At 45.4% G+C, this 142,050-nt stretch overlaps 8 protein-coding genes and 3 pseudogenes across 20 annotated transcripts; 7 read left to right on the plus strand and 4 right to left on the minus strand.

Moving 5' to 3' along the window:
• Positions 1 to 12,646: 12,646 nt before the first annotated feature.
• On the minus strand, positions 12,647 to 44,943 carry LOC108159412 (protein vestigial-like). The gene is made up of 8 exons (XM_017292656.2): positions 44,186 to 44,943; positions 29,490 to 30,438; positions 24,485 to 24,932; positions 23,435 to 23,770; positions 13,972 to 14,063; positions 13,558 to 13,757; positions 13,421 to 13,482; positions 12,647 to 13,345 (listed from the first exon to the last, which is right to left on the minus strand). The coding sequence occupies exons 2-8, from the start codon at positions 29,583 to 29,585 to the stop codon at positions 13,296 to 13,298; spliced, it is 1,284 nt and encodes a 427-aa protein (XP_017148145.2). The 5' UTR covers positions 29,586 to 30,438; positions 44,186 to 44,943; the 3' UTR covers positions 12,647 to 13,295.
• An 8,322-nt stretch (positions 44,944 to 53,265) lies between these two features.
• LOC117190904 lies at positions 53,266 to 56,372 on the minus strand (annotated as a pseudogene).
• A 352-nt stretch (positions 56,373 to 56,724) lies between these two features.
• On the plus strand, positions 56,725 to 59,604 carry LOC108159413 (protein lifeguard 1-like). Of its 2 annotated transcripts, none has more exons than XM_017292657.2 (5): positions 56,725 to 56,831; positions 57,446 to 57,540; positions 57,987 to 58,297; positions 58,363 to 58,611; positions 58,681 to 59,604. In XM_017292657.2, exons 2-5 carry the CDS (start codon positions 57,501 to 57,503, stop codon positions 59,038 to 59,040), a joined length of 960 nt encoding a protein of 319 aa, XP_017148146.2. In that variant the 5' UTR covers positions 56,725 to 56,831; positions 57,446 to 57,500; the 3' UTR covers positions 59,041 to 59,604. The 2 variants fall into 2 exon arrangements, with proteins under 2 accessions (XP_017148146.2, XP_017148147.2); XM_017292658.2 differs by lacking the exon at positions 57,446 to 57,540 and adding an exon at positions 57,340 to 57,388 and having other exon boundaries at positions 56,726 to 56,831.
• Positions 59,605 to 59,782: 178 nt separating this feature from the next.
• Positions 59,783 to 61,500, plus strand: LOC108159414 (protein lifeguard 1-like). 3 transcript variants are annotated; one of them, XM_017292660.2, is made up of 4 exons: positions 59,783 to 60,032; positions 60,557 to 60,663; positions 60,731 to 60,832; positions 60,888 to 61,500. In XM_017292660.2, the coding sequence occupies exons 1-4, from the start codon at positions 60,014 to 60,016 to the stop codon at positions 61,392 to 61,394; spliced, it is 735 nt and encodes a 244-aa protein (XP_017148149.1). In that variant the 5' UTR covers positions 59,783 to 60,013; the 3' UTR covers positions 61,395 to 61,500. The 3 variants fall into 3 exon arrangements, with proteins under 3 accessions (XP_017148149.1, XP_017148148.1, XP_017148150.1); XM_017292659.2 differs by lacking the exon at positions 59,783 to 60,032 and adding an exon at positions 60,339 to 60,502; XM_017292661.2 differs by lacking the exon at positions 59,783 to 60,032 and adding an exon at positions 60,344 to 60,502 and having other exon boundaries at positions 60,581 to 60,663.
• A 139-nt stretch (positions 61,501 to 61,639) lies between these two features.
• LOC108159410 lies at positions 61,640 to 63,771 on the plus strand (annotated as a pseudogene).
• A 1,173-nt stretch (positions 63,772 to 64,944) lies between these two features.
• Positions 64,945 to 66,091, minus strand: LOC108159415 (transcription factor BTF3 homolog 4-like). Its single transcript, XM_017292664.2, has 2 exons — positions 65,988 to 66,091; positions 64,945 to 65,907 (listed from the first exon to the last, which is right to left on the minus strand). Exon 2 carries the CDS (start codon positions 65,905 to 65,907, stop codon positions 65,404 to 65,406), a length of 504 nt encoding a protein of 167 aa, XP_017148153.2. The 5' UTR covers positions 65,988 to 66,091; the 3' UTR covers positions 64,945 to 65,403.
• Positions 66,092 to 67,210: 1,119 nt separating this feature from the next.
• LOC117185698 (SR-related and CTD-associated factor 4-like) lies at positions 67,211 to 91,265 on the plus strand. Of its 8 annotated transcripts, XM_033395916.1 has the most exons (5): positions 67,211 to 67,502; positions 67,557 to 67,697; positions 90,326 to 90,449; positions 90,520 to 90,600; positions 90,694 to 91,265. In XM_033395916.1, the coding sequence occupies exons 2-5, from the start codon at positions 67,595 to 67,597 to the stop codon at positions 90,851 to 90,853; spliced, it is 468 nt and encodes a 155-aa protein (XP_033251807.1). In that variant the 5' UTR covers positions 67,211 to 67,502; positions 67,557 to 67,594; the 3' UTR covers positions 90,854 to 91,265. The 8 variants fall into 8 exon arrangements, with proteins under 8 accessions (XP_033251807.1, XP_033251802.1, XP_033251809.1 ...); XM_033395911.1 differs by lacking the exons at positions 67,211 to 67,502; positions 67,557 to 67,697 and adding an exon at positions 72,668 to 72,839; XM_033395918.1 differs by lacking the exons at positions 67,211 to 67,502; positions 67,557 to 67,697 and adding an exon at positions 84,314 to 84,441.
• Positions 91,266 to 91,704: 439 nt separating this feature from the next.
• LOC117190906 (antigen 5 like allergen Cul n 1-like) lies at positions 91,705 to 93,799 on the plus strand. Of its 2 annotated transcripts, XM_033395908.1 has the most exons (4): positions 91,705 to 91,996; positions 92,055 to 92,419; positions 92,475 to 92,992; positions 93,048 to 93,394. In XM_033395908.1, the coding sequence occupies exons 1-3, from the start codon at positions 91,871 to 91,873 to the stop codon at positions 92,746 to 92,748; spliced, it is 765 nt and encodes a 254-aa protein (XP_033251799.1). In that variant the 5' UTR covers positions 91,705 to 91,870; the 3' UTR covers positions 92,749 to 92,992; positions 93,048 to 93,394. The 2 variants fall into 2 exon arrangements, with proteins under 2 accessions (XP_033251799.1, XP_033251800.1); XM_033395909.1 differs by lacking the exons at positions 91,705 to 91,996; positions 92,055 to 92,419 and adding an exon at positions 93,496 to 93,799 and having other exon boundaries at positions 92,796 to 92,992; positions 93,048 to 93,429.
• Positions 93,800 to 93,950: 151 nt separating this feature from the next.
• On the plus strand, positions 93,951 to 95,104 carry LOC117190905 (antigen 5 like allergen Cul n 1-like). 2 transcript variants are annotated; one of them, XM_033395906.1, is made up of 3 exons: positions 93,951 to 94,117; positions 94,175 to 94,614; positions 94,662 to 95,104. In XM_033395906.1, the coding sequence occupies exons 1-3, from the start codon at positions 93,980 to 93,982 to the stop codon at positions 94,978 to 94,980; spliced, it is 897 nt and encodes a 298-aa protein (XP_033251797.1). In that variant the 5' UTR covers positions 93,951 to 93,979; the 3' UTR covers positions 94,981 to 95,104. The 2 variants fall into 2 exon arrangements, with proteins under 2 accessions (XP_033251797.1, XP_033251798.1); XM_033395907.1 differs by having other exon boundaries at positions 93,953 to 94,117; positions 94,683 to 95,104.
• Positions 95,105 to 108,130: 13,026 nt separating this feature from the next.
• LOC108160916 (odorant receptor 49b) lies at positions 108,131 to 109,481 on the minus strand. The gene is made up of 4 exons (XM_017295194.2): positions 109,019 to 109,481; positions 108,567 to 108,949; positions 108,297 to 108,506; positions 108,131 to 108,232 (listed from the first exon to the last, which is right to left on the minus strand). Exons 1-4 carry the CDS (start codon positions 109,440 to 109,442, stop codon positions 108,131 to 108,133), a joined length of 1,119 nt encoding a protein of 372 aa, XP_017150683.2. The 5' UTR covers positions 109,443 to 109,481.
• An 829-nt stretch (positions 109,482 to 110,310) lies between these two features.
• Positions 110,311 to 111,870, plus strand: LOC117191845 (annotated as a pseudogene).
• The last annotated feature ends 30,180 nt before the right edge of the window (positions 111,871 to 142,050 follow it).

Here is a 142,050-nt window from a genome sequence, read left to right on the forward strand (position 1 = left end):
GAGTGGAGTGAAGTGGAGAGTGGATGATGGAGCCGAGCCCTGACTGAATGCGCTCCTGCGGATCGGGCCGAGCCACGGGGGTACTACTACGCTGGGAGCCAGTGGCTAAAACTGCAGCTGGAATGCGTATTAGCAATAACAGTGCGCATATTTCATACACGTACACCCCGTACGTGTGTCACTTTTTCATATTTTTTGGGCGTGTGGTAGATGGAAGAATTATGATATCATTGCATAGTTGGGAAAAGTATTTTGTATGCGGCAATTAGAAGAGAACAGTGCGCTCCCTCTCCCTTTCCCTCCCACCAAAACCTAAACCTAAACCTCCTCCACCTGGCGGTTGCATGCTGACCATTACCGTCCATGCCCGCTCACCCAAAATTTAATTACGCCCCTTTCGCAGGAGTACTCAACAGAATGCCCGTTCACGCACATTTTTGGCCAATTTTGTTCGTGTTAAGGTCAGGCGCTGGCGCTTTCCTGCAGCATTCGGAGTGGAGTCCTTTCGGCCGGGTCCAACCCTTGGAAAGATGTCTGCCACAGCCACTGCCACTGCCACTGCTCACACACAAGCATGCTCACACACAAGCTCACACTTGGTGTACGCACACAGCGGCATCAAACCGGTTTCAGACACAGACACAACGGGGTTCAACCTCTTTGCCTTTTGGGGCGGAGACTTGAGCGAGTCACTACTGTTTTGTTGCTTTTTACTTGCTCTTATCTGATGGCAATAAGGCTCTGCGCCTCTCTTTCGCTCTGTCCTCGCTACCCCCCTCTCCCTCTCCCTCTCTCCTCGGCCGATATGCTGCACGAAATGAATTGTGTTTGCGATTCGAATATACATATATATCACGCCAGCAGTTTGAAGTACACTACGGTTGTCTCGCTCCAACGCAGGCCCAGTGCACGTCTACGGATGGTTGGGTGGGAGCGGGAGTGAGAGTGCGAGTGGGAGTAGGAGGGCTGGACAACCGTAAAGTTTGCTTCTTTCTCCCACTCACCCGCTGCGTATCACGGCACTGAAATCGATTCAACGAAGTACACTGCATTTGCGGCACTTGCACTTGGATGCATTTTAAGGCCCAAGAGCCATAGAGCCGTATCATACATACCATACATACAAACATACATATGTACATATCTCATACAATATTGTATTTTTCCAGCAACTTTCAACAATTTCAACAATTTTTATCCGCTCTTGCCTTGCATTGCATCGGGCATTTTCCGTTATGAACTGCATACGTACTCGTATGTGATTGCATGCATATGTATGTATGTATGCATGTATGTGCGTGCATTTTTGTGCATGCGGAATCATGTCTGTGCGTGTTTCATTATTAACCAAATATTTTATATCCATCTCTGTTGCGCCTGTCTCTGTATCCTTTTTTATTTTTACCGCAATTCCGTGTGGGCGGTGCACTCTGGGAATACCTTTTAATTAACTCAATTTCGTGGCATTTCCTCCTCTCTGCTTCTTCTTTTTTTAACACATATTTCATATCCTTTTTACCCAGACCACCGCTCATTGGAACGATGATGCTCGGATCCGGCAATAAGTTGCATTCTTTCAGTACATTTGGAATAATTTCACGCAATTTGTTAATCAAACACTGCCGAGAGAGAGGAGAGAGAGAGAGAGTCAATGTACAATAATTTATCAATGAAAAATCTGGAAATGCATTGTGTCTGAATCTGTCAAGGTTCGACTATGTTCGACATGTACACGTGTACATATATATATACGCTTTTAAGTATCATTAAGTGAAGTGTTAATAAATATTCGATTAAAACGATTGAAACCTCATCGAATTCATTCATATTTTAAGAATTTTGGGACTATATACATATGTACATACATACGTAATCTGATAACCTCCTAAACTGCATCTGGATATCATATTTTGCTCATTACGTGCACATCTTGTTTGTAAATCTGTATCTCTTTCGAAAACTATAGCATTGGGAATCTGTAGACTAGACTACTGTTTATCGTCGTGTCTATCTCTCATGAAAAAAACATCCTTGGGTAAAACGGCCGTACGAAAGGCGATCGAATATAATCCACCGTATAACTATCTAAATATATGCCACATAGCTGTGTACTCCTGTCTATCTCAAAGCTCCTAACTAAGTCCACGCCTCATTCACTAGTCGAAAGTTAACCAACTCCCGACCAGACCAGAAGTTTCCCTGCGCAAATTAGATCTGATTGCGCGGAATATTCCTAATACAGTTTGTTCTCGGTTATCCCCTGCCTGCTTCATGGGCGGCCACCCTTCGAGGCTGGGGATCCAATGAAGTAGACAGGCCTAACCCTGACCCAGCCAGCATCCGTTGCCAGGTCAAACTAATAAACTTTCCTGGTGCTTTTTTCTGGCCCGCTTTATTCCGCAGAAACCTCAGCCAGGGTCTGCTTTGTCTTCGACTTGCGCCTCATCTAATTGCTGTTTAAAGGCCAGAGCCGGAACCGTAGCCAGAGGCAGACCACCGGAGGCAGAGACCTGGCGGCCCGGAGGAAGAGCAAGTGCAAATGCAGCTACAAACTTGGAGCTGAACATTTTTGTGAATTATTTTCCCATTATGAGCAGATTAAGTTTATTGTGCGGCCATTGGGAGAGGTTGCAAGTCTTGGCAACGCAGACTGGGACTTGGCCTGTGACTGCGACTGTCAGTGGGGGGATAAAATCAACCCGACATCTTGGCTCTGGCACTGGAAAATGTACTCCAACAGGCACACACACACACACACACACACTTAGAAAGCGAAGGACAAACAGACAGACCGACAGACAGAAGGGGCCTTTGAAAAGGAATCATGGAAAAGTCTGTTCCGCGGTCCTTGGGGCTGGCGCCATTGTTGAAGGGAAAGCAAAAATGAAAAGGACAAAATGAAGAAGGAACGGTACGCGAGGAAAAGTATTTTAACGCGGTCTGAATTTCAAAAGTTTTGCCAAGGTATATATATATGTATGCTCCTGGATCTTGAGATGTGAATGGGAAACAAGGGGCTGGGGAGTGACTTGAAATTCTTGCTTTGAGGCATTTTCTCTTTATACAAAATGTTATTTCATAATTTTCCGTTTTATTTCGTTTTACGTGTAAACTAGAAAATGCCTCAAGGAAGGTGTTCGGAGCAGAACCCAGCCGATTAGCTGCTTGCCAAATAGCACCTAATTCTTGGCCCTCAGCCGCTTATTTTGTTTGTTACTTATGTCTATGTCACCCATTTGTTTGTTAAAGCCTTGCGCTTGCTTGCCCTGCTAAACGCTCTCTGCCAGCTCGCTCTTCGCTATCTCCGCTTTGCGTCTGCCTACCGACGTCGGCCGAGCGAAGCTGCGCTTAGCGATCGGAGCGGCAATGTAAAGGGCAGGCAAGCCACCACTTGCAATTTGGATGTCACGCATTAAAGAACATATCGTAATTTTATTTCTGCGCCGAGTTTTGTTTAATTCGAAATAATTAGTCGGCCGATTGGGGATAAAAAACATTATCTCCACATAAAATTTGGTGACCCCGACGTGATCGAAGAGTTGCAGTGTCAATTAATAATCATTCGCGATCGACATTCGTTAGCCCTAGCAAATTTTCGGCGGTTAAGCACAATTCGGTGCTAAAACACACTTACATACACCTACATACACGCATTGCTGGCTATTAATTTCTCTGTCGCGACAATTCGGCCAGTGCAGTGCGGTAGGCAGTGCAGCGAACTCACTAATACACACAAGCGGAGTACAAAGCGGAATCGGACAGCTCGCACAGCCGCACAGCTAAAGGCATTAGCTGTAATCCCTTTGCTTTCGGTTCCCACGTTTATACGTATACAGGGTGTCTTTTTCGGTCGTGCTGAGTGACTCTTTTAAAACCTCAACATGGCAGCACCTGAGCCTACCAATGTCGCGAACGCAGCAATGCCGAGTGATGTAGATTTCTACAAGCACAAGGCCGAGTCCATCGCGCGCCAACTAAAGGCCATGGATCGCTTTCTTACCAAGGAAGAGCTTGCCGAGTTAGATGAGGCAGAACTTCAAGCTCGCTTAGAGCAAATCGAGCGAATGAATGCGGATTTCGATGCCGCTCAAACGAGCCTTGAAAGGCTGGATTTCCTGCAGTTAGCCCATGATGCCCGGCTAGACTTTTCGAATGTTTATGTCAAGGTTAGGTCCAGGCTGTCGCGGGAGTTGATGGCTGCTCGCACGGTAAATGTTGCCAATTCAACGGCTCGGCATACTCTCGAGGGGAATTCGTCGTTGTTCGCCTATAATAGTACAGGCCGTTCTCGAATGCCCGAGTTGCAGCTTCCGCGATTCAGTGGGAGCTACATGGATTGGCCAGAATTCCACGCGATGTTTTCGACAATGGTGCACAAAGACCATCGTATACCAATCATCGAAAAATTCCAATATCTTCGTGGATGTCTAGATGGTGCTGCGCTGGATACGATTCGTTCCTTGGAACTTTCTGAGGAGAATTACGACAAGGCGTTGAATTTACTAATGTTGCGATTCGATAATAAACTGTTACATTTTCAGGCACACGTCAAGGCTATTTTCGGGCTGCAAGGGGTGGAGAAGGGCTCGGCTATCGGCTTGCGCGCGCTCAGCGATAAAATCAATTCGCACTTGCGTGCACTTCAGACCTTGGCGACCCCGCAGGAGATTTCCGATGGGTTGCTGATCTTCATCATAGGCACGAAATTGGACCACAAGACCAAGGAGAAATGGGAAGAGAACTTGCCGACGTCAGGATTGCCTCGGTGGTCAAGCATGGCCTCATTCTTGGAAGCAAGATGTCGGATGCTGGAAAATTTGGGATCGGCTATGGTAACAATTCCTAGCCAGCAGGTGGGAGAAAGTAAACCTAGCACCCTAATCACCTCCATTAACGATCATAATAGCTCAACATGCAAGTATTGCAAATCCTCCGATCACTACATATCCCGATGCCAGGCATTTATAGATCTCCCTGTTTTTTCTCGATACAAGGAGGTGAAGAAGCGCCATTTATGTCTAAACTGCCTCAACAAAGGCCATTCATTACAACGCTGCAAGTCAGGGGCATGTAGAAATTGCCAAGCCAAGCATCACACACTGCTCCACATGCAGTCGGGCGCTGACGCTGAGTTGCCGTCGCCGAGCACGGAATCGACCCAGCATGATCCTGCAAGTGCCCTAGTAGCAAGCAAATATATTAGCCCTCCCCCCTCGAGTCAAAAATCTCTGCCTAGCCAAAACGTGCTGCTAGCTACTGCAATCGTATATGTCAGGGGCCGTTTTGGATCGCTTATTCCATGTCGTGCCATTTTAGATTCCGCTTCTCAGGTTAACTTTATAACATCGAGACTCGCCAATCAGCTGCAGTTAGATCCTCACCCGTCTCACGTTAAAATCGCCGGTATTGGAGAGTCAATTCTACCATCCAGCAAGGCTGTGGACATCGTCCTGCAATCTCAAGACGAAAGCTATCGCGGTTTCCTCTCTGCAATTATCACTGCCTCAATCACAGGAATGCAGCCTAACTTCGGCCTAGACGCAAAGGATTGGCCAATGCCAAATAACCTAAAACTAGCTGATCCTAATTTCGCCAAGCCCCAGCGTGTCGATCTGTTGATAGGTGCTGGTTTGTTTTTCGAATTAATGTGCGTTGGACAGATTCGACTGTCAGACCAATTGCCAACATTGCAGAAGACGAAACTTGGCTGGATAGTGTCAGGAAGTATTAAAAACTCTGAGAAAGCCCGTGCGGCGCTAGCAGCCGTTGAAGATCCCCCTGTCATCTCCGCTTGCGAGACTAATTTGTGCGATATTGTAAGGCGGTTTTGGGAAGTCGATGGAGATTATTCGCCCTCATCAATTTCGGAGGAAGATGTTCATTGCGAACAGCATTTCGTCACAAACTGCATTCGCCTAGAGTCCGGAGCTTACTCCGTGCGTTTGCCAACCAAATTCAGTCTAGAGGAATTAGGAGAATCGTATCAGCAGGCGCTACGTAGATTTCTCAATTTGGAGAGGAAGCTAGCAAAAAGTGCACAGCTTAAGGCAAAATATATGGAGTTTCTTCAGGAGTATCGTGATTTAGGACACATGTCGCCAGCTTCGCGGCAGTCAGACCTCCCGCAGTACTTCTTGCCTCACCATTGCGTCCACAAGCAGGATAGTACAACCACCAAATTACGCGTAGTGTTCGATGGATCTGCCAAAACAGCGTCTGGAGTATCACTGAATGATGCGCTTATGGCTGGACCCACCATCCAACCTAAAATTCTGATAACTCTGCTTCGTTTCCGCTTTTTTAAAGTCGCCTTGTGTGGCGATATCTGCAAAATGTACCGCTGTGTACGCGTTTCCCATCCCGATACGCACGTGCAGTGCATCCTATGGCGCAATGACCCGAAGGAGGAGATTCAGGTGTTCAAGTTGGAGACTGTTACTTACGGAACCAAACCTGCCGCTTTCTTAGCAATTCGTGCTATGCATCAATTGGCAAATGATGAAGAGTTGCGTTTTCCGCTTGGCGCTGATGTTGTTCGAAGAGATTTCTATGTCGATGATCTCATATCTGGAGGGGACAGCATTGATTCTGTCATCAAAATTCGTCAGCAGGTAAAGGAGCTACTTTCGAAAGGATGTTTTCCCATACGTAAATGGTGTTCCAATGAACCCGCTGCTTTGGAAGGCGTATCGGAGGCGGATCGCGAAAAGTTCCTTACCTTTCATGACGGGACTGAAGTAACCAAGGCGCTTGGTCTAGTTTGGGATCCCACCACGGACAATCTTCTGTTTAGCTTCGCTCACGTCGGAACCGCTGCAGGCCCAATATCGAAGCGTTCGGTCCTGTCTACACTAGCTAGGTTCTACGATCCTCTAGGGCTCATCTCTCCCATCATCACAAAAGCTAAAATATTTATGCAGTCGCTATGGAACGAAAGCCTAAAATTGAATTGGGACGAAAGCCTGCCCCAGGATCTACATACGACTTGGATTGAGCTGACTTCGCAGTTGTCGATGGTTAAAAACTTTAAGTTTCCACGTTACGTGCTTCGGCAGCAAGCCAGATTAGAAATGCACGCGTTTTGTGATGCGAGCCAAGCAGCATATGGCGCCTGTGTATACATGCGTTCGGAAGCTCTTGGCATTGTGCAAAGTCATCTCTTATGCTCTAAATCCAGAGTCGCGCCCTTGAAAAGTATGACTATCCCCAAGCTTGAGCTGTCCGCTGCCCTCGTATTAGCCGAACTAGTGTCCACCATAGTTAAGGGATTATCAGCTCCATGCCAAATACATTGCTGGTCGGATTCGTCCATAGCCCTTGCCTGGATTCGAGAATCACCATTGAATTTTAATATATTTGTTTCTAATCGAGTTCAGCGGATTCAGGAGCTCACCGCTGGAATGACTTGGCATCACGTGCCCACAAAGTTGAATCCTGCCGACATCATATCACGTGGAGCCACGCCCGCTGAACTAATGGATAGCAGCCTTTGGATCTCTGGACCACCATTCTTGCGTCTTGAGAGCTCAGAGTGGCCTGCAGGCTTGCAATTGCCGACCGATGTACCAGAACGTCGTCATGCAGCATTGGTTGTTTCAAACGAAAGGGATGTATCGTACGATTGCAAATTTCAAAACTCATTCGGATCCATGCAGCGCGTCTTTGCTTACATATATCGATTCTACATTCTCAAGGACAAAGGCATAGCGCGGTCGAAGGGTCAACTTACCGTAATCGACATCAAAAATGGTACGCATTTGCTCATAAGGGCAATACAGCAGCAACAATTTTCGGAAGAGATAAGGGCCCTCGCCAGCAAACAGGCCCTACCCCCAAAAAGCACGATGGCCTCACTGAATCCATTTCTGGATAGCTTTGGATTGCTGCGTGTTGGAGGCCGCCTCCAAAATGCCGAATTGGACTACGACGCGAAGCACCCGATCCTGCTTCCTAAGGGACATCCTGTCACTGTCTCTATTATTATCTTCTTTCACGAAAGGTTTCTCCACGCAGGAGCTCAAGGATTGCTCGGACTGCTTCGGCAAAAATTCTGGCCTATTGGCGGACGCAAATATGTTGCGGGAATCATTCGCAAATGTGTTAGATGCTTTCGTTTGAAGCCAGTGCTGAGGGAACATATCATGGGAAACTTGCCTGCGGATCGCGTAAGGACTAATCCAGCATTCCACACAACGGGCGTTGATTTTTGCGGACCCTTTTATCACAAGTCGGAAGTCAGAAGCAGGCCTCCTATCAAATGTTACATCGCTGTCTTCGTATGCTTTAGCACCAAAGCAACTCATTTGGAAGTCGTTCGGGATCTATCTACAGAATCCTTTCTGGCAGCATTAAGGCGTTTTATAAGTCTACGTCCCAAACCTCGAATCATCTGGTCAGACAACGCTACAAATTTTGTAGGAGCAAAAAATGAGCTTTTGGAGCTTCGGCAAATGTTCCTCAGCGATCCTCATACGTCGGCTGTGTCACATCTCTGCGTTTCTAGTGGAATCGACTGGAAATTCATCCCCCCTCGCTCACCTCATTTTGGGGGTTTGTGGGAGGCGGCTGTTAAAGCAGCTAAATATCATTTTCATCGCATCGTCGGGACCTACATTTTTACTCTTGATGAAATTCAGACCTTGGCTTGTGAAATCTCTGCTTTGTTAAATTCCCGTCCGCTTTATGCAATTACAGAAAGTCCCGATGATCTAGATGTGCTCACGCCAAACCCCTTTCTCAATGGAGCACCGAAAGCTGCATTCGACGAGCCAGATGTGGCGCATCTCCGGGTCAACCTACTTAGTCGATGGCAGCGGCTGTGTCAAATGAAGCAGGCGTTTTGGAGAAAATGGAGCACGGCGTATCTTTCGATTCTTCAGGAGCGGAGCAAGTGGCGGTCATCGTCTCCAAACATCAAGCTAGGAGCGCTCGTCATGATCAAGGAGGAAACGCTGCCACCATTAAGGTGGCCGCTTGGCCGCATTGAGAGCGTCATCCCAGGAAAAGATGGAACCATCAGAGTAGCCGTCATCCGCACTCAAAAGGGCCTTTTCAAGAGGGCCGTTGGAAAAATAGCGGTTCTGCCCCTTCAGGATGGATCTGTTGAAAGCCTTTGCCTTCCAACGGGGGGTGAATGTTCGGAGCAGAACCCAGCCGATTAGCTGCTTGCCAAATAGCACCTAATTCTTGGCCCTCAGCCGCTTATTTTGTTTGTTACTTATGTCTATGTCACTCATTTGTTTGTTAAAGCTCTGCGCTTGCTTGCCCTGCTAAACGCTCTCTGCCAGCTCGCTCTTCGCTATCTCCGCTTTGCGTCTGCCTACCGACGTCGGCCGAGCGAAGCTGCGCTTAGCGATCGGAGCGGCAATGTAAAGGGCAGGCAAGCCACCACTTGCAATTTGGATGTCACGCATTAAAGAACATATCGTAATTTTATTTCTGCGCCGAGTTTTGTTTAATTCGAAATAATTAGTCGGCCGATTGGGGATAAAAAACATTATCTCCACAGAAGGATTGAAAAGTAGCGCTGAGAAAGGGAGGGGTAAGCAGATATTGGCGTTGGCCTTTTTCACCGATACAGGAAATGTCACCTTGCCACACAGGCACCGCTGCGGAGGGACACTGGGACCCAGGACATACATATACGCAGACGCAGATGATGATGATGATGATGATGATGATGATGATGATGAGGCTGCCTGCCACAGACAAATAAATCACAAATAAACGCCACTCCAAATGTGTCCCCGACATGACCGGACCAACATACCAGCATCCATTTCCACAGCCACATCCCGATCCAACCAAAAACAACCGGAGAGGAAAGTGGAAAGGAAACCGACCAGATGCACATGCAACCGCAGGCAGCACAAAATGAACCCGAAATGAGAACAGCAGCGGCGTCGGGGCGGAGGGATTGGGATTTGGATTCGGATTCGGATTGCGATTGCGGGGCAGGAAAATGATGTATGGATTTTTTAACGCTGCTGATTGTCTGCGCAATCGCAGGAGCCACCGAACCACATGGAGCCATCGAACAGTAGGACGGACTGAGGACTGCCGTAATCAACGTCGCATGTGGGGATAAACGGACGGACGGAAGACCAGAACGCAACCAACATATGCTCGAAATGTGTTAATTCAACGTTATATATAAAAATTGATTTCTGCTACTCGTATCTGTGGTGATGCTCTCATGCGGACTAACCAATATCTGTGGTTCCAGCACCCCAATTAGCAGCCAATAGAGTTTGATCAAATTTACGAGACCCATTCGGGGTCCAAGTGTACGTGACGCAACGGGTCTTCCATCCATCCATCCATCCATCCACCGATCCATCCTCCTTCGTAGATGCCGTCCCCAAAGACTCTGGGAAAATTTATTTATTTATATTTTGCGGCCAGTCCTAAGGGACGAACATTCGATGGCAATAAAGTGTCGTCGAGCCAAGTCAAAGTTCCCCTAGAAGAGGCCAAACTCTCACCCTCCACTCCGGCTAATGCTCCAAAAATATCCACGTGCCACACTTCGTCGTGCGACTTTTATTATTGTTTTTCCATCTTATTTATTATCCAACTTCGGTTCTTCGCGCTTTGTTTACATAATTTAACCGAATACCAAATTGGAAAATCTGTTTCCCCGCATTCTTGTTTATCTGGGGTGAAATTAATTTCCATTTAATGTGGCAAACAGTTTCGTTGACACTCAGTCGAATGGGCAGAGGGAGATCCATATATTAGCGGAACAACTGGTAAGGTCAGGCCAAAGATATGTGGCAGAGCTATCGAAATAGACCTGATCAATTCCACTCGAATCTGTATGACTTTTACTTATGCTTTATCCTTTTTTGCCTTACGTTTGAGAAACAATAGACTATCCCCATTCCTGATTCCTGTTTTTTTTAAAGCCATCATAAAAATCACTCTAATCTATCACATGGCGATAATTTCATTAGAGTTTTAATAGATGTCTAATTTGACCTCAATTGTCGGCACCGATTTCATATCGGATTGTTATATTTGGAGTATACCCGAAGACATAGTTAGAGCTGGTAGCAGCCTTTCTTGGTAGATCCGATGTCAAGTGCAACTCGTCCTGGCTCCTCCTGCTCCTCCACTCCCATGCCGACTCCACTCAACCGTGAACCACGAATACGAGTACAACTCATTGGCACACAATGCCACAATAAACAGCCACAAATGCAACTGTTTGAGCTGGCTTTCGGCCACTGTCCACTCGTTCTCCAGTGTGTAGAAGGCAGGAAGGAAGTAGAGCCGCCAAAAACGGAACCATCTGTCCCAAAATGAAACTTGAGTGACAACAAAACGGAAAAAAAGGTAAATAAGAAGAGAGAGGCAGAGGGAGAGCAAAAGAGCGAATAGAAAAACCCAGAGCAAAACGCATTTGGCGAATTGTTGAACACCTTGTTGAAGAGGGGTCTCCTCCGCAGCCCCTGCTGGCCTTCTCTCTGCTCTGGCCCCGTCTCGGAATTATGGAATTCTTATGCTAAAATAATGGACCCGCAACCGGCTTTTGTTCCCGTGCTCCGAATTGCCCTGCCAATGCATCCACCACAAGTTGGTGGTTCATCGATCAGTAATAAATTTGTTGCGTACACAACAGAGCCACAGAGGAGCGGGCCCCGCGACAGTGGGTAAAAAAGTATGGAGCGGGAGCATGTCTCGCGTTTGTTTTATTTCTTTGATTCATGAGCAGGATCGGGGATCCGTTTGCTTTCGACTGGACCAACTGTTCATGGTTCATCGAGTGAGTGAATGAGTTAGGTGCGGTGCAAGGCGGTGCGGTGTGGTGTGTTGACTGTGTGAGCGTTGGCCAACTGTGCGATAAGTCATTGAAAGTCAATAATATGTCGTCTCCCCCGCGCCCCTTTCAACTTTCATTGTACATCTACTCGTAATAGCGAAAAGGAAAAGAAAGAAGACAACCCACAATCCTGTCCATCCGGTTGGGGCGAGAGCAGTCACCGTTCCCAGTCACGGTTGCAGTTGCAGCCGGAGTCGCCGCTTATTTATGACTTGTGCCACCACTTGGCCACTATCTCAGATTTGTGCTTTCATTAATTATGCAAGATTCCTTTGGGATATTCGTTGTATATTTGTTTGTTTCGGTTTGGGTTCGGCGGGGGCCTTTCCTCTCCTTCTGTTCGGATGATAAATAGCCCGAGATTAATAAGGCGCCTGGCTAAATGGCGTGGAAAGCATTCACATTCGACGATTATGAAATTAGTGTTCTTCTTTTATGATTCTTATCTGATTTGAATTCGTTGGTTAATCAGTATGAAATCATTAGCCAGCAGATTTGAGATGCCTGGGTGGGATCCCTATGGCAGCGGCATCTTATTGTATTGATGTGGATTATACTGACTTCCAATGATTCTATTGACTGAAAGAAACCTATGACTATCAGCCTCAAGAATAAAGGACTAATATTTCCAGCTCCACGAGTAGGTTCATCTTTATTTACTGTTTCTGATGGATCGATAAGTCCGATAACTCCGACTGCGACCGATACTTACCCCCCATTCATTAAATAAGCGATAGCCAGGGGATTCAACAATTGAAACAAACTTTATTCTATGATTGTATTCAAATTTTGTTTGATTTCTTTTATTTTATTATCTCATTTTATTGCATTTTTTGCTTTGTTCTTTTGTTGTTTTCCAATTGAATTTTGTTAGCCTAATTTGTGGAAATTGCAAAAATTGAAGTTTTAAACAAAATAAACTCTAACTTTGTTTGTGTCTTTAAAGTTATGTTAAAGTTCACGTTAACTATACAAGAAATGTCGTTTATTAAATGTTATCAACGCAGGCTTCGAGTACAGTACCAATGCACTCGTGTATTTTTATACGTATAAGTATTTGTATATTTATTTATGTATAGAGTGTATATGCATTATATATATGTATTTGTATATGTATATGTATAGGTATGTTCCAACTTGCTGATATGGGATGCTAAACTTACAAAACCAAATTACTCTGAAAACCCTATGCTTAATGCGCGAAAAATTTTTTACAATTTGTGTGTAAAATGTACGAATTATATTTAAACATTAAACATTATGGTAAATTTAAATTAAATTTCGATATCCCGTTGTATTGTTTTGCTCACACAGAAACACAGACTGCAGGCTGCTTAAGAAGCGGTTCCAGAGCCCGACTGAAAGTCTGGCTATTTTTGAGGGGCCTCCACCTCCCAATCCTTAAGATCATGAGAGCTGGATTCTTTCAATCGGAGTTTATACATTTGCTATTCCACCTTCTTCGGTCCACCTAGAACCAGTAAAGATCCTTCGACGTCTCCTGCACTTGAGCCTCCAGACCTGTTGGGAAAATAGAGCAGAGCGTAAAGGGATTACTAAACTTGGTCGAGGCGCGTCCTCTTTCGATCCACTCACCTGCCATTGTGGGATAGCTGGAGTACTCGAGAGCATGGGCCGTCGGCTGGTCGTGGTGGAGTCTGCAAAGAGTTGGGGAAAGATCAAGACAGAATGTTAGCCGCAGTTGCAACAGCCGCATCGATTAGGGGTCGCACCTTGAACCGTGGCTCGCGTACTGCTGGGGCAGCCTGAGCAGGCTACCGTATTGGGCCATATTGTGGTGGTAGGCGTGTGCGTGGGCTGCGTGCGCATGCGCCGCATGGGCATAGGAACCGTAGTGGGCCGCCGCTGCGTGCGGCACCCATGGATCTGTGGCATAGCCAGTGTCCGTCGCCGAGCCATACAAGTCGGTCACCTATGGCAGGGAAATAAGGGGAGATGGAGATCGAATTACAACTTATTTAGAGACAAAGCAGCAGTGAGCTTCGACTTCGGCCTCGGTTTCGGGCTGGAGCCCTTGAAGCTCTAATTGCATCACGTATTGCAGTTAATCGGTTTCGGCTTTGGCTTCGGCCTGGACCTGGGCCGGGGCCTCCTTCGCAATTCTAGCGCATTGTTCGGGAGCTTACCTGAGGATGTGTGGGCGCGGGTATGGGGTGCACGTAATTGCTGTTCCAGAACGATGGTGGGAAGTTGCGAGTCGACATGGGGCTCTGGCTTTCTGTAAGACACGAAACGAGGGACAAAAATATTTATAGTTGTAGGCTATTTTTTGTGTAACTTTCTACCAAAGTTCTTATTTAACATATCAAATGATTTGGAAACCTGTTTTGAAAACAATAATATATGTATGTATGTATCTTCAACCTGTTTAAACTAGAATTGGTAGAGGAGTCCTACAGGTGATCTTTTTATAGGGGGCATAGCTTCTAGGATATTTCTCTAGTCCTCTATCACCCCGTCCTTTCAGTGCGATTAGAAAGAATCAAATATCTTAAACCCGTTTCTACTCGACTTTCAAGTAGCTTCAAGTCCTCTTGGGGCAATTTCCATTCACTTGCCGGAATGATTAACTGGCAAAGTGCGACAAAAGAAGTGGCAGCATCCCAAGCCCAAGGCAAGTCATGAGGGGATTCGGGATTGGTTGCCAGCTTCCTCGCCTCGACGACGGCGCCACGGCTTGTTGCAAATAACTGAGCGGAATGTTTTCGGTTGTCGCTCGTTGTCGTTGTCGCGTTGTTGTTCAGGATCATCACTTGTATTAAATGGTTGTAAATCTACGCATTTATGAAATCGCACGACGCCAGCAGTCGCAGCAGCAACAGCAGCCAGGGACAGGCAGAAGAAAGACATCTCCATTATGTGTAATGGAGCTCCCTCTGGTCCCAGGCCACAGGCCCAAAATAGCTACCGAGGAGGGGATCGGAGCCGGCCAGGACTGCAATTGAGGAGAATCCGAGGGAGCCTGATACCAAAAACTTGCATAGGCGCATTTGCGTTGACAACATTCCAAACTCAATTCGAGAGAAAACGAGGGGGAACGTTGTGAGTTGCTGCGGACACCGCAACTCTACGGTTATACCCGATACTAAGTCAGTATGGCTCTCCTCCGGCAGACGCCGCTAATATTAAACGACACGACAAAGAGTGCGTGCGAGAGAGACAGAAATCAGTCTGAGCGTGACGTCGGGCGCTGCGTAGCCACTGCAAATTGATTTACTCCTATTGGCTATAAAAATGATCTGATCTGATCCAGATTCAGCAATCTGATAGATATGGTCATTATCTATGATTCTGCGTTTTTAGTTTTCTCGAATCTGCAATATTGTGGATGCAACAGATTTTCGTCCTTTGTGTGGGCGGAAGGGGGTGGGGCGAAATTTTGAGATACACGTTTTATAGTAAGATCTAACAGGAGTGCGGATACCAAATTTGGTTACTCTAACCTTAATAGTCTCTGAGATTTTTGAATATCCCCAGATTTTCGTCCTTTGCGGGGGCGGAAGGGGGTGTGGCGAAGTTTTGAACCAAACTCGTCTCGGTCCGATATATTAGGAGTGTGGATACCAAATTTGGTTGCTCTAGCTTTTGTAGTCTCTGAGATCTAGGCGCTAATGTTTTACTCTAAGCAAAGCCGCCTATGCTACGTGTGTGTTAGAGAGAGACAGGGCGAGAAAAAATGAAATTGTTTTCTTGATGCTGGCTATAATAATAATACGATCCAATTCAGATTCCGCAGTCTTAAAGATATGGTCATTCTCTACAATTCTACGTTTTTGGTTTTCTCATTACTTTAAAATTGTGGATGCCACAGATTTTCGTCCTTTGTGGCGGCGGAAGTGGGCGGGGCGAAGTTTTGAAATGTTTTTGTAGCAGTGACATATCACAGAAGTCTGGATCCAAAACATCGTTGCTCTAGCTCTTATAGTCTTTGAGCACTAGGCGCTGAAGGGGACGGACAGACGGACAGACGGACGGACGGACAGACAGACAGGGCTCAATCGACTCGGCTATTGATGCTGATCAAGAATATATATACTTTATGGGGTCGGAAACGATTCCTTCTGGACGTTACACACATCCACTTTTACCACAAATCTAATATACCCCAATACTCATTTTGAGTATCGGGTATAAAAATATACAACAACTGAGGGAGGAATCGAGTGGAGTGGAGGCTGACTGCACTGAAGGATGTGGATGTGGATGTGTAATGTTTGTGCTTCGATGCCGTCGCGAGTTGACAACTCTGGCCGGCACGTCTGTGAGTGTGCCATGCATGCTGATGATGCGGTTGGATGCCGCGTGCCTCAGCTCCTCCCTCCGATTGCGACTGACTCCCTTGCCAGAAGTCGTCATTCAGTCCCACATCGCTGCTGCCATTCACTCACTCGCTCAGCTGAAACCGAGGAATGTGCAAACAAGCAAACTGCTAAAGATATTTTAGATATATCTGCTGTTGCCTCAGTCTTAGTCTCAGTCTCAGTTTTGGTGAATCTTGGCTGGCTCTCCACTCGTCGTTAGCATTTCACTTTCATCTTCAAAAGCGAAAGCCGCTGCCCGGCTACCTCGCTGACTCTCTCACCTTTCACCTTTATCCTAATGAAGCCACCAGCGACATGGCCAGCAATTTATGGCCCGATAAGGTCCGATCGCCAACGATGAACAGACAGAGACGGCTAGAGAGATGGAAAGAAAGGAAAAGATTGTCCTAGAAGACAACCAAGTGGAAATAGCTGTGCGACCCCAGCAGGGTCTTTGGGCCTCTCTTGCTGTTTCTGTTTCTGTATCGGTTTCGGTTTCTGTATCTGTTTTGTATCTGTTCTGTTTCTGCGGCTGTTTCTGGGTCTTTTTCTGGTTGTGGTTCCCCTGCTGCAGCGGGTGCCAAGGAATTTTAAATCGAATTCTTGAGGCATCTAATTAAATACTCCTCGTAGCAGCCCAAGCACAAAACAGCACCGAAAGGGAGCAGATGAATCGAGTGTTTTTGAGAAGCGATACGAAAACGAAAACCAGAGAGAGGCAGAGAAAAGTCCAAGCGTGCCACTTAGTCTCAGTCTCACTATCACTATCTCTCCTCATCTCTGTCTCTCTTTAGCACCTGTCCGTGTGCCGTGTGGCAGGGTGTGGTGTGTGCGGAGCAGTTAATTGAAATGCATTTTTAAATCGTAATGAGGAATCTATGCGGCATTCGGCATTGCCACCGCCAGACGAACCGCAGCACCGACAGCAGCAGCACCAGCAGCAGCAGCAGCAGCATCGACCGCATCGCATTCCGGCGACATTTCATAGCACATTCCAACCAGATACATATACAGATCTGTGTATATATAGCAGCAGCACATTGCGATAAAAAATCTATATTAAATGCTGAAAAGTACGAATGCAAATGGGCATCGGTGTGCGTGTGTGCCCAAATAGACAAATGACCAAAATGAACTTTAAATACCATTCAGCAGCCTCGACTCGACAGAGAGCACTACTACCGAAAGGGACGCCAAATGAAAACAAAAGGCAAATGTGAAATCAGCGCAAAAATAAACAACATTGTTTTTATATGTATATTTAACAACTTGAATTTTATTTAAGGGACAGTCTATAATCGGCAATGTGTGCCACTGTGCAGTGCAGAAGCACAGACAACGCGTATGCAAATGCCAAGAGCACCCTGTTACGGGAAGAATATATGGATCACCCTGCATAATGGATTACCATTAGCGGACCAGCGACTAACGATATCGATTATAGCTAAAGCTGCAGTGCAACTCTGTTTCGATCGAAAGTAGGGGTCACATACGAATTCGAGCTATAGATCTTCAAATTCAAATTATAGATCTACAAGACGCAAACAAATTAAATATAGGTTTAAAAACCCCGGCTGTACCTCTAAAAGGTTTGATTTTGTTGAATCACAGCTGTATATGTGCACATATATTATCTGCCGATCTGCCAAATTGCATATCGTTGGGATTCATCTAAACTCACGAAAACAAATTGGCATTGAAATAATTCACTGGTTCTGTAGAATTTAAATATAAATTGTATATTTCAGCATTTAAACACTAAAATCGTATTAGATAAATAGTCGCTGGTGTGTCTCTGAATTTGATATGAATTTAGAAGGGAAGAAAACTCATTTACCGTCAATTAGCAGCCGAATGAGCACCAGGATTTGTCCAATTATCGCAAACCGAACAGTAATTGAATGGGAGCTGAAATTTGCACAATCAAAGTGGAAGTTGGAGAGGCGGAGGGTTGGAATGGCAGCCACAGAACGTCAATAAAATGCCAGGTTTAAGAGCAATTCGCGGTGGGCGAAGGAATACACCGCAAACTGCTCGAATCGGGGGATGGAGAAACGGTAAAGAGATGTAGAAATACTGTTAAGTGGGTGGAACACGTACGGAACATTAGCATAGGGACTGCCGACACCTGCTCGGAATTCAAATGAGAAGATAATTGATTGATTGAGCAATGGAAATGTATTAGCACAAAAGATATAGATACGAGACATGTTCTTTGAATTTCAAAAGGAAGACGATCATAATGGAACTTCGCCTTGCCACTGACATCTGTCTCAAGGAAATCGCATTAAAGGGAAATAGCAGCACATATTAAAAACGAGGGGGAACGTTGTGAGTTGCTGCGGACACCGCAACTCTACAGTTATACCCGATACTAAGTCAGTATGGCTCTCCTCCGGCAGACGCCGCTAATATTAAACGACACGACAAAGAGTGCGTGCGAGAGAGACAGAAAATCAGTCTGAGCGTGACGTCGGGCGCTGCGTAGCCAGTGCAAATTGATTTGTTCCTTTTGGCTATAAAAATTATCTCATCTGATCCAGACTCAGCAATCTGATAGATATGGTCATTATCTATGATTCTGCGTTTTTAGTTTTCTCGAATCTGCAATATTGTGGATGCAACAGATTTTCGTCCTTTGTGTAGGCGGAAGGGGGTGGGGCGAAATTTCGAGATACACGTTTTATAGTAAGATCTAACAGGAGTGCGGATACCAAATTTGGTTACTCTAGCCTTAATAGTCTCTGAGATTTGTGAATATCCCCAGATTTTCATCCTTTGCGGGGGCGGAAGGGGGTGTGGCGAAATTTTGAAACAAACTCGTCTCGGTCCGATATATTAGGAGTGTGGATACCAAATTTGGTTGCTCTAGCTTTTATAGTCTCTGAGATCTAGGCGCTAATGTTTTACTCCAAGCAAAGCTGGCTATGCTACGTGTGTGTTAGAGAGAGACAGGGCGAGAAAAAGTTAAATTGTTTTCTTGATGCTGGCTATAATAATAATACGTTCCAATTCAGATTCAGCAGTCTAAAAGATATGGTCATGCTCTACGATTCTGCGTTTTTGGTTTTATCGTATCTTTAAAAATGTGGATGCCACAGATATTCGTCCTTTGTGGGGGCGGAAGTGGGCGGGGCGAAGTTTTCAAATATTTTTGTAGCAGTGACATATCACAGAAGTCTAGATCCAAAACATCGCTGCTCTAGCTCTTATAGTCTTTGAGCACTAGGCGCTGAAGGGGACGGACAGACGGACAGACGGACGGACGGACAGACGGACAGACAGACATGGCTCAATCGACTCGGCTATTGATGCTGATCAAGAATATATATACTTTATGGGGTCGGAAAGGATTCCTTCTGGACGTTACACACATCCACTTTCACCACAAATCTAATATACCCCAATAATACTCATTTTGAGTATCGGGTATAACAAGCCGACAGGCAAAAAGTATACGTAAGCCAGAGAGGAGACATATGTATGTACTTGTAGTATTTATGCATCGTATTTATAAGATAGACGGATAGGCAAAACAGACAGGCATGAACAAACGAAGCGTTTATCTTCATTAAAGGAGGTAACTAATTTTGAAATCGAAAGAACAAGCGAGTGGCAAGTGGCAACTTGATTTATATGCTTTATTGTGCGCCTGTTCGGGTAGCACTCACATTCACAGACATCCCAAGGAGGGGAGAGGAGAGGAGACGAGTGAGTGGATTCTTAAAGTGTTTATGTTTTGCTTTTATGCGACTATGCGTATGCCAGCATAAATTCAAATATTTACGAGGGGGAACGTTGTGAGTTGCTGCGGAGACCGCAACTCTACATTTATACCCGATACTTAGTCAGTATGGCTCTCCTCCGGCAGACGCCGCTAATATTAAACGACACGAGAAAGAGTGAGTGCGAGAGAGACAGAAATCAGTCTGAGCGTGACGTCGGGCGCTGCGTAGCCACTGCAAATTGATTTGTTCCTTTTGGCTATAAAAATTATCTGATCTGATCCAGACTCAGCAATCTGATAGATATGGTCATTCTCTATGATTGTGCGTTTTTAGTTTTCTCGAATCTGCAATATTGTGGATGCAACAGATTTTCGTCCTTTGTGGGGGCTGAAGGGGGTGGGGCGAAATTCTGAGATATACGTTTTATAGTGAGATCTAACAGAAGTGCGGATACCAAATTTGGTTACTCTAGCCTTAATAGTCTCTGAGATTTGTGGATGCCCCAGATTTTCGTCCTTTGCGGGGGCGGAAGGGGGTGTGGCGAAATTTGGACACGAAACGGTCAAGGTCCGATATCACAGGCGTGTGGATACCAAATTTGGTTGCTATGGCTCTTATAGGTTCTGAGATCCTTGAACTCATATTTTGCAATTGGCAAAACAGACCATGAAACCTGTGTGTTAGAGAGAGACAGAGCGAGAAAGAATGAAATTGTTTTCTTGATTCTGGCTATAATAATTATACGATCTGGTTCAGATTTCACACTCTAGAACATATGGTCATCCTCTACAATTCTAGTTCAGTATTCTTGTATCGTCGAAATTGTGAATGCCACAGATTTTCGCCCTTTGTGGGGCGGAAGTGGGCGTGGCGAAGTTTTGAAATATTTTTGTAGCAGTGACATATCACAGAAGTCTGGATCCAAAACATCGTTGGTCTAGTTCTTATAGTCTTTGAGCACTAGGCGCTTATAGGGACGGACAGACAGACAGGGCTCAATTGACTCGGCTATTGATGCTGATCAAGAATTTATATACTTTATGGGGTCGGAAACGATTCCTTCTGGACGTTACACACATCCACTTTTACCACAAATCTAATATACCCCAATACTCATTTTGAGTATCGGGTATAAAAAGGATAAATAATTGTTGAGTAAAATTAAAACATTTTTTAAGGGACATGCACAATGGTTAACATTCCGAAATTAACCACATTGAAATATTGTCTCAGTTTTCGATGAAAGGTTCATACTTCTGATTTTTTCCCTTGCCAATGGAAAAGGTTTTATCGCCCACGCGAAGCATATTTATGCTTCGTTGATGCTAATAATGCTAATCAAGAATATGGTATATACTTTATGCGATCAACGAATTTAATGTACCTCTGTACTCTTGGATTAAAGGGTAACAAAAAAAAAATGTTCCTTAAAATTAGCAACTATTGGCAACTTAATCCTCCCAGATCAAGAAGATACATAAATCGACTCACTAGTATGCATACGAGTTAGTTGACGTCAAAGGTTTTTCAAGGCAGATTGTCGAACAGGACAAAACACACCCTAATCGAAGTGGGAACCCACATTTATAATTTGTATGGGGCGAAATTTTGAGATATACGTTTTATAGTGAGATCTGACAGGAGTGCGGATACTAAATTTGGTTACTCTAGCCTTAATAGTCTCTAAGATTTGTGAATATCCCCAGATTTGCATCCTTTGCGGGGGCGGAATGGGGTGTGGCGAAATTTTAAAACAAACTAGTCTCGGTCCGATATATTAGGAGTGTGGATACCAAATTTGGTTGCTCTAGCTTTTAGAGTCCTTGAGATCTAGGCGCTAATGTTTTACTCTAAGCAAAGCCGGCTATGCTACGTGTGTGTTAGAGAGAGACAGGGCGAGAAAAAATGAAATTGTTTTCTTGATGCTGGCTATAATAATAATACGATCCAATTCAGATTCTGCAGTCTAAAAGATATGGTCATTCTCTACGATTCTGCGTTTTTGGTTTTATCGTATGTTTAAAAATGTGGATGCCACAGATTTTCGTCCTTTGTGGGGGCGGAAGTGGGCGGGGCGAAGTTTTGAAATATTTTTGTAGCAGTGACATATCACAGAAGTCTGGATCCAAAACATCGTTGCTCTAGCTCTTATAGTCTTTGAGCACTAGGCGCTGAAGGGGACGGACAGACGGACGGACGGACAGACGGACGGACGGACAGACAGACATGGCTCAATCGACTCGGCTATTGATGCTGATCAAGAATATATATACTTTATGGGGTCGGAAACGATTCCTTCTGGACGTTACACACATCCACTTTTACCACATATCTAATATACCCCAATACTCATTTTGCGTATCGGGTATAAAAATAGTTTTCGCAGGAAAAAGATGGATGGAAATGGGAAGACCGTATGAGTTTTTAATCAAATTCAATACGAATTTCACTCACTCAAGCAAATCCCTCAGGCGTGCTGTGGAATGCATCGATAAATGGTCACTCATCCCAATAAAGCCCGCCTGAGCATAAATCAAACAGCAGCACACTTTTCGCATTGCATTGAGAGCGAATGACAGTGCTTTTAGTTAGAGGGAGCACACCTGTACCCAGTTCACCTACTGTTGGGGTGAACCTTTTACATGCGTGTCTTTTACATGCCTTACATATCCTAGAAATATTCAAATGTGTACCAACACTCGTCAGAGGTTTTCCAGGCGCTCATCAACTTGGGTTTTAGTAGCACTTGTCATATGTACTTTAAAGTGATGACAGGCAGTTCCACGTGCGTTTTGCTCTCATTTAATAAACTTTTATACGGTTTGAGTGACTTTACCTACCTACTTTACCTATCGTTAACTTTTATAATCCAGCTGTTTAACACAATATTACTCGTACTTACTCGTATTAATTTCATCATGGTTATACCCCCATTATGCTTGGGCATCACTCAAAACTTGTTATACGGTAGACCTCGAACCGTATAATAGTTTATTATATGAGACCAAAACGCAATAGAGGAAGCCTCGACTCTACCACAGCTATCACATTTGGCATTTCTAATTCTCTCTCTCTCTTTTTGTACTGCTGTCGAGAATAATTGAATATTTTTTAATAAAATTTCACTCAACGCTTGTTATACGGTAGAACAATTATGGTAGATGATGAGAGAAAAGCGCAGTTAGTTGACATTAGCGAGAGCACTTGTGTGGGCTGATTAAATCCCTCGCCTCTCATTTCGCCCTACCTCCCACATTCCAGAGGCATAATTTGCCCGCTGTAAATTTCCCGCGAACATTTTAATAACTTAGCTGAACTTTTTCCATTTTTTCTGCGGCTGCTCTGTTTTTCACCTAATTATACACGAGTGCCCCCATTCGGGGAGCAAGTGAGGCACGGCTGCCGCTCACATACGGCAAATCGGGGCAAACAACCAAACTGACAGCCGAGACAAGTACATGACACGAGCGGGTCTTTTGATCAGAGCTACAGGCTCCCCACTGAGGCCGGAGATGGAGGAGTGAGAGCTGGGAGAGATGGATGATGCCTCGTTCTCCTACCTTTAGTGTCCTTGTTGTTGTAGTTGAGGGCTCGGGAGAAATGCTCGTCGACCACGCTGGCCGTGTCGCCCGAGTAGTTGGTGAATACAACGCAGGTGGCAGACAGATACTGAGCTTGCCCATGGCTATTGCCGCCGACCGGCTGTGGGGCATCCAGGGTCGGCAGTTCCTTGGGTATGGCGCCTGTAGCCGTTCCGCCCGCCGATGATGCACTCACTGGCGCACCGCCACCGTGCAGCGAGTGGCTGTGCGCGTGCACGTGGCGGGGCGAGTCCGGGCCGGAGGAGCAGGATGATTCGTTGTGATGCTGGTGCTGTTGGGAGCCCACCAAGCGTGCTGAAAAACGAAATCGGAGAAATATTTCACAATCATTGCGGATAATGAACGGGGTTTATAAAATTTGATATCATTTATTGAATGTTAACTGGTTTGGAATGCGAGTGCCCGGCCGTAATTCAAAGAATTTGTAAAGTAATTAGCGCGAGTGTGGAATGGTATCCACTGTTGCTTTCTCTCTCTCTTTCTATGAATGACGTTGCCAAAAAAAATACTGCTATGTACATATACATATATCGATATCTAGATATTGGCTTGCAGGACTCCACTAAAGCACCAACATCGAATGAATGCGGAACGGCTTTTTAGCTTGAAATTCCAGCGTAATAGAAGAAAGGGTTGTGCTGCTGAGGGGGCCATAGTAGATCAGTTTTCTCAAGGATCTTATAAGAATAATGAAGACAGAGACTAAACGGATAAATGCGTGTGGGCGTGTTAGATACTGTTATCTGAACTATACCGGCAATTTTAGCCAGATACTAATGTAAACAAGCGACAGACAGAGATCGAGAGAGAGAGAGAGAGAGTCTTTACTCTATCGATTCGATTCTTTGTTTCCCTTTTATTTAGTTCTCCGATTGAATTTTTTTTAAATTTCCCATTTAGCTGCGTCGAGTGCCATTCAAATTCTTTGAAATTGCAATGAATCATCCACTCAAATAGGATGTATCGCATTCGCATACATACTCGTACATAGATTGCGAGCTTACTCACCTTCAGCTTCGCTGCGTGGCACGTTGAGATCCTCTTCTTTGGTTTGATGCGTAAGCGTATGCGGGTGCGGGTGTGATTGCGTGTGCGGATGCGTGTGCGTGTGTGTCCGACTGTGCAGCGAGTGTCCGGCGGCTCCACTCAGGCCAGGACTCATGCCCAGCCCGACGCTGCCAACACTACTGCTCCCGGGCACATTACTACCCAGCAACCCACCGGCAGGACCACCGACTCCTTCGCCCAGCTGCAACCCGGAGGTGCCGACCTGATTCGCTGCCACGGCAACTGCCGCTGCCGCACTATTGTGGGCCGCCGCCGCAACCGCCGCTGCGGCGGCATTGGCGCTCACCGAGGGCGGAAGAATGGGACTGCAGGGGGAGTGGGAGCTGCCAGAGGCACTCGATGAGGCGGCCAAATTAACGCCCGACGGGGAGTACAAATCCTGATTGAACTGCAAGCATGATACAGGGAGAAAGAGAGAGATTTTAGTGGGCTTTATACGTATTTTTCATAGAAGCTAACACATCTATATAGAAACCTATATAATCTATAATCTATAAATATCTATAAGTATGTTTAATTGAATTGAGTACACGCTGTATATTCTATAATACAACAAAAATAGACATCTTTCGAGCAGAACATCATTTAAACAAAGGATAGTCCTTATGTCCCTAAGTTTAAACTTCTAAACTCCTAATGTTCTCAAATTTCATGTATTGTATGTACCTATATTTCTGGCGTCAAAAGTGTGGGGTGCCTCCCCGTTGACGGCCCCAACCTCTCTCGTCGAACAGAGGTGGCAAGTAATGAGTTATGAGACGCGATGCAGCAAATTGAAAATGACACAATACGGAAATTTATGTTGATGGAAAATGCGAGTGAGGCCATTAAATTTACGACCGTACGGCGCATATTATCACGGAGTCATCCAAGGTTGTACCACAGCCCCGGAAGATGGGGGCTGGGGTGGCCGAGTGGAGTCACGGCTAAGGCGATAATCACGCCGCAATCTTCCAGCTTAGCGGAGTGTCAAACATAATGCGGCGCTCCGAACGATTTACGAGCAGCACCTTTGGCTGTCGCCGTCCCTTTCTAATGAGCCCATTAGGGGCACTGGCACCCCTCCTCATAAGTGGCCGATATAACCCCTTTGTTATATCGGTGCCCTTGCTTCATGCAACATTTGCCGCCGAAAATGTTTTTAAATTTAACTGTGAACTACAATCCAAGCGAGAAGACCCTTCTGGCCCCAGTGGCACTACACTCTAGTGGCGGGGCACATGCCAATTATTATCGCGTCTAAGGGTTAATAATGGGTTAACCAGGCACGAACCATTTGGAAGAGTGCATCGGGGGCATTGACAGCCAGCGGAGGCATTGATTTAAGTGCAGCAGCCAAAGGCGTGGGTTGGAGTGGGTGTATCGCAGTGTCTGGTGTCTTGGAGAGGGGCCAGAGCTACGACTTGCTGTATTTGAAAGTTTTCAACCTTAGATAAAAGCGCTGACTCACCAGAAGGCTAAGGAGCCCATTTTTTGGTGGCTTGGAAATAGATACAATTTGAATTGAGACATGCCGACGCGCAGCGATGGCGGGAAACACTTGATACACAGCAAATATGCCCCTCAGATCGTGTTTCTGGATCTATCACCTGGCTTAAGCACATAATCAATGCGTTCCGCCTTATCGCCCAACACTATCAGCGACGACACGACGGCAGCAGGAGCGGCCTGCCTGGCTGATCGTCGCCAAATTACCCAAGTGGGGCAGACGAGGATGCCCCAAGTGCAGTAGCCCCCGAGGCGAGGCTGGGCAATGCCTGCGAGAGATACAGATACAGAGTGCGTATCTGTATCTGCTGCAATGACCGTCTGTTATTAGGTGCAACGATATTCCGATTATGCTGAGCGGTCAACCCACCGATCACACGGCATAAATCACCAAAAGAGAGCCCGTGGCCCAGACCCTACGGCACAGAACAGAGACGAACCAGCGACAACTGCTGGAGGTTGACTTTTTGTTTTGTTTTCAAATTTTTCGGGGTTCCTTGGGTCTCCTCTCGTTATCTGATCGCAGCTGTGTCGGTTGACAAAAGGCCCCAGGATCGGGATGGTTGTGGTTCTGGGCAAGAGCATGGGGATGGTGCCCAAAAGCGATCGGCAAGAACTAATGGCGATACACACAATAAACTAACAGAACGGGAACGAGATCGCCAAGGTTTTTGTTTGTTTTAGTTGCCCCAAGGGGCAAGTGAGGAACAAAGTTTCGACGGGAGGACAAAATTGTGCGTTGTCCGGCTGGGCCTGGAGGTAGCCCACAGCCAAATAAACCGGTCATCCAGCTCAGCTTGAAGCTGCTGACTCAATCTGCGATTGGCTGCAGAAGACCAGAGCCCAGACCCGAACACAGACCCAGACCAAGACCAAGACCCAGACCCTGGCACACAAATCCAGCTCGAGGGCCCGGGTTTATCTCTTATGGGCAACTCTTTATGGGCATGCAAAATCATAGAATCAGAATCGTGTCGTATCGGTTACTTACATAAAAGGCCAATTTCGATTTGGTGCCGCGGCCTTGTATAATTGGAACTTGCGACACAAGAATTTCTTTGTGAACCAGCGACAGCAGCCAGAGCAGAGTCCGAGTCCGAGTCCGGCCAGACACTGACCAATAGCCCAGCCCTGGGTTCGGGTCGGCCCGAATCGCCTGGCCCCAGACTCCGCTCCGGCTCTGAGGGAGCCCTTTCTGGCATCGTGAGAACTTTTCTGTACTTGTCACAGAAATCACAGCGAAATCTTCGAAATCAATGTTAGCAAAAAACGAGGGAAAAACTTTGTGAGTTGCTGCGTACACCGCAACTCTACATTTATACCCGATACTTAGTCAGTATGGCTCTCCTCCGGCAGACGCAGCTAATATTAAACGACACGACAAAGAGTGCGTGCGAGAGAGACAGAAAATCAGTCTGAGCGTCAGTCTGCGTTTTTACAGACAGACATGACAGACAGACAGGGCTCAATCGACTCGGCTATTGATGCTGATCAAGAATATATATACTTTATGGGGTCGGAAACGATTCCTTCTGGACGTTACACACATCCATTTTCACCACAAACCTAATATACCCCAATACTCATTTTGAGTATCGGGTATAATAATACGAACGAACAAAGCCCACATTGACCGATGGAATTCCATGAAATGTTTCTCTTTCTTTTACTCGTTTCTGCCTGTAGGATTTTTATTGATCCGGGTGTCCCAAATCGATTTCCGTTCTGCGTGAATTCTTATGATTTGTTAGAAGCCTCTAATTATGCAGTTCGAGCAGGCCGAAACAAATTGATTGAAGTCGCGAAGCAGTTACGTTGATTGGGTGAAGATCAATCAGGTCGAATCAGCTTTGAACGGGGTACTTGTGTGGCGAAAATATGGCCCATTTCTTTTGATAGTCGATAGTCAAAGAGTATAGGAATAGATTGGTAAATACTTTTCAGAATTATTTAAATGACACAGAACGTTCCAACATTAACAACAACATTTGTTTCCGATTCATTCATTTTACTTTCTATAATTCAAAAGATTAATTCCATTTAGAGCTGAGGGGTCGGACTTTTTATACCCGATACTCAAAATGAGTATTGGGTTATATTAGATTTGTGGTGAAAGTGGATGTGTGTAACGTCCAGAAGGAATCGTTTCCGACCCCATAAAGTATATATATTCTTGATCAGCATCAATAGCCGAGTCGATTGAGCCATGTCTGTCTGTCCGTCTGTCCGTCCGTCCGTCTGTCCGTCCCCTTCAGCGCCTAGTGCTCAAAGACTATAAGAGCTAGAGCAACGATGTTTTGGATCTAGACTTCTGTGATATGTCACTGCTACAAAAATATTTCAAAATTTCGCCCCGTCCACTTCCGCCCCCACAAAGGACGAAAATCTGTGGCATCCACATTTTTAAAGATACGATAAAACCAAAAACGCAGAATCGTAGAGAATGACCATATCTTTTAGACTGCTGAATCTGAATTGGAACGTATTATTATTATAGCCAGCATCAAAAAAACAATTTAACTTTTTCTTGCCCTGTCTCTCTCTAACACACACGTAGCATAGCCAGCTTTGCTTAGAGTAAAACATTAGCGCCTAGATCTCAGAGACTATAAAAGCTAGAGCAACCAAATTTGGTATCCACACTCCTAATATATCGGACCGAGACGAGTTTGTTTTAAAATTTCGCCACACCCCATTCCGCCCCCGCAAAGGACGAAAATCTGGGGATATTCAAAAATCTCAAAGACTATTAACGCAAGAGTAACCAAATTTAGTGTCCGCACTCCTGTTAGATCTTACTATAAAACATGTATCTCGAAATTTGGCCCCACCCCCTTCCGCCCACACAAAGGACGAAAATCTGTTGCATCCACAATATTGCAGATTCGAGAAAACTAAAAACGCAGAATCATAGATAATGACCATATCTATCAGATTGCTGAATCTGGATCAGATCAGATCATTTTTATAGCCAATAGGAACAAATCAATTTGCAGTGGCTACGCAGCGCCCGACGTCACGCTCAGACTGATTTTCTGTCTCTCTCGCACGCACTCTTTGTCGTGTCGTTTAATATTAGCGGCGTCTGCCGGAGGAGAGCCATACTGACTTAGTATCGGGTATAACTGTAGAGTTGCGGTGTCCGCAGCAACTCACAACGTTCCCCCTCGTTTTTAATATTTTCATTGCTCAAAAGTTCTATTTGGTCCTAATATACGTTCATCTTAATTTTGAATCAAAGATCTACCCTAATATGGTATGAATGTATTTCCATAATTAGCTAGAATACAACTTTGGAAAGTCTTTAGCTATAAGCTTCTTAGGCTTGGTTTCTTAAGCAAGCAAAGAGAATACTAGACAAGATCAAATCTACCGACTGTAACCATGCATTGTACAACCTGTTCAGTTATGTTCAATTTGTCTATGTTTATTTATTATGTTATTTGAAAATACTCACCCTCTCATACTGATAGAATGAACGACTTGGTCCAGCGCGCCCATACAGATATGGATAGTAAGCACCGTACATAACTTCGGGGCAGGACACTGCCATTGTCGCAACCGCAATTGCAACTGCGTCAGTCACTCACAATACACCAATACACAGAGTTATCACAGTTTTTGTACCGATTCGAGTGGAAATTGATTTGGAATCACCAATTGTCAGGGTCGCAACGGGAACCGGAATCGGAATCGGAATCGGATCAGAATCGAATTCGTCTCGTAATCGGAATCGTCTTTAAGCTGCGCCTAGGCCTCTGGGCCCGGCTTGAGCTTCCGTTAAGCTCGTCAAGACACAGAGATAGAGTCACAGAGAGAGAGAAAAGCTAGCTTGGAGTAATTATAAAACCGGCTCTGCTCTCGACAACGACTCAAAGCTGCCCGGTGGTGGCGTGTCTTGTTGTTGGCTGGCGAAATTCCAGGAACGAAAACTCCGCTCGGCTAATTATATTTACATATTGTAAAACACCATCGCGTATGTATCCAGAGCTTTAATTTCTTTTCGTCTTTTTTGTTTAAACTTTTGTTATTTTTTGCTTTTCCGCCACAGCTCCTGTTTGCCTCTTTTTCTTCTCTTTCTCTTTATATTGCTATTTCATTTCTTTTGTTCACAAACTTCTTTTTCTTTGAATTTGCAATTCCCGTTCGTGAGTATTTTCTATCTTGGCTTTCCTTACGCCCCTCGTCTTCATTGGTTTTTGCTTTGTTTGCTCCGCCAGGCAATTGCAATTATCATTTCCACATTGTGGATTGTGGATGGATTGTGGACTGCTGATTGTTGATTGCTACTGCGTTTGTTTTCTATTTTACACGGCCACACCACTCCACGCCATTCCTTGTCATTCCCTTCGGCGTTGGAACTCCAGTTTTCCTTCTCATCCGCGTTTCCGTTGAACCATCGCATGCTACGGGGGAAAAAGAGGGAAAATGCGTTAACAATTTGTTTAATTGTGCGCAACGTAAAAGTCTGCATTAATCTGAAGATTTTAATTTTATGTAAAGCTGTCTGGGAGAGTCCGTTATATACTTAAATATTAACCATTGTACTGCATCATTCCACAATGGGCGTTGAAGTAATGCATTGAAGTGCTACTATAATAAATTCCTGAACCCTATATTAAGATTTTCATAGAAATATTAATGAATATAATTATTTCAGAACAGGATAAGATATGACTTTGTTGCCAAATTGACACCTTTAAAATCATTGTTGAGTCCAGGAACGTGAGAATTGCGGATAAAACACAATCGCTTATCTTCATAGGTACTTAGGCGTTGGTTGCGTTTTATTTCCTATTTGCAAAAGGATGTTAATACATTTTATTCTTATATGTAGGTAATATATCTACGCACGCTTCGTCTTTTCTCCCCGCTCTTTCTTCGACTGCTCAAACTAATGTGACCTTCTTGTCTTTTCATAGTGTGTCCATTTTTCTTCTCTCTTTTTTCTATATGTAGGGTATCTGTGCCCTTGCTTAAAACTAAGTATATATAAGCTAATTTTTCTCGACAACATCCCCACCACCGTGAATCAAGCACGCTCATGATTCACAATATGTCTAGCTTTGCCAGCATACAGGTTGGGCGGTGTAGAACTCCAGCCGTCGTCTTTACAGTGGCTGAGCGAACCTGTCCGTCGCGTCCAGGCGTGACTGCTAGAATAACTCCCTTTTTCCATTGAGATCGATGAAGATAATATCACAGATAAGAACAATGTCCATTTCAGCGAGTGGTGGCACTGGGTGATGCCACTTTGTCCGTCTGCATAGGTCTGGTAGGTACTCATTGAGCCACTTGTTCCAAAATGAGTGTGAGATCTGCTGAGCGATGCGCCATTCCTTTCGAGTTGGCTGGTACTTCTCCTCTTGTTGATGTGGTGTCTGGCTAGAATTGGGAGAACCTAAAAGAAAGTGATTAGGGGTTATCGGATCGTCTGTGGGGTTATCCAGAGCAATGTGTGTAAGCGGTCTGGAATTTACTATGTTCTCAGCGTTACACATTAGGCTATACAGTATGTCTTCTTTCAGGTTTTTGTCATGCAGCGCGTGTCCTATGGCCCTCTTCACACTGCGTACCAATCTTTCCCAGCACCCACCTGCATGGGGGTATAGCGGGCAATTAAACAGCCATTCGATCTGCTTGGTTGACAACTCGTTGTCCCATATAGTCGATTCCAACATATGAGAATGGGCGTACGTACGGAGAGAGTCTGTCCTTAGGAAGTTGTCCCATTAATGGCATTTTTGGTGAAGCTCTCTGGATTTTACAAGTCATACAATTTCTAGCTGCACGGCGAACCTCCTGTCGGCAGTGTGGTATGTAGTACTTTCTGCGTATTTCTGCTATAATTGTGTTTTCATTCTGGTGTTTCCATAGCTCGTGATAATGTCGCACGATCAATTTTGTAACGTGATGCCCTTCGGGCGTTAATATTGGACGCCTGGTTTCTTCTCCAACCGAACATGCGTTATTAATACGCCCATTCATTCGGATCACTCCTCTTCCGTCTATGATCGGAGACAACTTCCACAGCTTGCTGTTCTTTTCGATGCACTGTCCAGTCAATAGCGCCACCCGCTCATCATGAAATGCAACATCCTGTACATTGCGGATCACTATGAGTACAGCTTCTTCAATTTTAGCTACATCAAGGTAGACCTTTCGTTTGATCTTACGATCACACATCCTGTAGACCCAAGCGACAACTCGCATCAGCCTTGTAAATGAAGAGAACCTTTCCAACTCCCTGAATACGATATTGACAGATCCATCTGAAGACATCTCATTGATTGATAACGTAAACTTGCTTCTTAGTTCCAGTTCCGTGTCACCAACGTCTGAAGTTCCTAGGTTCCATTGACTTGCGTCCTCTTGAAGGAATTGAGGGCCTCTCAACCAGGAGGTTTCTCGAGTTCCGGATCTGAGTTTGGTGCCAAAGTCTGCCGGGTTATCCTTAGTAGGCACCCAATGCCAATCTTCCAACCTTGTGGCTTCAAGTATCTCGTCAATTCTGTGTCCTACATATGGCTTATATTTTCTGGGATCTGATTTAATCCATGCTAAGACAGTCTTGGAATCGGACCACATGTGGTCACATTTGGGGTTGACGTCGTGACCCTCAAGAATACATTTCCTGAGACGAGTTCCTAGCACTGCCTCCTGTAGCTCGAGCCTGGGTATGGTCGATAGTTTCATTGGGCACACTTGGTCTTTCCCATTATAAATGCGGCCTTCCATTCAGATTTCGTACGTATGCGCCAGTATCCAACTGCTGCATAAGCTGACTCACTCGCATCGCAATATATGTGTAGTTCAATTGGTTCCCCAAAGATCTATTCAGCGTAACATCGGGGTCTCCTTATCTTGCATGCTTGGCTTAGGCTGCGCAACCAACATTTCCATTGCTTTATATCGTCGCCCTCAATTGGCTGGTCCCACTCTGTTCGCTTTTGCCATATTGACTGCAGAAGCAGTTTAGCGATCAGGGAATATTCGGCTAGAGTTCCAAATGGGTCAAACACAGACATAACCACTCGCAATACTTCTCGCTTAGACGGTATTCTTGATTCTGAAAAGATTGATGCGTCAATTTTGTTAAACGAAAGTGAGAACCCAAATTCGTCGCTGCGTGTACACCAGTACATTCCCAGGACCTTTTGATAATGCGAAGATTCATCCCTATCAATTGTTATGGGTTCAGCTACTTGTTCGTTACCAAAAACCTTGTTGAAGAAATTCGAATTGGACACAAACTTTCTCAGTTCGAATCCTCCCTTTTTGTGAATGTCAACTATCTCCTTCACGACTCTCACAGCCGATTCTTGGGATGAAAAACAATGCACCAAATCGTCCACATAATGGTTTTTAATAATGGCATTCACCGCATCTGGATACGATTCCTTAAATTCAAGTGCGTTTCTATTTTTCACATATTGAGCAGAGGCCGGTGAACATTTGGCTCCAAAGGTCATGACCTGCATTTCATACTCCTTCATCTCGTCGCCTGGATTCTTCCTCCATAGTATGCGTTGGGCACATCGATCCTCCTTTCGTATTATGACTTGGTGGAACATTTCTGCTATGTCAGCACAGACTCCAATCGGTTTCTGTCTGAACCTCATAAGAATGTCCGTTAAGGATTGATACCCGTCGGGGCCAGTCATGAGCATGGAGTTTAACGACACTCCATCGACTTCTGCAGCCGCGTCGAAAACAATTCTCAACTTGCCGGGCTTGTTAGGATTTAAGACCCCAAAATGAGGCAGGAACCATTCTTTTTTCTTGTCCACTTCCAGTTCATTGCTTGTGATATGCCGAATGTATGACTTTTCTTCGTATGCTTCCATCAGGTCGCAGTGTTTTCTGTAGTACTCTGGATCATGTATAAATTTTCTTTCCAAAGACAATTGTCTCTTTATTGCCATTTTCTTGCTGTCAGGCAAGACGACGTCATCCACTTTCCATAGTAATCCCGTTTCAAAACGGTCGTGGTTGATAGCAATCGGTTCGATCTCTCAGTTTCTCGACCTTCTACGTGGTTCTTCACAATCCGCACATCCATTTCCGAATTCGTGATGTAGTCTCGCACCAACTGTTCAATGTGCTCGTCATTGTGTTTAACCAGATGTACGGCCTTTACATTACTCATGGGTCCTGATTCTCCGCGACATTTTCCATACGCAACCCATCCCAGATTGGTTAATGCAATGGCTGGCCCAACGTATCCCATAGATCTCATTTGCTTTGGAGCTATCAAATGTAGGTTATCTAGTCCGATTAGTATTTCAGGTCTAGCATTTCAATAGCCTTTCACAGGAATACTCTTTATGTGTGGGTATTGCGAACTTAGCTCAGACATGTTTACGGATTGCTTCGGCAGCCGTAAATCCTTAATAGTCCTTACTCCGTTTAGTGCATAGACCTTGCCTCCACGTTCATCAGATATTCCAATATTAAATCGGCTGACCAATTCCGTTGATGTCTTTTCTCCAAACCATTGCAATGTCAGACTTTCCTTGGGCCCATGTAATCCTAACTCGTCTGCCAGGCTTTCATTTATAAGGGTTACTGCAGAGCCTTCATCCAAAAAGGCGTGGCACCTCACTATTTTATTTTTAGCATGAAGATTAACAGGCAATATCTTAAACAAAATCATTGAGCTAGCCTCATGCGTTGCTGTTCCTGTGAACTTTACTTCCTCGCCTGGTTGATTAACTGATTCTGCATGGAGCAAACGGTGAATCCGTTTGGCACATCCATCAAGTCCACATTGGTGATGTCGTCTACATTTTTGACTACGATGGCCGTCCTTTAGGCAATTGAAGCATAATTTTCTTTCCCTTACATGCTGCCATTTTTTTTCAAGCTCTAACTGGGCAAATGAGTTACAGTTTTCCAAATCGTGTTTCCCATTGCAGGCGGAGCACGCCTTCATGGTTACAAGTCCGATGTCGTTTGCATGGAATAGTCTCGACTTTTCCTTCTTTGGCTTGAACGTCGCCTGATCGTCAACCAATCCTGCGTCTTGCACTTCTTCGGCCAATCCCTGAAGCCATAGACTTAAATGACTGATCGATTTTTCATCTCCTAGTTGCTTGGAATGGCGTGCCCACTCCAGTCTCTGTTGCACTGGCAACTTTAAGATTAACTCCTCCATTAATGTTGGGTTTTTTAACTGCTGATGTGCGTTAGCTGCTTCTAAGAATGAAGCCAAGTTTTGTACCTTCATTTTGAACTCTACTAATTGTTCCAATCTCCCTTCGCGAATGCTCGGAAATTCTCTAACGCGACTACTCTGGCTTTTTACGAGTTTCTCCGGTCTACCAAAATTTTGTTTAAGGGTCTCTAAAATATTTGAAACGTTAGAACTGTGAATAAGCAAACATTCAACGGTCTCCCTAGCCTTGCCCTTTATTGCCTTTTGGAGGCGTAACAAATTTTGCCTGTCACTGTATCCGTACTCTGCAGTGGTCATAGTGAAAGCTTCGTTGAACATTAGCCACTCTTCGGGAGCACCATTAAACTCCGGTAGATCGTACAATTTTCTTTGCGTTAGATTTAGATTAGATTTGTGGTAAAAGTGGATGTGTGTAACGTCCAGAAGGAATCGTTTCCGACCCCATAAAGTATATATATTCTTGATCAGCATCAATAGCCGAGTCGATTGAGCCCTGTCTGTCTGTCCATCTGTCCGTCCGTCCGTCCGTCCCCTTCAGCGCCTAGTGCTCAAAGACTATAAGAGCTAGAGCAACGATGTTTTGGATCCAGACTTCTGTGATATGTCACTGCTACAAAAATATTTCAAAACTTCGCCCCGCCCACTTCCGCCCCCACAAAGGACGAAAATCTGTGGCATCCACATTTTTAAAGATACGATAAAACCAAAAACGCAGAATCGGTGAGGATGACCATATCTTCTACAGTGCAAAATCTGAACCAGATCGAATAATGATTATAGCCAGAATCAAGAAAACAATTTCATTCTTTCTCGATTTGTCTCTCTCTAACACACAGGTTTCATGGTCGGTTTTGTCAATTGCAAAATATGAGTTCAAGGATCTCAGAACCTATAAGAGCCAGAGCAACCAAATTTGGTATCCACACTCCTGTGATATCTGACCTTGACCGTTTCGTGTCCAAATTTCGCCACACCCCCTTCCGCCCCCGCAAAGGACGAAAATCTGGGGCATCCACAAATCTCAGAGACTATTAAGGCTAGAGTAACCAAATTTGGTATCCGCACTCCTGTTAGATCTCACTATAAAACGTATATCTCAGAATTTCGCCCCACCCCCTTCCGCCCCCACAAAGAACGAAAATCTGTTGCATCCACAATATTGCACATTCGAGAAAACTAAAAACGCAGAATCATAGATAATGACCATATCTATCAGATTGCTGAATCTGGATCAGATCAGATTTATAGCCAAAAGGAACAAATCAATTTGCACTGGCTACGCAGCCCCCGACGTCACGCTCAGACTGATTTTCTGTCTCTCTCGCACGCACTCTTTGTCGTATCGTTTAATATTAGCGGCGTCTGCCGGAGGAGAGCCGTACTGACTTAGTATCGGGTATAAATTTAGAGTTGCGGTCTCCGCAGCAACTCACAACGTTCCCCCTCGTTATTATTATATGTTTGTGGAGATAATGTTTTTTATCCCCAATCGGCCGACTAATTATTTTGAATTAAATAAAACTCGGCGCAGAAATAAAATTACGATATGTTCTTTAATGCGTGACATCCAAATTGCAAGTGTGGCTTGCCTGCCCTTTACATTGCGGCTCCGATCGCAAAGCGCAGCTTCGCTCGGCCGACGTCGGTAGGCAGACGCAAAGCGGAGATAGCGAAGAGCGAGCTGGCAGAGAGCGTTTAGCAGGGCAAGCAAGCGCAGAGCTTTAACAAACAAATTGTCACTCATAGACATAAGTAACAAACAAAATAAACGGCTACTCTGATGGTTCCATCTTTTCCTGGGATGACGCTCTCAATGCGGCCAAGCGGCCACCTTAATGGTGGCAGCGTTTCCTCCTTGATCATGACGAGCGCTCCTAGCTTGATGTTTGGAGACGATGACCGCCACTTGCTCCGCTCCTGAAGAATCGAAAGATACGCCGTGCTCCATTTTCTCCAAAACGCCTGCTTCATTTGACACAGCCGCTGCCATCGAATAAGTAGGTTGACCCAGAGATGCGCCACATCTGGCTCGTCGAATGCAGCTTTCGGGGCTCCATTGAGAAAGTGGTTTGGCGTGAGCACATCTAGATCATCGGGACTTTCTGTAATTGCATAAAGCGGACGGGAATTAAACAAAGCGGAGATTTCACAAGCCAAGGTCTGAATTTCATCAAGAGTAAAAATGTAGGTCCCGACGATGCGATGAAAATGATATTTAGCTGCTTTAACAGCCGCCTCCCACAAAACCCCAAAATGAGGTGAGCGAGGGGGATGCATTTCCAGTCGATTCCACTAGAAACGCAGAGATGTGACACAGCCGACGTATGAGGATCGCTGAGGAACATTTGCCGAAGCTCCAAAAGCTCATTTTTTGCTTCTACAAAATTTGTAGCGTTGTCTGACCAGATGATTCGAGGTTTGGGACGTAGACTTATAAAACGCCTTAATGCTGCCAGAAAGGACTCTGTAGATAGATCCCGAACGACTTCCAAATGAGTTGCTTTGGTACTAAAGCATACGAAGACAGCGATGTAACTTTTGATAGGAGGCCTGCTTCTGACTTCCGACTTGTGATAAAAGGGTCCGCAAAAATCAACGCCCGTTGTGTGGAATGCTGGATTAGTCCTTACGCGATCCGCAGGCAAGTTTCCCATGATATGTTCCCTCAGCACTGGCTTCAAACGAAAGCATCTAACACATTTGCGAATGATTCCCGCAACATATTTGCGTCCACCAATAGGCCAGAATTTTTGCCGAAGCAGTCCGAGCAATCCTTGAGCTCCTGCGTGGAGAAACCTTTCGTGAAAGAAGATAATAATAGAGACAGTGACAGGATGTCCCTTAGGAAGCAGGATCGGGTGCTTCGCGTCGTAGTCCAATTCGGCATTTTGGAGGCGGCCTCCAACACGCAGCAATCCAAAGCTATCCAGAAATGGATTCAGTGAGGCCATCGTGCTTTTTGGGGGTAGGGCCTGTTTGCTGGCGAGGGCCCTTATCTCTTCCGAAAATTGTTGCTGCTGTATTGCCCTTATGAGCAAATGCGTACCATTTTTGATGTCGATTACGGTAAGTTGACCCTTCGACCGCGCTATGCCTTTGTCCTTGAGAATGTAGAATCGATATATGTAAGCAAAGACGCGCTGCATGGATCCGAATGAGTTTTGAAATTTGCAATCGTACGATACATCCCTTTCGTTTGAAACAACCAATGCTGCATGACGACGTTCTGGTACATCGGTCGGCAATTGCAAGCCTGCAGGCCACTCTGAGCTCTCAAGACGCAAGAATGGTGGTCCAGAGATCAAAAGGCTGCTATCCATTAATTCAGCGGGCGTGGATCCACGTGATATGATGTCGGCAGGATTCAACTTTGTGGGCACGTGATGCCAAGTCATTCCAGCGGTGAGCTCCTGAATCCGCTGAACTCGATTAGAAACAAATATATTAAAATTCAATGGTGATTCTCGAATCCAGGCAAGGGCTATGGACGAATCCGACCAGCAATGTATTTGGCATGGAGCTGATAATCCCTTAACTATGGTGGACACTAGTTCGGCTAATACGAGGGCAGCGGACAGCTCAAGCTTGGGGATAGTCATACTTTTCAAGGGCGCGACTCTGGATTTAGAGCATAAGAGATGACTTTGCACAATGCCAAGAGCTTCCGAACGCATGTATACACAGGCGCCATATGCTGCTTGGCTCGCATCACAAAACGCGTGCATTTCTAATCTGGCTTGCTGCCGAAGCACGTAACGTGGAAACTTTAAGTTTTTAACCATCGACAACTGCGAGGTCAGCTCAATCCAAGTCGTATGTAGATCCTGGGGCAGGCTTTCGTCCCAATTCAACTTTAGGCTTTCGTTCCATAGCGACTGCATAAATATTTTAGCTTTTGTGATGATGGGAGAGATGAGCCCTAGAGAATCGTAGAACCTAGCTAGTGTAGGCAGGACCGAACGCTTCGATATTGGGCCTGCAGCGGTTCCGACGTGAGCGAAGCTAAACAGAAGATTGTCCGTGGTGTGATCCCAAACTAGACCAAGCGCCTTGGTTACTTCAGTCCCGTCATGAAAGGTAAGGAACTTTTCGCGATCCGCCTCCGATACGCCTTCCAAAGCAGCGGGTTCATTGGAACACCATTTACGTATGGAAAAACATCCTTTCGAAAGTAGCTCGTTTACCTGCTGACGAATCTTGATGACAGAATCCATGCTGTCCCCTCCAGATATGAGATCATCGACATAGAAATCTCTTCGAACAACATCAGCGCCAAGCGGAAAACGCAACTCTTCATCATTTGCCAATTGATGCATAGCACGAATTGCTAAGAAAGCGGCAGGTTTGGTTCCGTAAGTAACAGTCTCCAACTTAAACACCTGAATCTCCTCCTTCGGGTCATTGCGCCATAGGATGCACTGCACGTGCGTATCGGGATGGGAAACGCGTACACATCGGTACATTTTGCAGATATCGCCACACAAGGCGACTTTAAAAGAGCGGAAACGAAGCAGAGTTATCAAAATTTTAGGTTGGATGGTGGGTCCAGCCATTAGCGCATCATTCAGTGATACTCCAGACGCTGTTTTGGCAGATCCATCGAACACTACGCGTAATTTGGTGGTTGTACTATCCTGCTTGTGGACGCAATGGTGAGGCAAGAAGTACTGCGGGAGGTCTGACTGCCGCGAAGCTGGCGACATGTGTCCTAAATCACGATACTCCTGGAGAAACTCCATATATTTTGCCTTAAGCTGTGCATTTTTTGCTAGCTTCCTCTCCATATTGAGAAATCTACGTAGCGCCTGCTGATACGATTCTCCTAATTCCTCTAGACTGAATTTCGTTGGCAAACGCACGGAGTAAGCTCCGGACTCTAGGCGAATGCAGTTTGTGACGAAATGCTGTTCGCAATGAACATCTTCCTCCGAAATTGATGAGGGCGAATAATCTCCATCGACTTCCCAAAACCGCCTTAAAATATCGCACAAATTAGTCTCGCAAGCGGAGATGACAGAGGGATCTTCAACGGCTGCTAGCGCCGCACGGGCTTTCTCAGAGTTTTTAATACTTCCTGACACTATCCAGCCAAGTTTCGTCTTCTGCAATGTTGGCAATTGGTCTGACAGTCGAATCTGTCCAACGCACATTAATTCGAAAAACAAACCAGCACCTATCAACAGATCGATACGCTGAGCTTGGCGAAATTAGGATCAGCCAGTTTTAGATTATTTGGCATTGGCCAATCCTTTGCGTCTAGGCCGAAGTTAGGCTGCATTCCTGTGATTGAGGCAGTGATAATTGCAGAGAGGAAACCGCGATAGCTTTCGTCTTGAGATTGCAGGACGATGTCCACAGCCTTGCTGGATGGTAGAATTGACTCTCCAATACCGGCGATTTTAACGTGAGACGGGTGAGGATCTAACTGCAGCTGATTGGCGAGTCTCGATGTTATAAAGTTAACCTGAGAAGCGGAATCTAAAATGGCACGACATGGAATAAGCGATCCAAAACGGCCCCTGACATATACGATTGCAGTAGCTAGCAGCACGTTTTGGCTAGGCAGAGATTTTTCACTCGAGGGGGGAGGGCTAATATATTTGCTTGCTACTAGGGCACTTGCAGGATCATGCTGGGTCGATTCCGTGCTCAGCGACGGCAACTCAGCGTCAGCGCCCGACTGCATGTGGAGCAGTGTGTGATGCTTGGCTTGGCAATTTCTACATGCCCCTGACTTGCAGCGTTGCAATGAATGGCCTTTGTTGAGGCAGTTTAGACATAAATGGCGCTTCTTCACCTCCTTGTATCGAGAAAAAACAGGGAGATCTATAAATGCCTGGCATCGGGATATGTAGTGATCGGAGGATTTGCATTACTTGCATGTTGAGCTATTATGATCGTTAATGGAGGTGATTAGGGTGCTAGGTTTACTTTCTCCCACCTGCTGGCTAGGAATTGTTACCATAGCCGATCCCAAATTTTCCAGCATCCGACATCTTGCTTCCAAGAATGAGGCCATGCTTGACCACCGAGGCAATCCTGACGTCGGCAAGTTCTCTTCCCATTTCTCCTTGGTCTTGTGGTCCAATTTCGTGCCTATGATGAAGATCAGCAACCCATCGGAAATCTCCTGCGGGGTCGCCAAGGTCTGAAGTGCACGCAAGTGCGAATTGATTTTATCGCTGAGCGCGCGGAAGCCGATAGCTGAGCCCTTCTCCACCCCTTGCAGCCCGAAAATAGCCTTGACGTGTGCCTGAAAATGTAACAGTTTATTATCGAATCGCAACATTAGTAAATTCAACGCCTTGTCGTAATTCTCCTCAGAAAGTTCCAAGGAACGAATCGTATCCAGCGCAGCACCATCTAGACATCCACGAAGATATTGGAATTTTTCGATGATTGGTATACGATGGTCTTTGTGCACCATTGTCGAAAACATCGCGTGGAATTCTGGCCAATCCATGTAGCTCCCACCGAATCTCGGAAGCTGCAACTCGGGCATTCGAGAACGGCCTATACTATTATAGAACAACGACGAATTCCCCTCGAGAGTATGCCGAGCCGTTGAATTGGCAACATTTACCGTGCGAGCAGCCATCAACTCCCGCGACAGCCTGGACCTAACCTTGACATAAACATTCGAAAAGTCCAGCCGGGCATCATGGGCTAACTGCAGGAAATCCAGCCTTTCAAGGCTCGTTTGAGCGGCATCGAAATCCGCATTCATTCGCTCGATCTGCTCTAAGCGAGCTTGAAGTTCTGCCTCATCTAACTCGGCAAGCTCTTCCTTGGTGAGAAAGCGATCCATGGCCTTTAGTTGGCGCGCGATGGACTCGGCCTTGGGCTTGTAGAAATCTACATCACTCGGCATTGCTGCGTTCGCGACATTGGTAGGCTCAGGTGCTGCCATGTTGAGGTTTTAAAAGAGTCACTCAGCACGACCGAAAAAGACACCCTGTATACGTATAAACGTGGGAACCGAAATAAAGGGATTAGCTGTGCGGCTGTGCGAGCTGTCCGATTCCGCTTTGTACTCCGCTTGTGTGTATTAGTGAGTTCGCTGCTCTGCCTACCGCACTGCACTGACCGAATTGTCGCGACAGAGAAATTAATAGCCAGCAATGCGTGTATGTAGGTGTATGTAAGTGTGTTTTAGCACCGAATTGTGCTTAACCGCCGAAAATTTGCTAGGGCTAACGAATGTCGATCGCGAATGATTATTAATTGACACTGCAACTCAGAGATCACGTCGGGGTCACCAAATTTTATGTGAAGATAATGTTTTTTTCCCCAATCGGCCGACTAATTATTTTGAATTAAATAAAACTCGGCGCAGAAATAAAATTACGATATGTTCTTTAATGCGTGACATCCAAATTGCAAGTGTGGCTTGCCTGCCCTTTACATTGCGGCTCCGATCGCAAAGCGCAGCTTCGCTCGGACGACGTCGGTAGGCAGACGCAAAGCGGAGATAGCGAAGAGCGAGCTGGCAGAGAGCGTTTAGCAGGGCAAGCAAGCGCAGAGCTTTAACACACAAATGAGTGACATAGACATAAGTAACAAACAAAATAAGCGGCTGAGGGCCAAGAATTAGGTGCTATTTGGCAAGCAGCTAATCGGCTGGGTTCTGCTCCGAACAATGTTATTATACACAAACGAAATAAAAACAACAAAAGTACCTATGGACACAAGATGAATGGAATTCAAATTTAAGGGTTTTCTTATATTTTACATTCGGCCATTTGAAACAGTAAAAACTTGCTTTGAAATAGCTCTTATAACTCCAGACGGTAAATAAATATTCTTTTTGACTCATTATGTTCCAATCACTCATGGTCTGAAGTTGGACACTTAAAAAACATGGAAATGTTACATGTTAACAATGCAAATATTTTAAGAGCGTAGTTTGCAATACGTTTATATTAACTTAACTCAATTCTTGTCTACTAACAAATTTAAAAGAACACTTTCAGCATACGGTATGTTATACGACTGGACTTTAAATCATTTTTTAGAAAGCTCAATCGTCAATGGAAATTTAAGCAGAGTGTAGGGCGCTGTTTTAAGGAAGAGGGCTTAAGAGGGCTCCCCTCTTCACATCTTCAGGATTTGCATGATTGCATAGTAAAATTCAGTGCACTGAAACTACTCGCTTTTGTGCTTTGTGTGTGTGTCTGAAGAGTGGATCTAAGAGGGGAGATATAGATATTTGTCTGTTGTTCAAATTAATTTTATAAGACTTTTATGGAATCCTGGAAAAATAAATGCCATAGTAGCAGGTATTCTTGGAGGTTTCCAAGAACTTATAAATTGAACAATTTTAGCCCTTTATTTATCTATTAATGTATGTATTATTGCTTTGAAAGTATAAACACACAAGTATATCCTCTGACAGGGTATATTGTGCCCAGTGTTCAAGACAACTTCTTAAGAAACAGCTTTTTACTACAAAACACAATAAAGGCTTTTCTCTGTTGTTCAAAAAGGATACGACGGGAATCCATGAATGTGTTCAGGAGTCTGACTCACTACTCAAACCCTGAAGTGGATTTTATCTACTAAGTCTAATATAAAGGTGTAATTTCCTTATCCTTAACAGTACAATTCCTATTCTATTAAAAGCAGTATTTAGGAGTAGCCATAAAAGTGTGCTCTTCATAATTTTTGCTCTAATGTTTCTTGAGTCGCTACAAAGACCTTTCCCGTCGGCTGATAATTTATTATATATACTTAAAACCATATGTTTAGCCATCATTCGTTCCACACAATTAAAGAGGGATATGTGTGAAGAGGCAGTTAAATCCGGCCGACGGGATTTGAATCAGAGTACAAAACACGAAATTTATTATATAGTATAGTGATTCAGTTACGTGATTCCGATTGGAATGGAATCAAATTATAAATATTCAATTGGTTTCCAATTAAACTAGCAACAGATACCCCCTACCCTCGTAGAGAATTACTGACAGACTTACCAATTGAAAGTCGTATAATCCACAAAGATTTTCGAGGTTTTTTATACCGCAAGATTTACTGTATTTGTTTTATTGTATATCATGTGTTGTGCACTTTTGGAATATGTAAAAAATTCAACAATTTCACAAATCTGACATGGCTGTCTTTTATATTGTGGGGTAGATTAAAACTGATGCTTTTATGTGGTCGTTTTCCGTTTTGTTGTTGCCGTTAATTTGAATAGTAATTAAAATTATAAGCGCTGGGAATTTGCACGTGAATATTTGAAATTTTCGCGATACTTTTTGTGAATTTTATTTCTAGCCGAGAGACGACATAACACACAAAACATTTTCTGGGGGCACTCAATGAAAATATTTTCGCTAAATTCACAAAATGCCAAATTCCATAAATTCTTGGCGCAGGCGACGACAATGAAGGCGACGGCGACGGCAGCGGGAACACTGGCACTAGTGGCAATACATTAGTTTGACGCTTGACTTTGGAAGTACGAGCCGCATCCGTTGAGCTTGACGGATCCGGAGAAATCTCTATTTTAATTGCACTGAAAAATGAACTGCACTTGCCGCAAGTGCTCACTGGGATTCCGTTTCGGGTTTATTTCTTGTTAATTTTCACGTCGGAATAAACGTCGGGGCAACGAAACGGCGGACGCGGGCAGCAGCTGAGAATCGGAGAATCCGAGGAATCGGTGGAAACGGAGGAATCACGAGGCACGAGCTCCGCTGCCGCTCAATCGGAAGATACAAAACAAACTGGCTTGAGGAGCGCGCGCTGTAGCAGGGTTGCCAGCTGCTGCTCCGGAAGAGAAGGTCGAAAACAAAATGGCTTTTGGAGAGAGTGCTCTCTCGCTCGTAGCATGCGAGATTGGCGTGTGCGCGAGCGGGACAACCGCTGTGCGCCATTCAGCTATTCACGGAGGCCCCGCCCATTTGATTGTGTTGAGGGTTATTACTGTTGTTGCCGTTGTTGCTGCTGCCGCCGCTGCTGCATGTTTGGTGTCTGAGCTAAAGATACCCGCATCGGTGTGAAAATAAAATGGAGTGCGTCTCAATTGTGTCTTAAAGTAGACGGAAACTCCTCCGCAACGCCACGGTCAATCGTATGCAGGGGTGTGTATACATATACATATGTGTACATACATACATACATACAGAAGTATATCTTAAATGTCTGCGTGTTTCCTCTGCTCTGTGGACTCGACCATTTTTGATTTTAAAGTCCGTTTCCCGATAGCAGGAAGGGAGGCCGCACACACCAGATTGAAAGGAATTCGCATTCGTCCTTTTGTTCCCCAGCGTAAAGTATGCGCCAACTGTGTCAACAGTGTTCTCGCAGTGCCACCATCTGCCCCATACCCCACAGCTCGCAGCGTGACGTGTAAGTTAACGTACCCAATTCTATTGAGCTCTTATACGAGTTGTAAACAATCTTTGGCTTTCCAAAACGAAAACAATTGCAATCTTGGGCCTCCGCCTAATTGATTTCTAACATTTAAAATCCCAAGGGCCCCCGCCGCAATCCCAATCTTTGACACTCGCCTAAATGGAAAACCAATGTTTGCCCACACCCGGCTTCTCATAAACAATCTCACTCCCGGCTTTCTGCAGATCCTGCACTTTAGGCATTTTACAGTTCTCTCTTTGGATGACGAAATCCAATACTCGGGATAGCGAAATCAATTGAAATGTTTATAGAAAAACTATTTCCGAAAGGGATCAACGATGCAAAGATCAGAAAGTTCAAGTCAGTCTTGATCCAGAAGCGACACCGCAAAGTCGAGCTAAAAATTAAGATCGCGCAAACCCTTTGTCCGGAATCCTTTGTGACCCTCTACTTAAATCTATATCAGTGAAGTTAGAAGTAAAATAAAAACTTTTTAAAAACACAATCCGCTACCGCAGTTATTTAATTGGCGCCCAACGTGGGGCGACGTTGTATAAAAAGCACCGAATAATAAAAGTGTTGCGTCGTGCCGAAACCCGAAGGACAATTAATTAATGGAATAAATCCTTCAGATATAAAAACGCGGAGTGACTGTGAGATATAAGATAAGAAAAAGTGAGATAAAAAGGAAACAAACCGGAGCTTAGGGTGTGCAAAAATAAATACAATATACAATACAAATACAAATACAAATACAATACAAAATACAAATAAATACAAAAGCTAATCAAGACAATTCAAAATACAAAAAAACCAAAAAAACCAAAGTTTTTAAACAAAACGAACCAAAGCAAAACACAAAGAAAGTGAAACTATCAGCTAAACCAAAGAAGGAAGACCCCAGAAGACCCAGTTAAACAAAGAAATTTAAGAAGGAAGACCCGTTCGAAGACCTGTCAGCCAAATCAAGAAGGAAGACCCGTTCGAAGATCTGTCAGCCAAACTAAGAAGGACGACCCCTACCGGATAGTTCGTGAGCAAAAGTTGTATTAATAAATATATAAGATCAATTAGGTTATATTAGATTATAAAAACAAACATATAAGAAAAATTTAAGGTGGATCAACTAACTTTAGATTTTGAAAAACTAAAAATGATTAACTCACAAACAAGGACCGATCTCACTGCAGATCTGGTCAAACAATTGAAAGCACTTCAAATTTCACAAGTACAGGAGCAAATTGTAAATTTAAAACAACAAATAGAAACTAAATCCGATCAGGTATCAGATTATCAGGCAGAAACAACAGACGAGACAATAAAAGATGACACCACATTAAAGGTAATAGAATCCCTACCAATTTTCAATGGTGGATTAAACCAATACGTAGGATGGAGGGAAGCTGCAGAAACTGCAGTGAAGTTATATAAGAAAGGAAGTAAGCAATATTATATTGCCTTAACAATTTTGAGAAACAAAATAACAGGACCAGCACATGACGCACTGACCAACCACGGGACAGTTTTAAATTTTGATGCCATACTTTTTACGACTTGACTTTGTTTACAGTGACAAGAGACCAATTTACATAATAGAACAGGAGTTAAGCGTTCTCCGACAAGGGAACCTTTCAATAATAGATTTCTATAACGAGGTTAACAAGAAAATGACCTTGTTAATAAATAAGACAATAATGACTCACGGAAAGGACAGTGAAATCACGAAAGAATCAAATAAGAAAATTAGAGACAATGCCTTACGTATTTTTGTCACTGGCCTAAACGGCGGCATTGCAGAAATCCTATTTTCATTGAATCCCCCAGATTTACCGAATGCCTTGGCAAAGGTACAAGAATTGCAATCAAATAACATTCGGGCCCAATTTGCCTACCAATTCAGTGGCCCCAGAAATTCAGGGAATAGTAACTACAATACATTAAGATTCAACCAGATTCACCATTCGACCAAAAAAAGGATCTTCAGAGGAATAACATGTCATGGGGACAACCCTATTTCTTGGGTAATAGACAACAAAATCAGGCCCCAGAACCAATGGATGTAGACGAATCGATACAAATCAAGAACCGACAGAACAGCAATCAATTCAGGGGAAATAATAATAATAGAAATTATCGGGAGAATACTAACGGTTATTATAGGAGAAATAATAACAATTATAACCAAGCTCAGCATTTTAGGGCAAACGTAGTACCGAATAATCAGTCTAACGAAAATTAGGCGCAGAAACGAAAGCCAAACGAAATGTCGGAACAACCGGCTAATAAAGCAATGCGGATAAATAACATTGAGGAGGACCATTTTTTAGATCAGCCCCGAAAGCCCTACTTAAAAAGAGTAGATAAAAAAATAAACAGAGAATTAAAAGTTTTGATAGATACGGGAGCAACTTCCTGTTATACAAAAAAGGGATTTTACGAAAATAAAAAAGAATTATCAATTTATAAGAAAGTTGCTACAGTGAATGGGTTTTCAATAATTAAATATTTCCATAATATAACTATTTTCAACACAAAACAAGTGTTTTATGAAATAGATGGAATGGAGGCAGATTTACTAATAGGATTTAACCTATTAAAGAAAATCGGAGCTGTTATTGATACAGGAAAGGGGACTTTAAGTTATAAAGACAATGAGGAGAAACTAATATATGACGAGGTCCTTTCTTTAAACAAATTAACCTTTATAGAAGGAAAAACCATCCTTCCGTTGAAGGAATATATAATAAAAAAATATTTTGAAAAAGAAAAAGAAATGAAAAGTGATTCAGTAAAGGTAGAAGGAAGTTTATATAGCTTGGGATCAAAAAATCCTGAGCACGCCGACGAAGAATTATCCGTCAATAGTTTGGGATTCAAATATCCTGAACCCGCCGTCGTTGAATTATCCGACATCCAAAGTTTTAATAGTTTGGGATTAAAATATCCTGAGCACGCCGTCGTAGAATTATCCGACACTAAAAGTTCGAATAGTTTGGGATTAAAGAATCCTGAACACGCCGTCGTTGAATTATCCGACATTGAACAATTTAAAAGTTTGGGATGCAAAAATCCTGAACGCGCCGTCGTAGAAATATCCGACATTCAAAATTATGCAAATTCTGAATTGAAAAAAATGAAATTGTATAACACAATAACCTACAAAGAGGACAATTTAGAAAATCTCAGAGAGAAAATGGTATCTATCATCCAAGAAGACCATGCCAATATAAATTTACAGTTACCGTTCAGAACGGATATAAAAGGAGAGATTAAAACTGAACATGATAGACCGGTATATGGCAAGCAGGATCCATACGCTTATTCGGTTAACGATTTCGTTAATAACGAAATAAGTAAAATGTTAGATGAAGGTATAATCAGACCTAGTAAAAGCCCATATAATTCACCGGTAATAGTAGTACCAAAGAAGGGAGTAAATGAGGACGGAACTCCTAAACATAGATTAGTAATAGACTTTAAGAAACTTAATGAAAACACCATACCGGATAGATACCCTATGCAAGATCCTTCAGTAATCCTTGCCAATTTAGGTAAGGCAAAGTATTTCTCGGCCATTGATTTAGAGTCAGGTTTCTATCAGATTTTAATGAGGGAATCAGATATTGAAAAAACATCTTTTTCCATAAATAACGGCAAATATGAATTTCTAAGAATGCCTATGGGATTGACGAACGCTCCCAGAATTTTCCAAAGGGCAATGGACGATATACTTAGAGAACAAGTTGGGAAAACTTGTCACGTCTATATGGACGATATAATAATATTTTCAAAAACTATAGAACAACATTATAAAGATCTAATTCATATAATACAGATATTGCAAAACGCTAACATGAAAATTTCCCTAGAAAAGTCTAAATTCTTTCAATTGGAAACCAAATTTCTGGGATACATTGTTTCCCAAAATATCATTAAAACAGATCCAGACAAAATCTCCACAATACAAAACTATCCAATTCCTAAAAATATCAGAGAGCTACGTAGCTTCTTAGGACTAACAGGGTATTACAGAAAATTTGTCCGAAATTATGCTACAATTGCCAAACCATTAACAAAATATCTCAGTGGAGTAAATGGGAAAGTTTCACGAAGGGCATCCAAGAAAACATTAATACAGCTGGATGAACCAGCAATGGGATCATTTAATAATTTAAAGGACAGTTTAATAGCACATATTGAATTAGTACAACCAGATTACAATAAAAAATTCACATTAACCACAGATGCATCGGACATAGCAATAGGTGCAGTTTTGTCGCAAGATGGGAATCCCATAACATTTATTTCTAAAACTTTAAGTAAAACCGAGCAGTTATATGCTACTAATAAAAAGGAATTATTAGCTATTGTATGGGCATTAAAAAATTTGCGAAATTATTTATACGGAGTGAGTGGAATTGAAATACATACAGATCACCAACCTTTGTCCTTTGCAATGTCGCAAAAAAATCCAAATGTTGAAATGAAACGTTGGTATTACTTCATAGAAAGTTTCACACCAAAAATCATTTATAAGCCAGGCTCAATTAACGTAGTAGCGGACGCTTTATCTCGGATTAAAATAAATCATATGACAGATAGTGATGTCGACCAGACAGAATCAGAATCAGACATAAATACTCAGCATTCAGCAGAGAGTAGTTTTGAAAACGTCATTCAAGAGACTAGCAAGCCTCTAAACCAATTTAAACAGCAGCTACTATTAGCGCAAGGGAGATTCACAGTTTATGAGTTAGTAAGAGTTTATGAAAATACCCGACATATTATTGAATTTGATACGGTAGACAATCTGCTAATCATTTTAAAAGAATTTATTCAGCCTCACTTAACCACAGGAATACACTGCACTTAGAAGATTTATACCTTATCCAAAATAAGCTAAAGGAAAACTTCATAAATAAATTTCTCTTCACAAGAAAGTTCCTCCAAGATGTAGTAAATTCAGAAGATAAAGCTATAATTATAGAAGAAACACATTGCAGAGCCCATAGAGGACTAGACGAAAATTACAAGCAAATAACTAAGCTGTATTATTGGCCAAACCTGCACAAAAAATTAAAAGAATATATAAAAAATTGTGAGATCTGTAACAAAAACAAATATCACAGACACCCTATAAAAATTCCAATTGGGGAAGCTCCCATTCCAGCAAAAGAAGGAGATCAATTACACTTAGACATATACTATGCCCAAAACCTAACATTCATAACTTGTATAGATTCTTATTCCAAATACTTGGTGGTCAAGGAAATTCAAAGTAAATTAAACATTGAAAATAAGGTAATGGAAATTTTGCAACACTTTCCGTTAGCAACATCTTTAATGACTGACAACGAACCAAGCTTTACTTCAGCACAATTTAGATCATTCATACAAAGAAGTAACTTAACTATTTATTATGCTGATCCCAGACACAGCACCTCAAATGGTCAGGTAGAAAGGGTACATTCCACACTAACAGAAATAGCGCGGTGCATCAAGGATGAACTAAATCTAACAGATTATTCAGAAATAATAATAAGGGCGGCACTGAAATATAATCTGACGATACATTCAACGACCAATCAAATGCCATATGACATATTGTATAACAAAATAGAACACAAGCATAATCCAATATTACTTAAGGAAGCTCAGACCAAAATGCTTAAGCTACATAACAAAGATAGAAGAGAAAAAAAATATATAATATAGGAGAAGTAGTTTATGAAAAGAAATTCGGGGAAAGAAATAAACTTCAATCCCGATACAAAAAGCAGGTAGTCAAGGAAAATCGACCGAATAAAATTATAATCAACAATAGAAACAGAATTATACATAAAGATAACATCAAATATTAAATATTTTTTTTCCAGAAAATGTATGCGAATATACTAATACTGACTTTTGTTATATTGACGACTTCGGAAGTAATTGACTATACGCATAGTGACTATCTATTGCTCAAAGACGACAGAGACGTTTACACTTATGAAACATACGCTGAACTTTTCCATATTACTAATTTGAGTTTTTATAGAGAGATAATTGATAAAGAATCCAAATATGTCAACAAAGCAATTAATTCAGACGATGAGTGGGAAATATCAATGGACTTAAGTCTATTAAAATTAATGATTTCAGAATTAGTTCCAAAACGGAATGAAAGGGGAATAAATGAATTAGGTACCATTTGGAAATGGATAGCAGGCAGCCCTGATCATGACGACTTTTTGAAAATACAAAATAAAGTAAATGAATTAACTGAAAATAATAATAAACAATTTGTAATAAATTCCAAATTTTTCAAAGAAATTGAATTGCTATCAAATTCATTAAAAAATGTCATCTTCAATGAAGAAACGATACTGAGAAAGCATCGTTTAAAATTAATAACTTTTGACCTACTAAATTTAGTTGATAACATAACCCTCTTAAAAGTAAACATTTTCAATACAAAAATTGTAAATAAAAACGAAATAGAGGACATTTATAAGCATGAAAAACATCCTGTTGAACTGTCTGATCTGCTGGACATTGCAACGGTTAAAATAATTCGAAATGCTGATTTAATAAACATTTACATAAAATATCCTCAAATTAAAGATATTTGCAAGTTTTACCATGCAAGAGCCATCTCACAAAATGATGGAATGTTAGTTATAAGTGAAAAAGTTTGTGAATGTAAGGAGAAATACTATTTAATGAATAATTTTAAAAGTGAAACTTTTAACAATTACGCACAAATAAATTTAAAGAAGACCTGTTTCACCAATTTACTTAATGGCTTTAAGGACAACTGCACTAAAAAAAAGGAAAAAAACAAAGAAATAGACATAATTCAGAATGGTGCCATATTAGTTTCAGGCAAAAATTTTCTTTTGATAATGTTAATATTTTAAATCCCCTTATAACATTAGGTAATACGGCCTTACCATTAACAACATTGTTCTTAATCATTTTGATATTGATAATGTTATTTTACTTCGGCTATAAATTAACCAAATTTGTACTTATTAAATCAATAAGAATACCGTCAGAAGAAATAGTGGAAAGCAACATTCAAATACTGTCAGAAGAAATTAGAGCTCTATCAGAACTTCAAAATGTATCAGGACGAAACATTTAAGAATGGGGGGAGTTAACGTACCCAATTCTATTGAGCTCTTATACGAGTTGTAAACAATCTTTGGCTTTCCAAAACGAAAACAATTTCAATCTTGGGCCTCCGCCTAATTGATTTCTAAGATGTACAATCTCAAGGGCTCCCGCCGCAATCCCAATCTTTGACACTCGCCTAAATGGAAACCCAATGTTTGCCCACACCCGGCTTCTCATAAACAATCTCACACCCGGCTTTCTGCAGATCCTGCACTTTAGGCATTTTACAGTTCTCTCTTTGGATGACGAAATCCAATACTCGGGATGGCGAAATCAATTGAAATGTTTATAGAAAAACTATTCCCGAAAGGGATCAACGATGCAAAGATCAAAAAGTTCAAGTCAGTCTTGATCCAGAAGCGACACCGCAAAGTCGAGCTAAAAATTAAGATCGCGCAAACCCTTTGTCCGGAATCCTTTGTGACCCTCTACTTAAATCTATATCAGTGAAGTTAGAAGTAAAATAAAAACTTTTTAAAAACACAATCCGCTACCGCAGTTATTTAATTTGTACGTATTGATAATAATCTGATTCCAAATGAATACAATTTATTGTGGCGATGGTTTGTGGCTGACAAGGTGCATACGTTAAGTCCTGAGAGCCTTGAGATGTTCGGCTACTCTTTAATTGGTGTTCTATATACTTCTAGGTACTCGTAGAAGTTGTACTCCAAATCTTGCTTTAATACAGTGAAATCCTTCAAAAGCCGGCATTATTTGGATTCGTTTGAGATTGCCAAGACTCGTCCTTCCCTGGGAGTTATGTATGTATGTACATATGTATGTATCTAATCATTCATTTAAGATTAATACGATTTTGTCCTTCTGTGGAAGTATGAAGTTTACTACTATGAGAGGCTCCTTCTCTATGGGTTCTATTGGAAAGCCCTTTTGGAAAATCAATCATGAATTTCTGTTTTTTCTTAAAACGCTTTCTTCAAAACTTCCTCGAGGGGTTAGGAGTGACATTCGTTTTAAATTTAATCCAATAAATTCGTTTAAATCATGATGTCTGTAAAGGATCTGATATGGACAGATGAAGGCATTTCTGGAAAAATTTTCTGCCAACTCCCGTAAACGAAAAATTGCCCGTATCGGATTTGATTGAAATTTCTTAAAATTTCAGGTGCGTAGCGTTAGATCTGATGGATAGTCCTGCTATGGAAAATGTAGTCTTTCTGAGTTCCCCTTTGTGCCATGCAGAATTCGTAATCCTGGCTGCCTAAACTATTAAATTCTATGGATCAGCATAAGCCGTACGTAGAGTTTCTCGGTTTATCAACTGAACAATACGTACGAATGACTATGCAATGCTTGTCCAATTTAAATTCTTGTTAGAAAACACCAAAAATATTTAATTTTCAATGAATAAAGTACAAAGACACGCGTACAGATTTATTTCCTTACGAATCATCAAATTAAATCTGACTCTAGGCAGTCTTCTCTTGCAGTGTACGCGTTGTTTAACAACTCTGCAGCATGCTAATCTTGGCGATGAAAAAGAGGCCGGTCACATAGGTTAGCTGGAATATGGGATCAGCGATTAAATAAAAATAACTGGAGGAGGATTGGAAAGTCACAGGGAAATTAAAACAATGATTTTTTTCGAATTTAATTCAAATCGATAGAGTATCAGGGTTGTGGTGATGTGTTTAAGGCGTTAGCCGCTTGGGATCGCGTGGGAACATGGAGGTCTTGCGAATGTTATCCAACAAGAAAGATGAAAAATTGGTTTTCAACAGGAGCAGATAGGGAGCAGCTTCATTCAGAGATACTAACCGATACCATGGTGCTTGGTACGCTCGATTAAGTACTCCGGATCGTGTATACGTTGTGCCCCTGACAGGATCTCCTCGCCACGCATGAACATGTCGTAGGAGTTGGAGTAAGTAGAGTTGCTGGGATCGGGCATCGTGTAGAAGGGGCGTATCGCCAGGGGGAACTTGTCCAGGATGTAGAAGTCAGTGTCGTACTCGGCCTTGACCAGACGACCCAGTAGCTTCTCATTTGGCGTCGACAAATCCTCCTCATCGCCCGTCTCCACGCCAGCCTCGCGCAACATAGCCAAGCCCTCGGAAAACTGCAGTATTAGTGGTAGCTCTAAGAACTTAAAGGCATCCACCTTGTACTGCTGGCCCACGGACTCGATCTCACGGCTGTACTTGTCGCGCAATCCCTTAAAAATCGCCGTGAACGTGTTCCAATTGTGTGGAGGCCATCTCCAGATCAAGGCCTACAAACTCTGTCAGATGCCTGTGCGTGTTCGAGTCCTCCGCACGGAACACGGCCCCCACGGTGTATACCTTGTCAAAGTCGGCGGCAATTGCCATTTGCTTGTAAAGCTGTGGCGACTGGGCCAGATAGGCAGAATCCTTGAAATAGCTGACGGTGAACACATTGGCTCCTCCTTCACTGGCTGCCGAAATGATTTTCGGCGTGTGGATCTCTGTGAAACCCTGCTCGGTGAGGATATCTTGCCTGATATCTTGCCGGTGAGGAAAAATATTAGCCGGCGTTCTCAGATCCAGGACACGATTATCCAGTCTGGTGTCCTGATTGACGCGGATGTTGAGACCGTCATCATCGGCATTCTCTGGTCGCGAGGCATCCTCAATTTGCAAAGGCAGCTGAGCCTTGGGCTGGGAAATTACAAATATTTGTTCGACACACAGCTCCAGTGTTTGCTCCGTGCAAGATTCGATCTTGTTGGGCACTGAGACGGGCTTGGCCTGGATATCGATGATGCTCTCCTTTTGAATACTGCAAAAAGATGATTGTGATTAGAAATTAATGATCATCCTCGTGCTATTTTATAGGACATACTTTCCCGCGAACTTCACCATCTGCTTGGAAATGATGTCGCCCACAGCCAGTATGCACTGCACTGTACTGCTCTGCTGGCGCAGGATAAGGAAGCACTGTTTGCCCTTAGACCGCGAAGTATGGACGCGTCCTCGTACCCAGAGCAATCCCTTTTCCAAGTGGCTGCTCAGCTCGTGCACAGCCACGAAGTTACGCTCACTGCGTTTGTCCTTCGATTGAATCATCTCAGAGAGGCCGTAGCGGCCCAAGGCGCTGTCTTCGGCGCTGTCGCCAGCTGCATTGTTAGCAGCAATAGCTGTTGTCGTATCCGCCTTCTGCTCGGCTTTCTGTGGAGATAAAGGTACAAGCATCAGAGCTGTTATCACCGCCAAACACTCCCGCCACGTCCGCAGAATCACAAAATTACCTTGGCTGCCTTGGCCAGCTTCTTGGCTCCCTTCTTGGAGACCTGCTCCCCATTTGCCACGTTCTCCTTGTCATCGACCATTTTGGAATACACACAAATGGCTGCGACGAGTTGCGTCACTATATTTATAAATAGAAACTAGCCGATGAGATGTCCCATTTGCTCCGCTTTCCATATGTCTCGAGATGAGCCCTTTGTTACAAGCGGCACGGCACGGCACGCCCATAACCTAAATGTAAACGCTTGTCTTCGCTGGGACAATGGCTGCACTCGGTATGATTTACAGTCACTTATTGATTGTTCACTTTTTTAAGACCTACCAGAAAATTCTCGCCCTTTTAATACAGAAACGAAAAGATTACACGAGCGTCGTGGACGATTGCAGCATGCGAGTCGGCCAAAAAATTCACTAAAATATAACAAACTGCATTGCTGGTATATTTTAGTGCATTTTCGTCGACTATCGATAGTCTCTATGCATTTACAAGGTGTCGCAAAATGATCAGTTTTTACTGACGTCTTATTTTACAGATATCTATTACATAAAACAAAATACAAAAGTTTTCGGTTGTCGTCCGATATTTAACTTACGAGCGTAACGAAGACGCAGGTGGCTGTAATTTTTATATTTCTTTCTTTTCCCATCAAGTTTTTTATATGTTGTCTTACTGCCTACCTTAATTGGAAGTGTAGTCGAAAAGTCGTATTATCACAATTTGCGCCACCTTTAATATTATACATTTTTCCACCCTAATCGATAAGTCGTTATTCGATAGCTCGCCTAGCACATCACTAGTATAATTTCGTGAATAATCCATAAAAACAAAAAAAGTTTACTTGGTTATATCAATTTTGTAAACAATCCAGAGGTAAATAAATTATCTTAAAGTGTTTAAATCAGTTCTTGGGCCTTGGCTTGTGGCAAGCAATTGCAATTCATTCTCCTTGTGGTGTTCCCTCCGGTATATTAGTGGATCTGGTGGATGAGTGAGTCACAGTTTTTCGGGCGTATACAAACAAACCGCTCGAGTATGTATTATTGATGTGTGTAGACTCCAGCTGCACCAATTTAATAGCTACGACTAGAAAACAGTGTGTAGGTAAATTATTAAACGGCATTGCCTTTCAAGAGCACTCCCACGCTCACATAGCGTACACGTCACTTCTGCCACAACAAATCCATAAAGCGACCAGGAAGAGCCGAAATTAATTAATAATTGCATGCCACAGGATGGGGGTTTCAAAAAGAGCGTAACTTTTTCCCATTACTGTACTACATTTCTTTGCTGCTAATTTAATTAGACAAACAAACAAAGTGGCTGCGGTGTATCAGCACTTATTTTATGTTATCACTTTCCCTTCCATCTCTGCTTGCAGGTAAATTCTCATCGAACTTAGTGCTACTCAGCCACCTCAAAAATGCAAGGTGAGTGCCAAGGGCCAAGGCTTGACTAATCGAAAGTTTCTTGGGTCTACTTCACAGCAGCATCTATTAGAGATCTTTAGAGAGAAAGGCCGAGAGCAGAACCCACAGTGCAATGTCGTGGCAAAGTGTCCCTCAATATCCCCAGTACCAAGGTCTATTTTAATTGCCAATTTTTTATCTAAATTGATTGCTTTTTGGGTTATTGCATGCTTCTGTTTTTGTAACCCGTCTCCTTGTCTCTTTGGAAGATTTCATCAAACCTGCTTCTCTGGTGCGGTTTTTCCAGAACTGCAAAGTACCCATAAACAGTTGAATCATTGTAATGCCGTCTTTACATTAAGAAGTTATATTTGTACTCCCTTATCATGGTTGAATGTGTTTACTCTAGAGAGTTGTTGGATGCTTGTTATCATTGTTCTCTCATTTTTCGGTAAATACTTTGTGCAGCCCCTCCAAAGCGAATCATTCCGATTTCTCAGTTCTGGGTAGCGAATGCGAGGTTTTTTCCATCTTTAGGACCTGGCCTTGTGGAATGCTCTAGAAGAAAAGTTTGAAAGTTGTGCACGAAAAGAAAGATAAGTTGAAATGTATTCAACAGATCCAAATCAGCAATACAATTACGGTGGCTATCCACCGCAAAGAGGCTACGGTGGCGGACCTCCGCAAGGCGGTTACCCGCCCTATGCCCAAGGAGGAGCTCAACCTTATCCACAGGGACCGTATGGCCAACCCTATGGACAAGGACCGCCACCAGGTGGCTATGCCCCGCAGCCGGGATTCATTCAGCCACCGCCTGCAGCAGGGGGCTACGGAGCCTACGATGATCCAGAGAGTCAGCCCAAGAACTTTTCCTTCGACGACCAGAGCATCCGTCGCGGTTTCATACGCAAAGTTTATTTGATTTTAATGGTAAGTGGCGTTCAATAGCGGTTTCATTTAACTTTATGTAAATTCTCAATTTGTTGTTCTTTTAGGGCCAACTGTTGGTTACTTTCGGAGCAGTTGCCTTGTTCGTCTTTCACCAGGGAACAAAAGACTTCGCTGCCAAGAACATGTGGCTCTTCTGGGTGGCTCTTGGCGTAATGCTGGTCACTATGCTGTGTATGGCCTGTTGCGATAGCGTACGCCGCCAGACACCGACAAATTTGATTTTCTTGGGATTATTTACAATAGCTCAGTCGTTCTTAATGGGAGTAACGGCCACTCGCTATGCCCCCAACGAGGTGAGTGTTCATTGAAATTAACGCTTTCATATACCAGCAGCCTACTGATCGATTCTTCTTTGATTTCAGGTTCTCTTGGCGGTGGGTATAACGGCGGCTGTTTGTCTAGCACTCACGCTCTTTGCAATGCAAACCAAATACGACTTCACGATGATGGGCGGCATTCTGATTGCCTGCATGGTGGTATTCTTGATCTTCGGCATTGTGGCCATGTTCATGAAGGGCAAAATCATCACGCTTGTCTACGCCTCGTTCGGAGCGCTTCTGTTCTCCGTCTACCTAATCTACGATACGCAGCTGATGATGGGCGGCGATCACAAGTACTCCATCAGTCCCGAGGAGTACATCTTCGCGGCCCTGAATCTCTATTTGGACATCATCAACATCTTCATGTACATTCTCACTATAATTGGAGCATCGCGCGACTAAGGATCCAGCGCGTAGACAATCGATTTATTTCCAAATATTCTTTACATTTTAACCGGCTCCAGCTTTAACCGGCTTACCTATTGTTGTCGTCTAATCTCATTCGCCTCTAACCAGTTCTGACACTGAGAAACGAAACGGCGGCTATATTCAACTTAAAGATTACTCAAATATCTACTATCAATCTATATCTTTCCCCGTTGTGTTTGGCCAGTTTCCTTATATGTAGTTGGTAATGTGTGTTTTAAGGTAAAGTGAATACAAAATTAACATTTTAATTTGCTTTTTGTTATGTAATTCGTATTTATGCTGGTTTCCGACATGATTTTTAATGTCAAGAATTCCCCCTCAGCCTCTTCAGAGTATTATATAAATTCAGTTGCGAGGATAATTAAAAATACCAAATTGATATGCCATTCAAATAATAACAATAAATAGTCACGTATATACATACATACATACATACATAAACATATATACTATATTATATGCAACACGGCTTGCAATTGTTAAATACGTTTAACTTTGTAAAAACTACGGAATCCCGAAATATATTTGTAAATCTAATACCGAACGATGTAAGCTCCGCACTGAGTTTAAAGTCAACAATAAAGCGCGTCTATTTATTAAGGCTGGATTGTTCTGACCACAGAGAGCAGCCTTTGTAGGTCTTCTTCATCGCGATTCACCCTGGGGGCATTGCCACCGCCAGTGGATTTCAACATCTTCAGTTTTCAGTCGACCAGCGTCGCTTGCGCACGGATTACACCAAAAGGCGAACTTTATCAATTAAAATACCTTTTCTTTATCATTTGTCGCGTTAGTTGGCCTGACTTCCTTATCGCAGCCACACAACTGTGTGCGTGGCGTGTGAGTTTTGGTGTCTTTCAAATTTGTGTATGCAACCGGGTCACCGCCACCTGCGGCTCAGTAGTTCGTGTGTTTTCCACCGATATAGCCGCAATATACAAATAAAATGTATCACTACCAGCAAGGCAAGTACAGGGAGCCGTGTCGATGGCGGCTAAGCCGAAAGAAGAGTTGTGGCGAGAAAGTGTTCCCGATAAGATAATCGTCGATTGCCAGAGCTCTCTCTCTCGCTCTCCCTCTGAGACCATTTCAGGGGTATATATGTGATTCACCTACTATCGAACATTTGTTGGGCCACAATATATGAATTACTCAACAGCACACACATGTGTGTACATTATCTGTTATCTGCATCTACTGTGCGTCGGCGATGTGTTCGTGTGCGTGTATGGGAGAGTCGATTTGATAAGAAACTTGGCTAATCTGCAAATAGTCGGCCATATGGGATACTTTCTGGTAGGGCAAATGGGTTAGACCATCGTCACCTCCAAGCGGAAGAGCTCACACGACACGTTACTGCTGCGGCACAGAGAGGGAGCGTATATATTGTATACTATCTATAACAATCCAGCGATGAGCAACCACTTTCAATATGGTTAGTCATCGATGAATTAATACCCAATTCCTTTGAACCTGTCTCCATCCATAGGCGATGAAACTGGCGCCTACACAGATGCGGAGGCCGACAAGAACTTCGACTTTGATGACCAGAGCATCAGGAAGGGCTTCATCAGGAAGGTCTACCTCATTCTGATGGTGAGTGAAACATCACTTAATCATGGGATATCTCTAAATCTCACTTATTATCTATCTGACATCCTAGGTACAACTGCTGATTACTTTTGGGTTTGTCAGCGTGTTCACCTTCTCAAAGGGCACACAGGAATGGGTCCAGAAGAACCCATACCTCGTTTGGATCGCCCTGGTGAGTGGCTACCTTTTACAGGATAGCATGGATATAAAATCTCTATTTTTTGCAGGTCGTTCTCATTGTGACTATGATCTCCATGGCCTGCTGCGAGAGCGTTCGTCGGAAAACGCCACTAAACTTTATATTCCTGTTCCTGTTCACAATCGCCGAGTCCTTCCTGCTGGGAATGGTGGCCGGCCAGTACGAGGCCAATGAGGTGCTGATGGCCGTGGGAATCACGGCAGCCGTGTCCTTGGGCCTCACCATCTTCGCATTGCAAACCAAGTGGGACTTCACGATGTGCGGCGGAGTGCTAGTCGCCTGCCTGGTGGTCTTCATCATCTTTGGCATTATTGCCATCTTCATACCAGGCCAGGTGATCGGTCTAGTGTACGCCTCGCTGGGTGCCCTGCTCTTCTCCGTGTATCTGGTGTACGACACGCAGCTGATGCTGGGCGGCAACCACAAGTACTCCATCAGTCCCGAGGAGTACATCTTCGCGGCCCTCAACCTCTACCTGGACATTGTCAACATCTTTATGTACATACTGACCATCATCGGATTGGCCCGCAGCTAGACGCCTCAGTGACCGTGTGCGCGGCAGTTCCCATACAAGTTCTAGAAATATGTAATTTAATTTTATGTACCCTATACGAAGAAATACAGATTTGACTACTAGCCCACCAGGTCCGAGTGCTCACTTTGGTTGGGTATTGCAGTGTGGATCGGTGCATCTGTGGCTCTGCTGCATCCACAAATCTCGAACCTTGCCCACGCCGCGATGTCCAATTAATTGAAACAGATGAAAGGCCGTAATGTAATTATGTTCAATCAGCCCATGCGGCGATTGCAGCGCGTCAATTCCTGGCCTGGAAGTGGACAAGGCCCCCAGCATCAGCTCGTTAGTTGTGCGCTCGCTTGGCTCGGATGCAGACGACATGGATTTCGATGAGGTACTTAAGGAGGTGGGATCTTTCGGCCTCTACCAGAAGGTCATCATATGCTCGGTGTTGCTGCCGGCTGCTCTGCCCTGTGCCTTTCACGCCTACAGGTGAACGTGGGTGGATTCATTCTTCCATCATTATAATCCTGTGTGCCATCCTTGCAGCCAGCTATTCATCGCGGCCACTCCACAGCACTGGTGTCGAGTGCTAGAGCTGGAGCCATGGACCCAGGACTATGTGCAGTTGGTGAAGAACCTGAGCATCCCGCGGAACCGTCTTGGCGCCTACGCCGAGTGCTCCATGTATGCCCGCAACTACAGCGACATTGTCCGGTATCTGGAGTACCGACCGCCCATTGATCTGATCAGGCAAGAGGCTGAGAATCTGCTGAGGCTGCAGCCGGAGACAGCGCGGATAGTGCCCTGCCAGCATGGCTGGCACTACGACAAAGCCATTTACTCCAGCACAGTGGTCCAAGAGGTAGGTACAACGATCTCAATCAGCTCCTCTCTGACTCCAGACTTTCTCCCTCCGATCGCAGTGGAGTTTGGTTTGCGACAGAAGCTACTTGGTGACCCTAGCACTGGTCATCTTCGGTGTGGGCGGACTGCTGGGGAACTACGTGTTCGGCTATCTGGTGGATATGTGGGGCCGGCGACCGTCCTTCTACGCCTACCTGCTGCTGGAGATTGCGGCATGTGCGGCAAGTGCCTTTGCCTGGAACTTCCCCGTCTGGCTGGGGCTCCGCTTCGTGGTGGGGCTGACAGTGCCGGCCATACTGGCGAGTCCCTACGTCCTGGCCATTGAACTGGTTGGCCCCGATCGCCGCGTCTTCTGCACAATCGTCTCGAACATTGCCTACTCGTTGGGTCTGGTCATCCTGGTCGGCGTTATATACATTGTGCGTGACTGGCGGGAGCTCAGTCTGGCTGTGTCCATGCCCCTGCTGATGCTGTTTTCCTGCTTCTTTTTGCTGCCCGAGTCTCCTCGCTGGCTGATGGCAGTGGGGCAGACGAAGCGGGCAACCAAGATCCTCAAAGTAATGGCACGCGTAAATGGAATACGCATCACCAGGGACTTTGTGGAGCGGTTGCAGCATCGTCTCGTGACAACGCAGGCCGCGGAGTCGTCGGCCACCACGCACTATGGTATCTTGGATCTGTTCCGGGGCACCAACATGCGCCGCAAAACCCTGATTATCACCCTTATCTGGTTCGCCAACACCAGCGTGTATGTCGGCTTGAGCTACTACGCTCCTGCCTTGGGCGGCGACGAGATATGGAACTTCTTCTTGGCCGGGGCCGTGGAGCTGCCCACGTATCTGCTCCTATGGCCAGGACTCAGCTACTTTGGACGGCGCTGGACCCTCTTCATATCGATGCTCGTGGGCGGAGTGGCCTGCGTGGCCACGTTCCTATTTCCGAAGATCACGTAGTTGCTGTACTGCGTCGGAAAGATGGGCATCAGCTCGTCCTTTGTGGTGCTGCCGCTGTTGGCCTCCGAGCTGTATCCTACGGTGGTGCGGGGCCTGGGCATGAGTTTCAGCTCCGTGGTGGCTATGATCGGGCCAATTGTCATTCCCATTATCAATCACATGGTGAGTGTCCATTAACCTGTCCAGATCACGATCAGTTCCCTTAGCTTCTGTTTCGTTGCATGGCCAGCAAATGCTGGCTCTGCCGCTGATTGTGATGGGAGCGCTGCTCATTGTTGGCGGATTCGCCAGCCTGCTGCTGCCAGAGACGCGGAATAGGAATCTTCCCCAGACCTTGGAGGAGGGCGAGGCGGTGCCGCTCAGTACTCTGCTTTGCTTCTGTGTGGAGAGCGGAAACAAGAAGAGTCGCCCTGAAAATCGTCGCAGGGTGATTCCCGAGGTCGGTGCGGCAGTTTATCATCGCGTGGAGAGTCCCAGCTCTGGTCCTGCCACCTGCAAGGTTGTCTGCAGTATATGCAAGAAGGAAATGCGAACATTGTAATTGGTTTAAAGTTTCAAAAATTATTTTAATTAGATCGTATCGTATTTTAAAATATTGTTTTGTTGTTTGGGCGGGAAAAAAAGACAGCCAGATGGCAGCACCGTCGCCTTTCTTGCAAGGAAGCTGCCACTTAGTTCCATATCTACAGTAAATGCAAAAATATTGGGTCAGGTCGCCGAAAGAAGATACGTTTATTGTTTGTTGCAGCCCAAATTAATACTAATTCTCCAATTAAACTAAGTACAATTTTTCAACTTGATGCTTATGTACATACTTGCAATTGTACATGTGCATTTGTCCTATACATATGTTTTACTGGCGCAACTGATAAGAAAAGCACCCAACCGCAAATTGTAGCCTAGAAGGTTTAAGCCTATCAGCACCGCAATCCGCGAATCGCAACATTTTAAACCATTTACAATTCGAGTTGGCCGTGACTCATGACAGAAATTTAAAACAAATCGCACCCATACTGTCAGGAACGCATGCCTAACACACACAGAACTGATGCACACAAGCAAACGTTGGGTTTTCGCTCTTTACCTTTTGCATTTTGCCGCATATTTATGTTATTACGAGAACCCTTGCCAGGCAAACCCATTATTTAATTAATGAAACGCGCTAAAGTTCAGTTCTTGTGCCCAAAAACAGCTGCCGATTGCTTTTAAAGCCCGAATCTCAATGTCAACAAGTTTTGACTGCCGCGTGCTTTTTGCTACCCCCTTGTCCAAAAGGCGTTGTCAGGCATACACACACATGCGCGCACACCAACGCAGATTATGCAAGAAAAAAAATAGAAACGCCAGAAATATATGTAAATGTTTTCTTTCCAGTTCTTTTAATGTATGCATGATGGTCTAAAAAATACGTTTACAAATTAGAAAAATGTTTTCAACAATTTTGGTTCAAGTTCGATTTAGCTTTGATAGGGACTCTCTTGTTTACATGAGTTTTTGAAGCCGGGGGGATACACCATCATTGGGTTGGTTGGGATTTGAATATGGAACAGAAAGCAGGTTGAGCTAATGCTATAAATAAGTATATATTCATCCTTCTACTATGTGTGTCTCCATCAACCTGGCAATGACTTCTTCTGGAGTGTCTGTGTTGTCCCCTATCACTTTTCAAAATTCAATACCTCCTAAAAACCGTATAAACTGTATGTGTGTTTTTGTGGGGGAGGCGGAAACAATACGAGACGGCGGCGTTGCGGATGTGTGTGTTTTGTTTTTCGTATAGAGGGAAACGTGCTTAAATTGCATTGGAAAATACATTTTACCGTTGCACAATTCGTTTCCAGCTACACTAAGAGTAGTTCTAAGATTGAAAGTTCCCTTATTACATTAGATATAATTATTATATTTAACGTGTTGTGTTTAGCGCTCGCTTGGATGCCGTTTTATTTGTGTTTAGTTTAGTGTATCATGACCCCCGAAATAGAAAAAGGAACCGGGCGGGCGGCGCATCCAGTGACAAACCACATGCCATCTGTCCTACTCCCATCCCACACAGCTATCCAGACGGGAGAAGAGGATCCGCTTGACGGTGTGTTCTGTATGCCAGCCGCTAGCCCCTTCTTTCCTTCTGTCGTCGTATGTTTTGTATGTGTGTTGTTTCTTGTTTAAAGTGTATGTGTGTGTATCTACGACTCAACATCGTTGACTTATTAGGCCGAGGCCGCCACTTCACCAGCCTTCTCGTCAGCGGCAATAGCCACCTCCTCGAAGTTCTCGACCAGATCGGGCACATCATCGTCACCGGCATCCGCTCCAGCAGCGCCGGCAGCACCACCGGCGGCGCTCTTGTTGGCGATTTCCGTGGCCAGCTTCTTCAACTGATTGATGTCCTGGGGTCCCAGTTGTGTGAGGATGCCAGGCACCATCTCGGTGATTGTCTTGTTCTCACCGTGTCCAGTGATGGCGAACGTGTTGGTTGGCAGCGAAGCCTGCGCCTTGGGGTTGTTGAAGTGGATGACGGTGCCATCATTTTTGATGATGTTCACCTCCTCAATGCCGGGAATGGTATTCACCGACAACTTCTTCAGCGACGACTGCAACTTCTTGTCGTCGGTTGCGGGGGTGGAGTGCACAATCTTCTTCTTGCGACGGGGGGTGCCCTTGCCGCCAATGCGCACCTGCGCTTGCAACTTCTTAAGCTTCTCCGGATTCATCTACACACACGAAAAGTTCAAGGTTTACAGATTAGTCCACGCTATTTTTAACGCCGATTCCAGTTCACTCAGATATTTACATTGCTTTTTACTAAAATTTACACAGAGCTATGCCCGAAAACACGTGCGCCCAGTGGATGTCAAAGTCAAAAGAAAATCGCCATGATAAAACTAGAGCTGGAGAGACATCGATGTAATCGATGGTTTTCTCAAATATCGATGTTTGAGTAAATTTACACTAGAAGAATCTCAAAATATTATTAATATGTTTGACGTAATGATAAGATTATTTTAAGGTATTTGCTTGAAGGATTTATTTTTCTCCTTTTCCCTCAGCCATGCTGAGAACGAGCAAACGTAACTGAAACTCAATAACTCAACCTACTGTAAAAAAGGGATTTATAATTCATTAATTTCATGTTTTAGTGTTTACAATAATTAAAAAGTTTCTTTTACCTGGATACATGTTATAAAATAAAAAATATATGTAAAATTTGAAAAACATCGATGTTTCATCGATTTGCCTCAAAACATCGATGTCCTCAAACATCTATGCTTCTCCACCTCTAATAAAAATGGCAAGGCAGTTTGACCAAGTCCGCGACCAAGACCAAGTTTGACTCATTTAAAAAATATACCGATGATAAAAACGAACTTAGCCCACTTAGACCCCCTCTATTTAAACAGTTCACAGACTTAATGGTAAATGGAGGAAAAAATTACCGATTGTAAATTTATTGTTCTCATTCTTGGTCTCTGTAAGAAGACAATAAACTGCAAAATAGAGTTTCGATAGCTTTAAAAAGGAAACTGACTATTGGAGCCAGATATTTTAAATATTTTCTTTCGGTGAAATATTAAGTTACACCCTAAGTCTACAATGGGTTAATTGTTCGCCGTCAAGGATTGGAAACCATATTCCTCGATTTTGATATTCGATGTAATATTACTAGCTAGCTAGGACTTCCATACGTGAACACATAGGGTGTTTATCCGATTGAAATATCAATTTTTTATACGATTTGCTAATCTTAAATACTCCCTTTTATTGGCGTATTTCTTAAATAATGTTGAAACAAATAAAGTCAAAGCTCTAAACCGTGAGAGGTACAGGAAAGCAACACTGATATTAAGTGTTACTTATCGATAGGTGTTTGATTAGCCCGATGTGGTCTTAAATCGACACATATAAGCATTAGATATTAAAAATGACATTTTCTAGTCTGTTAAGAAGTTATAAAAGTACCCTGGTGTCTTTTTATTTATATTTATTTTGTTTCAATAGTGTGGCGGCACAGCTGCTGCGCCAAACAGTACTGGAAAACATCTCAAGCTTTGCGAAAATTTGCAGCACTAACCCGACCGTGTTAACAAATTTTGCAAGCGGAGTTTGAGATTAGCGTTGATTAGATATTATTATTAGAATTGATTAAAATAGAAGCGTGCTTTGTACCGCCAGTGAAATTGCTCAGAGGACTGAACAGTACACGTGATTATAGAGAATTCTTAAGGCTCAGAGTGCATTTATCGCTGTGCCGCCGACTGCAACAAATGGAATTTTCGCTTAATATTTAAGCCCCAGAATCTAAACAAACGTAAGTTCCTTTTCCCCCATCAGTGCAATCTTTTCTCACATGTGAAATCCGCAGTGGACGACTTCGAGTTTGACGACCTGGACGATTTCGCCATGGATTTCTGGAGCGTTTTCATGTTCTTTGCCTTGACGTTCCTCATAATGAGCTGCTGCGGCTACTGCTGCACCAGCAGGCGCCAAGGCGCGGTGCTCTCCAGTGAGTATAGATCAAATTTCTTAATCAGATAAGAGAGCCGATGACTCATAGCCCCTTCAGTGGAGTCGGCAGACATGTGACATCTGTGTTTTCGTTGTTTTCCGGATTAGTGAAAAAGTGAATTTTTTAAGAGATTGCAAAAAGAGGGGCATAATCGAAAAGCTCTCCCAAAAGTTTCTTTGTTTCTCTTTTTATACCCGATACTCAAAATGAGTTTGGGGTATATTAGATTTGTGGTGAAAGTGGCTGTGTGTAACGTCCAGAAGGAATCGTTTCCGACCCCATAAAGTATATATATTCTTGATCAGCATCAATAGCCGAGTCGATTGAGCCATGTCTGTCTGTCCGTCTGCCCGTCTGTCCGTCCGTCCGTCCGTCCGTCCGTCTGTCCGTCTGTCCGTCTGTCCGTCCCCTTCAGCGCCTAGTGCTCAAAGACTAGAGCAACAATGTTTTGTATCCAGACTTCTGTGATATGTCACTGCTACAAAAATATTTCAAAACTTCGCCCCGCCCACTTCCGCCCCCACAAAGGACGAAAATCTGTGGCATCCACAATTTTAAAGATACGATAAAACCAAAAACGCAGAATCGTAGAGAATGACCATATCTTTTAGACTGCAGAATCTGAATTGGATCGTATTATTATTATAGACTACATCAAGAAAACAATTTCATTTTTTCTCGCCCTGTCTCTCTCTAACACACACGTAGCATAGCCGGCTTTGCTTAGAGTAAAACATTAGCGCCTAGATCTCAGGGACTATAAAAGCTAGAGCAACCAAATTTGGTATCCACACTCCTAATATATCGGACCGAGACGAGTTTGTTTCAAAATTTTGCCACACTCCCTTCCGCCACCGCAAAGGATGCATATCTGGGGATATTCACAAATCTTAGAGACTATTAAGGCTAGAGTAACCAAATTTAGTATCCGCACTCCTGTCAGATCTCACTATAAAACGTATATCTCAAAATTTCGCCCCACCCCCTTCCGCCCCCACAAAGGACGAAAATCTGTTGCATCCACAATATTGAGAATACGAGAAAACTAAAAACGCACAATCATAGAGAATGACCATTTCTATCCGGTTGCTGAATCTGGATCAGATCGGATCATTTTTATAGCCAAAAGGAACAAATCAATTTGCACTGGCTACGCAGCGCCCGACGTCTGATTTTCTGTCTCTCTCGCACGCACTCTTTGTCGTGTCGTTTAATATTAGCGGCGTCTGCCGGAGGAGAGCCATACTGACTAAGTATCGCGTATAAATGTAGAGTTGCGGTCTCCGCAGCAACTCACAACGTTCCCGCTCGTTATACCCGATACTCAAAATGAGTATTGGGGTATATTAGATTTGTGGTAAAAGTGGATGTGTGTAACGTCCAGAAGGAATCGTTTCCGACCCCATAAAGTATATAAATTCTTGATCAGCATCAATAGCCGAGTCAATTGAGCCCTGTCTGTCTGTCCGTCCCTATAAGCGCCTAGTGCTCAAAGACTATAAGAGCTAGAGCAACGATGTTTTGGATCCAGACTTCTGTGATATGTCACTGCTACAAAAATATTTCAAAACTTCGCCACGCCCACTTCCGCCCCACAAAGGGCGAAAATCTGTGGCATTCACAATTTCGACGATACAAGAAAACTGAAAACGTAGAATTGTAGAGGATGACCATATGTTCTAGAGTGTGAAATCTGAACCAGATCGTATAATTATTATAGCCAGAATCAAGAAAACAATTTCTTTCTTTCTCGCTCTGTCTCTCTCTAACACACAGGTTTCATGGTCGGTTTTGCTAATTGCAAAATATGAGTTCAAGGATCTCAGAACCCATAAGAGCCAGAGCAACCAAATTTGGTATCCACACTCCTGTGATATCGGACCTTGACCGTTTCGTGTCAAAATGTCGCCACACCCCCTTCCGCCCCTGCAAAGGACGAAAATCTGGGGCATCCACAAATCTCAGAGACTATTAAGGCTAGAGTAACCAAATTTGGTATCCGCACTTCTGTTAGATATCACTATAAAACGTATATCTCAAAATTTCGCCCCACCCCCTTCCGCCCCCACAAAAGACAAAAAATCCACAATATTGCAGATTCGAGAAAACTAAAAACGCACAATCATAGAGAATGACCATTTCTATCCGGTTGCTGAATCTGGATCAGATCGGATCATTTTTATAGCCAAAAGGAACAAATCAATTTGCACTGGCTACGCAGCCCCCGACGTCACGCTCAGACTGATTTTCTGTCTCTCTCGCACGCACTCTTTGTCGTGTCGTTTAATATTAGCGGCGTCTGCCGGAGGAGAGCCATACTGACTAAGTATCGCGTATAAATGTAGAGTTGCGGTCTCCGCAGCAACTCACAACGTTCCCGCTCGTTATACCCGATACTCAAAATGAGTATTGGGGTATATTAGATTTGTGGTAAAAGTGGATGTGTGTAACGTCCAGAAGGAATCGTTTCCGACCCCATAAAGTATATATAATCTTGATCAGCATCAATAGCCGAGTCGATTGAGCCATGTCTGTCTGTCCGTCTGTCCTTCTGTCCGTCCGTCCGTCTGTGCGTCTGTCTTCTGTCCGTCTGTCCGTCCGTCCGTCTGTCCGTCCCCTTCAGCGCCTAGTGCTCAAAGACTATAAAAGCTAGAGCAACGATGTTTTGGATCCAGACTTCTGTGATATGTCACTGCTACAAAAATATTTCAAAACTTCGCCCCGCCCACTTCCGCCCCCACAAAGGACGAAAATCTGTGGCATCCACATTTTTAAAGATACGATAAAACCAAAAACGCAGAATCGTAGAGGATGACTATATGTTCTAGAGTGTAAAATCTCAACCAGATCGTATAATTATTATAGCCAGAATCAAGAAAACAATTTCATTCTATCTCGCTCTGTCTCTCTCTAACACACAGGTTTCATGGTCGGCTTTGCCAATTGCAAAATATGAGTTCAAGGATCTCAGAACCTATAAGAGCCAGAGCAACCAAATTTGGTATCCACACTCCTGTGATATCGGACCTTGACCGTTTCGTGTCCAAATTTCGCCACACCCCATTCCGCCCCCGCAAAGGACGAAAATCTGGGGCATCCACAAATCTCAGAGACTATTAAGGCTAGAGTAACCAAATTTGGTATCCGCACTTCTGTTAGATCTCACTATAAAACGTATATCTCAGAATTTCGCCCCACCCCCTTCCGCCCCCACAAAGGACGAAAATCTGTTGCATTCACAATATTGCAGATTCGAGAGAACTAAAAACGCAGAATCATAGATAATGACCAAATCTATCAGACTGCTGAATCTGGATCAGATCGGATCATTTTTATACCCAAAAGGAACAAATCAATTTGCACTGGCTACGCAGCGCCCGACGTCACGCTCAGACTGATTTTCTGTCTCTCTCGCACGCACTCTTTGACGTGTCGTTTAATATTTCGCGGCGTCTGCCGGAGGAGAGCCATACTGACTAAGTATCGGGTATAACTGTAGAGTTGCGGTGTCCGCAGCAACTCACAACGTTCCCCCTCGTTTTTTTTTTAAATTTAATGCTAAGCAGTTTCGTACGGGACAAAAATTTCTTCGGTTATCGGTAGATTGGTAAATTTTTCTCGAATTTATCATGAGTCATTGGATAAATTATTTTAGCTTCAACAAATTAAGAAAATATCGGGACAGAATTATAAGTCCATATGTATATAAAAACTGAGTACCGGGTGCTACTATAGCTTCGACCCATTTTAATTTAATGCTAAGCAGTTTCGTACGTAATACAAATTTCTTCGGTTATCGGTAGATTGGTAAATTTTTCTCGAATTTATCATGAGTCATTGGATAAATTATTTTAGCTTCAACAAATTAAGAAAATATCGGGACAGAATTATAAGTCCATATGTATATAAAAATTGAGTACCGGGTGCTACTATAGCTTCGACAACTTCTCGACTGGCTGTGATTAGATACTTGTTTAACACTTAAGATTAAAATATTTTGTAAGGTCGAAGTGCTACCCCCCCTGGGCATGAAGCACTGAAGGGGATATTGTTTAGGCTTCAATTATTGTCTGGCATGGGAAAACAGAAACGTTTCCTTGCTCAGTAGGTGTTTCTTCCATTTATGTAGCTATGATTTGAAATTCGCTTGAGACATATACATAGGTACTTTCCTGATTCGATCGATGCACTCCTACAGAATTATCATTATTTTTCTTAAGACAACAATCGGTATTCCAAGAAAAATGCTCTGTGAGAAAGAGTAGGATGTCTGTACTCATGAGTATCAGTTTATTAACCTAGAAGGAGATACTAACAATGGTGTGTAAACAGAGTTTTTGTTGTGTTAGCACTTTAGAAGACTTTACGCATAACATCTGGAGCTGTGATGTTTTTCTGGTCTGGATCCCCCTCCACGTGTTTTGATAAGCGTAATTTAATAACTTGATTACTGTTGACGTCTAAGCCGATCGGAGATTTGTGGGAAGTAGACAGCGCACACTTTACTCACAAGACGATGATTATCGCTTCGGCTTGAGGGTGGTTTCTAGTTTACCTATGTACATACGACATACGTACATATGTACATATATGTAATTTTGGAACACGAAATAAAACTCTTCTGTTTTGATTGATTCGAACAATTGACGTAGGTTTCAAGCTGTAAATACGCTGTACACTTGACAGTATTTATGATCCCCACGGCTCCATGCTCTCTTTCAGCTTGGTATCAGGAGAGTTTAATCGCGTTACGGGCTAAACGTCACAGCCAATGCGACGGCCCCATATCTTATCTGTTCCTCCGACCCCGTAACCCCTCTCAGTCGGGATACAAAGAGTCCGTCTGGGGAGTCTTACAAAAACCTATACGGAGGCCACACTGGTCGCTTTCGATATTCGCCATTCTGTGGAGTAGTTTGAATCCAAACGAACAATTCTGAAAGACTGAAAGAGACTATATTCGAATATATCCCAAGCAAAAGATGCCGCATGTGCCCGGTGAAAAGGATCTGACGATCTCAACGATTGTCTTGTGCTCGATCTTCGTGATTGTTCTCTGTGCAATACTGACAGTCATAATACGCTCTGCCATCCGTAAGAGAAAGCAAAGGACAGAGGACAAGGGTGTCTTTGAAGCAAGTTAGTATCTCCCCTACACGGCGCTTTCGTTCGACTTGAATTTGGATTACTCTTAATGATGATTGTGAACAATTGTAAAATAATTATAGACAATAGTACCTTTGAAGCGGTGGCTTGATTATCTGAAGAACTCTTGTTGGAAACCGTTTCCGGTTCATTAAATTCTCCTTAAATTAACCTACAAGTCGAGAGTGTCAATTCCTCGCTTTGTTGTTTGATTTAAGCACTTTTTATTCCATCGGCTAATATTTAACCAAGAAAGAACAATATTTAATATACATATACATTATACGTAGGCTACATTTTATATACTTAGCGTATTACAAAAAGAACAACAACACAACATTAACGAGGGGGAACGTTGTGAGTTGCTGCGGACACCGCAACTCTACAGTTATACCCGATACTAAGTCAGTATGGCTCTCCTCCGGCAGACGCCGCTAATATTAAACGACACGACAAAGAGTGCGTGCGAGAGACAGAAAATCAGTCTGAGCGTGACGTCGGGCGCTGCGTAGCCAGTGCAAATTGATAATATCCTTTTGGGTATAAAAATGATCCGATCTGATCCAGATTCAGCAATCTGATAGATATGGTCATTATCTATGATTCTGCGTTTTTAGTTTTCTCGAATGTGCAATATTGTGGATGCAACAGATTTTCGTCCTTTGCGGGGGCGGAAGGGGGTGTGGCGAAATTTTGAAACAAACTCGTCTCGGTCCGATATATTAGGAGTGTGGATCTGAGATCTAGGCGCTAATGTTTTACTCTAAGCAAAGCCGCCTATGCTACGTGTGTGTTAGAGAGAGACAGGGCGAGAAAAAATGAAATTATTTTCTTGATGCTGGCTATAATAATAATACGATCCAATTCAGATTCCGCAGTCTTAAAGATATGGTCATTCTCTACAATTCTACGTTTCTACTTTATGGGGTCGGAAACGATTCCTTCTGGACGTTACACACATCCCCTTTTACCACAAATCTAATATACCCCAATACTAATTTTGAGTATCGGGTATAAAAATGGTTTCTTTGGTTTTTGTTTCTCCAAAAAGATAAATACCCATTTTAAAACGTTTTAAAATATTTTCGCAGCACATTAAAGCAAGGATTCATCAAGCTCTTTCGGCGTCGAAAAACATTTACCACTCAATTTATTTCTGCCATATATGTAGGTACGAGTATGTGAAGTCGCCTTCCCACTCGCGATTTGTATGATTTTCGACCGAGGCCCAAAAGCATGCTGTGAAATTGTTACTTGTTTTATTTTTAAATTTTCATTTGGGTTTTTAATTGAATCAAAAGTGATGGAGGTTCACCACAAAAAACAGTTGTTCAACTGTTTGCATATAGTTTATTCCCTGACACTCTCGTAATTGTTCATCAGCATACATGTATGTCACTTCAGTTTGGTTAGACAGAGGGCTTAGATGTTACCGGCGATTGATCATCCTTTTTGCTCCTCTGGGAATGCTGCTGACGTGCCTCGAGCTCCTGGCACAAAATGTGGGGGCGCTCCGCTCACTCCGGCTGTTGCACAGCTGGACTTTATCGGCAACTGTTTCTGCGTCCAGCTAATTTCCAAGTCGGCCAGAAGTTGCAGTTGCTCTTGCACCTGCCTCTAAGAATGGCCTTATTGGATAACTAGCTATGACAATTAGTAAAAGAATGACAGTACCAAGTTATATTTTTCTTTAAAGATTATTTATGTATTTCTTGATTACTTTTTCTTTGCAACACCGGTACCACGTACATTCGATTCGAGATCAGAAAAGAGGAAGTGGACACTTCAAGTGTGACCAGACTAACTTTACATAATAATACTTAATATATCGATAGTATTATTTAATAGTATTTAATGTTATTATTTGAATGTGGGAATAGGCGTATTCTAACACGCCCCCCTCAAAAATAACATTAATCATCAAAATCATAAAAATAAAAAAAAAATGTTTTCATCATTAAATCAAAAAGGTAACATTCAATTGTTATTCTAATGTGGTTGGTGTGCATTCTGGGAAGTGTTATGTGATCTAGCAATTGCTCTAAGGATACGGGGAAAACCCAGAAAAACCCGATCAGATCACTTTAAAATTAGATTAACATAAAATTAAATTACTTTAACAATTCATTGGTTCTTTTGGTTCAAATCAAAAAAAAAAAAAAATATGAATTAATGTTATAAAATCGTTAATAAAGCTTCATGTTCATGTTTTCATTAAATTGGAATCATTCTTCTTGTAGTAGTCCTAATTTGTTCCGCAGTTCCGCAAATCTTCCAGCAGGTAGTGGCTTCGTGAAGATGTCAGCAAGTTGGTTATCTGTATTAATATACTCAAGAGAAATCTCATTAGTTTCTATCTGTTCTCTTGAAAAATGATATTTTATATCAATATGCTTTGCTCTTTTATGACATGAAGGATTATTTGCAATGCTAATACAGCCTTGGTTGTCTTCATAAATTTTAATGGGTCTGTCGAGTTTAAGATTAATACTATTTAGAAGAGACTTTAGCCATAAAGCTTCTCTTACAGCTTCAAATAGGGCCATATATTCAGCTTCAGTTGATGAAGCTGCCACTGAATTATGTCTTTTTGTATTCCAACAAATTAAATTGGAATCGAACATTTTAAACAAATAACCCGTTGTACTTTTTCTATCAATCTCATTACTACCCCAATCGGAGTCTACATAGCCAACTAATGTATTTTCAAATGATGTATTCTTTTTAAATATAAGCTTCATATCAATAGTTCCCTTTAAATATCTAATAACCCTTTTTAAACATTGCCATAACTCAGCATTGTTCTTGCTACTATATCTACTCAAGATATTTACAGCGGCAGCTAAATCTGGTCGTGTACACAGCATTATGTACATTAAACAGCCAATAAGGTTACGACATGGAGCATTGCAGTCTTCATCTGAGTTAAGTAACTCATAATTTAGTTTATTTAGTAATGGAGTACTGACTAAATTGCAACTATCCATGTTAAATTTATTTAAAATTCTTTTCACATATGCAGCTTGACTCAAATATATTTTGTCTTCAAACATTTCTACTCTGATACCGATAAAATATTTTATCTCATTTAAGTCAGTCATTCTAAATCTTTCGCTTAAATACTTTTTGAAATTATTCATTCTATCCATATCCCTTGTCGCTATTACTACATCATCAACATATAATAATACATATATGTTTTTCTTTATGTCACCTCTATCAAGAATATATATGCAACGATCCACGGGAGAGTTTACAAAATCGAATTCTTTCAATGCTTGCTCAAATACTTGAAACCAGCATCTAGCTGCTTGTTTGAGCCCATAAATGGCTTTGTTCAGTTTGCATACATGCCCAGCAGCGCATGATACGCCCTGAGGAGGCCGCATATATATCTCCTCACTTAATGTACCATTGAGGAAAGCTGTTTTAACATCCATCTGATGGACTTTCAAATTAAACTGGTCTGCCAATGATAGTACGAACCTAAAACTGGCAATTCTAGCAACGGGAGCAAATGTTTCTTCATAGTCTACTTGGTACTTTTGAGTAAATCCTCTTGCAACCAGTCTAGCTTTGTATTTTATTGGGACTCCTAGTTCATTATATTTAATGGAAAATACCCATCTACTGTCTACAATATTTTTGTTTTCTGGCTTCTTTATAATTGTCCAGGTGTTATTAATTTCATGGGCATTTAACTCTGTATTTATTGCCTCCTCCCAATCAGATTTATCATTCCTAAAAATTTATTTCATCAAAAGAATTTGGAACTTCATCAAACATTATATGGGCATTTAATATAAATTTGTTAAAGCTTTTATCATGTTCTTTATAAGACACCTTCGGCTTAGACTTTAACCTCTCACTTTTTCTACTAATTATATTAGTATCCTTATTTTCTTCACGACAATTATCTGGCTGATCAGCTTTTTCACAATCCTTACTCTCATTCGGGATATATAATTCCTTACTATCATTCAGGATTTCACATTCCGTACTTTCATTCGGGAAATTAAACTGATCACATTCCTTACTCTCATTCAGGATTCCACATTCCGTACTATCATTCGGGAAATAAAACTGATCACATTCCTTACTCTCATTCAGGATTCCACATTCCGTACTATCATTCGGGAAATTAAGCTGATCAGATTCCCTACTCTCATTCAGGAATTCTTGTTGACTTCTTTCCTTACTCTCTTTCGGGAAATCTGTTTCAAATTTTACTTCTCTAGAATAAAGCATATTAGTCTCGTCTACGACAACATCTCTTGCAACAATAACTTTTCCTTTAATGACATCCCACAATTTGAGTCCATTTTGTACATACCCTATCAAGATAGCTTTGAATGATTTTTCATCAAATTAACCTTTTTTAATTTTGTTGTGCACATACACGGTTGAACCGAACACTCTTAAAAACTTTAAATTGGGCTTTCTATTGTGCCACAGCTCATATGGGGTCATTTTACAATCACCAAGTGCTTTGCTTGGAATTCTGTTGATTGGATATGTTGCAGTTAGCACAGCTTCACCCCAAAAACTTTTGTCTAATTTTGCACCATTTACCATAGCACGAGCTTTCTCTGTAATGGTTCTTATCATTCGCTCCGAAACACCATTCAACTGAGGTGTATGTGGCACTGTCAAATGATAACTTATTCCTTTATTAACGCAGAACTCACGCATTTCATTCGACAGGTATTCTCTACCGTTGTCAATGTATAAATTGACAATCTTGAAATTAAAATGAGCCTCGCTCTTTGCTACAAAATCTTTAAATACATTGAATACATCTGATTTATATTTTAACAAATAGGTTACACAATAATGTGTAAATTGATCTACGAAGATCACAAAATAATTTTTATCGTCTAGTGTAACTGGTTTAATGGGGCCACATACATCTGAATGTATTACAAACAAGGGTCGTTTTATATAACTTTTATCTTTAGATTGCTTAAATGGCAACCTAGCCTGTTTCCCATTTAAACATGACTCACAAACTTCATCTGATATTTTTAAAGTAACAAGAAGATTACTGTCATTAAATAAATTGTTATTCTTTATTTCAAGCAATTTTGCATTGCTTATTCGCTTCTAGCTCTTGCTTAAGCCGGTTGTGTTTTTTTCTTGCTCCCGCGTTCTCCGCCCTTTGCCTAAATATCATACAACACTGTTGTGTCTTTGTTGTGATTTATTATCGCATCTCTTTAATTTGATTCTACCTTGTGTTAACCACCAGTGTTTTGTTTGTAAACAAGTGTTTAATATAAATTCAATATTGCAACGTAACACATCGGACTCGTGCAGGCAATTTGTTATTGTTTTTTTGCCCAGTCTGCTTTTCGTTATCGCTTCTTCGGTGTGCACTGTTCTCGCGCATCAGCGTTTGCATCGCCCACACTCTCTCGTGAGCATAAGCGGGCTGCTCGCATTGTTGCTCTCACTCTCTCTGGATTGCCTATACTCTCCCTCTCTGTGGACTTTTCTTTTGTGTCTCTGCTTTGGTGAGTTTACTGCTCGTTTTCTGCACTTCGTTGGATCATCTGCTTTGAATTATTGCCGCTGCAGCTGATTGTCTGGCTCGCTCTGCTGTCTGCTCTCCTACTTTACCTGCTATCTCACTCCGTTCTTCTTTTATTCGTGCACAGTGATTCTTCTACTGTCCATAATGGCAATTGTTTGCAGTGCAAAGAAATGTGAATTCGGTGGTGTTATCATTGGTGATTCATTTCTTAGCTGCTGGCTGTGCGACAATTTTGCCCACATGAAATGTGCTGGTGGTGGAAATTTTGGCCGGCTGAATGATCTGATCTCGAAACGCATGGGCCTGTCTTGGTCATGTCTGGCTTGTCGGGAGATTGAGGCCGAAATGCGCACATTTATGAGACAGACTCGAACTGGGTTTCTGGATGTCCGGAAACAATATGTGGCTCTCAACGAGAAATTTCTTGCCCTTGAATCACAGTTTCTTGGGCTCAAACTCTTGAGCGAATCGCCTAGACGGAAAATTCCGCATAATGATACCAATCTCTTGCAACCTAATCCGATTGGTACGCCTGCCTCCCACCTTCATCCATCGGAAGCATTTCCGTGTAGTCATGCCACGCCGTTGTCTGTAAATCCGCCAACGGTGGCTCCGGAGTTCTTTACACCGAGCAATGTGCTTCCTTCGAGCACCCAACTCCCCAACAGCATCAATCCCATCCCTGCAGTTTCTGTGGCCGTCACTTCTGACGCGGTGAGTGCTCCTAGTGCGGGTGTGCTGGTTGCTGACGACGTCTTGCCAATTCCTGCTCCAATTCCTGCTCCAATTCCTGCTCCAATTCCTACTCCAATTCCTGCTACAGCCATTGCTGCCAATTCCTCTGCCCTTGTACCGAGATCTCTTTTAGGAGTGGCTCCACCATCTCGATCTCGCTCGGGACTTCAACTTAAAGCAGTGGTCCCTCGGAAAGCAATATTTGTTTCTCGTCTTATTCCTGAGGCTACAACGGAGGATTTTAAACAACATCTTGCCGCTAAACTTAACACTTCGCCTGTTGATATAGTTGTGACTAAATTTACATTTAAACATAAGCGCAACATATCATCCTTTAAAATTCTTCTCCCTGATTCTTTACTATCCTGTTCTCTAGAACCGTCAATATGGCCTGAGCATACAATTGTGCATGAGTTCCTTCTCAAAGATTCGAACTCGAATCCAAGAATTACCGAACATGCTCCAAAAAACTGATGTACTATTTTTCCATGCACTATCAGAACGTTCGCAGTTTGCTGGGAAAATTGCGTCAAATTCATACTAATAGCGCGTCCTTTGATTTCGATGCCATCGCGTTTACCGAAACCTGGCTTAACTCCTCTGTCAATGATCACGAAATTTTCATTGATAGTTACACTATTTATAGAATGGACCGCCCATCTTTTGCAGGTGGGGTTCCGATTGCAGTTAAATCTGTTATCTCATCTGAGTTATTCCCATTCAATAACATTCATGGAATTGAATTTGTTGCAGTCAAAGTTCGTGTTGGCTCCGCATTTTTCTATTTAACCTGCTCTTACATTCCTCCCAGGTCTGATGATGAGCTTTACTTACACCACCTTTCAGCAATTAATAATGTTGTTTCTACATTAGGGTGCAATGATCGAATTATTGTCATGGGGTACTTTAACCTCCCATTTCTTTCTTGGCTGCCTTGTGATGACGCTAACCTGTTGTTTCCCAATTGCCATAATGACTTTATCAATGGGCTAACGGATATTTCCCTTGTCCAAATTAATGCCGTTAAAAACATTAGGGACAGACTTCTTGACCTCGTTTTTGTTAACGATGGTTCTCTTGCTACTGTATCTAGAGCAAGCCCAATATCTCTCCCTGAAGATCCTTACCATCCAACTTTGTTGATATCACTGGAGTGTACACAATCTGGAGGTGCTGACAGTTCCATGGCTCCTTGTCACATAAAGTGTTTTCGCAAAACAAACTTTATTGATTTAGATCTACATCTCTCGCGTGTTGATTGGTCGTTTCTTTATTCATTACCGAACATAGATGCAACTGTTAACTCGTTTTATAGTTCTATTTACTCCGCCCTTAATACGTTTGTTCCAGATATCACTGTACCTGTATCGTCCAAGCCTCCCTGGTTCTCCAAGTATTTGTCATACTTAAAAAATAATAAATCCCGGCTCTATAAAAAGTACCAGAAGTCGGGCTCCACGTTGGCCTTAGCTCTATACTCCTCCGCTCGCTCTCTGTTCCTTGCCGTCAATAGTCAGTGTTATAATCATTACCTTTCACAATGTAGTAGTAACTTTCGTAGTGATCCTAAAAAATTCTATTCGTTCGTTAATTCTAAGCGCAAGTCAAACGTTTTTCCTCCGTCCCTTCATTACCAGAACAAAACAGAAGCTTCTGCTGTTGGTATTGCAAATTTATTCGCTAACTTTTTCCAAACAACGTACTCGTCTCATATTTACAACGCATCCACTCCGTATCCGTACCAGCTACCTCAAGCTAACAGTATTTTTCTGCCCTTTTTCGAGGAAAGCGTTGTTCTGGAAGGTTTGTCATCTATGGACATATCGTTTTCTGCGGGTCCAGATAAGGTACCAAGTTGCATCTTAAAACACTGTGCCCAGTCCCTTTGCAAGCCCTTGACCTTTCTCTTCAACCTCTCCTTGGAACAGTTTTGTCTCCCAGTAATTTGGAATGAGTCCTACATCATTCCGCTTCACAAAAAAGGTTCAAGATCAAACATTGAAAACTATCGTGGTAATGCAAAGCTTTCCGCCATCCCAAAGCTTCTTGAGTTCTTGGTCACCCGGCAACTGCAACATCTTTGTTGCAGCTTGATATCTCCGTCGCAACACGGTTTTTTCAGACATCGTTCAACATCGACTAACCTTCTTGAGTTTTCTAACCTAATCCACCGGGGTTTTCAAATTGGTTTGCAGACGGATGTAGTTTTTACGGACTTCAGCAAGGCATTCGATTCTGTGAACCATGCTCTGCTTATTCAAAAGCTCTCTTTATTAGGGTTCCCAACGAATCTTCTAGATTGGATTTTGTCCTATCTCTCTAACCGTACTCAACGTGTTTTGTTTTCTAACGTGTTGTCAAATACTGTTAATGTTACTTCAGGTGTGCCACAGGGAAGTCATCTGGGCCCGCTTCTGTTTATTTTATTTGTGAACGACCTTCCTCAAGTTATAACATACTCTACTACACTAATGTATGCTGATGATGTCAAAATCTGTCTTTCTTACCCTGATTGGTATTTGCACACACGCCTTCAACTTGATCTAAGTGAACTACTATTGTGGTGTTCAACTAATCTTCTTTTTCTGAACCTTTCCAAAGGCAAACTTATGACATTTTACCGTCGCGCTCCTCATTTTGTCTCATATGTTCTAGGAAATCATGAGCGAATTTCGAGTTCAAATGACCTCGGAGTCCTTTTTGATCATAAGATGTGTTTCAACACCCATATAGCTGCAACTGTAAATAAAGCTAAGGGTGTTTTAGCGTTCATCAAGCGTTGGTCCAAGGAGTTTGACGACCCGTACGTTACGAAACAACTGTACATCTCGTTAGTACGTCCTATATTGGAGTATTGTTCTTGTGTGTGGAGCCCGCAGTATAAAGAGCAGCAGGCTGTTATTGAATCCGTGCAAAAGCAATTTTTAATTTTTGCCCTTCGGAACTTTAACTGGGACTCGGGTAGAATCTTGCCACCCTACCGGTCTAGGCTAAATCTTATCGACCTGCCGTCGTTGCACCATCGCAGAATATGCAATGGCGTAATGTTCGTGCACAAGCTCCTTCTTGGGACTGTTGACTCCCAAACTCTCTTGGGTCAGATTGACTTGGCCGTTCCATCCAGACCTACCCGTACTTTTAGGCCTATCCGTCTACCCATATGTAGGACTAATTATGCTGATCATGAACCTTTTAGGGTTTTATGCCATAATTATAACTCCCTCTGTCAAACCCTATCCCCTGAACTGTCTCTTAAACTAATTGCATGCAATATTTATAATCATTTAAATGTAGCTAACTTTTAACTTATCTTTTTCCGCCTTTAAATTTGTTAATTTAATAAATAAATAAATAAAAAAAAATATGCCCCAACCTCTCATGCCATAATCGATAATTATTTTTGTTCCTAGCATCTACACTGTATGCTTGGAATTTGACTACAGGTATATCCAACATACCTGTATATTTAACAACAATTACTCCATTTTTATACCCGATACTCAAAATGAGGTATTGGGGTATTGGGGAACGTTGTGAGTTGCTGCGGACACCGCAACTCTACAGTTATACACGATACTAAGTCAGTATGGCTCTCCTGCGGCAGACGCCGCTAATATTGAACCACACGACAAAGAGTGCGTGCGAGAGAGACAGAAAATCAGTCTGAGCGTGACGTCGGGCGCTGCGTAGCCACTGAAAATTGATTTCTTGCTTTTGGCTACAAAAATGATCCGATCTGATCCAGATTCAGCAATCTGATAGATATGGTCATTATCTATGATTCTGCGTTTTTAGTTTTCTCGAATGTGCAATATTGTGGATGCAACAGATTTTCGTCTTTTGTGGGGGCGGAAGGGGATTTGGTTACTCTAGCTTTAATAGTCTCTGAGATTTGTGGATGCCCAGATTTTCGTCCTTTGCGGGGGCGGAAGGGGGTGTGGCGAAATTTGGACACGAAACGGTCAAGGTCCGATATCACAGGAGTGTGGATACCAAATTTGGTTGCTCTGGCTCTTATAGGTTCTGAGATCCTTGAACTCATATTTTGCAATTGACAAAACCGACCATGAAACCTGTGTGTTAGAGAGAGACAGAGCGAGAAAGAATGAAATTGTTTTCTTGCTTCTGGCTATAATCATTATACGATCTGGTTCAGATTTTGCACTGTAGAAGATATGGTCATCCTCACCGATTCTGCGTTTTTGGTTTTATCGTATCTTTAAAAATGTGGATGCCACAGATTTTCGTCCTTTGTGGGGGCGGAAGTGCGCGGGGCGAAGTTTTGAAATATTTTTGTAGCAGTGACATATCACAGAATTCTGGATCCAAAACATCGTTGCTCTAGCTCTTATAGTCTTTGAGCACTAGGCGCTGAAGGGGACGGACGGACGGACGGACGGACGGACAGACAGACAGGGCTCAATCGACTCGGCTATTGATGCTGATCAAGAATATATATACTTTATGGGGTCGGAAACGATTCCTTCTGGACGTTACACACATCCACTTTTACCACAAATCTAATATACCCCAATACTCATTTTGAGTATCGGGTATAAAAACGAGGGGGAACGTTGTGAGTTGCTGCGGACACCGCAACTCTACGGTTATACCCGATACTAAGTCAGTATGGCTCTCCTCCGGCAGACGCCGCTAATATTGAACGACACGACAAAGAGTGTGGCGAAATTTTGAAACAAACTCGTCTCGGTCCGATTATTAGGAGTGTGGATACCAAATTTGGTTGCTCTAGCTTTTATAGTCTCTGAGATCTAGGCGCTAATGTTTTACTCTAAGCAAAGCCGCCTATGCTACGTGTGTGTTAGAGAGAGACAGGGCGAGAAAAAATGAAATTGTTTTCTTGATGCTGGCTATAATAATGATTGCTTGCTTGCTTTTGTCTACGTGGCTGCGTTGTCCTGCAAATCTACAAACAGATTCTGTGTCTTGCCAGTGAGTTGGTAATGTCGGGTTTCCCCATTAAAGAGAGAACGCGAGAGTGACTCGATTCCGAACATGGGAACTCCCAGAGCCTAAGGCCTGAGCAGCAAATTCTTTTGAGACCAGAACTGACGCATCTACTATACTTCTTAAACTGCATGGTTAGTGCTTCAACCCTGTTCAATCTCTAGAGAGTTGATCAGTCACCAGTTTCAGTTCGTTGCATTCAAACGTCCTTTTTTTAGTTTTTAGTTTCTGTTTCGTGTTCTACAGCATGACACATAGTGCTATTGAGAATTACCTTTCTACTTATCAAAATAGTGTTAATCGTAATCATCGGTTCCGGCCTGCATTTCTGCAGGGTTTTGTGCAGACGGAAGAAGGAAGGAAGGAAGGTGACAATGGACTATCACGTACATATAGGGACAACTTATCTTATCTTATCTATAAGTTGGGCAAAGATCTTTCTTATCTGAGCACTCAGTGAGTTTCTTTCACTTAGTTCGATCTCGTTATTCTGTCGCATTAGAACGGGTTTTTCCGCCATGAACTTTTTAATTTTCGTTCCTTGGGATGATGATATTGTGGCTATAAATGTGGCGTACATTGGGGCTTTTGTGCTGTTTCTAGTGCTGTTGATCTGTGTTTCTTGCTGCTGCTGTGTCAAAAAAACCACGAAAAGACGTCATAAGACGGACCGTGAGTAATTCAACCTGTAAAAACCTTGCAAATAATGGCACTTCAAGAAATATGTAAAACGGTTTAAAATATCTCTCCGATAATCATATAAAATTGCTTTTCAAAACCATCTTAATGTTATTTGTTCTGATCTTTCACGTGAATACAGAATATTTTCTTATATAAATATTCCTGCAAACTGATATGTCCCCAGTGTATTAGTCACAACGCTTTCTTTGGATTATCTAAATGAGCTAAGGCGGTATTTCCCTTATCGAAATGAGAGCCAGTAGCAAATGGAAAAAGCTCTACGTCAGATAACCGGAATTGCATCTGGTCATGGCATGGAAATGCTCTTAAATGACGTCACTCAGCGTTTTCTTGTTAGCTTTTCATGCCTTCGGTCATACGAGCGCCGCTCGCTTCTGGGGTGATTTCGGACTTTCCCACCATAAACATTCTTGGCTATCGGCTACCTGTATGAAATTGTTTAATTTATTGCCTAAGAAATACGATGGGAATTGATTATATTTGATAAAAGACTTTTTTTTATAATAGAAAAACCATATATGCCCGATATATGACGATCTAACATACGATCGTAACTGCATTTTGGTCATTTTGCCTGTGCAAAAACTGACAACTAGACAGGACGCAGCTAAGACAATGGATTATAATCCATACTTATAATGATTATTATCATTCACATACAGGGATAACTAAAGCCCTCTCGTATCTTATCTATAAGTTGGGGAAAGATATTGGTTATTTGAGCATTCAGTGATATTCTTTCACTTCGTTTGATCTCGTTATTCCGTCGCATTAGAACGGATTATTCTGCCAAGAACTTTTTTCGTACATTGTGGATACCTAACAAATATTAGCCCAATCCCGACATGTACACATATGAGGAGTCATTTTAACATTTGATATAATGAATCCTCTAATAAACCATAATTGTGCCGAAACGATTAGGAAACGAGGGGGAACGTTGTGAGTTACTGCTGAGACCGCAACTCTACAGTTATACCCGATACTAAGTCAGTATGGCTCTCCTCCGGCAGACGCCGCTAATATTGAACGACACGACAAAGAGTGCGTGCGAGAGAGACAGAAAATCAGTCTGAGCGTGACGTCGGGGGCTGCGTAGCCAGTGCAAATTGATTTGTTCCTTTTGGCTATAAAAATTATCTGATCTGATCCAGATTCAGCAATCTGATAGATATGGTCATTATCTATGATTCTGCGTTTTTAGTTTTCTCGAATGTGCAATATTGTGGATGAAACAGATTTTCGTCCTTTGTGGGGGCGGAAAAGGGTGGGGCGAAATTCTGAGATATACGTTTTATAGTGAGATCTAACAGAAGTGCGGATACCAAATTTGGTTACTCTAGCCTTAATAGTCTCTGAGATTTGTGGATGCCCCAGATTGTCGTCCTTTGCGGGGGCGGAAGGGGGTGTGGCGAAATTTGGACACGAAACGGTCAAGGTCCGATATCACAGGAGTGTGGATACCAAATTTGGTTGCTCTGGCTCTTATAGGTTCTGAGATCCTTGAACTCATATTTTACAATTGGCAAAACCGACCATGAAACCTGTGTGTTAGAGAGAGACAGAGCGAGAAAGAATGAAATTGTTTTCTTGATTCTGGCTATAATAATTATACGATCTGGTTCAAATTTTTCACTCTAGAAGATATAGTCATCTTCTACGATTCTGCGTTTGGCAAACGCGGGCGTGGCAAAGTTTTCAAATATTCTTGTAGCAGTGACTGGACTAGCAGAAGTCTGGATCCAAAACATCGTTGCTCTCGCTCTTACAGACGGAAAGACGGACAGACAGACATGGCTCAATCGACTCGGCTATTGATGCTGATCAAGAATATATATACTTTATGGGGTCGGAAACCATTCCTTCTGGACGTTACACACATCCACTTTTACCACAAATCTAATATACCCCAATACTCATTTTGAGTATCGGGTATAATTACCTGATAATATATATTTATTATCCTTCACGATGACGTAAATTATTTCATTAAATAGCAGAAACTCATTAGAAATAATCATTGAGTGGCCTTTTTGCATCATCTGACCAATTTTGATACAGTTCTTTGGGGACTAAAGAATATTTCTGGAAACGGTCCCACAGAGCTCTGACATGTATTCTATAACAGAGTATTCCCAGACTATAAATATAAGCTTAAAGATTAAGGAAGTGTAATCCCCACTAGAGTGTAGACGTTGACTCTGGGTTTTATTGTATTTTCACACTGATAGCAGACTGTGATTGATAAATGACACTGCTGTACTCTTCCAATTGCTTCCAGTTCTACTATTTACCAACTCGAATCATTTTCTAATTTCCAAATAGAACCTTAATGTGTCGCACTTAATCATCATATGGCTGGGCCATCGAGAAAATGATTAGGTGAACCATTCGGTTCAGTTGAACCCTGTCAACATGAACGCCACCATATTCGATGTAATCGAGAGAATTTCGCAGCGATTGCATCTGAATTGTAAGTTCCTGGCATTCGAGCTTGGAACTTTGTCTATTTTGGTGGCTCTGGTGGTGGTCTATGCCTGGATCGTGGCCAGAGACGTGATCTAATACGAAATATGAGCAACCTAACGATGGAAGCCAACTACCAGACCGAAGGTTCCTACCACCACACCTACCTCTATGTCAACGTTATGCAATTTCTCATCAAGCTGACCTTCTACTCTGTGAGCAGCAGTGTTCTGGTCAGTGCAGTGTATTTGGGACGTCGCCAACGTCGCATTCAGGCGCTCAACGATCGCCGATCGTACTGCGAGTGCGAGTGCGCGTTCTGATAAGATATCTTTATGATTGCGATTGCCCTTTTCTTTGGCCATTACTGGCACTTTTCCAACTGCGAATCTAGCGGCTTTAGCTTTGCAGTTTGGGTTTAGTCTTTGTGCACTGTTGATGCCGTGAATGTCGCTCTAAAGTATTAAAATCATGGATGATTCGGGCTTATACTGGATACTCTTCTTCACATTCTCTGTCTTCTTCCTGACCTCAGTGGCGGCATTTCTCACCCGCGGACGCAATCAAAGGGCGTCAATTTTGCCATTAGGTTAGCGGCCATAAATACATTAGTTCGTTTCGTGTGCTCCAACTGAAAGCATTGAATTTGTTTTTAAAATCGAAATGGACTCTGTTTGGATTTCCTTTATTGTGTTTTTGTTAGTCTCCGTTGTTATGTTTACAACACTGTTCTGTCTTGCCAAGAAGTTTAGGAGAATGGGTAAATAATTATTACTTTTTGCTGAAATTGATCCCTTGGAATCACAAGGGATGATCATACAAGAAATGAGCAGAGAAGAAATGTAAACATGTGTATGTCACCCCACGGCGTAATCTCTTATCGCGTGGCCATAATCGGCCATTGATTAGACGCGGTCTGGGTGTGGGAAACAATAGAGCTGTCATACGAGAGCTTTTCAGTTCGTTTCCTGACCTGACGGCAAGGTGTATGTGTGCTCCGTCTCGCAATGTTGGCGTTTTTCATAGCTCTGTCTATCGCTTGCACGATATTTGTCATTACATCAATTGTGGTTTGCATACGGCGCAAGCAAAAGGCAAACCGAAATGTTGGATACACAATCAATGACGGTAAAAATCGAAGTGGGGGTTCTCCGTTCGGCTAACGAATTTCACCATACCTTGATCGTAGCCAAGTGCTAGTATACCAAAACTATACGAAAGAAAGATAATATGTGCTCATACATACACACGGTTCGGTCATACTCGGCCATTGATAAGACACTTTTCAAGTATAGAAAATATAGAGCTGTCATATGAGAGCTTTTCAGTGTCGTTCGTAAGGGATCGGAAGGTGATTGTGTTTTCGTCCAGTCCTGTCCAGAAATCGGAAATGTCCGACTTATGGATTGGCCTGTCAATCGGCTTTGCTATATTCACCGTTACCACGGCTGTGGTTCTTATACGACGCAAGCAGAAAGCTGCCCGAAATGTTGGCTATACAATTAGTGAATGTGGTAAATACAAAGCAATAGTCAAAGAATATTGTGGCATACAGATTACGAACATATGAGTCACCACTGAGTTCGCAATGGTTTATCTGGTAGCTTATCTTCGGGAATTGATTAGATACAATCCGTGTTGGGGACGAAAAGCTGTGCTTTCGTATTTATCGTATCGTTTTCCTGACCATAACGTTAATTATTTCCTCCTACAAGCAAGGACACAACGTTGCAAACGCAATAGTTGAAGGTGCTGCTCGTTCATTTAAGTTCTGGAGGCCTATCAGTCCGGCACTCCATCTGTGTTTTGTTGATAGAGCTTTCAGATTTCTTTGAGGTTTCTTGTAGAGCGGTTTGTATTCCATCGGAATGCATAGGTCTTTATCAACACTTCGTTCGCATAGAATGTCGTTTTAATACCCAATACTCAAAATGAGTATTGGGGTATATTAGATTTGTGGGGAAAGTGGATGTGTGTAACGTCCAGAAGGAATCGTTTCCGACCCCATAAAGTATATATATTCTTGATCAGCATCAACAGCCGAGTCGATTGAGTCATGTCTGTCTGTCTGTCCGTCTGTCCGTCTGTCCGTCCGTCCGTCCGTCCGTCTGTCCGTCTCTCCGTCCCCTTCAGCGCCTAGTGCTCAAAGACTATAAAAGCTAGAGCAACGATGTTTTGGATCCAGACTTCTGTGATATGTCACTGCTACAAAAATATTTCAAAACTTCGCCCCGCCCACTTCCGCCCCCACAAAGGACGAAAATCTGTGGCATCCACATTTTTAAAGATACGATAAAACCAAAAACGCAGAATCGTAGAGAATGACCATATCTTTTAGACTGCAGAATTGGATCGTATTATTATTATAGCCAGCATCAAGAAAACAATTTCATTTTTTCTCGCCCTGTCTCTCTCTAACACACACGTAGCATAGCCGGCTTTGCTTAGAGTAAAACATTAGCGCCTAGATCTCAGAGACTATAAAAGCTAGAGCAATCACATTTGGTATCCACACTCCTAATATATCGGACCGAGACGAGTTTGTTTCAAAATTTCGCCACACCCCCTTCCGCCCCCGCAAAGGATGCAAATTTGGCTATATTCACAAATCTCAGAGACTATTAAGGCTAGTGTAACCAAATTTAGTATCCGCACTCCTGTCAGATCTCACTATAAAACTTATATCTCAAAATTTCGCCCCACCCCCTTCCGCCCCCACAAAGGACGAAAATCTGTTGCATCCACAATATTGAGAATACGAGAAAACTAAAAACGCAGAATCACAGATAATAATCATATCTATCAGATTACTGAAACTGGATCAGATCAGATAATTTTTATAGCCAAAAGGAACAAATCAATTTGCACTGGCTACGCAGCGCCCGACGTCACGCTCAGACTGATTTTCTGTCTCTCTCGCACGCACTCTTTGTCGTGTGGTTCAATATTAGCGGCGTCTGCCGGTGGAGAGCCATACTGACTTAGTATCGGGTATAACTGTAGAGTTGCGGTGTCCGCAGCAACTCACAACGTTCCCCCTCGTTTAATTTCACACTTATAATCTCTGCCGTTGCAGCTCCAGTAGTGGTGACTTCCGCTACACACACAGCCCCTGGCGGTTATCCTGTTACACAACTGCCCCCGCCTGGCTATCCGGCTGGAAATGCCTACGCCGCTCCATATCCGGCACAGACCACTGGGTAAGTGCAAAGAATTGGCAAAATCAAAATGCATATTCCATATCAGCATATCAATGTCTTTCTTCTACAGCAATGTGACTGTTCAGATGCCCATGCCGATGCAACAGCAGCAGCAACATCAGCAGATTCCGATGCCGATGCCGTTGCCAGGGTAGGTGCTATGCTCTAGGACCCTGGTCTGGTCATAGTCGTAGAAAAGTTTCAATGAAATGCAAATATTAATATTTTGTTTCCACATTTGCAGCATGCAAACACATGGCGTGCCATATCCCCCGTATACTGGGGCGGGAGCAGCCAATATGAATCAGCCGACATACGATATGGCCGTGGCTAGTCCCGGGCCCAGTGTGATGCCCGCTGGCTATGAGAAGCAGTCGCCCTACAATCCCAACTTTGGGCAGTAACGATGGAGCCGGAGACCTCAGCTGAAAATGATTTAGCGAAAAGTTTTTGATAGCATTTTTTCTTTGTCGATATACGCTTTCATTAGTTCTGTATTTTTTAATACATCTCCTTATGTATCGTATGTACTCTGATTATCGAAAGTGAATTCCACATTAGTTAACGATTCGATTCTCTCCTCCCATGAGAAAACCAAAGTAAAAGCGACAGCAAAACAAGCCATTTTGTATTCCTTGTGATGTATGTATCTGTACATATAGACTTAGCAAGAGCCTTAGCTTAATATTAATTTATATATCTACATTAAGGAACTCTTACACAAATGAACACACCCACACACAATTACGTGAAGTGCTAATGTTAAACATCATAAAAACAAAAAAAATAATAAAAACGAAGTGCACATCAAATACACTCCACTGCAATTCTGTATATTCCGGGGAAAAAAATGAAATAAAAACAGAAACAAACCAGAAGTGTGAACAAGTATTCAATTATTCGATTTCCAAGAGTGATCTGCTGCTATAAAAATGAAATTGCAGTGGAATTGGTTGCAATCTTAAATGGTTCTTGCAGTTTTCTAAGAATGAGAGGGTAAAAGGTGATAGAGTCAAATATTGTTTGTATTTTTGATTGATTTATTTTAAAGTATTAGGATGTAAATGATGTATTTACGCTGTGATTGGAAACCCCTTCGCAACTGAATGGGTAGATTAGGTAGAAAATCGGTATAGTCAAGGGTAAAAAATGGCTTATGTACATTGTTAGGGAACGACAGAGCAGTAGGTGGTTTTACCTGGTCCACTCCTTCAAGGTGTTATTCAATAAGAATGGTGGCTGTGAATAGCTCAAGTGTTCTCTAGAGAGATGTTATACGCGATAATAGCCGTGAGATATTTCTAAGGCCAAACGTTTTCACTTTGTTCACGCTTCTTTAAAGTACTTCCGTGTAATTTTCCGCTCAAGCGACCACAGTCTGGGATGCGTGGCCTTTATTTGAGCCAGATTCTTAACTCGAAATGTGGTTCAAGCTTAGCTTAGCGGTCTGTCTGTTCCTGATCAGCAATGGGGTGGGATCCACTGACTACTGCAGCGATGATCTCTGCCCGCCAATGAGTAAGCACATTGCCTGTGAGAATTATGGGGTAAGTTCGCATAGAATTTACGTATTCTGGCGGACAGTGGAAACTTTTTCTGTGCAAGGACTTTGACGAGAGCTGTGGAGCTGGAGCGGCCATCTTAAAGTTTTCCATGCATCTCCGGGTCCAGCTGCTGTCCAGCTTAAACTCATTCCGCAATGGCATAGCTCTGGGGAGATACCCGCCATTCCGCCCAGCCGCCAGGATAACCACCTTGCGATGGAACGAGGAGTTGGCAGGGCTGGCCAAGTTCGCCCTGCGAGGCTGCGATAATTTGCAGGAGTACTGCAGCAATGCGAACGCGTTCAAATATGTTTCCTACATATATGGGAGCACTCGATGGGTGCACCATGAGAAGACAGCAGAGTCGGTTCTGCAGTATGTGCTGAAGTTCTGGATTGACGATAACAAGAGGCCGCCGAAAGATGGGTAAGCCGGATGTGATGGGATAGACTGAATGATCCTAGACGAGCTTCGATTTCAGTAAATGCCGCGGCTACTTCACCCAGCTGGTTCAAGACCAAGTAGACAGCATTGGCTGTGCGTTGATTGAGCGGCATGCCGGTAGTGGTAGCCAGCACTTTTACGCAGTACTCTGCCAGTTCTCGCGGGGAAAGATTACCAGCCAGCGAGTGTACGAAGAGAGTTCGCACCCGGGCGAACGGTGCTCTTCTGGCACACATGCCACCTCCCAGGGTCTCTGCTCGCCCGAGGAGCATGTCAATGCGAATGCTCTGCAATTAGCCACCCTCCATTGAATCGGTCTAACCGATAGCACTGAATAAAAAAAAAAAAACAAATTAGCTTGATCCGCGATCTGAGTTATACGTGCCACGCTGGCGATGATAAACGGAAGGTGCTACCGAATGATTTGCCCACTACTTCTGCTCTCAGTGCTGTTCCTCGCAGCCGAAGGATTTCTTGAAGAGAAGCCCACGGTGGCGAGCAAGACCCGATCTCTGCTCACCTCAGATGAACCATGTGGGCTGCATTGGGACCAAGGTATGTTTATGTGTATGTGGGGACACACGTGGTGCAGCTCTCAACTCATTCGCAGGAGTTCGCCCCGGCCTGTGGCAAGGGAAATCGTATCATCTTTGTGAACGGCGGCCTGAGGCAGAGCATTCTCCAGAGCATAAATATCATGCGGAACTACGTGGCCAGTGGGGTGGGCAACTTCTCGGTGGCCGGCCGCATGCCCACCATGAGGTGGGACCCCACTCTGGAGAGGTGCTGGTGCGTCAGTGCGACATGGAGGGCAAGTACTGCGCAAACACTGAGAAGTATCACTATGTGGCCACCACCCAGCTGAGCGGCACGATGGAGAGGCGCAGCAATGTCGCCCGTCGTGTGGTGAACAAGCTTCTGCCCACATTATAACATGTTCTTTTAGGCTGCCACATGGACAAGGATCATAGGATTATGCCCCTGGCCGAAGGGTGAGTGAATGGATACTCGGCTCGAGCAGTCTCTTTTACCTTTCATCCATCCCATGCTCGCACTAGAGTCTGTGTAGGCCACTACATACCCCTCCTCCAGGACAATGGGAATCGCATGGGCTGCGCCATTCGCTACAAGTCCGATCAGGGTGGCAATGCGACCATTACTCTGACCCTTCTCTGTCACTTCTCGCGGGCCAACGTGAACAGCAATCCGCACTACGAGGTGGCCACCATTCCCGGAGAAAAGTGCAGCACCGGTAAGAGCAAGCTCTATGCGTTCCTATGCAATCGTATCGAAGTGGTCGACGCCAATAATGTGGGTGACATTGAAGAGACTGATGTGAGGAAATGAATAAAGTCGTGAAGTGCAGACCAAGGCACTGCATTGGTCTTTGCTTCCAGAACGTGCTGTGTACCGAATCGGGGCTGGTGGGGTGTCGAATTGAGTCAAGTGATAGATCCGCCTGACCAGTAATCGATTTGGGGTTGAACTCTATAAAAGACCGCCCGCGAGGTCAGAGCTGGCTAAGTTGGCTGCCTCATCAAGATGTTGGACACAAAGTGGCTGCTGCTGCTGCTGTGGCAGCTCTGGAGCACTAGCACTCCAGTAGCGCAGGCCTTCGACTACTGCGATCCTGCGCTTTGTCCCGGCCCCGAGAAGCACATCGCCTGCAACAATTTTGGCGTAAGAGTAGGGTAATGGCCAGTGGGTTCAATTCTTACAATGCCTTGCCCGTTGCAGGAATTGGCGGACAGTTGCAGTCCGGATGCGCATGTGGTTCGCATCACGCCCAACCGTCGCAACATGATTCTTAATGAGCTGAACGAGTACCGCGATCGGATTGCCAGAGGAGATCTGCTGGGCTTCAGTCCGGCCATGCGCATGGCCACGCTCCAGTGGGACCCGGAGCTGGCCAGTTTTGCCGAGCTGAATGTGAAGCGGTGCGCCCTGGTCAACGATCATTGCCGCAACAGCGAGCAGTTCCGCAACGTCGCCCAGGTGGTGGCCGAGGGCGGCTGGCAGGGATCCCCCGAACGACCAGATCCTGCCTCAGCCACCGATCGTACAGTCGAATACCACACCGAGGACGAGGTGATCAAGGCCACGCTGGATCAGATGTTTGCCGAGTACAAGGAGTGCACAATGCGCGATATCATCGCCTACAGTCCTCCCATCAGCAGGTAGGGGCTCTGTCGAATCCACCATACCTCTCACTTGACTCTCACAGAATTCTCCACTTGCGCATCAGCAAGTGCATTGCCTACTTCACACAGCTCGTGCGGGACAGCACCACTCACGTGGGCTGCGGCATCCTGCGGGAGTCCCGCAACACCAGCAACGAGGCGGGTCAGTGGCTGCTCAGTGTCCACCAGTACATGACCTGCAACTTTGTGCGGGCCAGCGATGCGAACGCTCCTGTCTACCAGAGCGGCGATAGGTCGGCCACCGATTGCCGCAGCGGCCGCAATCCGATCTTCATCAATCTGTGCTCGGTCAATGAAATCTACGACACTTCTTCGATCATGCAGGGCCTTGGTCTCAATTAAGTTATCAATTACAATACTTTCAAACCATTTTCCAAGTTAATATGTGTAGGGAAAAATGAATGAGGGTTCTGATAAATAAGGAAAATTATAAAAGGGAAACTCCCCTTAGGTCTTAGAAGAAGTACGGCCACTCGGAATTCGTGTGTGGGGCAGCGCTGGTTAATGGAATCCTTATGGAAAGTCAACAGATCCAAACATTAGGGGCAGTTCTAAAAGAGGACGGATTATTCATTGGAAGAGCGTTTAAAAGATCCTTTGCCACCTTAGACAAATTTATTTCGAATACATAAAATATTTCTGTGGAACTTGTACAGCACTGAATTAATGTTAAAAGTTTCTTTGCCATTATCATTACGTAGATTTTAAAGAACTTAATTCTCCTTTGGCGGAATGCAATTTCCGCATTTCACCTGCACAGTGTCGAGCAAATTTGAAATTTGCTTGCCTTGGGCTCCTTTGGCGCTCCTGCTCTTGCCCTCCGGCTGTCGATGGCTGCATCCTGCTTGGCAGCTCTCGCACCTCGGCGACCTGTCAGCCAGCGGATGGCAGTCAAAAAAGTTCGTTGAAAACATTAGCAAACAAATTTTTTATCGCGCACGTTCCATGCCTTCTTCATCTTTCCTATTTGATTCCTGCTCTACCATATACTGTGAGGAACCGTGGTTCCCACAGGCCGAATTCGACCAAAGCATAGCCGGATAGAGGCGGTGGGACGGTCGGATAAAGGCTGATGGCTGGCTGGATAAGGCGAAGGTCAGCCCAGATACCCACGGATAGCCGGATGCGGCGAAGAGGCCAAGGGCCCCGAGAGGAGAAGTGTCCCGCTCTGGGAGCAAGAGAAACGCGAGAGGCAGAGGAGACGGCGGGATCGGGCCGGCAGCGATCCGACGCATGACCAAATAGGGGCATGGGATCACGCCACCGGCCAGGCCCCGTTACGAAGGCCGTGGAAACCAGGAGACGGCGATGGAAAACTACCAACGCCGAGCCGGGGCCCGTCAAGGGGCTATAAAAGGAGGCTGCGGCAACGAAGCGGCTCTTTTTTTCCGTGGAGAAGTGATCGCGCGCGCACGTTGAAACCCCGCCGAAACGTGAGAGTAATACCCGGTACGGTTCGAAGAAGTGCAGTGAAGTGAATAACAACAGGAAGACAGGCCCCGCCTGCCCCCAGAGTGAGTCTAAGTTAAGAGGTGATCCACAGTTGCCGGCGGGAAGCTAAGAGGGGAGTGCGAGACGTAGAGTGCGGATTTGCGTGGCGGGCCAAAGCAATAGCGGAGGTCAAACTGCCCCAATCAACAGCCTCAACGCTGCCACACCCGACGAGAGCCCACGCGTGGTGGAGATCCATAGATAAGCTGAATTGTAGCATCTAGCCCTAAGTCCTAATATAAGTACGAATAAAGAGAGATTCGATTAAAGAAAAGGAAGGTCTAATCATTTGTCGTTGGGGGCAACAATAAAAATACGTTGCGACGAATCGGCCGACCGCTGAGCGAGCCCAGCAAACTCAAGCGAACCAAGAAGCAGGTCCGTTACAACTGGCGCCCAACGTGGGGCCTACAACGACAAATAGTAGGACAAAGGGAGGAGAAATATAGATGAGAGAATGGGGAAGGGACAATGGATCCACCGGTTGAGAAAGGAGGAGCTTGTCCAATGCGGCCACGCACAGTGGACGAAATGAGAAGAACATTTAAGGAGTGGATGAGGGAACACGAAGATGAGTCGGAGTGGGCCGATCTGATTGAGGTATGGGAGTGTCGGGCGGACAGGTCCTCGCCGACAGCCCGGGCGGACGACAAACAAGCCGCATACGAGCACCTGGCACCCCCACCCGGCGCAACCGCGGCGACGCTGTGGAGGTCCCCAGTCGACATACAGAGAGAATTGATAGCGAGTCTCTCAGTGCCAATACCGGAACGCTCGCACACGGGGACGCCTAGCAGGCCCCGCCACCAAGGAAGGGATCGAAGCCGAGAGACCGAAAGAGGGAGAACCGAACCAGCCACAATACGGCCAGCACACCTGGACTACGCTAGAGTGGCGAAACAGGTGAGAGAGTGGTCGTTCCGGTTCGAAGGTACGACGAAGCCTCTCGAGATCTTGGAGCAGGTCGAGTGGTCCGCCGAGACGTACGGTCTGGATCCGGATCTGGTCCCAAGGGCGTTGCCGGAGCTGCTAAAAGGGCGGGCGCTGATGTGGTTCGTGGCGAACAATCGACAGTGGAGAACGTGGAAAGAGTTCTCGTCGAGCTTCCAGGCTTACTTTTTGCCGCGGGGATACTTTGAGAAGTTGCTGCAGGAAGTGAGGATGCGGAAACAGAAATGGGGCGAGCCATTCAAAGAGTATATGGTAGAGATGCAGACACTTATGCGACCCCTGAAATGTTCCCAAGAGGAGCAGACGGAGCTGATTCGTGAGAATAGCATGCCCGATCTGAGAGCGTATATGAGGCCGCACCGGTGCAAGGACCTCGACACCATGATGGAACTGGCAGACGAGTTCGAGGCGTTGGAGAGGGACCGCCTAGAGTTCCAACGGGAGAATCCAACCGTGAAAGCCCGGGCAGCGAATCCCTTCCACAAGCCAGCCGAGACGACGGCCTGTCGGCGATGCAAGGACGGCCCGCTGGACGGAGCAGCACTTGAGGAGAGGGGAGAGCGTGTCATTAGGCCGACACCGACCAACGGCAATATCGAGAACGGATATGTCAAGAATCCGGCCCAGGCGTGCCGAAGGTGTGGGAGCGCGGATCATTGGAGCCGGGAGTGCAATGGCCGACCTCTCACCTACTGCTGGAGATGCGGAAAAGTGGGCATCTCGGCATGGCAATGCTGCAGGAAGACGGGAAACGCCCCGCGACCCACGCCGCGGAGGGCCGTGCCAGGGTCGCAAGAAACGGTCCCTCAAGCCTAGTCGGCAGGCTGACCAGCGAGGAGGAACAGTTATCCGCAGTAGTGGAGGTCGCGGGCATGGAGCTGCAAGCCACGGTGGATACAGGAGCTACCAGCAGTTTCGTGAGCCGCGAGCTGGCGGACCGACTAAAGGGTGAAGGCCGGGAGGCGGCGGCAAGGAAAAGGGTGAGGTTGGCGGATGGCCATAGCCAGGAGGTCACGTGCCAGATTGAAACGAAGGTATGCTTTGGGAACAAGGAGATCCCAATGGTGCTACTCGTATTGCCGGGTGTGATTGATGAGTTAGTGTTGGGATGGGATTTTCTCCGCGCGGTCGGGGCAGTGGTGACCTGTGCAGGGCACAGGGTGGTGATCCCTGCCCAAGATCGGGAACGAGGAGACCAGGAGGAAAGACTGTCCGACAACGAAACGGACCACGACCCTAAGAATGGCCGCCAGAGGGGTGTCAGCGGGCATGAGGCAGAATAAGGGGGCGAGGGAAGAGCCAGTGGAGGAATTCTTAGCCCGAGAGTTAGAGGCATTTTCCAAGATCGAGGGGGTGTCTAATGTGGCGGTGCACACAATCACCATGAGTGACCCGCAACCGATTAAGCAAAGATATTACCCGAAGAACCCCAAAATGCAGGCCGAGATTAACCAGAAAGTGGACGAACTAGTAGAAATGGGATGCATAGAGCCGTCAAAGAGCCCCTACAGTTCGCCTATAGTGATGGTAAAGAAGAAAAATGGCAAATGGAGATTGTGCGTGGACTTTCGTCAAGTTAACGCGAGATCAGTAAAGGACGCGTACCCAATGCCCAGGATCGATTACATCCTCGATCAACTGCGGGAAGCGAAATTCATAAGTAGCCTAGATCTGAAGGATGGATATTGGCAGATCCCCCTGGCCGAGAGCAGCCGGCCGATCACGGCGTTCACGGTGACCGGAAGGGGCTATACCAATGGAAGGTGATGCCGTTTGGGTTACACTCCGCGTCGGCCACCTTCCAACGGGCGTTAGACCAAGTGATTGGGCCAGAAATGATGCCGCACGCGTTCGCATACCAGGATGACATAGTGGTCATCGGGCGAACAGAGGAAGAACACCGAAGAAACCTGAAAGAGGTGTTTCGACGGCTGCGCTTGGCGAACCTGCGGCTGAACGCAGACAAGTGCGAGTTCTTTAGGAAAGAGCTGCGGTATCTAGGCCACAAGGTGACCGGTGAGGGGATATGTACAGACCCCGAGAAAGTCGCAGCCATAGCCGAATTGAATCCGCCGACAAATGTCAAGGAGCTGAGACAGTACTTGGGAGTGGCCTCATGGTACCGGAGGTTCGTGCCCGACTTCGCCACCCTCGTGCAGCCCCTGTCCGGGCTCCTCAAGAAGAAGACGGAATGGGTCTGGACACAAGAACGGCAAGAAGCGTTCGAGGAGGTGAAAAGACGACTAGTGGCGGACCCCGTGCTGGCGTGCCCCGACTTCTCGAAGAAGTTCATTCTGCAGACAGACGCCAGTGATTACGGGCTGGGTGCGATTCTCACGCAGAAGACGGAAAGGGGCGAACGGGTAATATCTTATGCTAGCAGGACGCTAAATGGACCCGAAAGGAACTATTCGGCGACCGAGAAAGAATGTCTGGCCATTGTGTGGGCCATCCGCCGGTTGAGGCCATACTTGGAAGGATATCGCTTCAAGGTGGTCACGGACCACATGGCTCTGAAATGGCTAAATAGCATAGAAAGTCCGTCGGGAAGAGTGGCGAGATGGGCATTAGAGCTACAGCAGTACGACTTTGAAGTCGCGTACAGGAAAGGACAGCTCAACGTGGTAGCCGACGCACTCTCCCGACAACCGGTGGAGGAGCGAGGCCGTCGGATAAGAAGTGAGGAGGGAACACAACCAGTAGGCGAGCCGCCCTGCAAGTGGTTAGAGGGCATGGTAGAAAAGATCAGAAAAGAATCCCCGAAGTACCCCGACTATGTGGAGAAGGGGGGAAACTTGTACCGGCACATTCCTCACCGGGCAGGGAGCGAAGAAGTCGCCTCGTGGAAGTTATGTGTGCCGAAATATGCCCGAGGAAGGGTCTTAAAGGAAAGCCACGATAGTCCGGAAGCAGGCCACGCCGGCGGAAGGAGAACCGCGGCACGGGTGGCGGCAAGATATTACTGGCCAGGGATGTACAGGGACGTGAGGGCCTACGTGCGGAAGTGCGAACTATGTCTTCGCTATAAGCCAAGTCAGCTACAAGCGGCAGGAGAAATGTTGACACAGGTGCCGGAAGAACCATGGGCAACGGTATGCGCGGACTTTGTGGGTCCTCTGCCGAGGTCGAAACATGGGAACTCGATGTTGTTGGTGCTGGTGGATCGATTCTCCAAGTGGACCGAGTTGGTGCCGCTGAGGAAGGCCACAGCAGAGGCACTTATAAAGGCCTGTCGGGAGCGCATAATAGCCCGTTTTGGCACGCCCAAAGTCTTCATTACGGACAATGGGGTGCAGTTTGCAAGCAGGGCATTTACAAGATTCCTGGAGCAGCTAGGAGTTCGTCACCAGTTTACGGCGCCATACACGCCGCAAGAGAATCCGACAGAGCGAACGAACAGAACGGTAAAGACCATGATAGCTCAGTTTACCGAGGGTGATCAAAGGTGTTGGGATGAAAAATGGCCGGAGCTGATGCTGGCCATGAATTCGGGAGTGTCGGATACAACGGGATATTTACCGGCGTTCGTGGTGCAAGGAAGGGAACCCCGGCTGCCAAAGGCCCTATACGACGAGGAGACGGTAGGCACGGGACAAGGCACAGAGACGCCGGATGAAAATGCGAAGAAATTAAAGGAGCTGTGTCAGTTGGTTCGACGCAACTTGGAAAGGGCAGCCCAGGATCAGGCCAGGCATTACAACCTGAGAAGAAGACCGTGGAGACCCAAAGTGGGAGAGGTCGTGTGGGCCAAACAGCTCCACCTTTCCAATGCAGCGGAGGGATTCGCCGCGAAGCTGGCACCAAGGTACGATGGGCCATACCAGTCCTAGGGACTTTATATCCCCGGTTATCTGCAACCTAAGAAAGGAGGGCGACAGGAAGAAGAGAACGGCACACATACGAGATCTGAAACCCCAACCCGAGGAGCGAGAGACACAGGGGTGAAGGAGAATGGCTGTAATAGGTCGCCCTAAAGGGTCACGCAGGACCAGGAACGGTAGAGTGCCACGCAGGACACTGGGGAAGGGTGCCGCGCAGGACACGCACGAGACTCGTCAGCACGCAGGGTGATGGACTTGTGCACTTAGATTAAAAAAAAAAAAAAGGCGAACAGGAAGACTGTGGTTGGAGAAATCTGAAAAAAGCGAAAATTAGTAAAAAGAAAGGAAAATAAAACGAGAAGAGGAAAAGCTCAGCAAACCTGAACAGGAAACGCGTCACCCAAAGCTGGGAGGCGAATCCAGGGTCGGGGAGTGTAATCTCAGACAGCGGATGACCAGGAAAAACCCAGGGGCCAGGTTAACGCCTCAACGCGGACTCACGGGGCAACTACGAGCGTCGGGCCGGAACGACGGGTGCCGCTCATGCGTGGACTACCGGGCGAGGAGTCGGATGATCCTCGGGTCCGAGCCACTGTGTGAGGGAGACACCTGTCAAAAGAGTCCGGCCGGTGGCGCATAGGAGTTGCCCTGGGATGTGAGCCCAAGATTCCAGCCCGGGCGGAGGGTCGGATGACCCATTGTTCACGAGCGGAATCGCGGCAAGCGGCCCGCATTGAGGGCAGAGGGCGAGCTGGAAAGGGAGAAAGGATGGAGTAAAAGTCATCCGGGTCGGGAGAACTCACCCAGGCCAAGGAGGGTCCGAGCAGCACGGGATGAAGAAGACAGGTCGGCGGTGGCATGTAAGAATAAATAGCAATTTTTTTATAACAATTAAAAGTAAATAATTAGCAATCCATCAATCCATTAAATAGCAATTAAAATAAACAAGAATAAAGGGCTAAATAAAAGTTGTGAATAAGCAAAAATAAAATGGGGGAATAAAAAGCAAAATAATCATGAACGGGAAGGGGGTGGGTCCATCAAAGATGGAAAAGTTTTATCCATGAGCCAACAGAGAAACGCGGCGAGAACACAACAGTATCCAAAAAAAGAAGGGATAAGGCGAAATCGGATAGAGAGCGGAGAGCGCGACGGCACTCGCACAACCAGGGGAAAGATGCCGTTAGAGAGCGCGGCCGGCAGAGAGACGAGGCTGAGGGCCATGAGTACAAAGAAGAAGCTGGTGAGCGAGCGGGGTACCCGGTACCGCATTGCGATGTCGGCCACACGCACGGAGGTGTTCCGCGAGCACAAGTAAGGAAAAAAAAAGGGGAAAGAAAAAAAAGAGCAAAAGAAAAAAAAAGAAAGAAAAATCAGGGGCGAAACACGCGGGAAGAAAATGAATAAAGAGAGAAGAAAAAGAGAAAAGTGGAATACGTACGGGGGAGAGATATCGAGTGGATCGCCTAAACGCCCCTACACCTTATCGATATGTGGGGATTCGGCCCCAGCCAGAAAATTGCAAGGGCTGGCAGCGCCGCCCGAGCAAAGGCGCCAGAGGGCGCCAGGGCGCCCGTGATCCCAGATGCCGTAAGGAGCGCGCGTAAAATGGGGCCGTTTGAATGAGGAAAGCACACTACGTCGCAAGGTCGCGGAAAACGGGAGTATTCCGCTGCGGGAAGAAAGAGGGGGGTGTGAGGAACCGTGGTTCCCACAGGCCGAATTCGACCAAAGCATAGCCGGATAGAGGCGGTGGGACGGTCGGATAAAGGCTGATGGCTGGCTGGATAAGGCGAAGGTCAGCCCAGATACCCACGGATAGCCGGATGCGGCGAAGAGGCCAAGGGCCCCGAGAGGAGAAGTGTCCCGCTCTCGGAGCAAGAGAAACGCGAGAGGCAGAGGAGACGGCGGGATCGGGCCGGCAGCGATCCGACGCATGACCAAATAGGGGCATGGGATCACGCCACCGGCCAGGCCCCGTTACGAAGGCCGTGGAAACCAGGAGACGGCGATGGAAAACTACCAACGCCGAGCCGGGGCCCGTCAAGGGGCTATAAAAGGAGGCTGCGGCAACGAAGCGGCTCTTTTTTTCCGTGGAGAAGTGATCGCGCGCGCACGTTGAAACCCCGCCGAAACGTGAGAGTAATACCCGGTACGGTTCGAAGAAGTGCAGTGAAGTGAATAACAACAGGAAGACAGGCCCCGCCTGCCCCCAGAGTGAGTCTAAGTTAAGAGGTGATCCACAGTTGCCGGCGGGAAGCTAAGAGGGGAGTGCGAGACGTAGAGTGCGGATTTGCGTGGCGGGCCAAAGCAATAGCGGAGGTCAAACTGCCCCAATCAACAGCCTCAACGCTGCCACACCCGACGAGAGCCCACGCGTGGTGGAGATCCATAGATAAGCTGAATTGTAGCATCTAGCCCTAAGTCCTAATATAAGTACGAATAAAGAGAGATTCGATTAAAGAAAAGGAAGGTCTAATCATTTGTCGTTGGGGGCAACAATAAAAATACGTTGCGACGAATCGGCCGACCGCTGAGCGAGCCCAGCAAACTCAAGCGAACCAAGAAGCAGGTCCGTTACAATACATACATTCATGGTATATATATTTTTATACCCGATACTCAAAATGAGTAGCCAGCAGGTGGGAGAAAGTAAACCTAGCACCCTAATCACCTCCATTAACGATCATAATAGCTCAACATGCAAGTATTGCAAATCCTCCGATCACTACATATCCCGATGCCAGGCATTTATAGATCTCCCTGTTTTTTCTCGATACAAGGAGGTGAAGAAGCGCCATTTATGTCTAAACTGCCTCAACAAAGGCCATTCATTGCAACGCTGCAAGTCAGGGGCATGTAGAAATGGCCAAGCCAAGCATCACACACTGCTCCACATGCAGTCGGGCGCTGACGCTGAGTTGCCGTCGCCGAGCACGGAATCGCCAAGCAAATATATTAGCCCTTCCCCCTCGAGTCAAAAATCTCTGCCTAGCCAAAACGTGCTGCTAGCTACTGCAATCGTATATGTCAGGGGCCGTTTTGGATCGCTTATTCCATGTCGTGCCATTTTAGATTCCGCTTCTCAGGTTAACTTTATAACATCGAGACTCGCCAATCAGCTGCAGTTAGATCCTCACCCGTCTCACGTTAAAATCGCCGGTATTGGAGAGTCAATTCTACCATCCAGCAAGGCTGTGGACATCGTCCTGCGATCTCAAGACGAAAGCTATCGCGGTTTCCTCTCCGCAATTATCACTGCCTCAATCACAGGAATGCAGCCTAACTTCGGCCTAGACGCAAAGGATTGGCCAATGCCAAATAATCTAAAACTGGCTGATCCTAATTTCGCCAAGCCCCAGCGTGTCGATCTGTTGATAGGTGCTGGTTTGTTCTTCGAATTAATGTGCCAATTGCCAACATTGTAGAAGACGAAACTTGGCTGGATAGTGTCAGGAAGTATTAAAAACTCTGAGAAAGCCCGTGCGGCGCTAGCAGCCGTTGAAGATCCCCCTGTCATCTCCGCTTGCGAGACTAATTTGTGCGATATTGTAAGGCGGTTTTGGGAAGTCGATGGAGATTATTCGCCCTCATCAATTTCGGAGGAAGATGTTCATTGCGAACAGCATTTCGTCACAAACTGCATTCGCCTAGAGTCCGGAGCTTACTCCGTGCGTTTGCCAACCAAATTCAGTCTAGAGGAATTAGGAGAATCGTATCAGCAGGCGCTACGTAGATTTCTCAATTTGGAGAGGAAGCTAGCAAAAAATGCACAGCTTAAGGCAAAATATATGGAGTTTCTCCAGGAGTATCGTGATTTAGGACACATGTCGCCAGCTTCGCGGCAGTCAGACCTCCCGCAGTACTTCTTGCCTCACCATTGCGTCCACAAGCAGGATAGTACAACCACCAAATTACGCGTAGTGTTCGATGGATCTGCCAAAACAGCGTCTGGAGTATCACTGAATGATGCGCTAATGGCTGGACCCACCATCCAACCTAAAATTTTGATAACTCTGCTTCGTTTCCGCTTTTTTAAAGTCGCCTTGTGTGGCGATATCTGCAAAATGTACCGCTGTGTACGCGTTTCCCATCCCGATACGCACGTGCAGTGCATCCTATGGCGCAATGACCCGAAGGAGGAGATTCAGGTGTTCAAGTTGGAGACTGTTACTTACGGAACCAAACCTGCCGCTTTCTTAGCAATTCTTGCTATGCATCAATTGGCAAATGATGAAGAGTTGCGTTTTCCGCTTGGAGCTGATGTTGTTCGAAGAGATTTCTATGTCGATGATCTCATATCTGGAGGGGACAGCATTGATTCTGTCATCAAGATTCGTCAGCAGGTAAAGGAGCTACTTTCGAAAGGATGTTTTCCCATACGTAAATGGTGTTCCAATGAACCCGCTGCTTTGGAAGGCGTATCGGAGGCGGATCGCGAAAAGTTCCTTACCTTTCATGACGGGACTGAAGTAACCAAGGCGCTTGGTCTAGTTTGGGATCCCACCACGGACAATCTTCTGTTTAGCTTCGCTCACGTCGGAACCGCTGCAGGCCCAATATCGAAGCGTTCGGTCCTGTCCACACTAGCTAGGTTCTACGATCCTCTAGGGCTCATCTCTCCCATCATCACAAAAGCTAAAATATTTATGCAGTCGCTATGGAACGAAAGCCTAAAGTTGAATTGGGACGAAAGCCTGCCCCAGGATCTACATACGACTTGGATTGAGCTGACTTCGCAATTGTCGATGGTTAAAAACTTTAAGTTTCCACGTTACGTGCTTCGGCAGCAAGCCAGATTAGAAATGCACGCGTTTTGTGATGCGAGCCAAGCAGCATATGGCGCCTGTGTATACATGCGTTCGGAAGCTCTTGGCATTGTGCAAAGTCATCTCTTATGCTCTAAATCCAGAGTCGCGCCCTTGAAAAGTATGACTATCCCCAAGCTTGAGCTGTCCGCTGCCCTCGTATTAGCCGAACTAGTGTCCACCATAGTTAAGGGATTATCAGCTCCATGCCAAATACATTGCTGGTCGGATTCGTCCATAGCCCTTGCCTGGATTCGAGAATCACCATTGAATTTTAATATATTTGTTTCTAATCGAGTTCAGCGGATTCAGGAGCTCACCGCTGGAATGACTTGGCATCACGTGCCCACAAAGTTGAATCCTGCCGACATCATATCACGTGGAGCCACGCCCGCTGAACTAATGGATAGCAGCCTTTGGATCTCTGGACCACCATTCTTGCGTCTTGAGAGCTCAGAGTGGCCTGCAGGCTTGCAATTGCCGACCGATGTACCAGAACGTCGTCATGCAGCATTGGTTGTTTCAAACGAAAGGGATGTATCGTACGATTGCAAATTTCAAAACTCATTCGGATCCATGCAGCGCGTCTTTGCTTACATATATCGATTCTACATTCTCAAGGACAAAGGCATAGCGCGGTCGAAGGGTCAACTTACCGTAATCGACATCAAAAATGGTACGCATTTGCTCATAAGGGCAATACAGCAGCAACAATTTTCGGAAGAGATAAGGGCCCTCGCCAGCAAACAGGCCCTACCCCCAAAAAGCACGATGGCCTCACTGAATCCATTTCTGGATAGCTTTGGATTGCTGCGTGTTGGAGGCCGCCTCCAAAATGCCGAATTGGACTACGACGCGAAGCACCCGATCCTGCTTCCTAAGGGACATCCTGTCACTGTCTCTATTATTATCTTCTTTCACGAAAGGTTTCTCCACGCAGGAGCTCAAGGATTGCTCGGACTGCTTCGGAAAAAATTCTGGCCTATTGGTGGACGGTAATATTTTGCGGGAATCATTCGCAAATGTGTTAGATGCTTTCGTTTGAAGCCAGTGCTGAGCCAGCATTAATTGACAGCCAGCATTCCACACAACGGGCGTTGATTTTTGCGGACCCTTTTATCACAAGTCGGAAGTCAGAAGCAGGCCTCCTATCAAATGTTACATCGCTGTCTTCGTATGCTTTAGTACCAAAGCAACTCATTTGGAAGTCGTTCGGGATCTATCTACAGAATCCTTTCTGGCAGCATTAAGGCGTTTTATAAGTCTACGTCCCAAACCTCGAATAATCTGGTCAGACAACGCTACAAATTTTGTAGGAGCAAAAAATGAGCTTTTGGAGCTTCGGCAAATGTTCCTCAGCGATCCTCATACGTCGGCTGTGTCACATCTCTGCGTTTCTAGTATAATCGATTGGAAATTCATCCCCCCTCGCTCACCTCATTTTGGGGGTTTGTGGGAGGCGGCTGTTAAAGCAGCTAAATATCATTTTCATCGCATCGTCGGGACCTACATTTTTAATCTTGATGAAATTCAGACCTTGGCTTGTGAAATCTCTGCTTTGTTAAATTCCCGTCCGCTTTATGCAATTACAGAAAGTCCCGATGATCTAGATGTGCTCACGCCAAACCACTTTCTCAATGGAGCCCCGAAAGCTGCATTCGACGAGCCAGATGTGGCGCATATCCGGGTCAACCTACTTAGTCGATGGCAGCGGCTGTGTCAAATGAAGCAGGCGTTTTGGAGAAAATGGAGCACGGCGTATCTTTCGATTCTTCAGGAGCGGAGCAAGTGGCGGTCATCGTCTCCAAACATCAAGCTAGGAGCGCTCGTCATGATCAAGGAGGAAACGCTGCCACTATTAAGGTGGCCGCTTGGCCGCATTGAGAGCGTCATCCCAGGAAAAGATGGAACCATCAGAGTAGCCGTCATCCGCACTCAAAGAGGCCTTTTCAAGAGGGCCGTTGGAAAAAAAGCGGTTCTGCCCCTTCAGGATGGATATGTTGAAAGCCTGTGCCTTCCAACGGGGGGTGAATGTTCGGAGCAGAACCCAGCCGATTAGCTGCTTGCCAAATAGCACCTAATTCTTGGACCTCAGCCGCTTATTTTGTTTGTTACTTATGTCTATGTCACTCATTTGTTTGTTAAAGCTTTGCACGTGCTTGCCCTGCTAAACGCTCTCTGCCAGCTCGCTCTTCGCTATCTCCGCTTTGCGTCTGCCTACCGACGTCAGCCGAGCGAAGCTGCGCTTAGCGATCGGAGCGGCAATGTAAAGGGCAGGCAAGCCACACTTGCAATTTGGATGTCACGCATTAAAGAACATATCGTAATTTTATTTCTGCGTCGAGTTTTATTTAATTCGAAATAATTAGTTGGCCGATTGGGGATAAAAAACATTATCTCCACAGAATTCTTTGCACAAGTTTATCCATAGACCCGTTTAAGGACCGTAAAAAATGTGTAAGTTGTGTTGAGTAGATTCTGGAACAGTTCCAAGGTAATGGGACGAACGTTTCTCAGAAATATCTGAAACATTAAAGGAGTCAAGGTCAAATTAATGTAAATTTTTTATATTTGTTTGGTCTCTCACAGAGTCCGGACGCTGGGCTCTCATTATCATGAACAGAATGTTCTTCCGTAGGGGAATTTCGAATTTGAACCACTCCCTTTCGTACGCAGCTATGGCCACGGCCAGACTCTGTTCCCTCAGCTCGTTAGCGTACCAATAAAGCGCCAGGATTTGGGCCAGTATTATGTTGATGTAGAGACAGATGATAATCAGTTGGCTGGTGGAGTCGACCTGTCAGAATGGGAACTACTATGCATTGGCTCATAGGTATCTAACGCGCTGCCTTCTTACAATGATAAGCATGAAGAGAAGCGCACAGAGTAGGGCGGAAAAGGCCAGCAGCTCGAAGAGGAACATCATGGTGGTCAGGCCACTGATTTTGTCCACATACGCTATTATGCTCTGCTGATAGCGAATGCATTCGCCTATCTCGGCAGCCAGGTGCCTCGAATTGCGCTGCCCTGCCGGATGACGGACGGCCAGGAGGCGTAGGCGGTACTGCAGGGCCTTGCAGCGGACAATGCCGAACATAATGAAGGCCACAATGAGGCTCGTGTAGGGAATGTACATGCAACAGCCCATGGGGGTGATGAGCATCTGAAAGACGTACCACAGCTGGTAGTAGGGGGTTGTGTACTCATCGACACCAGGTATCCGGCTGCCAAAAGGGAGCACTGCGGCTGGATGGGAAAAGAAGCCATGCTCTCTGGCAATTTAATCATTGATAGTGATTTCCCACTCACCTCTTTCGCTTGTGCTTAGGGGGTAGAGGCCGAAGCCCACGCAGGTGAGCAGACCAAAGAACAGATTGCCCCTGGCCATCAACATACCCTGTCGATTCAGGTCGTCCAGCATACCGTCGATGTACGAGTCCTTCTCGCTCGCCAGATCGTAGTAGGCGCTGGTCAGGCTCTGGATCAGGCCGTCCTGATCCTGCATTAGTAGGACGGCCCTCAGCACCGTATTGATCCACAGGACCAACATGTAGCCGTTGCGGATTATGCCAGTGATTCCCTCTTTGGTGGTCACCATGTACACCACCTGCGTGAAGATGTGAATAGAAGCCAGGCAGATGCAGACATACCGCTTCACATTTCGGTCGTAGAGCAAGGCCCAGAATCGCAATATGCAGACGTTCATGTAGATCAATTGGATGTCTTCAAACATTGCTTACAGTTGCTTGGGTGTGTGTTTCCAATGAAATGCCTTGCTGACTCGCCCAGCTAGGACCTTTTATAGATTTCACTAAAGGGCTTTGATGTTTGGCCTTTTATACACGGTATTCGGAGGCCAGAAGGATGTATAGTTTTCAAGTATATGTTTGTGTAGATAGGTCCGTTTCGACCACTGATATAGGGAAATGAAATAGAGTACAGGGTATGCTTCATACGCAATGGCTATAGACATAGCTTTTCATTTGATTTTTGTTGTGGCACGCGTCTTGCATCGACTCCCAGATGAATGCAGTTTTTGCCTAAATTGCTGATGATATTGCAGTATTTTTGCCAGGTTTTTGTGGATTTCTGTTTTGTAGTTGTTGCATTTAATTGGGAGCATATTGATTTCTTTTGAAACTTATTCGAATCAAGGACGGGGTAGGGCGGGCGAAGGGTGGCCAGGATGGCCAGGATGAACGTTATCCGAACATGTGTTATTTCAATTCATTTTTCATTGGACAAATAGGGAATGCAACATGGAACCACATGCCTTTTAATTTATTCCATTCGAAAGCAATTTATCTAATGGAATTTTTGATTATGTGATTGCCACTACAGTCAACCGCCAAATAGAACAAAGCCACTTATATTTCAGATCTAAGCGCAGATAAAAAATTTCGTATTTCGATATGGATAGTGACCGGAAACCACTCAAAGTCGATCGCTTGATAACAAAACGAAGAAAGCTCAAGCTTTTCAGCGGAGCTTTTGATAGCTTTCCGAAGAGAGCTCCCCTCTCTATAATATCAGTATAATCGTATGTATCAGTTAATTTCTAGCGTTTCACTTGTGCGGTTCATTTAAGACTTTCTGACATCATGGAAAAATGGATCGTTGTGCTCTCGCTGGTCGCCGTTCTGCTTGTTCTGCTTTACAAGTGGTCCGTGGCCAAATACGGTATACTCACCGAGAGGGGCGTGCCACACGCCAATCCCAAGCCCTTCTGGGCACTATTCCAATCAGGGGTATGTTTACGGGTCTGCCCGTGCTGAAGTATGTGATCGAGCAGCACATGCAGTACCAGGGGAGCAGGGTCTATGGTGTGTACGCCCTGAGAGATCCCTTCATCTTCCTGCGCGATCCCGACCTGATCAAGCTGGTGGGCATCAAGGAGTTCGACCATTTCGTCAACCACCACAGCATGCACAACAACATGCAGGAGTCGATCATCTCGCTGAAGGATGCCCGCTGGAAAGAGATGCGCTACATTCTGACCCCTGCCTTCACTGGGACCAAAATGAGGGTCATGTACCAGCTAATCCACTCGTGCAGCGAGAAGGCAGTTCGGCATATTGGGGAGCAGTTGGCACAATCGAATACCGGGGCCATTGAGCTGGAAATGAAGGATTACTTTACGCGGTTCGCCAACGATGTGATTGCCACCGTCGCCTTTGGTCTCAGCGTGAACTCATTCAGGCGGGAAGACAACGAATTCTTTCGAATCGGACAGTCCTTGTCAAAGATTAGCGCCGCGACTAATGAAAGTGAGTCTGGGATACGTAATGGGTCTCTAATTTGGTGTTTCGTTCCCCCAGCTGCTGCGCACTCAGCTCCTGGACTCCGAGAAGATTGACTATTTCACAAGTCTAGTGAAGGTGGCCATGAGGTATCGCAAGGAGCACAATGTGCTGCGTCCCGACATGATCCATCTGCTGATGGAGGCCAAGCAGCTGAGGCATGCTGAGCTGGTCAACGAATCAAAGGACTCCAGTCAATACGCAGATTTCACCGATGAGGATCTCCTGGCCCAGTGTTTACTTTTCGTCTTCGCGGGCTTCCAGATCATATCCTCGGCCCTCTGCTTCCTCTCCTACGAGCTTTGCATGAACCCCGAAGTGCAGTCTGAATTGTACAGTGAGATTCTGTCGGTCGACAGGGAGCTGGATGGCAAGCCTCTGACCTTCGACAGACTGACGCGAATGAAGTACCTGGACATGGTTGTCCAAGAGGGGCTTCGGAAGTTGCCCCCATCCATAGCCACAGATCGCGAGTGCAACAAAGATATCGACTTGTGTGACCAGAGCGGGGAGAAGTTGTTCTCCGCCAAGAAGGGCGATGTTCTGCAGATACCCATCTTTCCTCTGCACCACGATCCCGAGAATTTTGCCGAGCCGGAACGCTTCGATCCCCAGCGCTTTTCAGATAAGCGCAGGGATGAGATTAGGCCCGGCACCTTCCTGCCCTTCGGAGTGGGTCCTCGGAACTGCATTGGCAGCCGACTGGTCCTCATGGAGCTCAAGTCTATCGTCTACCAGCTGATTCTGGGCTTCAGGTTAGTGCCTGCCCAAAAGACATCGACAAATCTGCTCGATAACATCATGGGCCACAATCTGCAGCCAAAGGATGGCTTCTGGCTGAAATTCGAATCGCGCAAGTAGTTGGATCCTATCGATCTGATTGATCTGATTAATCGACTGCCGTTTTTCATTAAAACCTGTATGCAGCTCAAAGAGTTTTACATTAATCAACTGAGAAGGTGAGTCCATGGGAGTGCAGGTTCTGCCGCGGATTTATTCAATTAATTTCTTTCTCCACATCGAGGTCGAGTCTCAAATTAATAGAGAGTAATTGGAACAAGAATGAAAGGATGGCGAGCCGAAGCGTTATATACCTTTTAAAATACATTACCCCGTAGCAATTATTACTTATGATATGATCTAAATTTGTTTGTTTTCCGGCGTTGGATCCAATTCAGTTTTAGAAATAGACGGACTATATTGATTCGAATGTTGATGATGCTCAGTAATGTAATACCATCCCAATTAGGTGCCGAAAATCATAAAACCCCCTGCAAGAGTATAAGAACACGTTAGGGAAGTGTCAGAGACAGGCGCCGTTCCTGTGCGAGAGCATTTGGCTTCTTGTCCAGTTCAGTTGTTGCTCAAGCAGAGCCGCTGACTCCTCCGGCCAGCAGAGAGAAGAAAAGTTTTTGACATTTTCGTTATTTATGTGCTTTGGGGGCAGTATTTAGGTAAAAGTTTGTGGCCTGCCTAAGCAGTTAATACGATATTGATTTATTCGCCAGTCAACAGCTGTGAGATAATAAATATTATGCACCCAAATACATACATATTCGAAAACTCCCGACTTGTCCAAGGCAAAACTTTTTGTTTTGATTTCAAGATTTGATTTATAAAGCGGCGGCCGATTAAGCCTTGATCCGCCCAGACTTTTGCCCAAGTTTTATAAGCTTAAAGTTGGTGGGGAAATGGCCAAAGGCTGTGTGTGGGGTCTGATTCTGGGTCGGATCGGATCGGAGTCTAGGGTGCAGTGAAACTTTCCATCCCAAAGGCCGCACAAAAAGTTGGAAAGGCGCGAAAAAGTACAAAGTTTTTGTTTTTTGCTGCTGATAACTATTTTGTTTTGCTAGTGACGTTTAAAACTGTTCGCCCGGAAAAGCGCAATATTTTCTGCGTTTTAGTGTGGGTGGTTTGAATGTCTGCTTAATTTAGCAGAATCTTGCAATTTGCAATGGGAACCAAGGGAGCCAAGGGAGATAAGGAATGGGGTAGCATGGACAGCTTCCATGGTCAAGGATTCAAGTACTACCCAAGCGGCTTGACCATAAGCCGAACGATTTGCATAATTATTCATTGCGCAGCATTATGAGAATAAATACAATGATGCTTCACTGCACACACATACACACACATACACTCACACACACTGGACACACAGAGGTCGATCAACATGGCCATCAAGAAGATGGTAGCACGCATGAAGGAGTTGCAAGTGGAAGTCAAATCCCATCTGCAGGCGCCAGAGGATAAAAGGGCAGCGCCAGGAGGATGCCAGTGCCATGATCACACTGCAGGCCCAACTGGCCCCCTACCCAGGATGACCAAGCCCAGTGCGACTAAGGCGACGCAAACGGGAGCCCACAAGATCGAGGCAACACCCCGAACTGAGGAGAAGAGCGCGCGCGGAAGGCCCAGGCAAGGACACCAAGCTGACGCCAATCGACAAGAGGAAACCAAGATGCAGTGCGGCAAGGCGGAAGACACCAACCCTAGACAGAAGTGGAGTGAGGTGAGAGGCAGGCGTGCGAAACGCAAGCAGACAGGCCGACCAGACGCAGTGCTGGTCAAATGCACCGAGGAGGCATCATACGCCGACATCCTCAAACTGGTGAAGGCAGCACCAACGCTCCAGAGCCTCAAAAACAAGGTTCAGGGCATCAGGAAGACAGCCTCGGGCGAGCTGCTTCTAAGGATGAAACAATCCTCAGACCCCGCCACCCAGGAGCTGCAGATGGCCATCCAGGCAGCGCTTGGGGACAAGGCAGCCGTGAAGGCCATGCAGGAGACAGTCGCGGTTGAGGTACTCAACATAGACGAGCTCACGACAGGCGACGAGGTATGTGAGGCCATAGCTGCAGCGATCGACGGCGACTTAACACAAGGAGCAGTGCCGTACATGCGGAAAGCATATGGCGCAACGCAGGTAGCTACGCTGAACCTTCAGCCCGCACTCGCAAAGAAGCCCCTGGAGCTCGGAAAAGTTCGAATCGGCTGGGTTGTCTGCCGCGTGCGGCAACGGATTGCGCCAACCCGCTGCTTCAAGTGCATGGCCTATGGACACACTGCAGCCAGGTGTAGATCCAAGCGGTGTCAAGCAATGCATGCTACAAATGTGGTGGGGAGGGGCACAAGCACAACCAGTGTAACAACCCGCCAATGTGCATACTATGCGCTGGCAAGCCAGGAGACGTCCGCTCAGCAGCCCACTCGGCCCTCAGCCGCAGCTGCCCTGAGTATAAGAAGGCACTAGCAAAACTGGTTGATGGTTAAGCTCCTGCAGCTCAACCTAAACCACTGCCGAGCTGCTCAGGATCTGTTGGCGCAAACAGTCCTGGAGCAGAAGATCGACATAGCGCTACTCAGCGAGCCGTACGGCAAAAAACACGAAGGAGTCTGGCAGCAAAGCTCAGACGGAGGAGCAGCAATCTGGAGCTGTGGCCCACAACCAGGCCAGCTTACCCACAGAGCATCCAGAGTGGGATATGTGAGAGCTAAGCACAGCGGGACTTTTGTCTACAGCTGCTACATAGCACCAAGGTTCACGCAGCAGGAGTATGAGGCGATCATCAGCAACATCGCTAACGACGCACGAGACAAATCGCCGGTCCTGATAGCGGGCGACTTTAACGCCTGGGCCACGACTTGGGGCAGCACCAAGAACACACCCCGTGGGACATCGCTCCTGGACGAGTTTGCAAGCCTGAACGTCTGTCTCCTCAACACAGGAACCACACCAACGTTCAGCAAAGCAGGGCGGGAGTCTATTATAGACCTCACCTTTGCAAGCCCAGAGCTCGCACGCCACGCGAAGTGGCAAGTGCTGAGTGCTTACACCCATAGCGACCACTTAGCCGTAATGACGGAAACCTTTGCACCCAGGAACACAACAAGGATACAGCGGGCGCTCCAGGCCGGGTACAAGGAGGAAAGCCTGAGCAGAGCCGCGCTCCTCTCGGCAGCAGAAAACCTAAAGCGGCCTGTGATGCAGCCATGAAAAAAAGAAAGATCGGAGGAAGCAGGCACCGGCCAGTACCGTGGTGGAATGAGCACATTGCCAAGGCCAGGAGGGAGTGCTGCGCAGCTCGGCGTGCCTACCAGCGAGCAAGAGGCTCCGCCCAATTTGGCAGAAATGGCGCGGCATTCAAGGCCAAAAGAAAAGAGCTGAAGGAGGCCATCAGAAGCAGCAAACTCAAATGCTTCAAGGAGCTCTGCGATGCGGCCGATGCGGAACCTTTTGGTGGAGCATACAAACTAGTCATGGGGAGATTAAACAGACAGCCTATGCCCAAGGATCCGGTGCATATGAGAGAGATAGTCGGCACCCTATTCCCTAGACAACCACCCTTACAAGAGGAAGCTAGGGTAGAAGGAGCTAGCCTGAGGGACACCACCACCATCATCACTGCCAGAGAAGTACTGGAGGCCACGGGTAGGCTGAAGATCGGGAAAGCGGCAGGTCCAGATGGAGTCCCTAATGCAGCACTAAAATGCATAATTAGAGCCCATCCGGAAGCATTCGCCACAATGTACACCCAGTGCCTAGCGGAGCGGACAGTCCCACGAGCATGGAAACGGCAAAGGCTGGTTCTGATACCCAAGCCAGGCAAAGAGCTCAACGACCCATCGTCATACCGGCCGCTGTGCATGCTGGATACCATGTGCAAGATTTTCGAGAGGATGGTATGTAACCGACTGGAAGAGGAACTGGCTGAGCGTCGCGGACGTTCCGACCTCCAATTCGGGTTCAGCAAGCAGAGGAGCACCACTGACGCCATCGAGATGGTGACAAACCTTGCCAGGGAAGCCATGGCAGGAACGCGATGGGCTGGAGGCGACAAAAAGTACTGCCTAGTATGTACACTAGACGTACGAAACGCCTTCAACTCTGCCAGCTGGAAGAGCATCCTAGAGGCCCTGACCAGGAGGGGTATATCTGAGCAAATCACACGGACTCTGCGAAGCTATTTCACGGACCGCGTCCTGATCTACGACACGGAAGAAGGAGCAGAACATCACCAAATCACCGGAGGCGTCCCACAGGGCTCGGTCCTAGGGCCGATACTGTGGAACGGGATGTATGACGATATCCTGCGGCTTACATTACCGGAAGGGTGCACCCTGGTGGGCTTCGCCGACGACATAGCACTGGTGACAGTGTCGAAACACGTAAGAGACGTAGAGGAGAAAACCAACGTAGCAGTCGGGATGATAGTGGCCTGGCTCGCAGCCAACGGGCTAGCATTGGCGGAGAAGAAGACGGAGGCTGTGCTAATGAGCAGCAGAAAAAAGGTCGAGCAGGCATGCGTGAGAGTCGGTAGCACGATCATCAGGACCAAGCCTGCGCTAAAGTACCTAGGGGTAATGATGGACCAGAGGCTGAACTTCAAGGCCCACCTGGAATACGCCAGCGCAAAAGCGACTGCAGCAACGGCGGCCATAAGCAGGATGATTGCCAATACAGGGGGACCACGGCAGCGTAGCAGGCAGCTCATCGCTGGGGTGGTCACCTCCATAATCTTATATGGATCAGCAGTGTGGGCACCAGCAATGATGGTTTCCACATACAGCAGAGACTGCAGAAGCGCATACCGACGCTGTGCCCTGAGGGTTACATGCTGCTTCCGGACGGTGTCTGAAGACGCCGCACTTATTGTGGCAGGCATGGTCCCACTGGATCTCCTGGCAGCTGAGCGGCAGAGCGGAGTGGAGGTAGCCAGCGAGCGGCGAGAGCGCACTATAGCCCAGTGACAACGGCGCTGGGACCAAGCGGCAAAAGGGAGGTGGACCAGACGTCTCCTTCCCCAGCTTAGCCCATGGCTGCGAAGAAGGCACGGCCAAATGGACCATTATTTGGGCCAACTGCTGACGGGGCATGTGCTGTTCAAGCAGTACCTGCATCGCTTTAGGCATGCTGACGACCCGTATTGCAGCTGCTGCGGGCCTGGAGTCCACGAGGATGCAGAGCACGTCTTCTTTGTATGCCCCCGCTTCTCGCAAGAACGAACGAGGCTAGGGGAGACGCTTGCAGAAGTGAGTGTGGACACCCTCACCGACCAGATGCTAGCCGATGAGCAATCTTGGAACGCGGTCGCCTACATGGCAGTAAGCGTGATCAAGGAGCTGCGCAGGCTGGAGCGAAGCCGGACAAACTAAGCCAGAAGGATGACCCCACAGCCCGCACCGCGAAGTAATGCCTAGCGGCAGTCCCGCGGGAGAGGACCCACCCCCCCCTTCCCAGCCATAATTGTTATTTTATAAATATAAATTGTTTTCCCAATAAAAAACGAGGGGGAACGTTGTGAGTTGCTGCGGACACCGCAACTCTACGGTTATACCCGATACTAAGTCAGTATAACTCTCCTCCGGCAGACGCCGCTAATATTAAACGACACGACAAAGAGTGCGTGCGAGAGAGACAGAAAATCAGTCTGAGCGTGACGTCGGGCACTGCGTAGCCACTGAAAATTGATTTCTTGCTTTTGGCTACAAAAATGATCCGATCTGATCCAGATTCAGCAATCTGATAGATATGGTCATTATCTATGATTCTGCGTTTTTAGTTTTCTCGAATGTGCAATATTGTGGATGCAACAGATTTTCGTCTTTTGTGGGGGCAGAAGGGGGTGGGGCGAAATTCTGAGATATACGTTTTATAGCGAAATCTAACAGAAGTGCGGATACCAAATTTGGTTACTCTAGCCTTAATAGTCTCTGAGATTTGTGGATGCCCCAGATTTTCGTCCTTTTCGGGGGCGGAAGGGGGTGTGGCGAAATTTGGACATGAAACGGTCAAGGTCCGATATCACAGGAGTGTGGATACCAAATTTGGTTGCTCTGGCTCTTATAGGTTCTGAGATCCTTGAACTCATATTTTGCAATTGACAAAACCGACCATGAAACCTGTGTGTTAGAGAGAGACAGAGCGAGAAAGAATGAAATTGTTTTCTTGATTCTGGCTATAATCATTATTCGATCTGGTTCAGATTTTGCACTGTAGAAGATATGGTCATCCTCACCGATTCTGCGTTTTTGTTTTTATCGTATCTTTAAAAATGTGGATGCCACAGATTTTCGTTCTTTGTGGGGGCGGAAGTGGGCGGGGCGAAGTTTTGAAATATTTTTGTAGCAGTGACATATCACAGAAGTCTGGATCCAAAACATCGTTGCTCTAGCTCTAATAGTCTTTGAGCACTAGGCGCTGAAGGGGACGGACGGACGGACGGACGGACGGACGGACGGACGGACGGACGGACAGACGGACAGACAGACAGGGCTCAATCGACTCGGCTATTGATGCTGATCAAGAATATATATACTTTATGGGGTCGGAAAGGATTCCTTCTGGACGTTACACATCCACTTTTACCACAAATCTAATATACCCCAATACTCATTTTGAGTATCGGGTATAAAAAAAACGAGGTGGAACGTTGTGAGTTGCTGCGGACACCGCAACTCTACATTTATACCCGATACTAAGTCAGTATGGCTCTCTCCGGCAGACGCCGCTAATATTGAACGACACGACAAAGAGTGCGTGCGAGAGAGACAGAAAATCAGTCTGAGCGTGACGTCGGGGGCTGCGTAGCCACTGCATTTTGAGTATCGGGTATAAAAAAAACACACAGGACACAAGACTCACATGTGAGGATAACGCCTTGTACAGCATAATAAACTCATGTAAGCCCGAGTGCGTCTCGGAGGGTGCAACGCTTTTTATACCCGATACTCAAAATGAGTATTGGGGTATATTAGATTTGTGGTGAAAGTGGATGCGTGTAACGTCCAGAAGGAATCGTTTCCGACCCCATAAAGTATATATATTCTTGATCAGCATCAATAGCCGAGTCGATTGAGCCATGTCTGTCTGTCCGTCCGTCCGTCCGTCCGTCCGTCTGTCCGTTTGTCCGTCCGTCCGTCCGTCCGTCCGTCCGTCCGTCCGTCCCCTTCAGCGCCTAGTGCTCAAAGACTATAAGAGCTAGAGCAACGATGTTTTGGATCCAGACTTCTGTGATATGTCACTGCTACAAAAATATTTCAAAACTTCGCCCCGCCCACTTCCGCCCCCACAAAGGACGAAAATCTGTGGCATCCACAATATTGCAGATTCGAGAAAACTAAAAACGCAGAATCATAGAATCTGAATTAGATCGTATTATTATTATAGCCAGCATCAAGAAACCAATTTCATTTTTTCTCGCCCTGTCTCTCTCTAACACACACGTAGCATAGGTGGCTTTGCCTAGAGTAAAACATTAGCGCCTAGATCTCAGAGACTATAAAAGCTAGAGCAACCAAATTTGGTATCCACACTCCTAACATATCGGACCGAGACGAGTTTGTTTCAAAATTTCGCCACAACCCCTTCCGCCCCCGCAAAAGGATGCAAATCTGGGGATATTCACAAATCTCAGAGACTATTAAGGCTAGAGTAACCAAATTTAGTATCCGCACTCCTGTCAGATCTCACTATAAAACTTATATCTCAAAATTTCGCCCCACCCCCTTCCTCCCCCACAAAGGACGAAAATCTGTTGCATCTACAATATTGAGAATACGAGAAAACTAAAAACGCAGAATCATAGATAATGATCATATCTATCAGATTACTGAATCTGGATTAGATCAGATAATTTTTATAGCCAAAAGGAACAAATCAATTTGCACTGGCTACGCAGCGCCCGACGTCACGCTCAGACTGATTTTCTGTCTCTCTCGCACGCACTCTTTGTAGTGTGGTTCAATATTAGCGGCGTCTGCCGGAGGAGAGCCATACTGACTTAGTATCTGGTATAACTGTAGAGTTGCGGTGTCCGCAGCAACTCACAACGTTCCCCTTCGTTGTTTCTTATTTATTGTTGAGAATTTTTTATGGCCCCTGCCACAAAAGCTTTTCTCTCTATTCCTCTTCTTCTCTCCAGCTATTTTATGACCTGCATTACACTCCCATTGCACTCTACTGCATCGGAATACCAATTGAAATGATCATAAAAAAATGTTTACGTTTCGGTTTCGGATGAGAATATCCCATGGCTAAGAATGACTCCAGAGTCGTACACTCGCAAAGATTAATATTGAATAGAGCCGGGCAAATTATAGTTTCGAGGGTTTCCAACTCCAGATAAAATGTTGAGTGGCTTGTGTGGTGCCGTCACTTCGGAAAATTAAAGACAAAGTTCCACAAAGCTCCGAAAGCCTCATCCAACTATTCTCATAAACCTGACATCTCTGTGGAGTGCTCGTGTGCATCTGTGTGTGCCGACGCCAACCTTAACACCCAAATACTCAATTAAATAAAGTTCAACTCGAAATTGCATTACATTTATGAACGTAGGTGTGTCTCGCCCTTGTACCAATGCCATTGGGTTGCCAATCCCACGCTCCCTGCCGCAGCAAAAACCACAACCTGCAGAAAGTTTTTGCCCTAAAAGATTATACTAGAATGTACATATGTATATTACTCCTACATGTGCAACATATAAGTATATAAAATGGAACTCAGCATATTCCCTGCTAAGTTGGAGAAACATGTAAAACAGTGGAGATCCTGGCACATGAGAGACTCAACTGGAGCAGAGCTTCAACAAAGAAGTTTCAAATCCGGGGTTTGGCTCACGAAGGAATCATCGTGGTCATCGCGATATATTTTTTATATTTTTTGTTCTTAGAATCCTGTCCTGACCTTTGACTATACTCTTCGCTGCTGGGCCTGGGCTGGTGTACATCTTAGACAGTCCTTACTGTGTGCTTTGGCTTCGTGGCGTCGTCAGTTTCATTTCAGGGTTATGTACATGTGTACTATTCCACTAGTTTACTATTTTTGCCGAAAACCTGTATGCCGAAACCATATGTATGTATGTATGTATGCTTAATATGTAGCTTTATGTACGAGCATTCGTAGGTATGTATGTTTGACATATTTGCAGCTGCATTTCACAGTTAATATGCCGCCAATTTTGCACAAATGCCGGACTGGGCTTACGGTCCCCGACCTGTGGCCTTTCGCACTACTTAGCCAAATTTCTCTTCATGGCCTGTGGCCATTAAAATTGTATGCAAATAATTTATATCCATTTTGGGGCATCCACTGGGTGTTTGCGCTGGTCTAAATGTGAGATGCTGCAGAGGGCTTTCCCGGAGTATATTATGTCTATGTATAGGAATTATAATCGGATTAATACAAATTGATGAGTTATTACTTTTATAATAAGGGGGGGGATCTTTTGAATCAGTCCTTCAATTTCTACTTTCAGGGCCTACGTTTATAAGGTCTTAGAGCCTCTGCTTTCCAAGTCACTCAGCCCCGAAATGGCCAAAAAACCTGAAAACAATCTTGTTGGGGCTTAGCCCGAGCTCTGTGGACCATTTTGGAGTTTTATTATTTCCCTTATTTTCTAAAAGCGGCTATAAATGAGCATACTAACGTACACATCCCGGCATTACGTACATCCGTATTCCGGCTCTTTTATGACAGCCCAAAGTGCCTACTTATAAAATCAAAATCATAAAAAATAATGTTAATTTCAATATTATCTCATTAAATGCGTATAAAACTCCAGCCGGTGAGCATGTGTGCCTGTGCGCCTCTCTGTGTGATGAAAGAAATTCCAGGGTGGCTGTCCACCGTGTGTGCGGAGGAATTTGTTCATTTAACCTGCCTCAACGTGGCCCAAGCACGGTGGGGGTATTATCTTTAATTCTATATATAAATGGAGTGAACAATTTTTGGCGTTTCATCAATTGAGAACGACTAGTTTGCAGTTTGTCACATTTGCCAGGAAAAGGTTTTTATGAAAGAAAATTTTGAGAAAAAACACTCCAGGCATTGCGAAAAAATCTCAGCCGAAGACGGCGAAAAGACAATATTCACAGTCGGATATAAGTTCGCTACTTCATCGACGAAACAATCAATTGAGTTATCCTTATTTCTTATCCATTTATGCATTTATGAACAGATACATCCATTTTATTCTCTGAAAACTAACACAAACGAGGGGGAACGTTGTGAGTTGCTGCGTACACCGCAACTCTACATTTATACCCGATACTTAGTCAGTATGGCTCTCCTCCGGCAGACGCAGCTAATATTAAACGACACGACAAAGAGTGCGTGCGAGAGAGACAGAAAAACAGTCTGAGCGTGACGTCGGGCGCTGCGTAGCTAGTGCAAATTGATTTGTTCCTTTTGGCTATAAAAATTATCTGATCCACATTCAGCAATCTGATAGATATGGTCGTTATCTATGATTCTGCGTTTTTAGTTTTCTCGAATCTGCAATATTGTGGATGCAACAGATTTTCGTCCTTTGTGGGGGCGGAAGGGGGTGGGGCGAAATTTTGAGATATAAGTTTTATAGTGAGATCTAACAGGAGTGCGGATACCAAATTTGGTTACTCTAGCGTTAATAGTCTCTGAGATTTGTGAATATCCCCAGATTTTCGTCCTTTGCGGGGGCGGAAGGGGTTGTGGCGAAATTTTGAAACAAACTCGTCTTGGTCCGATATGTTAGGAGTGTGGATACCAAATTTGGTTGCTCTAGCTTTTATAGTCTCTGAGATCTAGGCGCTAATGTTTTACTCTAAGCAAAGCCACCTATGCTACGTGTGTGTTAGAGAGAGACAGGGCGAGAAAAAATGAAATTGTTTTCTTGATGCTGGCTATAATAATAATACGATCCAATTCAGATTCTATGATTCTGCGTTTTTAGTTTTCTCGAATCTGCAATATTGTGGATGCCACAGATTTTCGTCCTTTGTGGGGGCGGAAGTGGGCGGGGCGAAGTTTTGAAATATTTGTGTAGCAGTGACATATCACAGAAGTCTGGATTCAAAACATCGTTGCTCTAGCTCTTATAGTCTTTGAGCACTAGGCGCTAATAGGGACGGACAGACGGACAGACGGACGGACGGACAGACGGACAGACGGACAGACAGACCGGGCTCAATCGACTCGGCTATTGATGCTGATCAAGAATATATATACTTTATGGGGTCGGAAACGATTCCTTCTGGACGTTACACACATCCATTTTCACCACAAATCTAATATACCCAATACTCATTTTGAGTATCGGGTATAAAAAAACTGTAATGATAGAAGAAAATCTCGGCTATCGACGGTATCATATGTACATATGTATGGATATATATATTTAATAATAGATTTATAGACTTGACTCGAGGGGTTGAGTTTATCGATACACATTTTCATATGAAAATTTCTCTCTGATTGCATGCCGGATCTGAAAATTCATAATAAACTGGTCTGGTGATCCATTTTTCTCTGCACTCAATTTGCTCAATTTGTCCCACTGTGATGGGTTTTATTCTCGCTCAAGTATGGGTGCGTGAAATTGAAATAAAACGTGCGATTGTTGAGCAGCTGTTGCCGCCTCCGCCTCCGCCCCTGCCTCCACCTCCACCTCCACCTCTTCCGTTTTCCCTTGCCGGAGTGACGTGGCTTATAGGCGGCAGGCACCAGGCACCAGGCACCAGGCAGACAATCCATACTGACGGACCGGCTAAAGAACTGGCAGTTGGGTGTCGCGGTCCCACACACGTTTATATCTGTAGTTATGTGGTGCAGGTTTCCGTACCCGCACGCACATGGACACTCTCCATGTCCCTCCCACTCACACACACACACACACACACACACACACACACACATCTCTTTCACACGCATAGCGGTGGGGAAATGTGACAGGATGTCATTTTGCAACGCATCCGAAACATAAACACGCCGCTGCCAGAGTCGCTTTTCTTTTGTACTCCGACACACTACGCCACGTATATTTTATAGGGTGGAGTCGCGCATACGCAGATATGTACATATAGAAATGTGAAAATTATGCTGCTAAAAGGCGGCAAATGTTTGCATTAGTCCCTCCCTGTCTTGGTTTGAGGGAAAGTTTTGGGAAAACAAGCGAAACTAGGAAATTTGCATAAGCGTTTGCTCGTTGGCAGGTTCCATTATCGGGATATGTGTGGGTTAGCGTCTGTTTTCAGTTATTTAAAATTCCCGTAATATTCATAGTATGACGCAAGTGCGTGTCACATTCGGGAAACTGAAAATGATGCGTAAAATAGGGAAAACTTGTTGATTTCAATGGAGCTCACTCAAGAATTTAAATCAAAGAGCATCGAACACATAATCCACTGAACAACTTTATTTTCATCATCCGGCAAGACGGAATTTGTAAAAGATTTATTTGGTTATATATTAATACAGTTAATTCGCATCTTATCTGCAGCAATTTCGAGCCAGAATCATACAAAACAATTGGTTTGCCATCGTTTAATATATTTTTGAGTCGCATTACATATCGATACCGACACGATTTATATGTACATATATGTTCTTGTACATTTTCCAAGGGATTGAACATTTATAAATCAATTTGTTTTCCAATTATATAACATGTTAATTTGCTATGCAAAGTATTTCAATGGATTTATTACTCCCCATGTTTACTCCCCTCTTCCTTTCAGCAATTGCAATCGTATTTACATTTCTGTTACAAGTATTCCATTCAATATTCCCAATGTCTGTTCACGTAACTATATATTAATTTGCAGTCCATTTCTCCACCAAAGACCACAGAAAAAAAAGAACGGATACAAAAAATAATCTATTTTAATATTGCCTGTGCGGGCAGTTGGCTTTTTACCAATTGGCCACAAATTCAAATATGCACACAATTAATTTATAGTTTACGGCTTTGTCTAAACAGGGGCGTGTGAATGACGGCTGATTGCATTTGGCCGGATGCAGTAATGCAATAAAGCAGAATTGGTTAGTTAATTGAACTTATATGGAGTCACGACGTGAAAAAAGTGGGTAGATTATTATACACTGAGCAGAAGAGATAATCAACCGATCTGATTTGCCCTTGGAGTAGTATGCGCTTACACCTAGTGTTCAAGTTGGGATAATAAAATATGTATATATACAAAAAAAACGAGGGGGAACGTTGTGAGTTGCTGCGGACACCGCAACTCTACGGTTATACCCGATACTAAGTCAGTATAACTCTCCTCCGGCAGACGCCGCTAATATTAAACGACACGACAAAGAGTGCGTGCGAGAGAGACAGAAAATCAGTCTGAGCGTCACGTCGGGCGCTGCGTAGCCACTGCAAATTGATTTGTTCATATTGGCTATAAAAATGATCTGATCTGATCCAGATTCAGCAATCTGATAGATATGGTCATTATCTATGATTCTGCGTTTTTATTAGTTTTCTCGAATGTGCAATATTGTGGATGCAACAGATTTTCGTCCTTTGTGTGGGCGGAAGGGGGTGGGGTGAAATTTTGAGATACACGTTTTATAGTAAGATCTAACTGGAGTGCGAATACCAAATTTGGTTACTCTAGCCTTAATAGTCTCTGAGATTTTTGAATATCCCCAGATTTTCGTCCTTTGCGGGGGCGGAAGGTGGTGTGGCGAAATTTTGAAACAAACTCGTCTCGGTCCGATATATTAGGAGTGTGGATACCAAATTTGGTTGCTCTAGCTTTTGTAGTCTCTGAGATCTAGGCGCTAATGTTTTACTCTAAGCAAAGCCGCCTATGCTACGTGTGTGTTAGAGAGAGACAGGGCGAGAAAAAATGAAATTGTTTTCTTGATGCTGGCTATAATAATAATACGATCCAATTCAGATTCCGCAGTCTTAAAGATATGGTCATTCTCTACAAATCTACGTTATATACCTTTTAAAATACATTTCCCCGTAGCAACTATTACTTATGATATAGTAATAAAATATTGATCTAAATTTGTTTGTTTTCCGGCGTTGGATCCAACTCAGTTTTAGAAATAGACGGACTATATTGCCGAATTAGGCAATTAGGTGCCGAAAATCATAAAACCCCCTGAAAGAGTATTAAAACACGTTAGGGAAGTGTCAGAGACAGGCGCCGTTCCTGTGCGAGAGCATTTGGCTTCTTGTCTAGTTCAGTTGTTGCTCAAGCAGAGCCGCTGACTCCTCCGGCCAGCAGAGAGAAGAAAAGTTTTTGACATTTTCGTTATTTATGTGCTTTGGGGGCAGTATTTAGGTAAAAGTTTGTGGCCTGCCTAAGCAGTTAATACGATATTGATTTATTCGCCAGTCAACAGCTGTGAGATAATAAATATTATGCACCCAAATACATACATATTCGAAAACTCCCGACTTGTCCAAGGCAAAACTTTTTGTTTTGATTTCAAGATTTGATTTATAAAGCGGCGGCCGATTAAGCCTTGATCCGCCCAGACTTTTGCCCAAGTTTTATAAGCTTAAAGTTGGTGGGGAAATGGCCAAAGGCTGTGTGTGGGGTCTGATTCTGGGTCGGATCGGATCGGAGTCTAGGGTGCAGTGAATTTTCCATCCCAAAGGCCGCACAAAAAGTTGGAAAGGCGCGAAAAAGTACAAAGTTTTTGTTTTTTGCTGCTGATAACTATTTTGTTTTGCTAGTGACGTTTAAAGCTGTTCGCCCGGAAAAGCGCAATATTTTCTGCGTTTTAGTGTGGGTGGTTTGAATGTCTGCTTAATTTAGCAGAATCTTGCAATTTGCAGTGGGAACCAAGGGAGCCAAGGGAGATAAGGAATGGGGTAGCATGGACAGCTTCCATGGTCAAGGATTCAAGTACAACCCAAGCGGCTTGACCATAAGCCGAACGATTTGCATAATTATTCATTGCGCAGCATTATGAGAATAAATAAAATGATGCTTCACTGCACACACATACACTCACACACACAGGACACAAGACTTGGCCGGCGAAGCAAGTATGACTACAAGCATCGAAGCAACGGCTTTCCAAAAAGCCTCGAAAGTGGCAAGAACACCGCCACAGCAGCCAGCAGCCCCAGCCCTGCACATGAAACAGAGCAAAATACACGGCGTTGCCAGCGGGCCGTCACAGGACGGCAACAGAGATACCGACACCCCAAAGAGGCAGCGTGACCCCCCTACCCCATCGAGTAGCGTCAGGAAAACGCCGCCCAAGAGAAGCAGGACCAGCGTGCAGGACATCGATGAGATTGGCGCAATTCTGGACGATCTCTTGTACCAGATGAACGAGAAGGGACAGAGGTCCATTAACATGGCCATCAAAAAGATGATGGCGCGCATGAAGGAGCTGCAACTGGAGGTAAGGTCCCAGCTGAAGGCGCCAGCGGGAGGAAAGGTAGCGATGGGTGAATGTCAGTGCCACTGCCACACCGCAGAACCTACCCCCAGGCTAGTTAACCCCCACCCAGGCGATGCGAAGACCACATCGACAAAGGAGACGCAGACGACGCCAGGAGTTCGCAGGAAGGGGACAACACCCAGTATGAAGGAGGAAAGCGCACGCCGTAAGCCCCGGACAGCGCAAAACAACGGTGCCAACAGGCAAGATGCGACAAAGAAGCCGACGACCAGCACGCAAAACACTGACCCCGCGCAGAAGTGGAACGAGGTCAGAAGCCGACAGCCCGGCCGGACGCGGTACTGGTGAAGTGCACCGAGGGAAAGTCATATGCCGACATCCTGAAGGTGGTGAAGGCAGCGCCAGCGCTCCAGGCCCTGAAGAGCAAGGTCCAGGCCATAAGGAAGACTGCCTCGGGCGAGCTGCTCCTCAGGATGCAACAACCATCTGACCCTGCCACACAGGAACTGCAGAAGGCAATACAGGCAGCGATAGGAGAGATGGCAGCTGTAAAGGCCATTCAGGAGACATAGATGAGCTCACGACAGGCGATGAGGTATTGGAAGCAATTACAGCAGCGACCGACCTGGACTTGACACAAGCAACACAGCCGAGGATGCGGAAAGCGTATGGTGCCACGCAGGTGGCTACACTAAACCTCCAGCCCGCCCTGGCACAGAAGCTCCTGGAGCTTGGCAAGGTGCGAATCGGCTGGGTGGTGTGCCGCATGCGACGACGGATCGCGCCAACACGCTGCTTCAAGTGTATGGCCTACGGCCACACGGCAGCGAGATGCAGAAGCCAACGTACAGTGGCGAAGGATACCTGCTTCAGGTGTGGCACACATAGAGCGGCTAAGGTGGGTTATGCGAGAGCCAAACATAATGGCACGTACCTATATAGCTGCTACATAGCCCCCGATTCACACAGAGCGAATACGAGGCCGTCATCAGGGACATAGCCAACGACGCCAAGGACAGATCCCCGGTCATAATAGCGGGCGATTTCAACGCCTGGGCTACGACCTGGGGCAGTGCCAGGAACACGCCCGAGGGACAGCGCTGTTGGAGGAATTTGCGAGCCTGAACGTCTGTCTCCTGAACGCAGGAAGCACCCCGACATACAGCAAAGCAGGCCGAGTGTCTATCATAGACCTCACCTTCGCAAGCCCGGAGATCGCTCGCTACGCAAAGTGGCAAGTCCTGAGCACGTACACGCACAGCGACCACCTGGCTGTGATGACGGACACAGCCGCCATCGGGAATGCAACAAAGGGGCAACGAGCGCAATTGACTGGCTACAAAGAAGCAACGCTGGATACAGACGCGCTTCTAACAGCAGCAGAGAACCTAGCTGCCGCCGGGGACGCCGAAACAAGCGCGAGATCCATCTCCAGGACCGTCGTTGCGGCATGTGATGCAGCTATGCAGCGAAGGAAGCTAGGTGGAAGTAGACCCAGTACCATGGTGGAACGAGCACATCGCCCAAGCAAGGAGGGAGTGCTGCGCAGCGCGACGCGCGTACCAGCGATCCAGAGGTACACCACAGTTTGGGATCAAAGGGGCGGCATTCAAGGCAAATCGGAGAGCCCTTAGAGACGCCATTAGAAGCAGCAAGGCCAAATGCTTCCAGCAGCTCTGTGAGGCGGCAGATGCAGAACCCTTCGGAGGGGCATACAAGCTGGTCATGGGAAAGCTCTGTAGGCAACCCACCCCCAAGTGCCCTGTCCTGCTGAGGGAAATAGTCTGCGCACTCTTCCCCCGGCAACCACCACTCCAGGAGGCAGACAGCGTCGAGGATCAGGCACAGGCGGCCACCACCACCTTCTCGGTGAAGGAGGTGCAGGAGGTCACTGCCAAACTGAAGAACGGCAAGGCGGCAGGACCCGACGGAATCCCCAACGCGGCCTTGAAATGCTTGGTCAGTGCCCACCCAGAGGTATTCGCACGGATGTACAACCAGTGCATCCAGGAGCGGTACGTACCACTAGCATGGAAACGCCAGAGACTTGCCCTGGTACCCAAGCCAGGCAAGGACCTAAGCGACCCATCGGCATACCGACCATTATGCATGCTAGATGGTGTGGGCAAGATCTTCGAGAGGCTGGTATGCAACCGACTTGAGGCCGAGCTGACGCAACGGAATGGCCTTTCCACCTTCCAGTTCGGATTCTGGAAGCAGAGGAGCACCATCGACGCCATCCAGATGGTTACGAGCTTGGCCAGAGAAGCCATTGCAGGAACGCGATGGGCAGGAGGCTCGAAGGAGTACTGCCTAGTGTGCACGCTAGACGTGCGGAACGCATTCAACTCGGCCAGCTGGAAGAACATCCTCGATGCACTGGCGAGGAGAGGCACACCCCGATACCTCATCCGGACGCTCCGAAGTTATTTCACGGACCGCGTATTGCTGTACGACACGGAGGATGGAGCGAAGCAGCACATAATCACCGGTGGCGTTCCACAGGTTTCGGTCCTAGGGCCGATCCTGTGGAATGCGATGTTCGACGACATCCTGCGTCTGGAACTACCGGAAGGCTGCACGCTAGTGGGCTTTGCGGACGACATCGCGCTAGTGACGGTAGCAAAGCACATCAGCGGAGCAGAGCAGAGATGCAACGCAGCAGTGGGAAAAATAACATCATGGCTCACAGCGAACGGACTGTCCCTAGCGGAGAAGAAAACGGAGGCTGTGATCATAAGTAGCAGGAAGGTGGTCGAACAGGCGTGCGTGATGGTTGGTAGCACTGCCATCAGGACCAAGCCCGCCCTAAAATATTTAGGGGTAGTACTCGACCAGCGACTTACATTCAAGGCGCACCTGGAGTACGCAAGCGCGAAGGTAGCCACAGCAACAGCGGCCATCAGTAGGATGATGGCCAACACTGGAGGGCCAAGACAACGCAGCAGACAGCTCATCGCCGGAGTTGTCACCTCCATAATCCTATATGGATCGGTTGTGTGGGCACCAGCAATGAGGGTGCCGTCATACAGCAGGGACAGCAGAGGCGCATACAGACGCTGCGCCCTCAGGGTTGCATGCTGCTTCCGGACGGTGTCAGAGGACGCCGCACTTGTGGTGGCAGGCATGGTCCCGCTGGACCTCCTGGCGGACGAGCGGCAGAGCGGCATGGCAGTCAGTAGCGAACGCCGCGAGGGCACTATAGCACGCTGGCAACGGCGATGGGACCAAGCCGAGAATGGAAGATGGACGAGACGGCTAATCCCCCAGCTGAGACCATGGATGCAGCGGAAGAGAGGCCAGATTGACCACTACCTCGGACAACTGCTAACAGGGCATGGCTGCTTCAAGAAATATCTATACCGCTTCAAGCACGCCGATGACCCGTACTGCAGCTACTGCGGGACAGGAGTAGATGAAGACGCGGAGCACGTCTTCTTTTCCTGTCCCGCTTTCGTCGGGAACGAGAGATGCTAGGAGAGGCGAGCCTAGGAGTAAGCGTAGACACCCTCACCGAGCGGATGGTAGCCGACGAGCAGACGTGGCACGCGGCTGCCAATATGGCAGCAAGCGTCATAAGGGAGCTGCGTAGGCTGGAGCGATGCCGAACCAACTAGAGCCATAGAAGACACCAAGCTCCGCACCGCGAAGTAATGCCTAGCGGCAGTCCCGCGGGAGTGGACCTACCCTCAACATTCCCATTCCAACAACCCATCCCCCCCCACCACCCACTATTGTTAATATTGTTTTCCCAAAAAAAAAAAAAAAAAAAAACACAGGACACAAGATCCACATGTGAGGATAACGCCTTGTACAGCATAATAAACTCATGTAAGCCCGAGTGCGTCTCGGAGGGTGCAACGCTTTTTATACCCGATACTCAAAATGAGTATTGGGGTATATTAGGTTTCTGGTGAAGGTGGATGTGTGTAACGTCCAAAAGGAATCGTTTCCGACCCCATAAAGTATATACATATATTCTTGATCAGCATCAATAGCCGAGTCGATTGAGCCATGTCTGTCTGTCCGTCCGTCCGTCCGTCCGTCTGTCCGTCTGTCCGTCCCCTTCAGCGCCTAGTGCTCAAAGACTATAAGAGCTAGAGCAACGATGTTTTGGATCCAGACTTCTGTGATATGTCACTGCTACAAAAATATTTCAAAACTTCGACCCGCCCACTTCCGCCCCCACAAAGGACGAAAATCTGTGGCATAAACAATATTGCAGATTCGAGAAAACTAAAAACGCAGAATCATAGAATCTGAATTAGATCGTATTATTATTATAGCCAGCATCAAGAAACCAATTTCATTTTTTCTCGCCCTGTCTCTCTCTAACACACACGTAGCATAGGTGGCTTTGCCTAGAGTAAAACATTAGCGCCTAGATCTCAGAGACTATAAAAGCTAGAGCAACCAAATTTGGTATCCACACTCCTAACATATCGGACCGAGACGAGTTTGTTTCAAAATTTCGCCACACCCCCTTCCGCCCCCGCAAAGGATGAAAATCTGGGGATATTCACAAATCTCAGAGACTATTAAGGCAAGAGTAACAAAATTTGGTATCCGCACTTCTGTTAGATCTCACTATAAAACGTATATCTCAGAATTTCGCCCCACCCCCTTCCGCCCCCACAAAGAACGAAAATCTGTTGCATCCACAATATTGCAGATTCGAGAAAACTAAAAACGCAGAATCATAGATAATGACCATATCTATCAGACTGCTGAATCTGGATCAGATCGGATCATTTTTATACCCAAAAGGAACAAATCAATTTGCACTGGCTACGCAGCGCCCGACGTCACGCTCAGACTGATTTTCTGTCTCTCTCGCACGCACTCTTTGTCGTGTCGTTTAATATTAGCGGCGTCTGCCGGAGGAGAGCCATACTGACTAAGTATCGGGTATAACTGTAGAGTTGCGGTGTCCGCAGCAACTCACAACGTTCCCCCTCGTTAAATATGTATATTTTCTCTGAAATAGGAATTATGTGCTCATTGCAGTGCCTACTGTACCGTAACATTGGACACGCTCACATTCACCACCACAGCTTGATCAGGGGTCAGGCGATGGATTTCTTACTCTGGATATCTTCATCAATAAGTGCATCAGATTTTCTGAAATGTAGCATCCATTTTCTTGACACGTGATGCATTGCAAAGAAAAGGAAATGAAAAGCCAAAATCAAGATTTTAGCTCAATCTTTCGGTTTTACAAAGAAACATGACTGTTTTTTCAGATATGTAGATTCTGAGTAGTAGTATAGTAATGGTAGAGTAGGATTATATCATAGGCTCTACTCAGCACTCAAAACATGATAGATGAAACCTGATACATTTTACATGATACATGATCATTGGCTGTGAAAAGTAGTTTGAGGCCAATGAAATTTGGAATTTCAATTAACCAGTACCAGTATGTTTGACTGTCAGACAAGTTTGCCGATTTGTTGACATCTGCGCCGACACGTGCTTGGCTTTTAATGGAATTAGTTTATTTGGATTTTACATATTCAGCGATGACAGTGACAACTAAGTTGTGGGGGATGATGTGGAGACAACACTTTGACATCCCCATTCAACAGTGGATACACCAACAAAATGAACTTCGAGGCCACACCAAATGCATAAATGCATACAATTCGAGTAGTCCGTCGTGAGGGGATCAAGCCAAACATCGCAAGCGTAGTCTCTGTAGTAAATACTAAGCTAAAATTGTACAAATACGAGCAGTGATAGAGTTGGCCAACTTTTCACCCAGCCCCCAGCAGAGGCTTACCTCCTTACCACAACAGGGGAAGCGAGTCGGGGGAAACTATTATTCAGAGGCCTGGGGCTTATTTGCCTCTTGTTGTCGGGGCCTCTGTCATTTGGCCTATTGATTTTTGCAGGTGGATAACCTTAAATTCGGTAACCAACAACTTTGCCCAAAAGACTCGACGTGCAAGGGAGGGACAGGAGCAGGCAAAACACTTAAGGCAGCAGCCCAAGAACCTAGAAGGGAAGTGCCAGCAGATGAGCGAGTGAGGGAACGGGAACGGGAACCCAGACAATTTAATAAGCGCATTCAAGTTATGCCAAACTTTGGCCCGAGTTGAGCGATTTGATTATGACAGTAAGTGATTTCTTTTAGAGTGTGTTCCCTGTGTTTTTATACCCGATACTCAAAATGAGTATTGGGGTATATTAGATTTGTGGTAAAAGTGGATGTGTGTAACGTCCAGAAGGAATCGTTTCCGACCCCATAAAGTATATATATTCTTGATCAGCATCAATAGCCGAGTCGATTGAGCCATGTCTGTCTGTCCGTCTGTCCGTCCGTCCGTCTGTCCGTCCGTCCGTCTGTTCGTCTGTCCGTCCCCTTCAGCGCCTAGTGCTCAAAGACTATAAGAGCTAGAGCAACGATGTTTTGTATCCAGACTTCTGTGATATGTCACTGCTACAAAAATATTTCAAAACTTCGCCCCGCCCACTTCCGCCCCCACAAAGGACGAAAATCTGTGGCATCCACATTTTTAAAGATACGATAAAGTCAAAAACGCAGAATCGTAGAGGATGACTATATGTTCTAGAGTGTAAAATCTCAACCAGATCGTATACTTATTATAGCCAGAATCAAGAAAACAATTTCATTCTTTCTCGCTCTGTCTCTCTCTAACACACAGGTTTCATGGTCGGCTTTGCCAATTGCAAAATATGAGTTCAAGGATCTCAGAACCTATAAGAGCCAGAGCAACCAAATTTGGTATCCACACTCCTGTGATATCGGACCTTGACCGTTTCGTGTCCAAATTTCGCCACACCCCCTTCCGCCCCCGCAAAGGACGAAAATCTGGGGCATCCACAAATCTCAGAGACTATTAAGGCTAGAGTAACCAAATTTGGTATCCGCACTTCTGTTAGATCTCACTATAAAACGTATATCTCAGAATTTCGCCCCCCCCCCTTCCGCCCCCACAAAGGACGAAAATCTGTTGCATCCACAATATTGCACATTCGAGAAAACTAGAAACGCAGAATCATAGATAATGACCATATCTATCAGACTGCTGAATCTGGATCAGATCGGATCATTTTTATACCCAAAAGGAACAAATCAATTTGCACTGGCTACGCAGCGCCCGACGTCACGCTCAGACTGATTTTCTGTCTCTCTCGCACGCACTCTTTGTCGTGTCGTTTAATATTAGCGGCGTCTGCCGGAGGAGAGCCATACTGACTAAGTATCGGGTATAACTGTAGAGTTGCGGTGTCCGCAGCAACTCACAACGTTCACCCTCGTTTTTTTTGTATTCTATTACTTTTATTATGCTTTAATACTAGTTCTTATATAAGGTTAGTAACTAATTGTGGGGGTCTGGGACTGTGGTTTGTTGGTGGGGTAATGGGGCGTAGCTATGCGGTACGGCCGCAAAGCATTGCTTCGCACAGCCGTTCCTCCTTACTCCTCCGACACTTTCCTTTCCCTCTCCGCTCTCCGTAGTTCCCGCATTATAGTGGCGGCGAACCTAGTGGTGGCATCCCACGCCTTGGGATTCGCTACCATGAGCGGCACGATCCCTCCGACGCTAATGCTGGTGGCTAGCTCATCCTCTAGCTGGCGCCTCTCGTACTCGAAACGGTGGCATTCAAAGAAGACGTGGTGAGCGTCCTCCACGATACCTCGACCACATGATGGGCACCAGTCCTCCGTTTCGTGTCCAAACCGCTTCAGGTACGATCTGAAGCATCCGTGGCCGCTCAGCGTCTGAGTGAGGTGGAAGTCCACCTGTCCGTGCTTCCTCTCCAACCGCAGCTTGATATCCGGAATCTGCTGGTGGGTCCAGCGTCCTTTAGTCGAGGAATCCCACTTCATCTGCCACCTCCTGACGGTCTCGTGCCTGGGTGATTCTCTCTCGACTCCGGTGGGAGGATTGTGGGTGTCCCTGCGAGATAGCTCGTACACCTCGGCCCTTTCCCTCGCTTGCTCTGCTATTGGGACTAGTCCCGCGATGACCAGAGCTGCGTCGTCAGATATGGTTCTAAACGTGCAGGCGATCCTGATGGCACATAAGCGGTGCGTTGCTTCGACTCCTCGGCACCTTCGTCGCTTTGGACCACACTGCGGCAGCATACAGGAGCTGAGAGGAGACGACGCTGGTGATCAGCTTCCTCCTTGCTTGCTTTGGCCCCCTGGTGTTGAGCAGGATTCGCGAGAGTGCTCGGCAAGTCTGTGCGGCCTTTGTGTTGGCGTACTCCAAGTGCTCTCTAAATGAAAGCCTAGTGTCCAGCATTACTCCTAGGTATTTAAGAGCCCTTTGCGAAGTAATGTCGTGTCCGCCGACCGACACTCGGGCCGTCTCCACCTTCTTCCTGCTGCTAATCAGAACAGCCTCGGTCTTGTGGGCCGCCAGCTGTAATCCCGCTATGGCGAGCCACGTCTCCACAGCACGGATTGCCCCGTTTGCAGCTGCTTCAACTGCTGCAAGGTCCTTGGCTACCACTACGATGGCGACGTCATCGGCAAACCCGACGACCGTCGTGCCCTCGGGAAGGTTCAGTCGCAGAACTCCATCATACATCGTATTCCACAGGAGCGGCCCCAGCACCGACCCCTGCGGGACTCCAGCAGTCACTCTATATGATCTTATCCCTTCGCTCGTCTCGTACAGCAGCACCCTCTCACTGAGGTAGCTGTCCACTATTCTCAGGAGGTATTCCGGGATCCGTAGCCTCCGTAGGGCTTCCATCGTTTTAACCCAGTCCGCAGAGTTGAAAGCGTTTTTTATATCCAGGGTAACCAGCAGGTAGTACTGCTTTTGGCCCGCTCTCCAGCGGGTCCCACTTATTGCATTCTCCGCTATGTTGGTGACTATGCCAATGGCATCCAGGGTTGATCTGCCTTTCCGGAAGCCATACTGGTTGAGCGACAAGCTGCCGGCATCTTCAATGGCACGGCTGAGCCTACGTGCAATGAGCTTTTCGCATACCTTCCCCGCGTTGTCCAGGAGACAAATTGGTCTGTACGAGGAAGGCTCGCCTGGTGGTTTTCCTGGCTTGTTGAGCAGCAGTAGCTTTTGAAACTTCCACCTATCGGGGAAGGTACCTTCTAGCAGACACTTATTGAAGACCTCGGCGAAGGCGGATGGCTGTAGTGCCAATGCCAGTTTTAAAGCCCTATTTGGGATTGCATCCGGGCCTGGGGCTTTTCTGCTGGGCAGGCTCCTACCGGCCTCCAGGATCTTCGCTTCCGTGATCATTTCGATGCCCGTGATCGGTGCGTCGCTTTCTAAGGGGCCTGGACGCCTCTGTTGCTCGCTGGGGAACAGGGTGTGCACTATGTGTGCGTGTGTGTGTGTGAATGGATAGCGTCAATGTGTGCATGTGGCAGCCACATAATTAGCAGGCCCAGGCGTTTCATACATCTCAGCTGAGGCCCCCAGAAAGAAACGAAAAAACTTCTGGCTTCCTTCTTTCGCTTTATTCTTCCCATATTTCATTAGCCCTATCGCTTCTCTGCCGGCCAGATCCAGACTTATTTATGGCCTTTTTATGGCCACATTGCAGACCTATTAACAATGTGCAGTCAAATTTAATTTCAGCTACAACACTGTCCAGCAGCAAAGTCGAAACTAAAACAAAAACCCCACAGAGAAACCAACAAAAAATCATTCGAATTTATGTGACAGCGTTTGAAATTTATTTGCTGCAACGATTACATGGCGCTGGCTATGGCGATGGCGATGGCCCTAGTCCGGGCGATTGGTGTCTGCAGCAGTCAGTACTCGTATAAAGTTCCATTGCCCATTTTCGCTTAGTATCAGACCCGGCTAAAGCATGCAAAGTTTTTAGCCAGCCAACAAAGAGAACAGGGGAATGTTTCCATGAACGAAAACAACTCCAAAGGCGCAGACGATAGTACACCATTTGCTAGAGGCTTCGAGAGGGAGCGGTCATGCGGCATCAAGGAGTGTGATGTGATTTTGAACTGACATCGGCAATGGAACCCAGCCACCTAGAGACTGCGGGATATCCAACTCGAAAGCCGTCGCGTATATGGAAAGTGTAACAGGTGTCAAAGCTTCCCAAAAATATCGTAAATCTATCGTAAAATATCGAAAATCACATTCTTCGAATGTATACTCAAACTCTTTACGCATAAACCTCATTTTATGAGCTATTGTCTGCACAAAAACCCACTGCCACACATACACTAGTGCAGTTGGTGCGGCTGCTGTTGTTTACTGTTATTTGTTTAGCCCGGGTCCCTGTTTATTTTCGGGCTTATTTGTTGCTACTGTTGGCTGTCTTTGTTCTCGCCGAGACTTTTGTGCTGGCCTATTGGCTGAAATGGCTGGCTGGCTGCCGACGTCACAGAATGAAATATTCAAGTACGCATTAAGCCTACATGCTCCACGTTCAGTGGCAGTGGCTGCCCCAACCGAGCAGAAATACCGAGCATTGGAAGGCATTGGTAATTGCAAAATTACCACAAGAGTCTGCATGCGGCTGCATGGCAATCGGAACGGCAATCATTTTTGTTGTGCACACTCCCGTGGGGGCCACGTTCCCTCGACCATGTCCAGTCCCCTATTTGGCCCCACAAACATTGCATATGTTGATTTCAATTGTTTTACAGCAAAGAATTCCATATATGTACATATACAACGTTTTAAGGCCCTCCTGATGGATTTTGATTGCCAGGAGCAGAATAAAGCTATCATTCTTGCATATTCGATTTATTCGTACAAATTTGGATACAGTTGCTGAAGCTTAAATACGCGTAGGCATACTTTTTTTACGGCCCTACGGAATTCATCCCATCATATTGCCCTGCTCCTCTATTTTAGTTTTCAAACCTGCTCGAGCTTCCATCGATCAATTTTCAAGTATTTCTCTGCAGTTAAATAATTTGTACATTTTTTATACCCGATACTCAAAATGAGTATTGGGGTATATTAGATTTGTGGTAAAAGTGGATGTGTGAAACTTCCAGAAGGAATGGTTTCCGACCCCATAAAGTATATACATTCTTGATCAGCATCAATAGCCGAGTCGATTGAGCCCTGTCTGTCTGTCCGTCTGTCCGTCTGTCCGTCCGTCCGTCCGTCCGTCTGTCCGTCTGTTCGTCCCCTTCAGCGCCTAGTGCTCAAAGACTATAAGAGCTAGAGCAACGATGTTTTGGATCCAGACTTCTGTGATATGTCACTGCTACAAAAATATTTCAAAACTTCGCCCCGCCCACTTCCGCCCCCACACAGGTTTCATGGTCGGTTTTGCCAATTGCAAAATATGAGTTCAAGGATCTCAGAACCTATAAGATCCAGAGCAACCAAGTCCGGCTCCGACGACCCTCAGACAGGGGCAGGATAGGAGCCAAGGTGAAGTTGCTGCTTGAGGAACCAACGGAATGAGTAAGCAAGGAAAACCGTAAACGTGACAGTTTGTAACAATATTTAAGATGTCAGCATGATATATCGTTTAGTTTATGTATTGTGTGTCTGTGTTCTTTTTTTTTTTTTTTTTTTTTTTTTCTGTATTAACTCTTAATTTGATTAAATTTTATAAGCCTGGGACCTAACTAAAGCTAGACAGGGAGCTGTATTGAGTTGGAGAGACCGGCAGGAAGTTCCGGGTCTCTGCGGGACGGCCGCAAAGCATTGCTTCGCAGGGACCATGGTTCCTCCTAGCCACTCTCGTTCCTTCGGCGCTCGCACCTACGCAGCTCCTTCATTGCCCCGCCTGCAAAGTTGCTCCAGGCCGACCATACCATGGGGTCTTCCACAATCTTCTCGATCAGGTTGTTCGGCGTGAGCTGCCCGCCGGCGGCTCGCCACAACTCCTCCCTAATAAGTGAGAAGCGCCCACATTGAAAAATGATGTGCTCAGCGTCTTCAGTGGCGTCGCCGCACCACGAGCAGTTCGGCGAGTTCTCGTGGCCGAACCTCCAAAGGTAATGGCTGAAGCAGCCGTGTCCGTTCAGAAGCTGTGTGGAATGGAAATTGACCACACTGTGTCGCCTGCCGATCCAATATCGGAATCAGGCGGTGTGTCCACCATCCTTTATCAGAGCCGTCCCAGCGGCTTTGCCATGCTCTGAGGCTTCCTTCACGGGCCTGCTTGCGCGCGTCTCTCCTTGCCGCGCCGGCCCGGATGGCCTCGGCCACGGCCCTCTCCTCAAGCACCAGAAGGTCAATTGGAAGGACACCCGCCAGGACTAGGGCAGCGTCGTCGGATATGGTCCGAAAGCCGCAGCAGATCCGGAGCGCGCAGAGGCGATGAGTGGCTTTTACGCCCCTAGCGTAGCTGGCAACTTTAATTCCATCCGCCCATACGTCTGCTGCGTAGGTCATGGCTGAGCGGACTACACTGGTCAGTAGAATCCTCCTCTCCTGCTTCGGGCCACGGGTGTTCAGCAGTATTCGGAACAGCGCCCGACTCGTGTTTGCCGCTTTCTCCTGGACGTAGCTTAGGTGTTCACGGAAACTGAGCCTGGTGTCGATCATCACGCCCAGATACCGAATGGCTCGTTTCGACGATAGTCTCTGGTCGCCAACTCTGATGTGAGCGGTCTCCACAGTCGAACGGGTGCTCACCAATACTGCCTCGGTTTTATGAGCGGCTATCTCTAGTCCCGCAGAGCGGAGCCAGTCTGCAATCAGCTGGATTGCGGTGTCACAATTTGCTTCGACGACGTCCAGGTGCTTGGCCACCACCGTCAGGGCGACATCATCTGCGTAGCAGGTTAGCTGACATCCGCCTGGAAGAGCTAATCTCATGACTCCATCGTAGGCAATGTTCCATAATAGGGGACCCATCACTGATCCTTGGGGAACTCCTGCCGTTATGCCGTGAGTCTGCGCGCCGGCCTCCGTATTATACTCCAGCAGTCTCCCCGCGAAGTAGCTCCTTACGATTGCCTGAAGGTATTGGGGTACACCGCGCCGGTTAAGTGAGTCCAGGATGCACTCCCACTTCACCGTATTGAAGGCGTTCCTGATGTCTAGGGTGACAATCAGGCAGTATTCCTTCTTGCCGCCCTTCCATCGAGTTCCCTCCACTGCCTTGCAGGCTATGTCAACTACCCTGCGTGTGTCTGTGTGTGTGAGTGTATTTGTATATGGGCGATGCTTCCTAATACGCCTTCGGCCTGCCATCATCCTGCCCTCTGATGACTCTCAGTCAATGGGAAAATCCAAGTGGAAAATTAAATAAAAACATTTTGCGAGCACTTTTGACGGACGTCGGCACAAACACAGCTTAAGCATTAAAATGTCATTAGAATACAGGTTGAGTGGAACAGAAGAAGGACGAGGAAGAGCGCAAACCGAAGCTCATGCAGAAAGTAAAAAAAAACCAAAAAAGGATCTGGAACGGGACGAGGAAGCTGTGTTCCATAATAATAAACAACATTAATCAGCGGATAAAATAAATAGTAGGGCTGGCGGAACGGCACCTCGTTCAGTTTCCGATTTGCATTTTCTACACCGACTATTCACACTATCGGAGGAAAGCGGAAACTGGGGAAAGCTGGGAAGGGAACGGGTAAAAAGTCTCCCAGGTAGAGCTTGAACTTCCTGTCTACGCTTTACTGCATTACTTATGCAGGAGATCCCAGCATTAAAGACTCTTTAATGCGTTCGCTTCGACTCCGACTCCGATTCCGACTCGGGCTCTGGCTTCTACTCCGGTATTTGTGAATGAGTTTCAGGAAGTTTGTCACTTCACTGCCTTCGAATAGCCTGGGAAATGTTCAATCCATTGAAACTACAGCTGGCCTAATCCTCACCCAGGCAACCAGGTTTTGGGGCCAGCATCGGTTTTACGTTTCCCTTCCCATTTTCAATTCCATTTACATCGATTTGTGCCTTCTCTTTTCTCCGAGCACTGCTCCCAAGCCACGAAATAATGAACAATTATGCCCAATTACGAAGGCAATCCGGTTAGCTTCTTTGCGTTTGGATTACACGGCGTATGTGTAATGTGCGTGAGTGTAAGTTGAAACGATAGAGAGCCATCGTTAAGGGCGTGCCAAATATATATCCGCCTTGCCGCTTGGAGCTGCATAATTAGGGTACCGCTTCAGGGGGAGTCGCAGGGATCCTGCAGTTCGGCTTACCACTAGTTGCGCCTACAGCGACTATTCATGCCCGACACGTACGGCTGCCTGACCCGCATGCCGCGGGGACGGTAGCCCAATGTCAATGCCAGAGACAGAGCGAGGTTTACGGAAAAGAATGTCCTCCTAGGGGACTGCACCCTGGGGCACAGTTAATAATAATTGCTTGCCTGGCATTGAACATGAACCTTCATCAGTCCGGGGATTACTTCGGTCTGCGTTTGTTAAAGCTGACACGTCGCCGCAAGTCAGTCCAAATAAATATCTACGAAGGTGTCAGTCGACCACTGGCCTATCCAATAAAGTTGGGTTTTAAAAATGAAACCCCAGCACAACTAATCTATCCCCCTACTTCCCCCCTTCCTCTTGGCCCTGCTGATAATGTGCGGAAACTTTTGCTTTAATAAATTATTGCGTTAGTTTTCGTTCACTCAAAGATCAAAGGGCCCCAAACTGTTGACTGCGCAGAATTGTTCGAGCTTATGATGTGAAAGCGAATTTCGCCGAAACAAATGCAATTTTCCCGTGGCAATCAGCCATGACGCCAGGCCGAAAGCATACGCACTTAATTAATTTCAATTAGCATCACACACAAAGCTCTCCTCATCACATCTCTGGTTCTAACTAACTTTTTGGTACCCTTGCAGAGAGTATCACTATTTTGGCCAGCCCGTGAACTACCGTGAACCCCGTGAGCTCTACCTACTCGTAGGTCTCGTCTAGTTGGTTTATATATCTAGACTATACATAAGTGTATATATATATACTTATTCTAAATATATTTAGTTTTAAAGCTTTC

This window comes from Drosophila miranda (genome assembly GCF_003369915.1).
Source record: "Drosophila miranda strain MSH22 chromosome Y unlocalized genomic scaffold, D.miranda_PacBio2.1 Contig_Y1_pilon, whole genome shotgun sequence".
Classification (NCBI taxonomy): Eukaryota; Metazoa; Arthropoda; class Insecta; order Diptera; family Drosophilidae; genus Drosophila; species Drosophila miranda.

Excerpts from the sequence above, each read along its gene's own strand:
- LOC108159412 (XM_017292656.2), bottom strand. The coding sequence starts at position 29,585 with ATGGCAGTGTCCTGCCCCGAAGTTATGTACGGTGCTTACTATCCATAT. Across the intron at positions 13,758-13,971 it reads CCGCGCCCACACATCCTCAG|GTGACCGACTTGTATGGCTC; the intron begins GTAAGCTCCCGA and ends TCCCTGCCATAG. Across the intron at positions 13,346-13,420 it reads CAGCTATCCCACAATGGCAG|GTCTGGAGGCTCAAGTGCAG; the intron begins GTGAGTGGATCG and ends TTTTCCCAACAG.
- LOC108159413 (XM_017292657.2), top strand. The coding sequence starts at position 57,501 with ATGTCGTGGCAAAGTGTCCCTCAATATCCCCAGTACCAAG. Across the intron at positions 57,541-57,986 it reads TCAATATCCCCAGTACCAAG|ATCCAAATCAGCAATACAAT; the intron begins GTCTATTTTAAT and ends TGTATTCAACAG. Across the intron at positions 58,612-58,680 it reads CTCGCTATGCCCCCAACGAG|GTTCTCTTGGCGGTGGGTAT; the intron begins GTGAGTGTTCAT and ends CTTTGATTTCAG.
- LOC108159414 (XM_017292659.2), top strand. The coding sequence starts at position 60,481 with ATGAGCAACCACTTTCAATATG. Across the intron at positions 60,503-60,556 it reads GAGCAACCACTTTCAATATG|GCGATGAAACTGGCGCCTAC; the intron begins GTTAGTCATCGA and ends CTCCATCCATAG. Across the intron at positions 60,833-60,887 it reads ACCTCGTTTGGATCGCCCTG|GTCGTTCTCATTGTGACTAT; the intron begins GTGAGTGGCTAC and ends TATTTTTTGCAG.
- LOC108159415 (XM_017292664.2), bottom strand. The coding sequence starts at position 65,907 with ATGAATCCGGAGAAGCTTAAGAAGTTGCAAGCGCAGGTGCGCATTGGC.
- LOC117185698 (XM_033395911.1), top strand. The coding sequence starts at position 72,683 with ATGCCGCATGTGCCCGGTGAAAAGGATCTGACGATCTCAACGATTGTC. Across the intron at positions 90,450-90,519 it reads TATCCGGCACAGACCACTGG|CAATGTGACTGTTCAGATGC; the intron begins GTAAGTGCAAAG and ends TTTCTTCTACAG. Across the intron at positions 90,601-90,693 it reads ATGCCGATGCCGTTGCCAGG|CATGCAAACACATGGCGTGC; the intron begins GTAGGTGCTATG and ends CCACATTTGCAG.
- LOC117190906 (XM_033395908.1), top strand. The coding sequence starts at position 91,871 with ATGTGGTTCAAGCTTAGCTTAGCGGTCTGTCTGTTCCTGATCAGCAAT. Across the intron at positions 91,997-92,054 it reads TTGCCTGTGAGAATTATGGG|GACTTTGACGAGAGCTGTGG; the intron begins GTAAGTTCGCAT and ends TTTCTGTGCAAG. Across the intron at positions 92,420-92,474 it reads AAGAGGCCGCCGAAAGATGG|TAAATGCCGCGGCTACTTCA; the intron begins GTAAGCCGGATG and ends CTTCGATTTCAG.
- LOC117190905 (XM_033395906.1), top strand. The coding sequence starts at position 93,980 with ATGTTGGACACAAAGTGGCTGCTGCTGCTGCTGTGGCAGCTCTGGAGC. Across the intron at positions 94,118-94,174 it reads TCGCCTGCAACAATTTTGGC|GAATTGGCGGACAGTTGCAG; the intron begins GTAAGAGTAGGG and ends TGCCCGTTGCAG. Across the intron at positions 94,615-94,661 it reads TACAGTCCTCCCATCAGCAG|AATTCTCCACTTGCGCATCA; the intron begins GTAGGGGCTCTG and ends TGACTCTCACAG.
- LOC108160916 (XM_017295194.2), bottom strand. The coding sequence starts at position 109,442 with ATGTTTGAAGACATCCAATTGATCTACATGAACGTCTGCATATTGCGA. Across the intron at positions 108,950-109,018 it reads CCTAAGCACAAGCGAAAGAG|TGCTCCCTTTTGGCAGCCGG; the intron begins GTGAGTGGGAAA and ends ATCCAGCCGCAG. Across the intron at positions 108,233-108,296 it reads GAGCCCAGCGTCCGGACTCT|ATATTTCTGAGAAACGTTCG; the intron begins GTGAGAGACCAA and ends TTAATGTTTCAG.